The sequence below is a fragment of the Acartia tonsa genome, chromosome 8 (assembly GCF_053477335.1).
Source record: "Acartia tonsa isolate MP-2025a chromosome 8, ASM5347733v1, whole genome shotgun sequence".
Lineage (NCBI taxonomy): Eukaryota > Metazoa > Arthropoda > Copepoda > Calanoida > Acartiidae > Acartia > Acartia tonsa.
Window position 1 is genome coordinate 44,645,675 of NC_137267.1, and position 108,414 is coordinate 44,754,088.

At 37.5% G+C, this 108,414-nt stretch overlaps 5 protein-coding genes and 1 long non-coding RNA gene across 7 annotated transcripts; 3 read left to right on the forward strand and 3 right to left on the reverse strand.

Annotated features, from left to right (window-relative positions):
* Window positions 1-22,473: 22,473 nt before the first annotated feature.
* Window positions 22,474-24,477, forward strand: LOC145327034 (uncharacterized). Its single transcript, XR_013882041.1, has 2 exons — window positions 22,474-22,555; window positions 23,172-24,477. It is a non-coding gene; the product is annotated as an uncharacterized LOC145327034 (long non-coding RNA).
* A 1,185-nt stretch (window positions 24,478-25,662) lies between these two features.
* Window positions 25,663-26,456, reverse strand: LOC145326636 (uncharacterized). The gene is made up of 2 exons (XM_080170005.1): window positions 26,084-26,456; window positions 25,663-25,667 (listed from the first exon to the last, which is right to left on the reverse strand). The coding sequence occupies exons 1-2, from the start codon at window positions 26,454-26,456 to the stop codon at window positions 25,663-25,665; spliced, it is 378 nt and encodes a 125-aa protein (XP_080026131.1).
* Window positions 26,457-26,482: 26 nt separating this feature from the next.
* LOC145326638 (uncharacterized) lies at window positions 26,483-28,217 on the reverse strand. The gene is made up of 3 exons (XM_080170007.1): window positions 27,543-28,217; window positions 26,982-27,346; window positions 26,483-26,930 (listed from the first exon to the last, which is right to left on the reverse strand). The coding sequence occupies exons 1-3, from the start codon at window positions 28,215-28,217 to the stop codon at window positions 26,483-26,485; spliced, it is 1,488 nt and encodes a 495-aa protein (XP_080026133.1).
* A 27,395-nt stretch (window positions 28,218-55,612) lies between these two features.
* On the reverse strand, window positions 55,613-87,530 carry LOC145327035 (alkylglycerol monooxygenase-like). 2 transcript variants are annotated; one of them, XM_080170528.1, is made up of 17 exons: window positions 87,427-87,530; window positions 86,919-87,008; window positions 86,546-86,602; window positions 86,103-86,170; window positions 85,664-85,757; window positions 85,281-85,338; window positions 84,570-84,673; window positions 84,054-84,131; window positions 83,264-83,348; window positions 82,502-82,559; window positions 82,059-82,152; window positions 58,480-58,564; window positions 57,899-57,948; window positions 57,359-57,472; window positions 56,650-56,762; window positions 56,252-56,334; window positions 55,613-55,809 (listed from the first exon to the last, which is right to left on the reverse strand). In XM_080170528.1, exons 1-17 carry the CDS (start codon window positions 87,502-87,504, stop codon window positions 55,739-55,741), a joined length of 1,380 nt encoding a protein of 459 aa, XP_080026654.1. In that variant the 5' UTR covers window positions 87,505-87,530; the 3' UTR covers window positions 55,613-55,738. The 2 variants fall into 2 exon arrangements, with proteins under 2 accessions (XP_080026654.1, XP_080026655.1); XM_080170529.1 differs by lacking the exons at window positions 55,613-55,809; window positions 56,252-56,334; window positions 56,650-56,762 and adding an exon at window positions 56,973-57,062.
* On the forward strand, window positions 64,087-81,531 carry LOC145327036 (uncharacterized). Its single transcript, XM_080170530.1, has 10 exons — window positions 64,087-64,207; window positions 64,565-64,598; window positions 65,603-65,672; window positions 66,362-66,428; window positions 66,775-66,830; window positions 67,381-67,461; window positions 68,491-68,536; window positions 68,770-68,815; window positions 80,685-80,743; window positions 81,009-81,531. Exons 1-10 carry the CDS (start codon window positions 64,154-64,156, stop codon window positions 81,075-81,077), a joined length of 582 nt encoding a protein of 193 aa, XP_080026656.1. The 5' UTR covers window positions 64,087-64,153; the 3' UTR covers window positions 81,078-81,531.
* Window positions 87,531-94,000: 6,470 nt separating the features above from the next.
* On the forward strand, window positions 94,001-103,125 carry LOC145327038 (proliferation-associated protein 2G4). Its single transcript, XM_080170531.1, has 11 exons — window positions 94,001-94,105; window positions 94,644-94,772; window positions 95,170-95,354; window positions 96,462-96,599; window positions 96,879-96,947; window positions 98,021-98,108; window positions 98,790-98,893; window positions 100,350-100,482; window positions 101,077-101,204; window positions 101,759-101,903; window positions 102,581-103,125. Exons 1-10 carry the CDS (start codon window positions 94,021-94,023, stop codon window positions 101,882-101,884), a joined length of 1,185 nt encoding a protein of 394 aa, XP_080026657.1. The 5' UTR covers window positions 94,001-94,020; the 3' UTR covers window positions 101,885-101,903; window positions 102,581-103,125.
* Window positions 103,126-108,414: the final 5,289 nt, after the last annotated feature.

Consider the following 108,414-nt stretch of genomic DNA (forward strand, 5'->3'; position numbering starts at 1 on the left):
CATAGGGGAAAATTGTCGTAAATTTAGGTTGCTGACATGAGTATCATTTATTGGCCAGTTCGTTCAACCAGTAGGAGGGAAGAAGGGGAATGGGTAAAGGATATTAGAGTACATGATTATCTGATGTAAGATCCAAGTAATAATTAATCCATTGAAAGAGTATACCTTTGACCAAGTCCACCAAAAAAGAAAAGAGAATGATGGAAAAAAATGATGGCAGTTTTTTCTTCCTCTGCAGTTGGAGAAGATCTCAACAGAACTGGAAAAGTCATAAAACTAAAGTTAAAACTTTTCTATATATATAGAGAAATACCCAGGAATCTAAAGGAACTAAAAGATAATTGATATGCCCCTATATTATGATAAACAAAATTACTCCTTAAATATATAAGGTTTGTACAACCCAATTAAAAATTAATACTACCCTCCTAAAGTTATCATTCTAACGAATGACAGAATTTTTGTGTGGTAGTATAAATTAAATTTCATTGTCCCCTCCCTGAAGATAAACATAAAAATATATGAATGTACATTATACATTTATATAAGACTTTATTTTAAAATTTTTTTTATTTAATTGCAAAAAACCGCGGTATCGGATTCAAGTATGAAACATGATTTTTTTTGCTAAATTAGCGCAAATGGATATATTATTACTTGGATCTTATACCAGATTTTTATGTTCTCTAATAAAGTGAACCACGCAGCGGGCTAAAATCCACCCCATCCCACCCCATTAACTTAATCTCTCTCCTTTTACTGTTTGAACGAACTGACCAACAAATTAGGTCCATGTTAGTAACCTAAATTGACAACACATTTTCCTTCAATTTTCATTTGATATCCTTGGTTCTTAAAGGTCGTGTAATCAAATGGTTTGTTGTCTTTAGAAAGTTTTGCCGCATCCTTTACTTCTATAGGAGTGGGGACAAAACACCTAATTTAAAAATACCTAATTTAAAAATGCCTAATTTTATAAATGTCTAATGTGACAAAACACCTAATTTATAAATACCTAATTTAAAAATGTCTAATTTAAAAATACCTAATTTTAAAAATGCCTAATGTGACAAAACACCTAACTTTAAAAATGCCTAATTTTATAAACACCTAACTATAAATACCTAAGTTTAAAAATACCTAATTTTAAAATACCTAATCTAAAAAAAACCTAATTTTAAGTATATCTTAAAACTGTTGTTAAATACATTAAACCGGCGGCTACGCCCCCTAGAGGCCTCTAGGGGCGATTGCAGTGCGGAGGGGAATTCAATTAAGTCTTTGGGGGAGGGGGGGGGGGATTGAGGATTCATGACCCCCCCCCCCCCTCCAGAATTTCAAAGGTTGAAGGACAAGGAAACAAATGAATTTTAATTTTTTTTGGTTTCTTCCCTAACCTTAGTAGCCTTAGCATCCCTTTTTTTTCTTGGGGGGTGATAGTTAATCATCTCTATTTTCGTTCTGGTTTGATAAAGAAAGATTGAAGAAATATTAAAAACGGAGAGGGGGGGGGGGTTTCAAAGGGTGATTTCTCAGTGGAAGGTGTTGGTAACCTCCCCAAAACCTTCCCAACCTCATATAAACCATCCCATGACATACAGGAAGCTTCATTGTAAAATGCAGGGGCGTCCAAGCTTTTTTTTGGGGGGGGGGTAAACTTTTTTAAGGGGGGGGGTAATTCGTTTTTGGGGGGGGTAAAATAACGCGCGAAGCATGCCGCAAATTTTTTTATCCCCCCCAAAATTTTTACCCCAGGGGTAAAATTAGCTTGGGGGGGGGGGGTAATTACCCCCCCTGAAATCTGTTGGCAGGAGTAAATTTTGTTTACCCCCCCCAAAATTTACCCCCGGGGTACAATTTCTGGGGGGGGGGTAATTTAAATTTTATTAAATATTTAGTATTAAAAATGCGGGCGAAGCGCACAAACATTTTTTATGTTAGAGATTTTTTATTTTGACCCCCCCAAAATTGATTGTGGGGGGTAAATACCCCCCCTCATAAATGGTTGGGGTAAATTTGAAATGGGGGGGGGGGTAAAATCAAAAAAATGGGGTTAATGTTGGGTTAAAATTGGATTAATGTTATCAAAATTTTAGGTATTTTAGTGAAAATATTTGATATTTTAGAATTAGGCATTTCTAAATTAGGCGTTTAGATAGTTTAAAATTAGGTATTTTTAAATTAGGCATTTTTAAAATTAGACATTTTTAAAATTAGGTATTTTTAGTTAGGCATTTTTAGTTAGGCGTTTTTAAATTAGGCATTTATAAATTAGGTGTTTTTAAATTAGGTGTTTTTAACGTAGGTGTTTTTAACATTAGGTATTTTTAAACTTAGGTGTTTTTAGTTAGGCATTTTTAGTTAGGCATTTTTAAATTAGGTGTTTTGTCCCCACTCCCTTCTATAGACATTATCACCCTTGATTTCTCAAGGTTTATATTACAAAGAATCTTGAACTTGAGATTGTTTTGTAGCAGAGTTATTTTTTACTTGATAATATTAATGTAATATTTTCGCCTTTAACCATTTACTAGCGGCTAATCCCCCTAGAGGCTTCTAAGGATTTTATGGAAGATGGGGGGGGGGGGGGGGGGACCGTCCCATCACTTTTAATTGAAGTTTTGAAGATATAGTTTAAAATTGGGGTATTTTTTTAAGGTTGATTTCGTTTGGGAGGATGTTTTACCCTCTCCCAAAATAGTTCAGAACCTTCCTGTCCTTAAGAAGCCACGTGGGGTTAGCGGTTGGCGAGATCATTCGATACACGTACACACACAAAAAGATATCCTGGTACTTTTATATTAGGATCATATCTCAAGATAAGATAGTACGCCAATAATAACAAATTGCATTTTTTCATTCTTCATAGTTATACTTGACAATCAAACCCGCGATCGTGGCTCAACACGTAGCGCATCCGCTCATCGCCGGGGAGGTGATATGTTCGAATCTCGGGCCGACACCGTAATAACTAAAGACTTTGAAAATAATTCCTACTGCTGCTATGTCAGGTGCATAAATAGTAAGAGTAGGGGGAATGCCTTTGCCCATAAACAGGCACAACTCATTACCATGCACAGTTAGAACTTCTCAGACAAAGGTCGTGCAATCAAAGGGTTGATGGATGTTACTTAACCTAATATCCTTGGTTGTTAGAATATCGCATCCCATTACATGGTATACTTGACACTCAATCAACCTTTTTTATTGCATAACCTTTGCTTAATAGTCCTATAATAAAACAAATAAACATTACTAATTAAGATGTAAAAGTCTCGAACCCAGAGAGAAAGAGAGGGGACAATAGACTGTTTATCACACTAGTCCCCAACATTTTATGATACCGCTTTCCTATTAGTTGGCTTACAACTTTGGGGACTTGAGTGTATTTTGATTGGTTGATTCATAGGGATGAGTTTTCAAACGTTTCAGCCACTAATATTTTTTTCTATAGAAGAGTTAATTTTGTGTATCATCATTGGAGATATACATAAATTAATCGGCCATTGTCTTATCCCTTTATATCCCTGCTCGAACCCAACACCTCCTTGACAATTAGCGGGAATGGGATAAGTACATTGCATAAAGTTTAACCATCCAAGAGTGACATAATCTGTTGTATTACTAACATGGAAAGAAGGAATGGGGACATTGGTCTGTAAATTATGCTAGTACCCAAAGTTTTAGATGGTGCAAACTTTATTTTTTATAAATATGGAGTAATTTTGTTTATTATTATTGGGGGATTCACATCAATTTATCGTTCATTGTCTTATCCATGAATACTAAAGTGTGCCCTTGAATACCTTTTATATAATCTTTACAAATATGAATAAATCTTAAAATAGCCATCTTATGTATTATGTATTATTGTGGTATACGGCAGCTCTGGACCATGCAGAAACCAGGACATTATAGTGATGCTACGCACCTAGCTAAATCCTGTTATTCTACAATTATAAGGCCACCTGAAAATATGTCAGATAACGGTACTGGTTTCATCTCTCAGTTGTCCTGCAAATGGAGGGAGGGGGTGTTACCCCTCCCTCTCCCATCTTAAGCACCGGAACCTTCCCCTTCCACCACCAAGTTATCAGCACCACCTCAACCCTGAGGATAAAGGATCTAAACCTGCCCTCACCTGATAGAATCACCCCCACACAGACTGTTGTTGTCACAAGTAATCATCAAACCTTCCCTCTTTAGTACCCAGACCTACCACTCAACCCCTCTATGCTTATCTACCTATTGTGCTGCTCCATGGGCTATCCTGCCTGCCCCAGACAGGGATAGCCATCTACCTAACCATTGCAATTATCTATGTTTTACTGTATGATTTATCCTTAACTATCTTTATTCCTAATCCATATGTATTTATATTATGGTTAACTGTATTCTTAATCCCCCCCACCCTTTCCAGGGATGGGGAATCATGATTGCCCAAACTGACTATTGTATATGTATTATAATGCTTTTATGTTATGATCATTTATTCCTATCCATGTAGTTATTGTTTGTTGTATATAGCTTCAGTATCCTTTACACCTTCAATAAAGTGACAACTGAAATAGATGTTGATTCTTGTCTAGTGAATGCTAGAGAAGCATAGCTTCTCTATAGTAAGGTGTCCACGTCTGTTCACACTGCCGTAGTCTTTATTCGAACTCTGGTGTCTGCCATTTACCCTAGGCGGATACCACAACTTTGGTGACAGCTGTGTGAGATTACGGCGAACCACAAGTGTAGAGCAGACGCGTATCTGAGGCTAAGGTACTCCCAGCAGTGAATCTGGCAAAACTGACGCAAGCAACCTGAATTACCCACCCTGGACAGCAAAGTTTAACTCTGCATCCGGCAGTTGTGGAAGCGAGACAGCGAAATTTGACGAATAACCGCGAGCAGCGCTGATATCTAACGGAGAATTGAGCGCCAAAAGGGCTGAAACAGGCCTGCGGACCGGCTGAAACAAGCCAAATAAGTGTAAACGGCTGGAAATAGGCCAATTTTACTGCAAGAGATAGCAGGATCCGAACCAGTGGCGCTAGCAGGACGGGACATTCCCTGCCGCCAATAGGCTGAAACAAGCCACATAGCTGCAAGCGGCGCTAGCAGGACGGGACATTCCCTGCCGCCGATAGGCTGAAACACGCCACATAGCTGCAAGCTGCGAGCCAACATACGAGTGTAGTTCACCAGAACAGAGAAAAACTACGTCAACTCCAAGTATCCTGAGAAGCTACAACGCAGCCACCCATCTAGAAAAACAGATATTATGTTACATTGCAGGGATTACCACCCTGATGTGATGGCCAAACAATAGATTTATGAGCAAAGCTTGGCAAACAAATTGTTGTGTTGTGATAAATCTAAGAATAGACCAGGCTTGGATTATTGTGTATTGTGATAACAGCTAAAAATAGCACAGAGTTGGTAAACAAATCTGTTATGCAATTGTGATAAGGACAAAAATAGAATCTAGATGTAATATAATAAAGATCCTGATATACAATCAAAACATCTCAAGCCCACAGCACAATAACAATACACCCCTTATTCCAAGGGAAGGGGAGAAGCCCCTCTCCATTGAAGGCAAATACAATTAGGGTGATATAATAGATAAACCTAGGATTAAGAAGAAAAGGCAATATTACACCAGCCCACAGTTACCCCCCTCCCTCACAGGGGGAACGGACGGAGTTACCCCCGTCCCCTTACGCGCTTCCCCCTTCCTACCCACACTAGACTAAGTCCGTCTGTAGTGTGGGGCTAGCGATCGGACACACAGAGCGCCATTCACGGGTAGCGCAACAGAGTGCGGAAAATATCATAAATCCAACGGACGAAGCTGACCAATGAGAGAGCGAGTTGAGGGGTGAGAGCGCGTTTTCCCCGTGTGCGCGGATTTGACGGTGCGGACGCGCGTTGCAAGGACAGGAGATTTCACGCACACACACACACACACACACCCACACAGGAGAGGGGCCATTCTATAGCATACATCAGAGATATTTTTTTAGGAGAAAAACTTGCAAGCTCCTCCCTCCCTGTCTACAGTGTGATAAGGAAAACTAAACCAGTTCCTTGAACCCGCTCAGACCCTCAACACCTCCTAGCTCTGCCAACCCTACTTCAAAGCTGAGTGGTTAGTGAAACAAATATATGTATGTATAAATACCCAAGTGATAAATAATGTTGTTTTTTTTGTATCATGGGTACAATCAAGTGAATACTAACCTCACCAAACAACACTGGAAACTGATATGGTAACTGAACGAAAGTACGCCCACCCTGTGGACATAGCCTGACTTGCTGCCCCACACTGGGCAGTGGTGGTGTGTACCTGGACCATCGACCCTCATAGTTGTGAACTATATACAGAGGAAGCGTGATTTTTTTGGAGCAAGGAGGAAAAGCTAGCTAGCTCTGGGGATATTCCTATACACGTATATATATATATATATGGGCGTGTAGCCATGTATATATATAGATAGCCTACCTATCCATATATCTACTAGTGGATACGCTCCTAGAGACATCTATGGGTGCCTAACATATTCCCTGTTACCTTTAAAGGGCGAATATAGCTAAGATCCGCTGGTTACCACAGAAATCAAGAGCTATACTGGAAAGGAGAACAACTCAGGCTCAACAGTTAAACAAGACGCTGGCACCAACAGACCAACACCCTGCTACTTATCATGGGGGCGCGCCAGCCACAGAAACTCTTGAGCCAGGAGGACCGAGCCTACGGCTACGTGGACTACCACCCTAATTACACAGCTATAGTATTTATACTAGGGGTGAGCCGGCTCGAACCTCCTTGCGGCGCGGCTACTCTACTCTGCTTCTATATCTACAAGATACTACTTCTGTTATTACTTTGGCCTACTGTGTTGAGTACAGTGAACATCAAACACATGCCAGGTCACAGACCCCTGGTCCCTGAGATGCCCTTGTCTGGAAGGGTGACTGAATGTCCGCTGCACAGCTCCTGTTCAGTTGGTGCTCCACGCACGAGAAATAGCAATACTGGACTGGGGATTGCTGAACCTGTAGGTGTCCTCCTGGGGGTGTTGAACGATGCAACTGAGCCTAATGAGAAGGTGACAAGCTTCAGAGACTTAGTGGCCAGCCCCAAGATGGACACTACCACCAGAACTGAGACTCCAACGGGGCCCAGCCCTAGGGCCAGTACCACCTGTTTCTGGGGTGGAAAGGTCCTCCCTGGCGCTGGCCTCACCAAGCTGGAGGATGGGGAGCTGTCCCAGGGGAATAGGCTCTTCACCCAGATGCCCGACGCGTACCTGGGGGTGGGGGAGCCGCCACCCAAGCCTCCCTGGGAGCCCCCAGGCATGGAACGACTGGGGACCGGCCTAAGGATGGGGACTGGTGACCTGCTGCAGTGGAAGACTTTACCCAGCACGGAGGGAGCAGGGTTGACCAGCAGCAGTGAGGCTGTTCCCCCACACTCCAAGACCAGATGCCGCTACTCTGTTGAACCACTGCACATGTCCCAGCCAAGTTCCCCCATGCTGCTGAAGATGGAGGCCCACCAGGATGCAGAGCTCCAACCAGGGAAGTCAATAAGAAGGCCACCCCTTGCCAAAACCAGAACCACCGCAGGGGCTCCCCACCAGCAACTGACGGAGCCTGGCAGGGACGCAATACCAGCTGGCAACTCTGGCCCAACTCTGGTGGCTACCAACAGTCTGCTGACAGTCCGGAATACAGTTCAGGCTACCATCAGTATGGCATCTTCTGGGCCTTGCTGGTCCACCTGTGGGTACCTGTCCACACACTGGCCACAGGTACCCCCCAGAGATCATAGCCCCCTTTCCGACTGGCACCATCAACGGCCTTTGCTACCAACCACCTGGCATACCCAGAGGCAGGATCCCTCATGTGGAGAAGCACCTGCAGACGCTAAGGCCGAGGCTGGCCTCGCCACCCAGGGGAGGAGAGCCGCTGTTGGATGGAAGGAACCTGTGTGTATGGGGAGGAGGCTGAATGTAACCAAGGAGCCACCACAAGCAGCCCGGCACCGCCTAACCCCTAGTAGGGGAGACCCTGTTTGTCAGCTGGTGCCCCAACTGGAGGAGGAGAGGCCTGGCAGGTTGATACACCCTGGGGAAGCCGGCCTGATGGGACTCAGCTGGACGAAGGGGCGCTGCCGCTTCAACGGCCACACAGCCGCCAAGTGTAGAACCGGTTGGGACCGGGCAATGAAGAAACACCAGGCCGCCCAACATCCTGCATGCAACCAGTCTGCCACCCAGGTCCACCTGGAGGGAGATGCCCAGCCGTCACCCCAACTAGCTGCCGCCGCTGGGGCCGCGGCTACCCAGGAGTCTGTGTCTCAGATTGGGACCATGGTGGCCAGGATCAACGTGCTGGGAGGAGCGGCTGAACCCAACCGGGTTGGCCTGGACCGCAGCCGCAACCACAGGGGACCGGTGTCCGTAACCCCTGTCACCCCCAGCAAGAGCCGAGGGGCGCTACCCAGCGCCACCGGGACGGTGGACGAGGAGGCCCTGGCGGCCGCCGAGTGGGAGAGGCAAGAGGCGCTAGCCAGCGAGTCTGAGTCGATGTATGGGACGCCAACCGGCGTCGCCACCTGGAAGGAACGAGAGGTGCTTCCCTGCACCACCAAGATGATGTCTGGGGCGACAACCGTCGCCGCCACCTGTGAAGACTGGGGGGTGCTATCCAGCGCCCCACGCTGGTGCCTGGGGCGACAACCGTCGCCGCCACCGAGAGACCTGGACCCCTGTGAAGACTGGGGGGTGCTATCCAGCGCCCCCACACTGGTGCCTGGGGCGACAACCGTCGCCGCCACCGAGATACCTGGACCCCGGAAGGAGCCCGCAGCCCCAGAGGAAGGGGTGACACCCGTCACCCCCAGCCAGCCAGAGCCCCCAGCCAGCAGGGAGAGTCCAGCCGTCCCACACCCTCAACTGCATCCAGCTGTCTACCTCCCTCAACCAAGCCAGGGTAATTGTATTGCACTGGTGTACCAGGAAGTTTGGGCTGGGCCAAACTTGCCTGCGCCCCCTGCATCTGCCCCAGGAGCCAGGGTATCAGCCATTACCAGCCAAACTGAAGAAGCTTTGACCGCTGCCTGGGGAGTAACACAACTAGGGGCGCCAAGTGCCGAGCCTAACCATAGAAGTAGAGGATCTCCAACAATTATGGCTACCCAAGATGGAGACAATGTGCCTGGACCCCTTCAGGCTAGGGGAGGAAATCCGGAGCCTGGTGCCTCCAGTCCACCAGCAGCAGTGTTCGTGGATGGGCCTGTCTCCCAGCCAACTAGAGCGGAGCCACCCTTGCAGATCCAAGACAGCCGCCGGCATAAAGGAGGGACTGTTACCTTTCCCTACCCCGCAGGTCGGACTGCCATGCACCACCCTGCCAATGTCCAGAATGAGCCTGAAGGAGGCAACGCTCCTACAGTATGGCAACCACCACCTGCCCGCATTGACAGAGACCCTGGAAGCCGAATGAACCTGACCAGCCCCGAGGGCGAAGAAACTGCGCCTGCATCCAGTAGCCGGCCTGCCAGCAGCGAGGTGACCAACACGATGGAGACCACCAGCCCAGTGGAGAAACCTGAAGAGGTGTATACCAGGCGGCTGTTGGTCCAAGCCCCCTCATGTGCTGTGCCACCCCTGGAGGTTGACAGGGTGGCCTCAGAGGTACCCATCCAACGGCCAGAATATCCAACAGGACCAGCTACTCCAGCAGATATAGCCGATTCCGTTAGACCTGGGGAGGGCTGGAGTCCACCACCGTCCAGCAACTGGTATCCTGGCGGACCCATTCCACAAGGACAACAAACTGAAGGCCGCAACCACTGTCGGAAGTCTGGCGGTGCAGACAACCCCTCCAGCCTTCCGAGGGGAGAGTTGTGGTATACGGCAGCTCTGGACCATGCAGAAACCAGGACATTATAGTGATGCTACGTTCCTAGCTAAATCCTGTTATTCTACAATTATAAGGCCACCTGAAAATATGTCAGATAACGGTACTGGTTTCATCTCTCAGTTGTCCTGCAAATGGAGGGAGGGGGTGTTACCCCTCCCTCTCCCATCTTAAGCACCGGAACCTTCCCCTTCCACCACCAAGTTATCAGCACCACCTCAACCCTGAGGATAAAGGATCTAAACCTGCCCTCACCTGATAGAATCACCCCCACACAGACTGTTGTTGTCACAAGTAATCATCAAACCTTCCCTCTTTAGTACCCAGACCTACCACTCAACCCCTCTATGCTTATCTACCTATTGTGCTGCTCCATGGGCTATCCTGCCTGCCCCAGACAGGGATAGCCATCTACCTAACCATTGCAATTATCTATGTTTTACTGTATGATTTATCCTTAACTATCTTTATTCCTAATCCATATGTATTTATATTATGGTTAACTGTATTCTTAATCCCCCCCACCCTTTCCAGGGATGGGGAATCATGATTGCCCAAACTGACTATTGTATATGTATTATAATGCTTTTATGTTATGATCATTTATTCCTATCCATGTAGTTATTGTTTGTTGTATATAGCTTCAGTATCCTTTACACCTTCAATAAAGTGACAACTGAAATAGATGTTGATTCTTGTCTAGTGAATGCTAGAGAAGCATAGCTTCTCTATAGTAAGGTGTCCACGTCTGTTCACACTGCCGTAGTCTTTATTCGAACTCTGGTGTCTGCCATTTACCCTAGGCGGATACCACATTATTATGGACAAGGATAAGTTGTCTAAAAGTGATTTTGCATATGTGAATGATAGTTACTTATCGCATCGTATTATAGACAGTTTTCCGCAATTATAAAAATTTTAAAAGTGGTTTCCCGAAAAAAATTGGTTTTATTTAATGTGCAAGTAAAATTGTCTCAAATACGATGCTATACATGATTTTTCAGTATGGCTGAGAAACGGTTCTAATCCAGTGGACATCAATCAGTTTCGAAGCCCTACTGGAAAAATTATGAAATTTACAGTGCTTTCTATAAAAATTTCCTATTAAGCACAGGCACCCCCTCCACATTATTTTCAAATTAAATTGAAAATAATGAGGGTTGGTGAATTTTTTCCCTATGCCTAGCCCCTGTGGGGCCTAGACCTGTTATAAAAATGTTAGATTGACCATTTCGTGAATCCTGAGCACGCGCCTATATAAAGTACATTACAATGATTGTATATAGAATTTAGTGACAAATCTGTTACTGACATGTTTCAAATATTTGTGACATATTTCATGAAATAATATATAATATTCAACATTAGATAAAGTAGATCTAGATGGTCAATCTGACGCCATAATACTAAATATGTCGCTTTGCAAAGGTCGTAAAATGGTTTGTAACTAACTATGTCACTACACTCCAAAGAGAAATAGCCCCAGAAAGAAATTATTCATCATTCAAAATTTTGTGATATGGATATATTCCTTCTTCAACAACTTACAATCGACCTCAAGTGCCCCTTGAGGCCTCTAGCTTTAATTTAGCTTAAACACAGCAGAGGCAAATCTCATTTTCCACAATAGCTTTACGGACGGACAGACATACAAAGTATATTATAGAATAGCTCCGCTACTAACATAACAATTTTCCATCTACAATGCTATACTATATAGGAACTAGTTGCTTCACCCCTAGCCTAGCCTCTAGGGGATAGAGGGAGAGATGAGGAATATAGCCCAAAACCAGCCCAAGACATTCCCTTAAAAAGACAATTAATTCAACATTTTTTTTTCCATCTTAAAAACATTTCGTAAAAAGCGAATCTTTTCTATATTTTTTCTATATTTTCCATTCATTCAATAAATAATTTTGTAATATTGATTCCTACGACCATTTTGGCATATTGGCTTCGCATTAAGATGTTCGTTAGTCTGGTTTTCTGATTTGGTCAGTAATGATTAAATGCAAGGAGGGAGGGGACATAAGCCTACTTATTACACTAGTCCCCAAAGTTTTATATTATAACATTTTCGTATTAGGTGGCATCACAACTTTGGAGACTTTTATTAAATTTTGATTGTTTGGTTCGTTAAGTTGAGTATCCAAACGTTTCATCCCCCAAATGTAATCTAAAGAAAGGTTAATTTTGTTTATCTTCATTGGGGATGTGCATCAATTTATTGGCTATTGTCTTATCCCTTTAGTTTCCTGGATTGTATGTCCACATGTAAAGATTTGGCCTAAAAATAAATATAAATGGGGTCTCGGATGATTAGAATTTGATTTCACTCACAAAATTGTTCCTTAAAACAGAGATCTAAAGGGATAAGACAATGGCCGATGAATTGATGTACATCCCCAGTGAGGTGAACTAAAATTAGTTTCCGAATGTGAACACATTTTCCTAGGTGTTTCCCAATCCTATCTCAATATTTGCTACTAGCTAAAAAACCTTCAAACTTCCAAAAATAAAAATCAAAATTTGAAAAATTAAAACTTTGAATGTATAATGTATAAATCGTTAATACATTCAAATTATGATTTTTTTTTTGAAGTTTGAAGGTTTTTTAGCTAGTAGCAAATATTGAGATAGGATTGGGAAACACCTAGGAAAATGTGTTCACATTCGGAAACTAATTTCAGTTCATCCCCAGTGATGATGCTCATAAATACCAAATCTGTAGATTACAAATAATGGTTGAAACGGTTGGACACTCAACTTACTGTACCAAACAATGAAAAGTCTCCAAAGTTGTTGAGTTAACGATGTTGCATAGCTTTGGGGACTAGTGTAATAAACAGACAAATGTCCCCTCCCTCCCTGGACAAAATTGTTCCTTAAACACTGTCATACAAGGGAGTGATCGCACAATTACCAAAATTTTTCAGTAATAGCAAAACTTGTCAAAATTGTTTGAAAAATAAAAAAAATACAAGGATGACCACATCCATAAGTAGCGAAGCACTAAAAAAACATGGGGGGTCAAACGGACAAAGTAAGTTATATAGCACATGTTGATTTTTTTTAGAAATTCGCAAAACAAATCACGAAACATTTAAAATTTCAACCGAAACTATAACGCTCACTAAAGAACATTAAGTTAAGGTACATTCATCACACTACCAACCCTTTGATTGCGCGACTTTTCTTGGCAATTTTTCATTTTGAGATACTATAATTTTAGCGCAATTGAATGAACACTCGTTGTATTTGGTCTTCAAATCATGGTTACATAGTATTCTACATTCTAGATTTTAAATTATTTTGCAGTATTTCTAAAACAAGGAATTTAGAGCAGAAATCTTTGATGCCCCAAAATTACAATAGACCTATAACCAGATTATAGAATAATTTTATTTTTAGAATAAACACAAATTAATTTAAGGTTCCAGGACAAACGCAGGAGTCCCAAACGTCGGAGTGGACAAACACAGGAGTCCCAAACGTCGGAGTGGACAAACGCAGGACTGTTAAAATATTAATTTAATTAAGTATTTGTATACAGATTAGGTTAGGTTAAGATATGAATGTACAAATAAGGTCCCTGCAGGGGTTAGGCATTTAAAAAACCTATAAGATGGTCTAAACTAGGTTAAGTTAGGTTAAGTGTCCACTCCTGCGTTTTTCTACTCCGACGTTCGGGACTCCTGCGTTTGTCCTAGGACCGGATTTAATATATATTTAAGGTCAAATTAATTACGTATTAAATGTGCTATTGTGGTATCCGCCTAGGTTAAATGGCAAACACCCGAGTTCAAATGACTACGGCAGTGCGAACAGACGTGGACACATATATTATAGAGAAGCTACGCTTCTCTAGCAATCACTAAATAATAAACAGAGTCTATTCAGATGTTCCTTTATTCAGGGTCTAAGGTTTACTAAAGATGTACAACATAATATAAGTACATATGGATTAGGAATAGAGATAGTTAAAGGTAAATCATACAAGTAAAACATAGGTAGTTGCAATGGTTAGGTAGATGGCTATCCCTGTCCGGGGGAGGCAGGATAGCCCATGGAACAACACAATAGGTAGATAAGAATAGAGGGGTTGAGTGGTAGGTCTGGGTACTAAAAGGGAAGGTTTGATGATTACTGTGACAACAACAGTCTGTGTGGGTGGTGAATCTATCGGGTGAAGGAAGGCTTAGAACCTTTATCCTCAGGGTTGAGGTGGTGCTGATAACTTGGTGGTTGAAGGGGAAGGTTCCGGTGCTTAAGAAGGGAGAGGGAGGGGTCACACCCCTCCCTCCACTTGCAGGACAACTGAGAGATGAAATCAATACCGTTATCTGACATATTTGCAGGTGGCTTTACAATTGTAGAATAACAGGATTAGCTGGGTGCGTAGCATCACTATAATATCTTGGTTTCCGCATGGCCCAGAGTTGCTGAATACCACAACTCTCCCCTCGGAAGGCTGGGAGGGTTGTCTGCACCGCCAGACTTCCGACAGTGGTTGAGTCCTTCAGTTTGTTTTCCTTGTGGAATGGGTCCGCCAGGACACCAGCTGCTGAACGGTGGTAGACTCCAGCCTTCCCCAGGTCGAACGGGATCTGCTATATCTGCTGGAGTAGCTGGTTCTGCTGGATGTTCTGGCCGTTGGATGTGTACTTCTGAGGCCACCCTGGCAACCTCCAGGGGTGGCACAGCACATGAGGGGGCTTGGACCAACAGCCGCATGGTATACATCTCTTCAGGTTTCTCTACTGGGCTGGTGGTCTCCATCTTGTTGGCCACCTTGCTGCTGGCAGGCCGGTTACTGGATGCAGGCACAGCTTCTTCGCCCTCGGGGTTGGTCAGGTTCATTCTGCTTCCAGGGTCTCTGTCAACGCGGGCAGGTGGGGGTTGCCATACTGTAGGAACGTTGCCTCCCTCAGGCTCATCCTGGACATTGGCAGGGTGGTGCATGGCAGTCAGACCTGCAGGGTAGGGGAAAGTAACAGTCCATCCCCTGTGCCGGAGGCTGTCTTGGGTCTGCAAGGTTGGCTCCGCTCTAATTGGCTGGGGGACAGGCCAATCCTCGGCCACTGCTGCTGGTGGACCGGAGGCACAAGGCCCCGGATTTCCTCCCCTAGCATGAAGGTGTCCAGGCACATCGTCTCCATCTTGGGTAGGCATAATTGTTGGGGATCCTCTACTTCTATGGTTAGGCTCGGCACTTGATGCATCTAGTTTAGTTACTCCCCAGGCAGCGGCCAAGGCTTCTTCAGGTTGGCTGGTAATGGCTGATATCCTGGTTGCTGGGGCAGATGCAGGAGGCGCAGGCAAGTTTGACCCAGCACAAACTTCCTGGTACACCAATGCAATACAATTACCCTGGCTTGGTTGAGGGGGGTAGACAGCTGGACGCAGTTGAGGGTGAGGGACAGCTGGACTCTCCCTGCTGGCTGGGGGCTCTGTCTGACTGGGGGTGACAGGTGTCACCCCTTCCTCTGGGGCTGCGGGCTCGTTCCGGGGTCCAGGTCTCTCGGTGGCGGCGACGGTTGTCGCCCCAGGCACCAGCGTGGGGGCGCTGGATAGCACCCCCCAGTCTTCACAGGGGTCCAGGTCTCTCGGTGGCGGCGACGGTTGTCGCCCCAGGCACCAGCGTGGGGCGCTGGATAGCACCCCCCAGTCTTCACAGGTGGCAGCGACGGTTGTCGCCCCAGACATCAGCTTGGTGGTGCAGGGCAGCACCTCTTGTTCTTCCCAGGTGGCGACACCGGTTGGCGTCCCATACATCGACTCAGACTCGCTGGCTAGCGCCTCTTGCCTCTCCCGCTCGGCGGCCGCCAGGGCCTCCCCGTACACCGTCCCGGTGGCGCTGGGTAGCGCCCCTCGGCTCTCGCTGGGGGTGACAGGGGTTACCTCCTCCTTCAGGGAACGCGGTCTGGTGGGTACCATCATGTTGAGGCCGAACGGCAGAGGCCTCAGGACTTCTGGCTCCGCAATGTTGGTTGGCTGCACGAACTCCGGTCCCATGTGGTTGAGGCTGAAGCCCAGGCCAATCCGGTTGGGTTCAGCCGCTCCTCCCAGCACGTTGATCCTGGCCTCTATGGTCCCAACCTGAGGCAAAGACTCCTGGGTAGCCGCAGCCCCAGCGGTGGCAGCTGGTTGGGGTGACGGCTGGGCATCTCCCTCCAGGTAGACCTGGGTGTCAGACTGGTTGTATGCAGGTTGTTGGGCTGCCTGGTGTTTCTTCATTGCCTGGTCACAACCGGTTCTACACTTGGCAGCTGTGTGGCCGTTGAAGCAGCAGCGCTCCTTCGTCCAGCTGGGTCCCATCAGTCCGGCTTCCACAGGGTGTATCAACCGGCCAGGTCTCTCATCCTCCAGTTGGGGCACCAGCTGACAAGCAGGGTCTCCCCTACTAGGGGTCAGGCAGTGCTGGGCTGCTTGTGGTGGCTCCTTGGTTGCATTCAGCCTTCTCCCCATACACACAGGTCCTTTCCATACAACAGCGGCTCTCCTCTCCTGGGTGGCGAGGCCAGCCTCGGCCTTAGCTTCTGCAGGTGCTTCTCCACATGAGGGATCCTGCCTCCAGTTACTCCAGATGGTTGGTAGCAAAGGCCGTTGATGGTGCCAGTTGGAAGGTGGGCTATGATCTCTGGGGGGTATCTGTGGCCAGTGTGTGGACAGGTACCCACAGTTGAACCGGCAAGGCCCAGAGGATGCCATACTGATGGTAGCCTGAACTGGGTCCTGAACTGCCAGCGGGCTGTTGGTAGCTACCTGAGTTAGGCCAGAGTTGCCAGCTGGTATTGCGTCCCTGCCAGGCTCTGTCAGCTGCTGGTGGGGAGCCCCTGCGGTGATTCTGGTTTTGGCAGGGGGTGGCCTTCTTATTGACTTCCCTAGCTGGAGCTCTGCATCCTGGTGGGACTCCATCTTCAGCAGCATGGGTGGACTTGGCTGGGTCATGTGCAGTGGTTCAACAGAGTAGAGGCATCTGGTCTTGGAGTGTGGGGGAACAGTCTCACTGCTGCTGGTCAACCCTGCTCCCTCCTTGCTGGGTAAGGCCTTCCACTGCAGCAGGTCACCATTCTCCATCCTTAGGCCGGTCCCCAGTCGTTCCATGCCTGGGGGCTCCCAGGGAGGCTTGGGTGGCGGCTCCCCCACCCCCAGGTACACGTCAGGCATCTGGGTGAAGAGCCTATTCCCCTGGGACAGCTCCCCATCCTCCAGGTTGGTGATGCCAGCGCCAGGGAGGACCTTTCCACCCCAGACACAGGTGGTACTGGCCCTAGGGCTGGGCCTCTTTGGCGTCTCAGTTCTGGTGGAGTCAGGTACATGTTCCAGTTCTCCGGGCGCAGGGCGACACAGTTGAGTGCCCATGGCGGTAGTGCCCATATTGGGGCTGGCCACTAAGTCTCTGAAGCTTGTCACCTTCTCATTGGGCTCAGCCGCATCGTTCAAAACTTCAGGGAGGACACATACAGGTTCAACAATCCCCAGTCCAGTATCTCCATTTCTCGTGCGTTGAGCACCAACTGTACAGGAGCTGTGCAACGGACGTGCAGTCATCCTTCCAGACAAGGGCATCTCAGGGACCAGGGGTCTGTGACCTTGCATGTGTTTTATGTTCACTGTACTCAACACAGTAGGCCCAAGTAATAACAGAAGCAGCACCTTGTATGAAGAAGCAGAGAGTGGTGGTGTACAGATGTTGGTGGTTATGATCCAAATGAAGGCTTCTGTCCACCACAGTGCCAGCAGTATGCCTAGGCACACAGTTAATGCCCAATCAGTGATGTCTTCTATCGCTGCACGTCGGGCTAGGAGCTGACAATTTCTCATCTTGTAGATATAGGAGCAGAGTAGAGTAGCCGCGCCGCAAAGAGGCTCGAGCCGGCTCACCCCTATTACAGATACTATCACTGTGTACTTAGGGTGGTAGTCCACGTAGCCGTAGACTCTGTCCTCCTGGCTCAAGATCTGCGGTGGCTGGAGTGTCCCCATGATAAGTAGCAGGGGGTTGGTCTGTTGGTGCCACGGCTTGTTTGACTGTTGAGCCTAAGTTGTTCTCCTTTCCAGTATAGCTCTTAATTTCTGTGATAACCAGCGGATCCTAGCTTAGAGATGAAAGGGAACATGTTAGGTGTCCATAGATGTCTCTAGGAGCGTATCCGTTGGTAGATATATGGATATGTAGGCTATCTATATATGGCTACACTCCCATATATATATACGTGTATAGGAATATCCTCAGAGCTAGCTGGCTTTCCTTCTTGCTCCAACAAAATGCACGCTTCCTCTGTATATAGTTCACTTACTTGCAACCATGACACAAAAAAAACAACACTATTTATCACTTGGTTGCTGCACAACTTAGTATGGAGTTGTTAACACTTATGTATTTAGATATACATATATTTTGCTCACTAGCCACTCAGCTTTGAAGTAGGGTTGGCAGAGCTAGGAAGATGTTGAGGGTCTGAGCTGGTCTAAGGAACTGATTTGCTCACTAGCCACTCAGCTTTGAAGTAGGGTTGGCAGAGCTAGGAAGATGTTGAGGGTCTGAGCTGGTCTAAGGAACTGATTTGGTTTTCCTTATCACACTGTAGATAGGGAGGGAGGAGCTTGCAAGTTTTTTTTTCTAAAAATATCTCTGTTGTATGCTATAGAGTAGCTCCTCTCCTGTGTGTGTGTGTGTGTGAAATCCCCTTGTCTTGCAACGCGCCTACGCGCCGTCAGAGTGCGCACACAGGTAAAACGCGCATCTATCCCTCAATCTGCTCTCTCATTGGTCCGCTTTATCTCCTTTTTTCCGTCGAATTTTCGTTGAGTCCCGAGCTCCGCTGCGCAACCCGTGAAATGCGCTCCGTTCTCCCGGTCGCTGTCTCCGCACGGTAGACGGACTTATCCAAGTGTGGGGAGAAGGGGGAGCGCGTGAGGGGACGGGGTAAAGCCGTCCTTCCCCAGATGGGGATGGGGGTGCCGCAGGTTTGAGGTGACTGGGTGGTGAGGTAATGGGGCTTCTCCCTTAATCCTTGGCTTATTCTTATGTCACCTCAATTGTATTTGCTTCAATTTATGGTGGGCCCCTCCCCTTCCGTTGGGATAAGGGGGTGTATTTGTTGTGTTGCAGGTTTGGGGGTCAGATTGTTTACCAATGCATTGTTATCTTACATCTAGGTTCTATTTTTGGCTTTATCACAATACACAACAAATTATTTACCAAGCCCTGCCCATAAATCTATTGTTTAGCTTCCACACCAGGGTGGTAATCCATAAAATCTGATATAATATCTGTTTTTTTCAATGGATGGCTGCGCTGTAGCCTCTCAGGATACTTGGAGTTAACGTAGTTTTTCTTCTGCTTGGTACACTACACTCGTATTTTCGCTCACAGCTCGCAGCTATTTTGCTTGTTTCAGCCAGTTGGCGGCAGGGAATGTCCCGTCCTGCAGCGCCGTGGGTCCGAATCCGGGTGGTGGCGGCAGGGAATGTCCCGTCCTGCAGCGCCGTGGGTTCGGATCCTGCTATCTTTTGCAGTAAATGTTGGCCTATTTTCAGCCGTTTGCAATTATTTGGCCTGTTTCAGCCCGTCCGCAGGCCTGTTTCAGCCCTTGAGCGCTCAATCCTCCGTTAGGTTTCGGCGCTCTTCGCGGTTCTCCGTCAAGTTTCGCTGCTCTCCGCAGTCTCTCGTCCGATTTCGCTACTCTCCACAGCTCGGGTTCCGCCACACTCAGTGGTCTTTCGCTAGGTTTCGCTTCCACAACTGCCGGATACAGAGTTAGACCTTGCTATCCAGGGTGGGTAATTCAGGTTGCTTGTGTCAGTTTTGCCAGTTTCACTGCTGGGAGTATCTTAGCCTCAGCTGCGCGTCTGCTCTACACTTGTGGTTTGCCGTAATCTCACACAGCTGTCACCAAAAGTTGTGGTATCCGCCTAGGTTAAATGGCAAACACCCGAGTTCAAATGACTACGGCAGTGCGAACAGACGTGGACACATATATTATAGAGAAGCTACGCTTCTCTAGCAATCACTAAATAATAAACAGAGTCTATTCAGATGTTCCTTTATTCAGGGTCTAAGGTTTACTAAAGATGTACAACATAATATAAGTACATATGGATTAGGAATAGAGATAGTTAAAGGTAAATCATACAAGTAAAACATAGGTAGTTGCAATGGTTAGGTAGATGGCTATCCCTGTCCGGGGGAGGCAGGATAGCCCATGGAACAACACAATAGGTAGATAAGAATAGAGGGGTTGAGTGGTAGGTCTGGGTACTAAAAGGGAAGGTTTGATGATTACTGTGACAACAACAGTCTGTGTGGGTGGTGAATCTATCGGGTGAAGGAAGGCTTAGAACCTTTATCCTAAGGGTTGAGGTGGTGCTGATAACTTGGTGGTTGAAGGGGAAGGTTCCGGTGCTTAAGAAGGGAGAGGGAGGGGTCACACACCTCCCTCCACTTGCAGGACAACTGAGAGATGAAATCAATACCGTTATCTGACATATTTGCAGGTGGCTTTACAATTGTAGAATAACAGGATTAGCTGGGTGGGTAGCATCACTATAATATCTTGGTTTCCGCATGGCCCAGAGTTGCCGAATACCACACTATGACTCTATGTTTGTCAAAGTCCGTGTGATTTGTTGACCTTCACTTTTATGGTTTTTTTCATTCTGGCCTTGTATTATCTATAAAACAAAGTAGCTTGATGTCTGTCCGTCCATCCCTTAAAGGGCGAATATAGGTTCGATATGATATGAGCTTATATGAAAGGTGCCATTTCATACTTTTAGAATATCCATGCCAAATTTAAAAATTCAAAAAAATCCTTAAGTAGATTTTGCAATTTTCTGTTTCAATTGAACATATGATAAATCAGATTGACGACAAACCGTTTATTTTAGCCCTTTACAAGACTTTTTTTTTACTATTTTGCTTAAGTTTGATTGACTATTACATTGGCACGCACCTTAAAAGATAATTTAAATGTTTATTATTTTAGATTATATACTAGTTTATTTAATTTTTAAAAAGCATAAAAATAATTTGCGTAGAAGGGCGTCAGGACTATTGACTAGGGTAAATAATACGTCTTAAAGTTTATTTTCTGTACAGAGATCTTTGATTAATTCATGATGGTATAAACATCCCTGATTACGCATTTTCAACACACACACACACACGGCCACAAAAAAACAGGGATTTGAAATCATTCTTCCTCCAAGAAAATTTTATTGATTATTTTTTATTTTACTTTTTACATTATTTGATGTTTTTTTAACTTTTAAATATTTTACTTTATATATTTTGTATGAAGGTAGAAGGAGGGTATATTTACCCCTGATTAATTCCCGAAACCTTTTTCTCATTTATTTGTACTGCAAAATAACAACAGTATTTAGGCAAACTCTACACGCATCCTGTTGTGATTATGGGTATTTGAATATGTTAGGGAACCACTCCTCTGACGTCACAAATTAGCCCAATTGGCTAGGTTTTTAGCTATAACGGCCTTATCCAATGGAATATCTTTATTTGCTTGAGTTATTCATAATGTATATACTTGCACCTTTGATATAAGCTCATATCATATCCAACCTATATTCGCCCTTTAAGATCTCGGTAACCACGTCCACTGAACCGATTGGGCTCTAATCTTCAGGGTATATACCTATTGGTTTTAATTGGTTTTCAGCTATATCTTGGGGGGTGGGACACCCCCAACCCTCCCAAAAATGAAAACCCCCCCCCCAAAAAAAAAGGGAATGTGCATGAATTTAGCAGTTTCTGACTGACTTTGGGGACTAAAATATGAATGACGTCACGAGAAATCATGCAACATGACGGGGCATTCTTATGCTAACTAGCGCAATAATAAAAATGTAAACAATAAACAAACAGACAGAAAATTTTTACTTTTAATTGTTTTAAAATCATAATGAAAAAATAATTATGGAATATTTGTTTGCAGTTATGATTATAGAAATTATTGTATTTATTTCTTAAAATTATTAATTAAATTGCTTTTAGATATCTTTCATTAATCAAATTTAAAATAAATGAGTTATAAAGTAGCTACGCTAATAGAATATATTTTCTGCTGTTGATTATAGCTCAGTGTATGGCAATATTAGAAAGAAATACATACACAAACAAGCGTCTCAATATACACACACATTTCTGAATAAAAATTTAGTGACACGTGGCGATTTTTGGTTTCCTTTTTCAAATGTTTTATTGACAAGATATAATATAATATTTGTATCCTTTTATATATAGTAATACGTTTTTTGTATGTTGATATAGTTCTCCATTTTAGAGGGCATTACATTACAAAATAAAATTTAGTCTAGTGATGATTTTATACAAATTTTAAAAGCGAAGCTTTTTATAATTTAAGGGTCGGTCTGTCCGTACGTCTGTCCATTACGGTTAGCTCATTTTGTTAAATTAAACAGATTAGAATTGCCCTATCGATTTAAAACTTTACATGATGATTTCTATAACAATTAGGTATGACTTGAAAACAAAGCAACTCTATAAGAATCTTTAATATTTTTCAGATGAAATCTTGTATAAAATGCAAACAAGCAGAAAATGTGATACTGCCTAGGTTTCCAGGAGAACAACAAAATGGTTACGGTATATATACATTTTTTATCAAAACAAAGTTGACAACTACCAAAGCATAGAAATTTAAATATTAAGAAAATATGTTGTAATTAATAGAATGTTAGGAAGGGAAAGACATACAGATTGACATTTTTAATCATACTGTACCTTTGCCACTAATTATTAACAGTTAGAAGATTGCTTTTCGGTTATCATTTCATTCTTATTAGGTACCTAATTTTGAGAAAAGTAAGGGAATAGTAAATAGTCCCTTACGTAACATCGCCCCATATGGGGCTATTCTTCATATTTTTAAAATGGCTTTTTATAGGTTATTTTAGGTTAGGCTAGGTTAGATTAGGTTATATTGGGTTAGATGATTTCCCCACAGGGTTAGGTAATGGCCCGTTGGGTTAGAGCCTCCCGCAGGGGCAATAAATAGGAAAAAAGCTACTGTGAAAAATACGAAGAATCGCCCATATGGTGCGATGTTACGAAAGGGACTATATCCAAAAGTAATTTCCAGTTATGGTTTTTTAACTAGGTAGCAGTAGGTAATAATTTCATTGGTATTTATATTAGTGCCGAATTAATATTTTTGCCTTTCAGTTAAGCCTATAAATACTAAAAAAAATATTTATTTCAGATGACTAACAAAGAGAAAATTAGCTTTCCTGAAAGAAGAAGTTATTGATATGGTGCGAACGTGCAAGAAAGAATTTAAGTTACATCACGGAGGGTATCTGCAGCGTGTAGGGTTGGTCCGTAGTTTGACATTTACATAATTTTATTTTTTTTTAAAGCGAAGCTTTTCTATGATAACGGTCGGTCCGTCCGTACGTCCGTCCGTACCTCAGTCACAGAGAGTTAGCTCTTTTCGTTAATTTAAACAGGTTAGAATTGTCCTATCGATTCCAAACTTTGCATGATGATTCCTGTAATAGTTAGTTACAATTTAGAAAGCATAGCAACCCTATAATCAATACCAGAATGTCCGTACATCCATTTGAAACATGTCCATTTTTAACTTTTTTGATAACAAATTATCCGATTCTTCAGATTTTTTGACAACTGATTCCTATTACAACAAGGTACAATGTTATAAGCAAAGCATCTCTATAAACAAGTCCTAAAAATTTAAGTATGTCCTTAAACAGTATTATCTATTTATGCAGTTTTGCAACAAATTTACTTACAATATTGTTTGTACTGAAGCATTAATATTCTGCTAACTCAGTTCTGACAATCTACAAGTGTTAATATTCGTTTGTCCTTCCATTTCAGAGCTTCGCTTTTATGGATGTTGTCATCCTTGTTTAATTTTATTTAAAAGGGGGTCATTTAGAAGTTTATTTTACTTTTATCAATTTGTTTTATCTGATACTTTCCAAAATATGTTTTATTAAGACTTTATCAATAAAAAGTAAATTTTTTGTAACTAGACCAAATATAATTAAGAATTAGAACCATAAATCTAAATACAAAACTAAAAATATCCTTGAGACATTCTATTCTGCAACCTTTTTTATTCATAAACATTTTTAATCAAGTTATTTTGTTTATACCTAGTGTGTGTAACTGTGTAGGTACGTCTTAAACTGACAATTTTTTTAGATTTTAAAAAGTTAATCTAATTGATTTTATTTTTATTTATTATTTTGTTGTAATTAAATCAGGGTAGCCCCTTTCGTGACAACACACCTTAAGGGGAGTTTCTTTGTATTTTCACAGTAGCCTTTCTCCTATTTCCAGCCCCAAGCAATTTTGAAAATACGACGAATCGCCCCTTAAGGGGTGTTGCCACGAATGGGACTATACCCATAAATCATTTTTGATTCAATTGTTTTATATTTACCTAACAATTCTATTGTGATATGATATATACATATATGTATTATTTAAGTAGAATTTGTTGTTATTTTAATAATTTTTAGTACAATTGTTTTAACTGATTCTTGTTTATTATTTATTACGATTTAGAAACCATAAAAACTCAATTGTTACTAGAAAATCCGTACGTCCATTTATAACATGCTCATACACATATAGTAAGCTGCGCTAATATCCAATAAAAAGTAGTAAGTTTTGTTTATATATAGCTTAAGAATTTGGTTACCGATCCGATTAAGTTCTACATTTAAGGGAAGATGCATAAAGGTCCTGAAATCCTTTTAGACTGTTTTTATCATTAAAATCTTAAGATGGTTTTATGCTATTTTTCTACGCTAAATTCTAAAACTAATATTCTTTAGTAAATGAATTGCTACCAAGTTCTTTATCTTGATAATCAGAGGCTTTTAGTAAAGTAGAATTTGGGGGATGGTGCATTTTGAATTAAAATTAATTAAAAAATGAATAAATTTCCAATAAAAGTTGCACTATCAGAAATACTCGTTTTATCTGGAATTATCTGGTTTTTCAACCTTAAAGTGTCACAACTATAAAATTGAATTAATTGCCCATTGTCCCCTCCCTTCCTCCCTGGGGAAACTACTTCACATAAAATGTCAGCACCAGAAATACTTAATTAAAAAAAAAAATTTTAATTACCTCTTGGGGCAAACCCCCTAGAGGCTAGGGGCGAAGCCGCTAGTTTATAAAAAGGCAGGGAAGAGAAGTTATTGGACTGTAATTTTAACTTGATGTACCCAAAGTTTTATACCTTTCTTAATGGGATAAAAACTTTGGGTACTTTTATTAGACCTTGAATGGTTGGTTAAAACTTTGAATGTCTTAAAATTTTTAACCAATAATTTTAATCTAAAAAAGGGGTAGTTTTGCCTATAAAAATTGGATACGTGCATCAATTTATGATCCATTGACCTATCCCTTTAGATTCCTGATAAATAGGGCAAAAGCGTGATATATCTTTTATATCGACTGTTGTCCTTTTCATACAAGAGGCTTCATAAACAACAGTAGTGCAACTATAACTTAATAAGGGTCTGTATTTACATCTTTCTCTCTTAGAGGATTCACTAAAATCTTGGTTAAGACAATCATCGATAAATTGAACTACATATGTGGTAAGTTGAAGCATTTCAACTTACAGTCGCGAGTTCGAGTCAAACAAGCCCCTAGCCTTAAAGATTCTATCAATAAAGAACTAGCAGTAGTTACTACTACAAAGATATATTTTAAACTGAATACATTTACAATAGGATTATTACTATATATACAAAATTAGATGATAACATAGGTTAGGTAGAAGGGGGTGTGGGGAGATGAGGGCGGAGCCCTGTTGCGGTAGATATTTGTGGGGTAAGCTTCAGTAAGGGGAAGGCAGGCATCTCCCGGTAAGACAGTTGACTGGGGCTTGGGGTTGTAGAGGGGCCGCGCCCCTCCCACTATCAGAGATGTCCAATCTGACCGCTGCTTGTGAGGTCTCGGCAAGGCCCCGGAGGGGCAGGGTGAAATGGTGATAATAGGATTAGCGCTGGGTTGTAATTTGATAAGCCGCAGCATAGCAACTCTATGAAAGGCTTGTCCGTATACTGCCGTATTACCACATCCTCCCCTTCAAGGGCTGCGGGACCACCGGGACATCAGGCCTTGAACCGTGGGGGACGGCAGATTCTCCCTGGGGCACAGCACGGTGTAGGACAGCTCGGGCTACACAGGCCCCTCGGGAAACTCGTTGCTCGGTCTGACTGTGGTTGGATATCAGCATGGTTAACTCCCGGTTGGCTCCCAGCTGAGGGTTGGCGACGGCCAGGCCTCGGCGTTGGAAGTTAGGCCTTGTCTGCAGAACTATCTCTGTCTCAGCGGGCAGCTGGACACGGAGACCCAGGCTCACTCTAGAGGCGCCCAGAGGAGGGACAACGATGGTAGTAGGCGCGTAGAACTCCATAGGGGCGCCTGTCTTGTCCAGGTTGCTCGGCCTCTTGGCTCCTACCCGGATGGGGATGGCTGTCATCTGGAGAGGGCACATCGCTTCTGCTTCGCCCTCGGGGGCCGCTACTTCCATCTCGGTGGCAACTTCTCTCCCTGGGGGCTCGCTGCTGGCAGGTAGGGGCTCCATGTCCGCATCGGGATTCCAAACTGCATCAGCGCCGGCTGTTGCTCGCTGGGCTGGTTCTGCAGGTTCTCTTCCACCGGGTCACGATCCTGGCGGCTGGGCTGTGGGGCTTCTGTTGCCGCGGCAGCCGGCTGATACACGGGGAGCTGCCCTGGTCCACTGGATGGCACCGCCGCGGCTCCGACCAGCAGCTCGGTGGCGTCTTCGTCACCGTCCAAGTTGTCCTGAATGTCCGTTGGAATCTGCTGGGCGGTGACATCTCCCGTGTATTTGCGCAGCCGGCCAACATGCGCGGTGATTTCTGAGATCTTGGCTGTCGGAGAGGCGGGGCTGATGACGTAGTGGACGTCCGTCGCCCGGCTCACTATCTTCCAGGGGCCGGTCCACCTCTTGGTAATCTTGGCTGCTTTCCCTGGCACCAGGCGGGGGGCCAGATACCAGACCAGATCTCCAACCTCGTACTTGGCCGTTCCCTCGTAGGCTGCCGCGCTCCTTCGGATGGTCCCGTCTTCCCGTTGCTGGATTGCGTCAAACACGGCGTGGTATCGCTGCAGGAGGGCCTGGACATTGGCTGGGACCAACGCATACTCAGTGTCAGGCAGACTGAGCACCAAGTCCACAGGAAGCTTGGCCTCTCTCCCAAAGTAGGCCAGAAAGGGGGTCACGCCTGTGGGCCTGCAGGTCTTGGTGTTGTAGGCGAAGGCAATAGCAGGCAAGTGCGGCTCCCAGTTGTTGTCGTCTCTGTCCAGGAACATCCGCATGCCTGTGTTGAGCGTCCGGTGGAACCTCTCGACTCGGTTGGACTGCGGGTTGTAGAGCGGATGTGTCAGGCCAATCTCAAGCTTGGAGGCCAGTTCCTTGAATACCTGGCCGGTGAACTCCATCCCATTGTCGGAGTGGATCTTCAGGGGGCATCCGAACGTGGCTATGTGGCAGTGCAGTAAGGCCTCGGCCACCGTGAGGGTGCGCTTGTTGGGGATGGCGTAGAGGCTGACAAACTGGCTGAACCCACCAGAAGTGCATGGCGACGCGAGCTATAGTGGCGTCCATCCCATGGTGTCCAGCCATGGGGGCTCCATGGGCCAGGAAGAACGCCTCCTGCTGGAGGGCCGAAGGCAGCAGGTACCGAGTTCTCTCCCCTGTCAGGGTCTTGTCAGTGGTGGTAAGGCAGCCATGCTCGTCGAGTCCGAGTGCTGCGAATCGGCTGGCGTACTGTTGCTCGTCTCGGTCCTTGCCCCGGAGCTCGGCCTTTGTTGTGGGCTTCCCGTCAGCCACCCATTGGCGGACACGGAGCAGGAGGGGATCCTGGGTCTGGGCTTCCAGGACTTGTTCCGGGTCCAGACGTACTGTGGAGGGTCTGCCAGGTGCTGGCTCCCCTAGCTGGCAGAGGTGGTGGAGATACTCGGCCTGCTCTGCTAATTCTTCAGCGGACGGGGCAGGCATGTTGTCATCCTCCCAGCGGCTGAGGGCGTCGGCGTTGGTGTTCTGGGCGCCGGGACGATGGCAGACGGTGAAATCTAGGGCCGCCAGTTCCTCCTGCCAGCGGGCTACCATCCCTGTGGATGCCTTGAGTGACTTCATTTGTAGTAAGGCAGAGGAATCAGTGTTGATCTGGAAGCTGCAGTAGGACAGGATCCCGTGGAATTTCCGGATCCCATACATGATGGCGGCCATCTCTCCCTTCCAGGACGGGTAGCGGGTCTCGGGGTCAGTCGTCTTGCGCCCCACGGCGGCAATGAGCCTCTCCTTGCCGTCCTGGCACTGGCTGAGAATGGCGGAGATGGCCCGGCTGCTGTAGTCCGTGGTGAGCTGGAACACGGCTGGTAGGTCAAACCTGGGTGGCGCTTGGATCGGGGCTTGGCGGAACTTGGGCCTCCATCTCAGCTGTCCATGTCAGTGCCTTGGCCGTCTTCTGCCGATTCATCTCGTAGGTGAGGTCGGCGTACTCCGGGATGAACAGCCGGTAGTACCCGAAGAACCCCAGGAGCGCCAGCAGGTCCTTGGGAGTGCATGGGGCTGGCCAGTCGAGGATGCGGTCGATGTAGTCCTCCTGCATGGCTATGCCTTCGCGGCTGAGGGTGTGGCCCAGATAGTCTACCTTGGCTCGGAACAGCTTGGTCTTGATGGCTTGAGGCGGATTCCTCCCCGACGTTGAGCTTCCAAGACCTCTCGGAGTCTAGCCAGGTGGGCCCAGGTGTCATTGTGGAAGGACAAGACATCGTCCAGGTAGGACTGGAGGTTGGCCGTGCCCAGTGGGTTGAGGACCCCGGCGATGAACCTGGAGTAGACGGAAGGTGCGGTGGCTAGGCCAAAGGGCATCCTTTTCCACTGGTACAAGCCTCTAGGTGTGGTGAAGGCCGTGCAGGGCCGGCTATCCTCGGACACCCGGATGGTGTAATACGCAGCCACCGCGTCTAAGGCACTGTAGACGAGGTGTCCCCAGGCTCGTTCTACCAGTTGCTGGATCTTGGGCAGGGGGTAGCTGTCTAGCTCGAGGCACTTGTTGAGGGCCCGGTAGTCGACAGCCCAACGGGTGCTCCCGTCCTTCTTCTTGATGGGCACCAGGGGGCTGCTCCAGGCCGAGTCCGAGGGCTCTATTACTCCTTCCTTCAGCCAGGTATCCAGCTGGCTTTCCAACTCAGCCTCCTGCCGGGGGTTCAGATCACAAAATTTCTGGCGGATCGGTTGGGTCCCCGGCTTTAGTCGGAGTTGCAGCTCTACTACGTTGGTGCAGCCCAGGGTAGAGTTGGAGAATACCTCTCTGTACTCCGATAGCATAGTCCAAACCTCCTTCTTGAGCAGGGAGGCCTTGCGCAGGAACTCGTTCTCTTCCATCTCAAGGTCTGCCCACAGCTGCTGCATATCTGGGGGTTCGGAAGGCTCTTAAATGGAGTGGAGGCGAGGGGGAGGCTCATCGGAGACCTCCAGGATGTCGGGCTTCACCAGCTCCCCTGCCACGGCCAGCGTTCAGCAGGAGAGGCATCTCCCCCTCATTTACCACCAGTACTCGGAACACGTTGGCGGAGCCAGGCCGGTGCGCATACAGGCCTTCTGGGATGACAAGGTACTCCCCAAACCTCTGTTCCGGGGCAGACAGCTGGATGGCGTCTTTGGTACGGTGTCCCACCAGTTCAACAGGGACAGCCATGATGCTGCGCCCAGGCAGGGCCACCTGCTTGGCCGTTCGGAGCTGGGGTGGTTGGCCATTGGCTTGAGTGACGGCATTCAGCTTGTAAGAGGTGGCTGGCGCGGGGCCAGCCTTGGCTCCGGGGGCGTCCGGCCGCGACTTGACGGGCTCGGCGCCAGGAGTGGCTGAATCGTGGGGGTCGGGTGCGGCTCCGAGTGCATCAGACCACGACTTGACGGGCCTGGTCTCGGACTTAGCTGACCGCGACGCGACGGGTTCGGCCCCGGGGGTGGCTGGGTCCCGCGGACCGAGCGCGGCTCCGAGTGCATCAGGCCGCGACTTGAAGGGCCTGGTCTCAGACTTAGCTGACCGCAACTTAGCGGGCTGGGCCGCTGGGGGCCCCAGGTAGAGGGGGCCAGGTGGACACGGCTGGCCGTTGATAAAGGTATCTGCAGAGAAGATGGCCTCTGGAGGGCTGAAAATCTCGGGGAACGTCGTTGGCAGGCCTTCCAGGGGCACCAGGGGCACTGGGGGCACTCCCATGGCTAGCAGTGGGCGTTCAGCGCAGTATCCACCCAGTGTGTCCCTCGCTCGACTACGCGCGGCTGCTCCGGCAGAGGGCCTGGCAGGGGCCCCTCGTAGCTCAACTCTCTCTCTGCGGTCTCCCGGTCCACAGGGACGCCGCGGAGGGGGATGAACTCCCCACGCACCCACAGACAGGGGGTTTGCATGTCGAAACAAAGCCTAGTTCCGAATTCACGCAAGAAGTACCCCCCTAAATTCAGTGGGTGCGAGAGATTCTGTACCACGGTCACGTGGTACAGATGAAGTATGAGAGTATGACTAACTGCCATATACAACTCATGTAACTTCCCAATTACCTGGAGGGGCTGCCCTTCCTCATTAGCGGTCAGGATTTGGGTGTTGTCCGGAATCAACATCCTCTGCACGCCCATTGCGTGCATGAGGGACTCGGAAATAACAGCAGACCCTGGTACACGGTTGCCAGAATCAACCATGGCATCAACCTGTACGTGCTGGGCAGGGTCGTGAGTGGGGAACCTCACCCTGATATGGCAGGGGAAGTGGAGGTCCTGGCCATTGGACAAGGGGGCCTCCCGTTCTGCCGGTGTCGGGCGGAACTGCGGCGGCGGCCGGGCCGCAGCTATGGTGCTCTCGCCTACCATAGTGAGTGCAAACCTCTGGGGGTGGTCTACACTTGAGCTTCCAACCACTTGAGCTTTTTAAATCACTAGGTCAACAATTAATACTTTATCACTTGGTTGACAGTTGGAAACACTTATGTGTAATTATCACTAGGAGCTCTAAGGGTGATTCTGGAAGCGGTGGCAGCAGGGAATGTTCATCCTGCAAGCGCCGGTAGGTTGTGTCCTGGGCTGGTTCCAGCGACACAGTTGGGTTTAGAGGCAGCGGCGGCAGGGAATACCCGTCCTGCTAGCGCTGGTGGTTCGTATCTGGAGTGGTGGCGGCAGGGAATGTCCCGTCCTGCAGCGCCGCGGGTTCGAATCCAGGTAGTGGCGGCAGGGAATGTCCCGTCCTGCAGCGCCGTGGGTTCGAATCCAGAGAGGTGCGGCAGGGAATGTCCCGTGCTGCAGCGCCGTGAGTTCGAATCCAGAGAGGTGGCGGCAGGGAATGTCCCGTCCTGCCGCGCCTTGGGTTCGAATTCTGCTGTCCGTCGCAGTGGTAGGCCTTACTTGTGTGCTGGAGCTTCGCAGCCACACATTGCCTTCTCAGGGAGACCAGCTACGCAGCTGTCCGTCTCGTAGGTTTGGCCTGGGTGTCCTGGGGCTTGTCCCAGCAACACATGCCAAATTAGACTCGGTTCTGTAGCCGTCTGGGCTAAATTATCTGATCACCGTGGTTGCGCACCTAGCGCAGCTCCCACACGGTACGGAAAACGCCGTTAACTGGCGCTTTTAGCAGGCCAAATTTGCCTGTAGTAGGCCAGATGCCTACGTCATGCGTTCAAAAAGGCCGTCTCTCGGGTCAGTTGGCTTTTTAGTTGGCGGCTGACTGTCCCCTTACCTGCAAAAGGGTCCAATCAGAGATAGAATTGGCTAGTTTTAGCAGGGCTCGATTGAAACACGCTGACACCAAGTTGTGGTAAGTTGAAGCGTTACAACTTACAGTCACGAGTTCGAGTCAAACGAGCCCCTAGCCTTAAAGATTCTATCAATAAAGAACTAGCAGTAGTTACTACTACAAAGATATATTTTAAACTGAATACATTTACAATAGGATTATTACTATATATACAAAATTAGATGATAACATAGGTTAGGTAGAAGGGGGTGTGGGGAGATGAGGGCGGAGCCCTGTTGCGGTAGATATTTGTGGGGTAAGCTTCAGTAAGGGGAAGGCAGGCATCTCCCCTTACTGCCGTCTTACCACACATACACAATTATGGAAAGCAAAATTACGACAAACCCAAAACTGTCCCACTTTGATAAAGACGATTCCAGTGACGTCATATACGTTTAGGGAAGGGGGGAAGAAAATATCTTCCCTTTTCTCCCATCTCTTTTGAAGAGATTTTCTTCCCCCCTTCCCTTTTTCTTTCCCTAAACGTATATGACGTCACTGGAATCGTCTTTCTCAAAGTGGGACAGTTTGGGGTTCGTCAAAATTACCCCCTATGTAGATTAATTAATCAACACTGCAAATTTGTACCAACCAATCAAGATTCAATAAAAATCCTCAAAGTTTTAAAGCTAACGATTGAGAGAACGTGTTTATACAGTGTGTTATTTTTATGAGAACTTTTTTGAAAGCTATTTTACCCCACTTATAGTTATCAGAATTTAATAATAAATGGCTTAATCTCTTCGTTTTTTATAACCATTAATAGAAAGCAACAAAAATACTTCAGTTTTTATTCAAAAAGTGTAGTAAATTCAAAAATTCTAAACTTAGGTGTCAACATCTAAAAATGGTTTTAGCGCATTTTTCTTATGATCAAATCTCCTACCCTTTGCAAGAATGGCTGCAAAACGCTTCAAAGTTGAGATATAGAGCTAAACATTTATACAGATACTATTGGTGACATGTACTGGAACATTTTAAAATTTGAAGGCCATATCTCAACCAGGGAGGGAGTACTGGCCCCCCAAAGTACTCTCTCCCTTCTTGCAAAGGGTAGACGATTGGATCATAAGAAAAATGCACTAAAACCATTTTTAGATGTTGACACCTAAGTTTTGAATTTTTGAATTTACTATACTTTTTAAATAAAAACTGAAATATTTTTTGCTTTTCAATTAATAGTTATAAAAAACGAAGAGAACAAGCTATATATCATTAAATTCAGATAACTATAAGTGGGGTAAAATTGCTTTTAAAAAAGTTCTCATGAAAAAAACACACTGTAGAATAGTATAATTTCAATTGCAATGTGTCCTCCCTGTAAAAAACAGACAGATAAATTATAGGACAAGCATAACAGGGATCTAAAGGGATAAGACAATGGCCGGTAAATTGATGTACACCCCCAATCATGAAACACAGAATTACCCCTTCTTTAGATTACAATTAGGGATACACTCAAATTAAAAAACCTACCAAACAAAATTCAATAATAGTCCCCAAAGTTATTAAGCCAAGGAAAAAGAAAACATTATTATAAAACTTTGAGGATTAGTGTAATAAACAGCCCAATATCCCCTACCTCCCTGAGTATAAGCACAACCATCAAATCTACAAGAGATGACCTCATGTAATTTATTTTATCATAGACATACTTCTTTTAAAGCAAATCATTTCTATAATTATGCCTTATCCGTCCGTTCGTCTGTAATGGATATATCTTATTGTTAATTTAAAGCATGTTAGGATTGTCATATCGATTTCAAACTTGGCATCATGATTCCTGTAACAACTTGGTACAATTTAGAAATCGTAGCAACTCATTAGGTTAAAGTCAGTATGTCCATAGTCTATTTCTAAAATAATGAATTTTGTTGTTAGTTTACTTTTTTTAATGTCCGTATGTCTGTCACTCTGTTTTGTTGAGATTTTCTTTTATGAATGTTGTCATCCTTGTATACAATTTTAACAAGTTAAGGTTGTCATTCCAATGCATTATACAATTTAGTGACTAGTCTAATTTTGATATAATATCAACACTAAGGTTTAATATGGTGTGACTAGGCGTTGTAATACAAACTTGAAATCTTGTAAAACAATGAAAATTGTTTCAAATAAACATTAAGTCTGGTTCAAAAACTCTTTTTTTTTTATTAATAACTTTAGACCGATCAACTTTTTAAGCTTGAAAATAAGGGCAGGGAATAATAGTTTTTCGTGTTTTTTTTTTACTCTAGGTCATATTAGGTTTGATGCTGGGTAGCCCTGCAGTGAAAGCCCCTCCCCCCTACAGGGGATAAGCATAGGAAACACCCCCCCCCCTCTATTTAATTTCAATTAATTTAAGAAGGTAAAGAAGGGTTTTATGCTCGATGGAAACTTTTAGGGAAAGCACCACAGAACGTAAACCAAAACCAGTTTGTGATCGGTCAACGGTTACCCTGTGGGACGCTCTAGACCAAACAACTACTTGGCTTTTGTCTAAACTCAGGAGAAAAGTGTGCATTACAAGGCAGGGATCTAAAGGGATAAGACAATGACCGATTAATTAATATACATCCCCAATGATAATACACAAAATTACCCCTTCTGTAGATCAAATTTTGTGGTTTTATCGTATTGACATTCAACTTAATGGATCAATCAATCAAAATTTAATAAAAGTCCCCTAGGTTGTTAAGCCAATGAACAAGAAACTTTACTACAAGACTTTGGGGACTAGTATAATTAACAGCCCAATGTCCCCTTCCTCCCTGATTACATAGGGAATGGAAAAAAGCTATACATAAAGTTAGAAACAACGACCAAATAATAAAAGGTACTTCATAATTCCAAAAATCAGATGGTAGGACAAACGAACACTTTTAGAGTGTCATAACTTATTAAACAAATTATAAATAATCATTATACCATTTAAAATTGCGAACTCTTAGACAGTCCATATTTAGAGAAAAGTTTTGCTTTAAAAAATTTATATTGTATAATTCAACTTAGCGAAAATTTGAATATTAAGATGACATGTATTAGTGGGGGTGTTGTTCACCCCTAATATTGATCATTCCTTATTTTCAAGACTTTTATAGTTTGACCTTACAAACTGGATGTTTGATCCGAATGTTTTTGTGTGTGCATGTCTGTTCTTAATGTTACAAATAATATAACATTTCTGTTTCTCTTTACTTTATAGTGGGGCTCTAGCATAGCAAGATATGTTCTTAATATTACAAATAATATAACATTTCTGTTTCTCTTTACTTTACAGTGTGTCTCTAGCATAGCAAGATATGTTCTTAATATTACAAATAATATAACATTTCTGTTTCTCTTTACTTTACAGTGTGGCTCTAGCATAGCAAGATACGTTCTTAATATTACAAATAATATAATATTTCTGTTTCTCTTTACTTTATAGTGGGGCTCTAGCATAGCAAGATATGTTCTTAATGTTACAAATAATATAACATTTCTGTTTCTCTTTACTTTACAGTGTGGCTCTAGCATAGCAAGATATGTTCTTAATATTACAAATAATATAACATTTCTGTTTCTCTTTACTTTACAGTGTGGCTCTAGAATAGCAAGATATGTTCTTAATATTACAAATAATATAACATTTCTTTTTCTCTTTACTTTACAGTGTGGCTATAGCATAGCAAGATATGTTCTTAATATTACAAATAATATATTATTTCTGTTTCTCTTTACTTTACAGTGTGGCTCTAGCATAGCAAGATATGTTCTTAATATTACAAATAATATAATATACCTGTTTCTCTTTACTTTACAGTGTGGCTCTAGCATAGCAAGATATGTTCTTAATATTACAAATAATATAACATTTCTTTTTCTCTTTACTTTACAGTGTGGCTATAGCATAGCAAGATATGTTCTTAATATTACAAATAATATATTATTTCTGTTTCTCTTTACTTTACAGTGTGGCTCTAGCATAGCAAGATATGTTCTTAATATTACAAATAATATAATATACCTGTTTCTCTTTACTTTACAGTGTGGCTCTAGCATAGCAAGATATGTTCTTAATATTACAAATAATATAACATTTCTTTTTCTCTTTACTTTACAGTGTGGCTATAGCATAGCAAGATATGTTCTTAATATTACAAATAATATAATATATATGAGGATAAAAAATATTCTAAAATAATGCCACACTTCTGCGTTTTTTTCTGTTTTTATGGCATATGTTATAATGATATTAACATATTCATGAAAGTGATAGTTTTATCATGTATTGTTTTTATCATAAAATAAACATTATATATTCCTTTCTTTTATATGGTTTCCAGTTTTTATTTAGTTTTACATTAATTTTTATTAGATTTATTAAATATATCCTTGTGATAAAGTAAAAGGATGTTTGTTTGTCTGTACCGAAGGACCTCAGTAAACGATGAACCAATCAGGTTCTCCTTTACAGGGTAGCTTCTCAGAGGGCCTGGGAAGGTTTATAACTATTTTAGGTGAGGGTACCACCACCATCCCAAGAGAAATCGCCCCTAGAAAAATTACTCCACCCCCCCCCCCCCACAAAAAAAGATATTTTTGAAATCTAAAATTAAAAATGGGGGGGGGGGGGGGTGGTGACCGACCCTCCCAGTCGTCGGTCAGCGGGAAAACGGCAGCGGATTTTTATGAAATTTTAGTATGTTTAGTAGACATATTAGAAATGCTTAAGATTAAATTTGAAGTCTCTAAGTTAAAAACTGCGGTCACAGGAGTCTTTAAAAGATTTCTGGAGACCTGGAGGATCTGGACCTGCAGGATCATACCTGGAACCTGAAATTGACTTGAACACCCATATTTCATACAGGGATATACTAATAGAGGATAAGTTATTTTTTTGGTAACATAAAATGTTTTGTTTAAGTAAAAAAAGTTATTTTTGCTCGTTATCTGGATGACCCTGCCAGGTTTGCTGGCATCCTGTGCATGCTAGGATGAAGATGTTTAAAAAATTCCAACTCTTAGTTATGTGTCATACCAATATTTAAAAAGTAAAAAATAAAAGTGTCAGTTATGGCACTTCTTTCACACAAAGAAAATGAGATAGAAAAAAACGGAGAGTGTTAAGGGTTAAACATAAATTGACAACTTTACACGAAATGATAAAGTAAAATAAACAAAAAAGCTAATTTTCCAGGTTTTTTATTAATTTATCCAAAGGTGCTTTGAAAATGTGTTTCTATCAAGGTTTTGATTTTAAAATTTACTTCCTAATCCAATATTGGCAAATAATGTATTATAATTGTGTTTGTTAATTTGATATTTAATTATTTAATGTAAAAAGGCAAAACCTTATATACAATTAAGGTAGTTTTGACAGTCACAATTCCTTAAATTTACTTTTATTTTTGATATGCCCTTTAGGATCAACTGAAAATTGATTGCCTATTTCTTCCCTAATTTCTGAATTTGTACAGTAGATAAGACAAACCCCAAACTGTCCAGTTTTGAGCAAGACGATTCCAATTACGTCATATACGTTTCGGGAAAGAAAAAGGGAAGGGGGGAAGAAAATCTCTTCAAAAGAGATGGGAGAAAAGGGAAGAGATTTTCTTCCCCCTTCCATTTTTATATGATGTCACAGGAATCGTCTTGCTCAAAACTGGACAGTTTGGGGTTTGTCAGTAGATAACCCAAATATTGCAAAACCTATTTTTAGCTACTCTTACCAAAGAGAAAAGCGATATAATGTACAAACGATTTATACATTATACATACGTTCAAAATTTTTATTTTTCAAATTTAGATTTTTTTTTGGAAGTTTGAAGCTTTTTAGCTAGTAGTAAATATTAAGATAGGTTGAGGAAACTATGTGCACAATCCACTCACTCCACTATCCTCCACTATAGGATATGTAACAACCAACAGATAACCAATCCTTTGATTGCACAATCTTTGTATGGAAGTCCTAAATGTGCATGTTGATTATCACACGCCAGGCATATCAGCTTTAGATCCTATTTTTAATGTCTCTAGTGTGAGACTTGAAACCATCACCTTCCTGACAGTGAGAAAACATCATTTAAGCTAATATCATGAGTGATGAAGGTAACCTAATAAATTGGGCTATTGGGGTGCTGCCACTTTTACCACTGGCAAAAATACAACCACTGTGTTTTTGATAAAAAGTGGGTGTGTTTTTGTCAATTTCGTTTTCAGCTGTATTTTTGGCAATATTTTTTTATCCACTGTCAAAATTACACCTTTACTACTGCCATAGACAAAGTTTTACTGTCATTTTCACATCAATGAAATTCAATGAGGCTGTCAAATTCACAGCTATTCATATTTTAAGACATTTTCATCTCTTATGGGCAAGATTCAAATTTCTTACCTACCATTTTGTAAAAAAAAAGTTCTGTAAAACTCATCATTGTATACTTGTTTCAATTTGCTCTTTCCAAGCTAGCTAGAAAGCTGAGGTTAGACCAACTATAGGATAGTTTAGTAAAAAACAAATATTTAAACATATTTTCTCTCATTTAATTATATACCTATAATTCAAGTATAAAGAAACAATGAACAAGTTGGATATTATACGTATTTTATTACAAATATTTTGTTTAGCTGTGTTTGTGTATCAAACAATTACATTTCTTCAGAGATATCATGAATCTCCAACAATAATCACAACATCACAAAAAAACCTGGGATAAGAGTTATCGACCAAGGGTAGTTGTTTGTGACAGCAAGTTGTTTAATATCACTCAAAGTAGACAACTGGGATATGAGTGGTATTCATCATTTTTAAATGGAGACGTTAACGGTTTAGACAACTCCATCTCGTGGAAAGGAAAATATAATTCTAACTGGAGTGAAGTAGAAAGTCTTATCCTTAATATAACTAACAAGAACACTAAACACATAGAACTCTTTGAGAAGAAAAATGAGAAAATAATCATGTTGAAGTATTTGCAACCATTTGCTGTTTGTTATGAAATTAAAGATTTTAGGCATAGATTATATATTGGATTGAAAAAAGATGTGTCAGTGTATCTGATTGACCAACACAGGTTTACTAATCACAGGCAAAGAAGATAAAGTATAGAATTGAAAACCTTAAATATGTCTTGGAAAAGTGAAGAAAAGTTATGCCTGCACATTAAGAATATTATCTCAAACTTAAATTGTACAGTTGTCTAGTTAGGAGAAAACTGAAATGGTATTTTAAAAAGAAAATATATTGAAAAATATTACACTTAATTTAAGAAATCCACGTTCACATAATTTTGTTTATGGTTTTGCACATAATATCAAAATTTTAACCCATTGTGTATTGAAAAAAGTTGGTTGAAAGCTAGTCGATCTGGCTTTTAGTAAATGATTAAAAAATGCATTTATTTTAATGATATATCTGGATAATATCTGAAATCATGCGATTTTACTAAAAGCCAGAACTACTTTTTGGTCTTTCAAAAGTTCCAATTATATTTCAGGCTAGCCAGGCAGAATCTTCTACCTGGATACTATTCTAAACGTTATCTTCTTTGATCACAGGATTAACACAATGTCAATGATGGGAGACAGCATTTCTATTCCTGAATTTGTTGATACCAGTCATAGCACAAGTGTAATTATTAATGTTAAAACTACAGTTTCACAAAAGCGCACAGACAAAGGTACTTGCAATATTTATCAGAGTGTTTCAGGTTACTCCAAATGTATTGAAATTAGCTATATCAGCCTGTTTAACAAAGTTCTTGGATGTGTGCCCCCGTGGTTTAGGCATGATATTAATGATTCTATGATTGTATGCTCACGGCAAATTGATTTTAAGGATGAGAAAAGTGCCAAAAAGGTAAAGGCACAACTATACAACATCATTGTGGATGCACAATTTATGAAAGGTTCCAAATTTGAATCAGATTTGTGTTTGCCTTCTTGCAAACAACTAATATACAATATTGAATTGGCAAAACATGAGAAAGGTTCCTATGATCAAAACTGGATAAATATCAAGTTTGCTAAGGTGATTGATATTGAGACTGAAATAAATGGATATGATTCTTTTAGATTAATCATTGAAGTTGGAAGCAGTCTTGGTTTGTGGCTAGGTTTATGCATCATTGGTATATTTGACATGATTATTGCAGCTCTTCTAAGATGTCAGGGACTTGTTGAGGGGGTCAATGGGGTTCAAAATATCCATCACTTACAAACAGGCTAGTGATATATTTTAAGTGAGACAAAAGAGTAATTGCTTCTGAACAAAATAGATTACATGCATTATTTTTTCAAAAGAGCATACAGAAGTCTCTGAATAATTGCTGCACTTGGAATCTTAAATTACTATTTTATAAATACTTTTGACAATAATTTGAATGAATGATCTTTTGATTTAAATTTATTATAACAAAGCAAAAGTTAACAAAGATTTAAAAATCTATAACCCCAAAATATTTTTTAAAAATCCAATAAGTGATATTATATAATCAGATATAAAAGAGACAATTTTGAATGTTACATATTTTATTGTGCTAATTAACACAGATATCTTTATATTAATTAGTAACTGATTTTTCTTATATAATATAAATGTTTATTAGTGTCTATTTTTCGGGTTTCTCACAACTCAATTTAATTATTTAGATATACAAGCGTTTTTTAAAAGTAATTTAAGTTTTTTTTGAAGAAAAATTTATTTGGGTTTAGGTACAAAAACGCAACAAAAAAAGAAGGAAATTGCCAATATGAACAAAAAAGTGAGATCTTTAATTTGACACCTTAATTTTTTAATTCTGTTGAGTAATTATTGAAAAAATCTATTTTGTTGAACCCTGGTGAATCAAAACTTTGAACTTTGGGAGCTCGTCACGAATGGGTTAAAAAATCACAAAAGTTAGGACATGTTTTTTCAAGTTTTCCCTTTCACAATAAATATGTTTTTTTTCTTTTCTTACTTCCTTATTCTTTAAAAAGGGCTCTAAGAATCAAATACACTATCCCCACAAATGGACTCAATCCATTTTGGTCAAGATAGTACTCCTAGAGCTATTGGTGCGTTTCCTTGAATATTTTTTCCCCTATATGTGATTAAATATCATAATGTAAACACTAAATTGTCAATAGATGGCAGCAATCTAGAGTATGGTATGTGCTATATCCTAAGCTAGGGGGTACCTGGCCGCACCTAATAAACATTATTATTATTATCATAAATGCCCCTAGAGGCTTCTAGGGGGGCATAGCCGCTAGTATAAAATATATTTTATTTAAAGAAAGTTGACAAGTTATATTGAACGCATTGTTTGCCTAGTAACTATAAATATAGGCCAAATATGACATTAACTCAACAAATTTTTCAAGGATAATATACTTCAGTTTTGCATTCATATAAACAAGGAAGATTTACATTAGTAGCAAAGCTTAAAAATATAAAAATACGAAAAAGTCCCTAATCGAACAACCCTCTTTATTTTAATAGAATTGAAAATAAAGGGGGTAGTTTTTTGTTTGTTTGTTTTTTCTTAAGGTCAGGTTAGATTATGTTGGTAGCTGGCTAGCCCCCAAGGGTTAGGGCACCGCATGATTAGGGCCCCTGCAGAAGTTAGTTATTTTGAAAAATATTCCAACTTATTTTCAATTTAGATCATAAAAAAGGCAGAGGGACTTTTTAGTGTTTGGTAGGCACTTAAAAAAAGAACACAAAAAATTGAAATAAATAACATGCAAACTAAATGAAAATAGGAACAAAACACTATTATGAAAACTGTTTATGAAAATGAAACATGCACACCAGATCTACTAAAAAAGAGAACCATCTTTAAAGTTAATGTTAATGTTATCTTTAAAGTTACTTAAATTCAAAAAAAAATCATAGTCTAGCTAAGAAGCAGCCCGTGGTTTCCAATATTGTATACCTCATACTATGATTATGTTTATCTGATAAGCCGTGGATAATGTATGTGTGCTACATTATGCACAATATTGTTGTGTACACACAGACACAACCTGTCTACATTTCTTGGTTGGTGCTTATAAGATGCCTAAAAATTATTGATCTAAAAATGTATATAGAATATACGTGGATATTATGACAGAAGAATAATTGTAATCAATTAGGTTGCTAACATGGACATAAATTATTGGTCAGTTTATTCATCCAGTAGGAGGGAAGCGGATAAGGTAAAGGGGTCAGATGGGAGGATTGCTTTTTAGCCCGCTACAATTTTCACTTTTTTGGAGTACATGGTAATCTGGTGTAAGATCGAAGTAATAATAATCCATTTCTTAAAAATTTAGTGACATTTGGCACAATTCTTGTTACATTTTTATAATTTTTTGCAAAAAAAAACAACGTTTTTGTGTAACATCTACATGGAAAATGATATATATGTAAAATCAATAAAATGTCGCCTATTTTAAACCTCAGTTTATTTGATTTTTTATATAAATAAACCATGAAAATTAAATCCCAACAAGAGCGCTCCACATTTTCCATTAAGTTGACTTTGGCAAATTGAATATTCATACTTTAAATTTGCTTTCAAGAACATTAATGAAACTTGTAATAACATATTCTAATATTAGTTCATTTAATATTCCATAACAAACAAGTTGGGGATGATTTGGTATTAACAAATTTGAGATAACAAGACTCTTGTTTGTCTCCCGAGTAAAGCAGGGAGGCAGGTAACATTGGCTGTTTATTTCACTAGTCCCCAAAGCAATTAAGAAATTCACTTTTTTATTCGAAGATAGACTAATCGCAAAGGAGAACCATATTGCTTCAACAGTTTGAAAGACCCTTTTTTGGGCGGGAGATGGGGGCTCCAAACACAAAGACAAACAGACAGACACACACACAGACAGACACACACACACAGACATACTTTTACTTTATTATAAGAATTTATTGTGATGTCTTCCTCTAATTAATTTAAATCTCCAAATAACACACCCTGTTACATAAAGTACTATTTTTTTGTCTGAAGCTTAAGATTTAATAACTACTGAACTGATTGAGTTATCTCTTCAGAAAAGCTTCACATAGGTCCCAGGATGGTTTTAAGCTAATTTTTATTTAAATATCAGTCATGGTATGATTTTAGAATGCAGAGCCCCTTGATGCTAGGGGTGTAGTCGCTACTATGTATTAAAAGAGTATTGCATTTTATATCTAAACATTAGTAAAAATGATTAATGGAAACATAAAATAGGGATAATACTTTGTTCTAATGTTTACCACTTTCCCATTACTTCATGATAAATAATGATACCCCCCTTTTCCCCCAGGGAGGGATGGGACATTAGGCTGTAAATTACACTGGTACCTAAGGATTCACTATCTTAATTGTTGGCTAAAACAATTTTAGGTACTTTTATTAAATTTTGATTAGTTGGTTCAAAACTAGCAATGTCCAATCTTTTCAACCAATAATTTTAATCAACAGAAGTGGTATGCATTATCATTGGGGATAAACTTAAATTTATTCTTCTACTTTAAATGTTAATCTTCAAGAAAGATTTTTTTGGGGGCGTTGGATTATTTTCTAAGTGCACTTTCCCTTAGACGGGTGGAGGTATCCTTTATTTGGCCCAAAAGCATAATTGTAAAGGAGAACTAGAACGGTCTCGGTTCAGCGGTAAGCGAGATCCTTCTCTACGGGCAGACAAACCTCCTGTTATTTTGAAATAGGACTGTAAAGGGGGGGAGGGGAGGACAATTCCAACGGCCCACAATAGGATGCTACAACCCTTATAATGTTGAGAGCTTATCTTTATAAATTGTGTAAAATAAATGATATGCCTCTGCTGGCAGATACAAATATATATCCTGGACACGAGAGGATGGGCGGACTTACAGGAACAATTTATTTTTACTATGTAAATAATTATGGAATATATGTGGATATAAGACAGGAGAAAAATAGATTTAGCTTGCTTACACGGAACTGATTTTTTGGTCAATATGTTCATCCAGTAGAAGGGTAGGGGATGTGATAATGGGGGGTGGAAGGTGGATAACGTTATTTTAGCCAGTTGCGAGTATCAATTTGTTAAAGTACATCAAAGTCTTGTGAATCATCCAGATAGCAATATATCGATTTTTAGATGTTCTTGTGTGGGTGTGCTTGCGTGTGTGTGTGTGTTAGGAGTTTGTTTACTCTCCCCTTAAATCTTAGTAAGTCTTTAAGTGCAGATAAAACACTAACAAAATCCTTCCACTGCACTGTAATGGATATATTTTTAATTGGATCTTACATAAGATCATCATGTACTCTGTGATAGTGAAACTCGTAGCAGGCTGAAATAACGATACCCCCATCCTCCCCCTTTATCCCATCCATTCCCATTCTACTGGATTAATGAACTGACCAATAAATGGACAACAATTTTTCCCCTGTCATAAAATCCACGCATATTCTATAGCCATTAATACAAAAGAAAAGGGATACCTATATCAAATGTCGCCCATCTTTAAAATGGGGAGGAATTTTTATGGTGAAGTAGGTATGGTTCTATCCAGGAATACAGAGATGGAACATTGGAAAAAATAATATCAGTCCGGAATCGTGCATATAGGAGGTGTAGGGGGAGTTCCCACCCTCCTTGTAAAATTATGTGGGGTGAATAAGGTTTAAAAGTTTTTGGGGTCCAGGGATAAACCAATGGTCAATTAATTGACATACTTCTCAATTGATCATTACATTTAGTGGTTCAAACGTTTGTACACTGAACTAAATGAACCGTCAATCAAAATTCAATGAATTTCTCATGAAGTTGAATAAGAAAACGTTATTTTAAAATTTTGAGGACTAGTGTAATAAACAGCCTTATGTCCACTCCCTCCCTGGGTCGTACCTCTGTGTTGTGTGTTATGTGAAACTAACCGTAAAAATGGTTTCAACATTTCTTTTCAGGGAGGGATTTTTTATTAGAAGAAAAATTGTTTGATAAAAACTTTTTTGATCATTTAAATACGATTCTATCTGATATAAAAAAAAACAACTTAATTGCTCAAAACCATGCTATACAATTTATTGTTTAAAAAATAAGCTTAGAATGTAATTAACGTAGAAAAATCTTGGAGGCAAAATAGATTTCTTTAAAATAAATCTCTCTCCCTGATTTTTTTATTTTTGTAAATGATGTTTTCTTATTCTCCACTTAAACAAAATACTTCTTACACACCCAAGGATTATTTTCATATTCGTTTACCTTAATACTAATACAGTTTTTTTCATACACGTTAAAAAGTCCGTCGGTATGTTGGTTATGCATAAAATATATATATTTTTGAAAGGAATCGTGATTTTATACTCCATCTCGATTTCTTTCTCTTTTTATGATTACTGAACATCTTTTTTTTACGATTTGCGCTCCGAGGGGCCTTTAGGGGCACTTGATGTGGGATTAGAGTCGACCGACACCATGGAAACTGTCCCAATTTTGTATAACTTTTGCGGAACATGTTCCAGTTACGTCATATTTTTCTTTCCCGAAAAAGAGAAGGGGGGAAGAAAATCTCTTTAAAGAGATGGGGAAAACCCCCTTTTCTCCCATCTCTTTTTTCTTCCCCCCTTCCCTTTTTTTTCTTTCCCCCTTCTCTTTTTCGGGAAAGAAAAATATGACGTAACTGGAACATGTTCCGCAAAAGTTATACAAAATTGGGACAGTTTCCATGGTGTCGAGTCGACCCTCTCCCTTATTTCATTTTTTAAAAAAATTTTGATGGGGTTTATTTTTCTGGAGATGATCTTTCTTGGGAGGGTGGTGGTACTCTCCCCAAAAATGGCTATAAACCTTCCCAGGATTTATGAGAAGCTACATTGTAAAGGAGAACCATATCGATTTGGCGTGTTACTTTTTCATAAGACTGATTATTGCATTTTCTAATCTATAATACAAAGTAGAACGATGTCTGTCTGTGTGTTTGTGTATTTGTGTGTTTGTCTGTTTGTTTGTAGCGAAGGATCTCGCTAACCGCTCAACCGATCGGGTTCTCCTTTACAGGGTAGCTTCTCATAGTTCCCGGGAAGGTTTTTAACTATTTTCTTGGGGGGTGGGACACCCCTAACCCCCCCAAAAATGAAAAATACCCCCCCCCAAAAAAAAAATTTTTTTTTTTAAAACTAAAATTAAAATAGTGGGGTCGACTACCCCCCCCCCCCCAAAAAAAAAATCCCCCCCAAAAAAATTTTTTTTTTTCTTTATTATTTTAAATCTAAAATACGAAAAATTGGTTTGATCAAACCTCTTGTGGCAAAGCCCCTAGAGGCTAGGGGCGAAGCCGCTAGTATCAAATAAAGTTTTAAATTTTATGTAGTTTTTTTAGAAAGATATATTTGTATTTGTAATTTGGGTCAAAAAAACCCAATAATGTACATTTATAACGCAGCAATTACAAGATATAAATATTCTGCATAAATTTTTGTTTTGTTTTGTTAGTAACTTAATGTATAGGAATTTTTTGAGGATAGTTAACCTACGTATGGAGGTACAGACATACATAGTTACAGAGTATCTATGCAGCTAGAGAAACCCAGGGATTTAAAGGGATAAGGCAATGGCCGATACATTGATGTACATTCCCAATGATAATACACAAATTATCCCTTCTGTAGATTACAATTAGTTGTTGAAACGATAAGACACTCAACCATCAAAACAATGAAAGTCCCCAAAGTAAACGAATAAGAAACCTTATTATAAATTTATGTACTATATAACCTCAAAATACCCTTACTCACTGAGTGAAACCGCAAGAAATCTTGTAAAGTTAAGAATCATACATCAAGCTAAACTAACTTATAAACCAAAACTACTAGATAATTGACCAATGAGAAGTAAAACTTGGTAAAAAAGGAAATATTTATCTAAAAAGTTTGGTTGGAAAAAAAGAATCATTTTACAGTTTTCAGGGATCTTAAGTAATAAGACCAATGTGTGTGCAGAGGGGGATTCACAACGACACCATTGCGATTTTTAAGACCACTCCTAAACCCAAATCGATGATTTTAGTGTTAATTTAAGAATGTTATTTTCTGTAACAATCCCCTTATATTTATAGTGTGTCTTTTTTTTAACCTTGACACTTTACTTAAAACCTAAAAAATGATTTATAATATGTCTCTTGTGAATATTCGTTTCCTCACAGAAGAGTTAGTTTCCCTCAGATTGCCTAGTCGAGCACAAAAACGTACCCCTCCCTCTTGTTTTTAAATAAAGGGGAGTATGGGGTAGTTTATTGTTTGTTTGTTTATTACATTAAGACAGGTTAGGTATTAGGTAAGATTATAGTTGTTACTGGATAGTCTTCAAGAGTTAGGGTACCTCAGGTTTAGGGCCCTAAAAAGGACTTATTAATAGGAATAAATTAACCACCTTTTATTTCAGATTTATTTTCAAATTTCTGTGGGGAGGGTTTCAATGTGCGATAGGCTCTTTTGGGAAAGCACCAGTTACTCTTTCATGTTAGTTTTGGTTTCAGCTTATCTTATGCACAACTTTATAACATATTTGACAGCTTATTTCAAAGTGAAGCTTTTCTAGATTTGTTCTGTCAGTCCAACAATTATGTATATCAATAGATTTATTATTATTGGATCTTACAACAGATTATCATGTTCTCTAATTAAGTGAAACTCGTAGCTGGCTGAAATAACGATATCTCCCAGCCACATTCTTTACCCAATTCCTTCCTCTCCTACGGAATGAACGAACTGACTAATAAATGAAGACGTGTTAGTAAACTAGATAGATGAAAATTTTCCCCCTGTCATATCAACGTATATTTTATGTCCATTTGTATAGCTTGATGGTGATTCCTGTAACAGTTAGATACAAGTCTATAATTATTATCAGAAAATCCAGACGTTTATTAACAAAACTGTTATAGATTATTATTTACTAGCGGCTTTGTTTTTTTGGGGCAGTTGCCTAAAACCTAAATAGCCTAAAACAACCACAGGACCAGTAGGTATATTTCCTGAAGAGTAGAATCCGATCGGTTCAGTGGTTACCGAGATCTTAAGCTTCAGACAGACAGACGGACAGACGGACGGACGGACAGAAAGAAATCAAGCTACTTTGTATTATAGATGATGATTCCTAACACGATAAGATAAGATGTAAGATTCTACATAACAAGATCAGGAAAGTTTTTTTGTTTAGTTTTGCTCTTATGAACGTTTCGCTACTTGTTGCCATCTTATTTTCCACTCTAATTTACAAATTCTAAGACACACTTATTTTTAAAATTTATTCATGATATTATTATTCACTTGAATAATATAAAATAGGTTTACTAATACATCCATCATAGGTATACCCCAATTAAATAATGTATTTAAGTATAGTGCGTTCGCTTTGATTTTTGATTTAGGCCTGTTACACGTTTCATATGGTACTTTTGGGTGAAGGGGGGGGGGGGGGACTGAATCTGATAACCAAACCAGGATTATTGCAAAACTCTCCCAAAATTAAAGACCTCTAGGTAATTAAGATCATAAAACGAATCAAGAAATCGAACATCCAACTATTTAGTCATATTCACTCAAATTGCCTTGTTGAGCACAGAACCTCCCTGCCCCCTTATACCGAAGTTTTTAAATAAAATGAAATTAAGGAAGGAGGTAGTTTCTTCGATGTTTTTTTATTACGTTTGGTCAGGTTAGTTTATATCTGGTATTGGGTAGCCTCACAGGGTTAGAGTCCCCCGCAGGGATTTGGCATAGAGAAAAAACTACTTTTCCTCCCTTGCTTTAATTTCTATCAAATATGGGAGAGGGGAACTAAGAAAAAACACCATTCCTTCATACAGGTAAAATCATACTTTTCATAGATATCAACTTCAACAGTTGCTCCAACCTAACCAAAACACACACAAACATAATATTTCATGAATGTAAATACTTTTCTCAAAATATATTACTATTTTAAAACAAGCAAAGGACAAAAATGAGAAAGAAATTAAAGAAAGAGATAGAGAAAGAGACAATTTGAAAATAATCATTTTGTTGACATTATAAATTCATAGTGATTTTCAATATTTCTTCTTTCTTCAAAAAATCAATATGTATTTATATTATCTATCTAGACCTCAGATAGGTATTGAGTAAATCAAAATTCACTGCAGAGAATTTTGATTTTCAATTCTCAGACACATATTTCCAGGGCTCGGCAGCTGCGACTAATTTGATTATGGATTATTGGAAATTTATTTTAAAAAAAGGGAAATTGCCATATTTCGGTCAGGTTTAGACTTCAAGCCGGTTTTTAAAATTGTAAAAAAAATACCCTGAGGCTAAAATGCGGCTAAGACGCGGCTGAAGAGTCCTCTCATATTTCCACTCTCACCCATTTACCTGTTTCTAAAAAGGGATAGTTACATGAAGCTGATTCAATTGAAATTTATCCTCCAAATACAAATTTTATGGGGTGGTGGTAACCCATAAAAAAAAACCTTCCAAAAAATGCCTTAAACCTCCCCAAGACCCATAAGAAGCAACACTGTAAAAGAAAACCGTATCGGTTCAGACAGACACAAAAAGATCCTGTTACTTTTATATAAGAATAATATAAGGTAATAAGCTTTTTTGTCTCAATGCAAAGATATTGAAAAAATGCTGGTTTGATTTGGTTGTTCATTTCAGGGAAGGTTTTTAAATGTACTGGGGAGGTTTTAGTTTTTAATTCATATTTAGATTACCACGAAAAGACGTTACTAAATAAACCTTACCATAATTATGTTACGCAGAAGTAATTGTAAATATTAAATACATTTAATGAAAAAAACTTCTCTCGTTGGAAGTTCCCATTTTCCACTATTCCTCTCTTTATTCTATCTATCTGTGGTTGTATCAAGGAGTGAGGGTACATTGGCTGTTTATTACACTAGTCCCCAAAGTTTAGTAATAACGTTTTATTATTATAATCATTAACCACTTTTGAGACTTGAATTTTAAGTGGTTGGTTCTTTAAGTTGAGTGTACTAATGTTTCAAGCACTAATTATAAAATACACAAGGGGTAATTTGTAACTTTGTTTATCATCATTTAGGATGTACATCAATTTATCGGCCATTGTTTAATCCCTTAGATTTATGGGTTGTGTCACACTAAAATACAAATTTTTAAGGATAAAGCTAGGCTTTAATTCAGACACGTGTTAAGAAAAAAAAGACGGTTATTTAAGGGCAAGATTCAAAATAGGTAAATACGCTTACATGAGATAGATGTATTTCAAGACATATGTAATTTTTGATTAATTTTTGTTAATTTGACCTTAAGAAAGTATTTGATATCTTACTGGTTTAATGAAATTAGCGGTAAAAACTTACTCTATGAACAGACCATATTTTTGATACAATAGTAAATTGTGCTTTTATTTCCAATAATTTTTAAAGGAGGGCGGTTAATTATACAGGCAATAAGTGTGAAAGCAACCAAAAGATTATTTGCTGCAAGCCTACCAAAGAATTTGAAAGAATAAAGTGAAAACTTAAATAAATTTGACACTGAAGTATATTTCTGGAATTTAAATTTCTGCCCACAATAGCACAATAAAGGTGTGGGATACATAAATAGGACAATGGACGAATGGATCATTGGACATAGACTATAAAGTGTGTTACTTTTTTATATGTTTCATCATTATTTTGCAACAACTCAGTCAAAAATGCTTACAAAACATAGCTTTTTCGACCTAAAGTACTCAAATAGTTCCTTTACAAGCCCCATCAATCAGTTTTGAGATATCTCCCTATTTCAATGAAAATTGACAAAAAAGGCAAATTTGGGTGTTACCTTTTTATATGCTCAGATACCATAAAATCAATAAAAAAATACTTATTTATACTTTTCTCTCATTTTTAAAGTTTGCTTCTGTTAAAGTAAATATTCTTGAAGGGATTTATGCATTGATTTATACAGAAACATAATATTGGGTGGAAATAAATTGTATCCAAAAGTATTCTTTTTGGAAAATAAGAAATTTATCCTCCATCGCCCTAGAGGACAGCTGCTGACCTCTAGTGTTCATGGTTTTGTCAAATACATGTTAAAGAAAAAATTTAGCCAAAAAAGTACATAAAAAAGTATTTTAATGTGTTAGAAAATTAAATTGTTTAACTTCAAATTTGGGGATGCTGATCTTAAAGATGCTCTTACTGGTGGTGATGGTGACCAGGAAGGCATTGAAGTACATGAGCATTATGGCAACACAACTATTGATCTATGTTTTGATTTTTATATTCCTAGCAGCCTCCAATCAAGAGAAATCCCTAAATGATTTTATTATTCTCAAATTCATAAGGTAAATACTGTGATTTTGAAAAGTTCTTGTTATATTTTTTCATTGGAGGCTGCTAGAAATTAAAAAATCAGAACATAGATCAATAGTTGTGTTGCCATAATGCTCATGTACTTCAATGCCTTCCGGGTCAGCATCACCACCAGTAAGAGCATCTTTAAGGTCAGCATCCCCAAATTTGAAGTAAAACAATTTAATTTTCTAACACATTAAGATACTTTTTTATGTACTTTTTTGGCTATTTTTATTCTTTAACATGTACTTGACAAAACCATGAACACTAGAGGTCAACAGCTGTCCTCTAGGGCAATGCGGGTTAAATTTCTTTTTTTCAAAAAAAAAATTATTTTGAAGATCATTTATTTCCACCAAATATTATGTTTCTGTAAAATCAATGCATAAATCCCTTCAAGAATATTTACTTTAACAGAATCAAACTTTAAAAATGAGAGAAAAGTAAAAATAAGTATTTTTTTTATTGATTTTATGGTATCTGAGCATATAAAAAAGTAACACCCAAATTTGCCTTTTTTGTAAATTTTCCTTGAAATATGGAGATATCTCAAAACTGATTGATGGGGCTTGTAAAGGAAGTATTTGAGCATCTTAGGTCGAAAAAGGTCTATTTTGTAAGCATTTTTGGCTGAGTTGTGGCCAAATATTGATGAAACATATAAAAAAGTAACACACTTTACGTGGACATGATGACAGGGGAATTTAGGTTGCTAACATGTAACTCATTTATTTTTTAGATGAGGGAATGGGCTAAAGTGTGTCGGATGGGGGTTATTTTTAGCCCGCTGCGAGTTTCACTATATTAGAAAACATGAAAATCTGGTGTAACCTCCAAGTGTTGATATATCCATTTATAGGACAATGGCCGACAACTAAATAGTTTTTATGAAAGTGTTCTAGAACTTTTTAAATTCATTTTCTACAATTCAATTAAATACATTTATTTGTTTTATCAGGGCTCGGCAGCCGCGCGTCAGCCGCCTAAAAGCCTTAGGAAAATCAACTTTTTACAATTTTTAAAAACAGCTGGAAATCATTCCCGAATACAACAATACCTTTTCTAAAAAGATTTACAAAGCATTATTTTTATTAAATCAAAACAAAAAAATGCAAATGCAACATTTGAAAAAATAAAATATTTGATGCAAAAAAACATTTTAAAATTACTTAAAAGAATTTCTGAGATTACATGTTGTGATAATGAAAATTCTCAGTACCTTGTTGATAACAACAAATAAAATTCTATTTATATTTCTTTTTAAAGAAATTTGTTTGCAGTTTTTTAATGTGTTCAGAATGGATATAGAATATATGTAGGTGGATATATTAAAAGTAAAAATTTGTCGGCAATTTAGGTTGCTAAAATGGACCTAATGTATGGGGTAGTTCGTTTATCCAGTAGGAGGGTATAAGGTTAAGGGGGTGAATTAGGGGTATCGTTATTTTAACCAGCTACAAGTATCACTTTATCGAAGTTCATAAAGATTTGGTGCAACATCCAAGTGATAATACATCGATTATTTTCAGCGTCATTGAAGATTATTTAGCTAGATTTAAAAGCCATATTAAGTTAATCAATACCTCCCTATTTACCTCACTAGGGTGACAACATTAATAAGTAGCGAAGCTTAGATTTATAAATCCATTTAGCAAATTTTCAAGACAAGTTGATAAGCCAAAAAATATAATCCTAAAAGGATAATACCATAAATAATAGGGGAGAAGCCACTACTTTTAAAAGAAAGATAAAGCAGAATTTTCAAATAATGCAAAGTTTCTAAAAGATCAATTGTAAAGTTAAATGTTTCATATTTCTTTGCATAACTTATGTAGAATATACGTGGATATTAGGACAGGGGAAAATTTGTCCCCAATTTAGGTTACTTACATGGAACTCGTTTATTGATCAGTTCTTTATTCCAGTAGAAGGAAGGGGATGGGGTTAAGGGAGTGGATTGGGGAATCGTCATTTTAGCCAACTGCGAGAATTATTTTATAAGAGTACAGGGAAATCTGGTTTAATATCCAAGTAATAATAAATCGATTGCATAGTCGTAAAAGATTATTATGTTCTTACAATGCAGTGAATAATTAAATAAGCCAAATTAATAACAGTTAGCCTGAATTAAGTTGGCAACATTTCAATATTATAAACGTCTTTAATTTACTTGGGAGAATGACGGTACCCTCTCCAAAAATAGTTATAAACCTTCCCAGAGAAGCTACATTGTAAAAGAGAACCATATCAGTTCATTGGTTAGCGAGATCCTTTGGTAAACACACACACAAAAAAGTCCTGTTACTTTATTATAGGAATAATTACCTAGTATTGCTAAATTTAACAAGGATGACAACATCCATAAGTAGCGAAGCACAAAAAATCGTAAATGGGAATACGTACAGGTAGATTTAAAAGGTTTTTACTAAAATCAAGAATTTATTGGAAAAATTAAACATGAAACCTTGTTTTATTTTGTATGATGACGTTGGTCAAAGTAAATTTTATTAAAGATACTCATAACAATGGGAAAAACTATTTTGATACTGATATCCCATAAAAGTTTGAAAATTGGATCAAAATAGACAAAGATATGGGGAAATATATTAATCATATAAAAAAAGCCAAAAACCTGATAAAAGGCAGTCTGGCCGCCATGGTTGTTTTCTTAAAACGACAAAAAAATTAATTTTTAAATCCTTAACTTAAAAAATTGGGAAAATCGGACCATATATACTGAAGATATGGAAAAAGTGTTAAATATATAAAAAATAGCCTAAAACCTGCCAAAAAGGCAGTCTGGCCGTCATGGTTATTTTCTTTAAAAGACAGGAAATTTAATTTTGATATCTATAACTGAAAAATTTTTGAAAATCGGAATATAAACACTGAAGATATGGAGAAAAATGTTAAAAATATAAAAAAAACAGCCTAAAACCTGCTAAAAAGGCAGTCCGGCCATCGTGGTTGTTTTCTTTAAAAGACGGGAAATTTAATTTTGATATCTATAACTGAAAAAATTTTGAAAATTGGACCATAAACACTGAAGATATGGAGAAAAATGTGAAAAATATAAAAATAGCCTAAAACCTGCTAAAAAGGCAGTCTGGCCTTCATGGTTGTTTCTTTAAACGACGGGAAATTAAATTTTGATATCTGTAACTGAAAAAAATTTTAAAATCGGACCATAAACACTGGAGATATGGAGAAAAATGTGAAAAATATAAAAATAGCCTAAAACCTGCTAAAAATCGGTCCGACCGCCAATGATGTTTTATAGTTAATTGTGATCCTTAATGGTGGGAATGTTGTCAAAAAGTTTCAGCATTCTATCTTTTATAGGAGCTGAGTAAATCCCATTTCCCCCATAGCGTTACGGACTGACGGACTGACTGACGGACGGACAAAGTGAATTATAGAGTAGCTTCGCTACTAAAAATATGTTGCAATAAAGAAATTTTGGTGGAATAGAATTAGAAGATAGCTTTATGGATAATATATAATTGAAATAATGTTAGGCCTACGACCAATCCTTAATGGGTATTATGTTTGTATGTGGATATGTGATTTTCTCGGATGTTATTCAAGATAGACTGTTGATTGTTTTGTAAATAAAGTCCTTAGCAGAGAGCATCGATCCAGTACACAACTTATTCAGTCGGTCATGCTGTGAAAAAATATATTGGTATGTCAAGGTTTCGTGCTTTTCTATTTATTTCAGAAGCCTGGAGGAAATACAACAATTGAACAGCTGAAAGACTGCCACAAGTATACCCTGTATTTGTTGCCTCCAGCTTCAATAACAAAAAAGTCATAGGCATTTTAAATCACATATGAAGGATATAAAATCTTTTAACATTTTCTAACCTTATATAAGAAATTTTAATATTATATACATATATTATTATTAAATTTCACCAGCTAGAATTTCATGTTAATATTTTAAAATTCGAGGTTTATTTTTGAAGTTAAAAAGTTTTAAAGATTGATCCTAAAATGCACATTTAATCATAAAAGAAGATATACATTACAAGAAAAACATTTCAACAATTAAAATACAACCAGTTACAGAAATGTAAACAAATTAATTGTGTTTCCAGTGTGGCTTCGAAACCGATTAATATCGGCTGGGTTAGAACCAGTTTTTGCCATGCTGAAAAATCATGTATAGAATTGTAATACCAGAAATTTTATATGTATATTATTAAAATGAAAAATCAGTTCATAGCAGTTTTGTTAACCGGTGACTTCAGTTCTCGAGGGCTAACGAAATTGGTGCTAATGTAACAATTTTTCAATTTAATATCCGCGGTAAGCTTTACTGAGCTTATTTAATACCTATATTAGCGACAACTTTTACTACACAAGAACTGCTGTGTCTTTGGCCCACGCAGCTCACTACCATACACAGTTGGGACTTCCAGACAAATGTCGTTTAATCAAAGAGTTGGTTGTCTGTTGAGTGTTATTTAACCTAACACTCTGGCTCCCCTTGGTTATCCTTGTTAAATTGCGCCCTTGCTACAAGCTTTTTAAAATAAGAAATTAGAATGTTAATTGATTATATTTTGATGTTTAATACATAATTATACAAAAAATGTTGATTAAAATACTTGTTACAATAATCAAATTTAGATTTCTATTTAGCAGCGTAGCTACTATATCCATTTTTTAGTTGACTTTTTCTTTCTTGGAGGAGGCCATATCCATTATCAGTCCAACAACAGAAATAGCAGCTGATCCTAAATTTAAAAAAAGGGTTATTATAAATTTTTAATAGAAAGGATTAAGTATGAAAAAATATCCCGTGTATATTATTGAAAATTCAAAAGAAATCCAGTCTCCTCTCCCCCTGATTTTGTAATAAATTGAAGTGGCTGGGAAGTGGGTTTATTTTTTTGTATGTTTTACCTTTGGATGGGTCAACACGTATAGAACAAGTTGGGTTAAGAACCCCCGAAGGGATTAGACGTTAGGCAATTAGAGGAAAAGAACCAGAAACACACCAACCTAAAAGGAGGGAGGGGACATTGGGCTAATTGTTGACACTAATACCCAAAGTTTTGTAATAAAGTTTTCTTATTTGTTGGCCCAACAACTTTGGGGACTATTATTGAATTTTGTTTCATAGGCTTAGTAAGTAGAGTGTCCAAAGATGTCAATTACTCATTGTTAATTACAAACCTGTGTAAACATAGTTCAGTGTGTCCACAGAAACAGAGTTGACAGTCACCAGGGTTTCCAAAAACAGCAGGCTTATTCCACATCTAAAAATATTTTCATTATGGCTTCAAATCTGATTAATATCCGCTGGATTAGAACCGGTTCTCAGCTATACTGAAAAATCCTGTAAAGCATCATATTACATACAATTCAATTCTGGGGTGTCTTTTTTTCTAGTGTTACCCTCCCTAAAAATAGCTAGGTATAAACCTTCCCAGTACCTATGAGAATCTTCACTTAAAGGAGAACAATATTGGTTTAGCGGTTAGCAAAATCTTTCTGTACAGACAGACAAACAGACAAAGATTCAGTTACTTTTACATGAGGATTAAAAGTAACTTTTCTTCAATAAAAGTTACCTTGCCAGTTCCAGGAGCCATCTGAGGCTAGATTTGTCATACAGGATTCCAATAGAGGTCATGGTTCCCAGCAGGTACAGGATGATCAGCAGGCTGGTCCATTGCTCCATACCCTAGGTAAATACAATAGAGGTCATGGTTCCCAGCATATACAGGATGATCAGTAGGCTGGTCTATTGCTCCATACCCTAGGAAAATAAAATAGAGGTCATGGATCCCAACATATACAGGATGATCAGTAGGCTGGTCCATTGCTCCATACCCTAGGTAAATATAATAGAGGTCATGGTTCCCAGCAGATACAGGATGATCAGTAGGCTGGTCCATTGCTCCATACCCTAGGTAAATATAATAGAGGTCATGGTTCCCAGCAGATACAGGATGATCAGTAGGCTGGTCCATTGCTCCATACCCTAGGTAAATAAAAAAGAGGTCATGGTTCCCAGCAGGTACAGAATGATCAGCAGGCTTATCCATTGCTCCATGCCCTAGGTTAAGAAGTTTTAAATGTTTAATAAAGGTTCAATTATGATAATTGTTAAATTGGGGGGTACAAGAAAGAACAAAAATAATAACATATAATTTTTACTTGTTGCTATGTAGGATACATGACATTTACAGAAAATAAATCCTCATTCATAAGTTTTAGTTCAGTATTTTGAGTATTTTTCACTAATAAATTATCAAGAAATTTACTGAAGTTACTTACAGCAAAGGCTCTGGCTAGAAGATCAGATTGTCCAATGACAAATACAAAGTGGGCGAGGGTGTACACATGCAGAAGGGGGTTCACTGAGGGTCCGTACTTGTCTCTCACTGGCCTCTGAAAATATAAATGGTGGAAATGTTAGGATACATAATTTTTGTAAAGATACTATAAATATATTGTTTCTTGGATGCTGGACCAGATTTATGTACTCTGATAAAGTGGCAGCTGGCTAAAATAACGATTTCTCCGATACACCCCCTCCCCCTTACTGAAGCTTAAAATGATCTTGTTGGGATTTTGTCTGATTTTTTTTTCAGGGACACAAGAGAAACAATTTTAAATGAAATATTATTTATTTATTTCTACAAACCATAGACTCTTCCCGTTGGTAAAAAACCTCAAGTTTTTCTTGACAAAATTAATCAACTTCTATATTGAATTAAATTGCTTGATCAAATACTCTTGATTTCAAACGACATTGAATACTTAAATAGAAGATTAATAGAAGATTAAAAAGATTAAAAATATAGAGAAACTAACCTCTTCAACAAAAGTTGGATCTCCTAATCTTTCAGTTCCTGGAAACCATCCTGTAGAATTAATCATAATAATAATAAAGTATAAGTAAGGTTTTGGTTAGTATAAATGATCGTGAAGGCTCAAATCTCGGCCCATAAATAGAGGCGTTTAAAGGCGCTTTGTCTAATGCGCGACATTATTAGTAAGATTATGGGGAATACCTTAACCCAAAATAGGTGTAGATCATTGCCATTTACAGTTAGGACAAAGGTCGTGCAATTAAATCTGCAATTGTAGAAATGTGATTGCCTCAAGACCCAATATAAAGGTCTGGCCCTCTCAATCGTCCCCAGATGTATCAGTAAAAGTATCAGCATGTTTGTTTGATTACTTATAAGGCTGCCAATCCATTATGGCTTCGAAACAGATTATTATCCGCTGGATTAGGACCGGTTCCTAGCAATACTGAAAAATCAAGTGTGACATCGTATTTTCCACGAATATCAAAATAAAAATCATAAATTCATACCAGTTTTGTTAGACACGACATAATATCTGCGGAAAGCTGTCTATAATAAAATGAGATAAATACATATTTTTACCTGGACCCTTGATGAAAGCGCACATGTAGTCCCACCAGTTTGTCATGGTTCTAGCCTTCTCCAATACTTTTCCATAGTAGAACAACTAAAATAAAAAATAATACATTTGTATGTCTTTTTGTCTATGAAATCACCATGCCTCGTTTGAAATCGATAGGACAATTCTAAATTAACGAAAAGAGCTAAGCGTTACGGATGGAAGGACGGACCTACCCTAATTATAGAAAAGCTTTAATTTAAAAAAAGTTACGGACTGACAAAGTGAATTATAGAGAAGCTTCGCTTCTCAACTAAGAAATTTCATTTCTAAATATGATATTATATAAATTGTGCTTTTTCTGTATGTTATAATTTGCTAAATGAATTTAAAAGTATAGATGTTTATTCCAGACAACTACTTCGTTCCAGTGGTGGGGACCTTTTTTTCTTACAATTGTCATATGCTCGTTTATTGACTTTGCTATGTTGATATTTACGACGGTATTGCTTAATATTCAAAGACCCAATTGAAAGTCGGCACAGGGTCCCCACCCCCTCTGGCTAGAGTTACATATAGCCCGTGCCCCCTCCATTCTTTTACTTTAATATTTGAAGAATAAAGTTTTGTAAAATAATGGATATGAGCTGTCTTTTCATTTCACTATTCCCTGCTTAACTTTTGGGCAGTTATTATCCTTCTTAAAAGGTACCAGGATGTTTGTCTGTGTGTCTTTGGATCATGCTAACCACTGAACCGGTATAGTTCTTCATTATAAAGAAGCTTCTTATAGATCCAGGGTAGGTTTTTTTTACTATTTTGAGGAAGGGGCCTCAATCCTTTCCGTTTTAAAAATTGAATGTGGATCGGGGGTTGACTTATCCCCCACCCTCTTCCGAAAAAGGACCTAGGGGCGTAGCAGTTAGTAACAAAATAATAACAAAAAGTCCCCAAATTCTTATTTGTTGGCTTGACAACTTTAGGGACTTTTATTTAATTCAATTGGTTTGTTCAATAAGTGTTCAACAAAAGGGGTAATTTTTGTAATGTATCATGATTAGGGATATACATTAATCAGCAATTGACTTATCCCTTTAGATCCCAGAACAAAATCAACGGTATGTCGATATTAAGATAATCTTGTTTCTCGTATTCATTCGAATCCGGTGGATAGGAACCGGTTCTCATCAATACGAAAAAACTATGTCTAGCACCGTATTATATCCAGCTTTCTACGAATAAAAAAATGTAGAATCATAAGATTATAAAAACCAGTTTTTTTAGCCGGTGCCTTAGGCACCTTGGGGCTAAAAACCCTAGTTTTAATCTCATAATTGTACATTCTATATCCGCGGAAAGCCGTTTTTAATACGATGCGAGAAATAACTATTAGATGTCACTTGTTGACATAAATGATTGAGATATATAAGTATGTCAACTTAATACCTTCAGGTTTAACTGGATAAGAAAAGTGGGGTCCTATTTATCAATGAAACTTTTTAACTTACACACAACCACACCCACACAGACATATACACACACAAACATACACACACAGACACACACACAAAAAGTAACACTTTCTTTCTTTATTTTATTTTTTCTTTTTATCACTTTTTTTCGCAATTGCACGGAATAAGTATAGAGTGAAAACCAAGTTACGTCTACAATTAGTACAGCAATAATAACAATAACAAAATTGATTTTTTTCACTTACACCAGTTTATCATATGCCCTAAAAATGAACCTAGTAAAAGTGTCTGACTCTGATTATGACGTAAAAAATAATTAGCCAATGAGAGGCCACTATAAATTTTACCATTGGTCAATTACAGTGTATACTGAGCTGGATCTTTAAATCGTTTTTATAGTGCGCTGAATCGGGGCGATTCAGAGGTGATTTGTAGGTGCGCTGGTGGTTAGCCACAGCGCGCCTATAAAACATTGATATTTAAAAGATTTTCGGCGCGGTGTTGTTAAATCGCTTGCGACACTCAATAAAATATCGATCCGCGCCAGTACAACTTTATAACATAAGCCGTGTCAGTAAGGCATTTTATGTAAAATTCCGTGTCAGCATGGTATTTTATATAAAACATTAATATATAATTTATTTTAAAAATAAATATAAAAATGTTTTCACAATAGTTTTGCAATAAAATATTAAAGTAATTAAAAAAAAAATATTTATTGATTAAATAAATCACCCCGATTTAAACCGGCAATGCAACTCGGTGAGTGGCGTTGCCGCGCCGGGCCCGCGCCACTGCCCGATTCAAATCGCCCATGCAAATTCGATTTAAAGATTGATATTAATAATTTGATGGTGCGCCAAATGAATCGCCCCGGTTTAAATCACCTATAAACGATTTAAAGATCGAGCTCTGGTCTCTCATTGGCTAATTTTTTTACGTCATAATCAGAGTCAGACACTTTTACTAGGTTCCTAAAAATGTGAAACTTGTAGTTGGCTAAAATAAACACACACCCCCCCCCCTGTCCTGTCCACATTTACTCCAATTTCTCCCCTCCTACTGGATGATTGAATTGACCAATATTAGCAACCTAAATTGACTAAAATTTTCCTCTGTAATAATATCCAGAATAGGAAAAGTTGGTTAAGAGAAAAAAATCTTTGGGGCATTTTTTAGTAAGATAAGAGAAGATGGGGGGAGGGGGTCTGTGGTTTAACAATAGGTTTGGGTGAAAATATTTTTCTTTCTCTTTTTTACTCTCCCTTTTAACACTTTCTTTCTCTCACTCTCTCACTCTCTCTCTCTCTCTCTCTCTCTCTCTCTCTCTCTCTCTCTCTCTCTCTCTCTCTCTCTCTCTCTCTCTCTCTCTCTTTCTCTCCCTCTCTCTCTCTCTCTCTTCCTCTCTTTCTTACTCTCCCTTTCTTGTTTATGTACATCTTTCTGTTTCTCTTTATCATCAATCATAAAAAGTTCAGCCATATCTATATTACATTTAAGATTTAAGGGAAAAGATAATCGCCGATAAATTGATGTATATCCACAAATATGATACACAGATTATAATTAATGGTTGAAATATTTAAACATTTAACTTATAATAAACCAATCAATCAAAAATCAATAAAGTTTCCAAAGTTAACGAGTCAACGAATAATAGAACATTATTATAAAACTTTGGGGACTAGTGTAATAAACAGCCCTTCCTCCCTGATTTGTTTATAAGAAATATGGATATACAATTCACAAATATCAGACATACAGTATTATAATTGAAACTCAACATTCCAGGGTACGAGAGTTATAAAACAATGGCCGATAAAATTATGTACATCCCCAATGATTACCGCCTTTGTAGATTACAATTAGTGGTTAAAACGATGGAACACTCAACTTAATGAACCAACCAATAAAAATTCAATGAAAGTCTTTAAAGTTTATAAGCCAACAAAAAAGAAAACGTATAAACAGCCCAAAGTCCCTGGAACAATCAGACAATAATCATAAAATTAAAATATCAGAAAACTTATATTTTATTCTAACTTAACCTACTCTACTGAACTAAGAAAATAGCCTAAAACACATCCAGGGACAAACCAACGCTACCCTAATCTTAAAAAAAGCTGTATTGGAGATTTGAAAAGACGTTTTTTATTATTTTTTTTTGTTTAAAAATCAAATCTTTTCTAGTGAGGCTTCGAAACCAATTGATATCTGCTTGATTTGAACCGTTTCTATAAAAAAAATGTATATCATCGTAATACAGACAATTTTCCACGCATATTAAAATAATAATAATAAGATTAATATCAGTTTTGATAGGCAGGGCCTTTAGAGTAAACTAACTGGTTTCAATCTTATAATTCTTCATTTTGATATCCGCGGAAAGCTGTCTATAATACAATGATATACATAAATAAATGTTCTTCTTTTAAATGTAAACAAATTAATTTAATTCATTTGTTTTCGTTAGTATTTTAAGATAGTTTTAAGCTTACTTTTCTATCTATTGTTGTAAGATAGAATAGTTAGTTTAGTGTATTATTTCAACGTTTACTTAAAACTAAATAAAAAAAGTTATTTAGCAAAATAAAATTGTCCAATAGAATACTTAATTGTTGTACTTTACAATTTTAATTATTTAAACAAGGATAACAACATCCATAAAAGCGTCAAATGACTAATAACTGTAGAAGATAGTCAGAACTTGAGCAGTTTGTTGCAAAGTTGCTTACATACAGTGTAGTAAAAGGACATACTTTCATTTTTAGGATTGGAATATAGGGATGCCTCGCTTATTATATTTTACCTTGTTGTTCTAGGAATGATTATTCCAAAATCAGAAATAGGATAATTACATCATACAATATTTTGTTGTCAAAAAGTTTAAAATCAGCATGTTTTAAATGGATTTAAATCTGGTAACAATAATAGAGTTGCTATGCTTTCTTTTTCGTACCTAATTGTATTAGGAATCATCAGAAAAGTTTTTAATCGATAGGACAATTCTAAACTGTCTAAATTAATAAAAAGGGCTAACCGTCAAGGACGTATATATTTATAGAAAAGCCTCGTCTAGAATATGTAAATTTAAATTAGCTGTAATGTTTAAATACCTATTGTTTCTTAAATACAAAAGCATTCTTCTTTTATACAACAAACTCTTTAATATTACATTAAAAGTGGATGGAAACTTTTAAAGCTTTTTAAGTGAATAATTTATACGAAAAGTTCTTAAAAATCATCGTCTTTTTAATATAAATTTAAGAATTAAGAGCAAAGCCTCTCACTGATTCAATTTATTTCAACAAAGAATGTATACCTAAATTAATTATTTATCGCATAGCATTGTAGACAGCAATGCGCGAATATTAAAATGAAAAATTTTAAGATCAAAACCAGTTTTAACAAAATTATTATTAATTTTATAATTTTTATTTTGATATTCGTGGAAAATTTTCTGTAATATGATACTACTACATGATTTTTCAGCATGGCTGAGAACCGGTTATTAATCAGTTTACAAGCCATGCTGGAAACATATGTAAAATTCTGCTTAGCTGCTTAAAGACTTGTTGCTTTTGCTTTTTAGTTTTAAGCTACAGATTTTGATGGCTTATTTGCTGCCAAATTACTATTATATAGGGAAGAAACTAATTTAAGTTTGTATCAACTAATCAATAATCAATGAAAGTACCCAAAATTTTACACCAACGAATGAGTGAATGTCTTGATAGTTCAATGTACCAACCCTCACATGATTTTAACTTTTGATTAAATAATAAGCCTCAATCTTTCCCCTTTTCTAATTTATCCTAATATAAGTTAAGACTAATATCAAAGATCTAAAAGTGAGTTGTCATTATGGTTTATGGTTATAGAGTTCTTACAAAATAGCAGATAATTTATGAGCACAATACTAAAAAATCAGTATATCATCGTATTACAGATAATTTTCCGAGACATACTAAAATTAAAATAATAAATTTATTTTCAGTCAACTGGTTTTAATTAATTTACGGTTTTTTTTCGTTTTAATATCCGCGGAAAGCTGTCAATATAACGTTGCTATAAATAACTATTCTGCATGACATTTTGAGAATGGAACTTTTCAAAACTGTTAATGAATTGAATAATACTAAAATTGTGTTATTTTGCAGAAACCAGTGTTGATATCAACATGTTTTGACTAAGTTCTAAAAAGCCTGAAACAAACCACAAAACCATGGCGAAGAAATCTTCCAAGAATTGCCCTACATCTTCTATATCTTATTCTCAGGTTTTAATAATTAATTTTATTTTATTTATATTAAGTTAAACAAATATGATTTTAATTTTAGATATCTAAAATAACCTAAAACCTGCTAATGCGTAGATTAAACTATTGTATATAAAAGAAGTTATCCTTTAGAATGCTTTTTTTAGAAAATAATTGCACGAACATTTTCTTGGGACAATTTCTCTTGTACCCTCCCCTAATGTAGTTATTATCCTTCACAACTGGACCTATGAAAAGTTATTTTATAAAAGAGAACTATATCGGTCCAGTGGTTAGTAAGATCCCTCGGTAAAGACAGACACACACAGATCCTGTTACTTTTACATAAGGATTTGATTGTAATCTTTTTATATCTAGGATAAAATAGAGTTTATTCTATTAATATTTACAGGTAAAATAAGTGATCAGCGCAGCTACCCTACTCTACTACTATGAGGTATTGTCTGTACGTCTTACCAATCAAGTTATTTAACATTATCGTTTTCAATGTATTTATCATTACTTGGATTTAACACCAGATTATCAAGTTCTCTCTAATAAAGTGAAACTTGTAGCGGGCAAAAACTACAATCCTATTCATTCCCCCTTACCCCATTCCATCCATTCCTACTGTATGAACAAACTGACAAATAAAGGATGTCCATGTTGGCAACTTAAATTGAATACCATTTTCTCCCTGTCATAATATCCATGTAAATTCGACATCCATTTTTATCATAAATATTTACTTCCAATGGATTTAACACCAGATTATCAAGTTCTCTCTAATAAAGTGAAACTTGTAGCGGGCAAAAACTACAATCCTATTCATTCCCCCTTACCCCATTCCATCCATTCCTACTGTATGAACAAACTGACAAATAAAGGATGTCCATGTTGGCAACTTAAATTGAATACCATTTTCTCCCTGTCATAATATCCATGTAAATTCGACATCCATTTTTATCATAAATATTTACTTCCAATGTCAGTTAGATAAAACAACTCACTAGCTATAAATTTTTTTCTTAAGGTCATAACAATAACTCATTGGTTTATAAAAAAAGTGCACATTTTTTTTAAAGAAGGAAAAAATTTAAACAGAGATGAATGTTTGTGGATAGGGCTGGAAGGTCATTTTAAACTTCTAAAATTTTGAGCATCCCCCCCCCCCCCCCCCCCCATTCATTAAAGTGATCTGATAAAACATGCATAAAGTAATAAGGATTTTTTGTCTTAAGCTCCTCAATTAAAGGTCTGAATTTCTTGTACTAATCAAAGAAACTTAATCTTCGGATGGTTTTAAGCTATTTTCCTGACCTCCATCATCCCATAGATGATATATGGGTCAAAGCAACTAAGCAATCCTTATCTATAGAGAGGCTACCCTTTCTATAATCCTGCAATAATTCACAGGAATTATCAGTTTCATTGTTTGCACAATATTTATGATGACAATAAAATCTGGTAGAAAACAAAAATTCAGGTACAGCATTCTCCAGATTTGTCAGGGATATAAAGGGATAAGACAATAACCGATGAATTTATTTACATCCCCAATGTTGATACAAAAAATTTATTCAATTATTGGTTCCAACCTTTGGACACTCAGCTTAATGAACAAACCAATCAAACAATTCAATAAAAATCATCAAAGTTGTTATAAAATGTTATTGTAAAACTTTGGGGACTAGTGTAATAAACAACCCAATGTCCCTCTCTCCATCAGATTTGTAATGTATATTTTATCATTACAACTGCACCTTCCCTGTTGAATAAGTCAAGAAGTTTTGACCATCCCCAAAAATGCCTTCATTTGATATATCGGAGCTTTCCCTAAAAAGTTCCCAGCGAGTACACCCCACCCCCCAATTTTTTGTGTCAAATTTAGCCTACCCTAACCTAGCATTATCAATTACTACCAGAAAAATCCCCATACCCTCTAAGTTGCAATCTACTTATTTTGATAAAAAGAGGGGGGGGGGGGCTTCTGTGCCCGACTAGGCACTTTGAGGGAAACCGCAGATGTATCTTTTATAAACTTGGAATAATGATACCTTTTGAAGGCGTTGTAGACTTGTACATTTGTTTTAAGCGGTAAATATTGACACTATAACTTAAATTATCTTTCTAAAATAAAAACAATTTACAAATTCTAAAATTAGATTTTTGCAGATCAAACTTAAATCTAGCAAAACAGAGAAACATTGAGGAAAGTAAATTATCTGATAAATCTGCAAAGGTAAGATTCATTTTTATTTATCATCCTTATATAAAAGTAAAGTGATGTCTATCTGTATGTCTGTAGCTCAAGATCTCGTTAAGGGCTAGACCGATATGGTTCTCCTTTACAGTAAAACTTCTATGAGGTCCAAGAAAATTTTGAAATTGTTTGGGGGAAGTTACCTCCAGACTTCTAAAAGAAGTCACCTATGAAAAAATAATCCCCTCAAAAATTCTTTTATACTTTTTCTTTTTAAAACTAGAATAGAGACTGGAGGGTCGACCAACCCCCATTCGTTTAAGTGCCCTAAGAGTCCTCAAGGGGCGTAGCCACTAGTAATTTATAAAATCAAAAGAATTTTTAGATTTCAACGAGTAATACAAGTAAGCAAAGCGAGTACAATGATGTGAATGATAAACTGTAAGATCTTTACTTAACCTGTTAATTTTAATTTGTTAAATCATTAGAAGTTGGAAAAGATATTTTACCTTAGAAAAAATAAAAAATATGGGGTATAATCCCTTTCGTAACATCGCACCTTATGGGGCGATTCTTCGTATTTTTCACAGTAGCTTTTCTCCTATTTCTAGTCTAGTCTAGGGGGGCTCTAACCCTGCGGGGCCAATTACCTAACCCTGTGGGGCAATCACCTAACCTAATATAACCTAACCTAACCTAAAATAACCGATAAAAAGCCATTCTAAAAATACACCGAATCGCCCCATATGGGGCTATGTTACGAAAGGGACTATTCCCAAAATATGTATATTACTTTCTAATGTACTTTTACTTATTTTACTGCAGATGTCAACCTAAAAAAATATAGATTCTTTCCCTTCAGGTGCCTATCGAGCATTTCCTTATGATATAAATTAAAATTTGGAGGAGGTTATTTTTCTTATATTTAACCCCTAAGGGCCCCTAACCCTTCAAGTAGTTGGGAGAATAAATATAAAATGTTAATTTGTAGAAATGAAAATGTAATGTTTGATTATGAAGAAATGGTAGATTTTATATGGAGAGAGTGTTTACATTCTGTGCCAATAAATAGGTAAATTTTATATGAAGATAGTGTTTAAATTCTGTGCCATTAAATAGGTAAATTTTATATGGAGAGAGTGTTTACATTCTGTGCTAATAAATAGTTATATTTTATATGGAGAGAGTGTTTACATTCTGTGCCAATAAATAGGTAAATTTCATATGGAGAGAGTGTTTATATTCTGTGCCAATAAATAGGTAAATCTTATATGAAGAGATTGTTTACATTCTGCGCCAATAAATAGGTAAATTTCATATGGAGAGAGTGTTTACATTCTGTGCCAATAAATAGGTAAATTTCATATGAAGAGAGTGTTTATATTCTGTGCCAATAAATAGGTAAATTTTATATGGAGAGAGTGTTTACATTCTGTGCCAATGAATAGGTAAATTTCATAAGGAGAGAGTGTTTATATTCTGTGCCAATAAATAGGTAAATCTTTATATAGAGAGTGTTTACATTCTGTGCCAATAAATAGGTAAATTTTATATGGAGAGAGTGCTTACATTCTGTGCCAATAAATAGGTAAACTTTATACGGGGAGAGTGATTACAATCTGTGACAATAAATAGGTAAATTTCATAAGAAAAGAGAGTTTACATTCTGTGCCAATAGATAGGAAAATTATATATTGAGATAGTGTTTACATTCTGTGCCAAATAAATAGGTACACTTTATATTTAGAGAGTGTTTTCATTTTGTGCAAATAAATAGGTAAACTTTATGTTTAGTGAGTATTTACATTCTGTGCCAATAAATAAGTAAATTTTATTTCTTCCATTCCACTAGAGTACCAAGGACAACCAAGCTTTTTTTCAGAGGGGGGGGGGGGGGGGGATACAAAATCTTAATTGTGGGGTTATTTCAAGTATCAATTCTCTAACCTAACCTAACATGCCGTAATAAATGAAATGAAAAACTACCCCTCCCCTTCCCCTTATTTTCAATGGGGGTTGGTTACTGAGCTCAACAAGGTACTTTGAGGGAAAACCCTGGATGATCAAATCATAAAAATATACCTATTTTTCTGATTTCTAGTTCATATGACGAAGAGGGTCTGTACAATAAAACAAAATCTTCTGAGGTAAATACTTACATTAAAAAGCCATTTTTTAAAATCAAAATCCGAATTTTGGCAGAAAGGTTAGGATATTTTCGGTAATGAGTAACTCCGCAGGATTAGGACAATGAATTATGAAGGTACATGCCAAACAGGGCAAGGTCCCCCTGCAAGAGTTGGTGTAGAAAAAAAACTCCACCCCCCTCCCCTCCTTATTTTTAATTTATTTCGAACAGACACTATTTGCTCTTGTTTAGGAAAGGCAAGATTCCATCTTGTCTGCAATAAGCGGAACAGATTCAGGTAGAATTTTTGGAAAATCAGATACGGATGACGACATTCATTACAGCGCATTTTAAAATTCTAATTTAAAAGTAACAGGCTCGGTGTGTGTGTCTGTCCGTCTGTGTGTTTCGAAGGATCTGTGACAGCTGAACCAATATGGTTCTCCTTTACAAGGTAGCTGGTAATGTTTACTGCTAATTTAGAGAGAAACTGCCACTCTCCCAAGAGAAATCGCCCCTAGAATAATTGACCCCCAAATTTTTGGGGTATAGTCCTTTCCATGACATCGCTCCATATGGGGCGATGATTTTCTATAGCTCCTTCAAGGAGCTATAGCATAGCCTCTTATCATATGGAGCGATGTGATAGCCCCTTTTAAGGAGCGTTCATATCGCCTCTTATGATAAGAGGCTATGCTATAGCTCCTTCATGGCCTCTTAATAGCTCCTTTGAAGGGGCGTTAATATCGCCTCTTATGATAAGAGGCTATACTATAGCCCCATGATGGCTCCTTCATAGCCTCTCCATCGCCCCTCCATAGTCCTTTACCTCCAGTGCCCCTTCATCGCTCCTTCATCGCCCCTACATCGCTCCTTCATCTCTCCTTCTTGAAATTTATATTAAATTGTACTTTGATGGCCCCTACATCGCCCCTACATCGCCCCTACATCGCCCCTACATCGCTCCTTCATCTCTAATTCTTGAATTTTATATTACATTGTACTTTGATGGCCCCTACATCGCTCCTCCATCGCCCCTACATCGCTCATACATCGCCCCTACATCGCTCCTTCATCTCTCCTTCTTGAAATTTATATTACATTGTACTTTGATGGCCCCTACATCGCTCCTCCATCGCCCCTTCATCGCTCCTCCATCGCCCCTACATCGCTCCTTCATCTCTCCTTCTTGAAATTTATATTACATTGTACTTTGATGGCCCCTACATCGCTCCTCCATGGCCCCTTCATCGCTCCTACATCGCCCCTACATCGCTCCTTCATCTCTCCTTCTTGAAATTTATATTACATTGTACTTTGATGGCCCCTACATCGCTCCTCCATCGCTCCTCCATCGCTCCTACATCGCCCCTTCATCGCTCCTTCCACAAATTTATATTACATTGTACTTTGATGGCCCCTACATCTCTCCTCCATCGCTCCTCCATCGCCCCATCGCCCCTTAATAGCCCCTTACCTTAATTTATATAAAAAAGCCCCTACATAGCCTCTCCATTGCCCCTTAATAGCTCCTTACCTTAATTTTTATAACATAGCCCCTACATAGCCTCTCCATCGCCCCTTAATAGCCCCTTATCTTAATTTATATAACAAAGCCCCTACATAGCCTCTCCATCGCCCCTAATAGCCCCTTACCTTTATTTATATAACATAGCCCCTACATAGCCTCTCCATCGCCCCTTAATAGCTCCTTACCTTAATTTATATAACATAGCCCCTACATAGCCTCTCCATCGCCCCTTAATAGCCCCTTACCTTAATTTATATAACATAGCCTCTACATAGCCTCTCCATCGCCCCTTAATAGCCCCTTACCTTAATTTATATAACATAGCCCTACATAGCCTCTCCATCGCCCCTTAATAGCCCCTTACCTTAATTTATATAGCATAGCCCCTACATAGCCTCTCCATCGCCCCTTAATAGCCTCTTACCTTAATTTATATAATCCTTACCTTAATATATATAACATAGCCCCTACATAGCCTCTCCATCGCCCCTAAATAGTCCCTTACCCTAATTTATATAACATAGCCCCTACATAGCCTCTTACCTTAATTTATATAATCCTTACCTTAATATATATAACATAGCCTCTCCATCGCCCCTGAATAGCCCCTTACCCTAATTTATATAACATAGCCCCTACATAGCCTCTCCATCGCCCCTTAATAGCCTCTTACCTTAATTTATATAACATAGGCCCTACAAAGCATCTCCATCGCCCCTTAATAGCCCCTTACCTTAATTATATAACATAGCCCCTACATAGCCTCTCCATCGCCCCTTAATAGCCCCTTACCTTAATTTATATAACATAGCCCTACATAGCCTCTCCATCGCCCCTTAATAGCCCCTTACCTTAATTTATATAGCATAGCCCCTACATAGCCTCTCCATCGCCCCTTGATAGCCTCTTACCTTAATTTATATAATCCTTACCTTAATATATATAACATAGCCCCTACATAGCCTCTCCATCGCCCCTAAATAGCCCCTTACCCTAATTTATATAACATAGCCCCTACATAGCCTCTCCATCGCCCCTTAATAGCCCCTTACCTTAATTTATATAACATAGCCTCTACATAGCCTCTCCATCGCCCCTTAATAGCCCCTTACCTTAATTTATATAACATAGCCCTACATAGCCTCTCCATCGCCCCTTAATAGCCCCTTACCTTAATTTATATAGCATAGCCCCTACATAGCCTCTCCATCGCCCCTTAATAGCCTCCTACCTTAATTTATATAATCCTTACCTTAATATATATAACATAGCCTCTCCATCGCCCCTGAATAGCCCCTTACCCTAATTTATATAACATAGCCCCTACATAGCCTCTCCATCGCCCCTTAATAGCTCCTTACCTTAATTTATATAACATAGCCCCTACATAGCCTCTCCATCGCCCCTTAATAGCCCCTTACCTTAATTTATATAACATAGCCTCTACATAGCCTCTCCATCGCCCCTTAATAGCCCCTTACCTTAATTTATATAACATAGCCCTACATAGCCTCTCCATCGCCCCTTAATAGCCCCTTACCTTAATTTATATAGCATAGCCCCTACATAGCCTCTCCATCGCCCCTTAATAGCCTCTTACCTTAATTTATATAATCCTTACCTTAATATATATAACATAGCCCCTACATAGCCTCTCCATCGCCCCTAAATAGCCCCTTACCCTAATTTATATAACATAGCCCCTACATAGCCTCTCCATCGCCCCTTAATAGCTCCTTACCTTAATTTATATAGCATAGCCCCTACATAGCCTCTCCATCGCCCCTTAATAGCCTCTTACCTTAATTTATATAATCCTTACCTTAATATATATAACATAGCCCCTACATAGCCTCTCCATCGCCCCTAAATAGCCCCTTACCCTAATTTATATAACATAGCCCCTACATAGCCTCTCCATCGCCCCTTAATAGCCCCTTACCTTAATTTATATAACATAGCCTCTACATAGCCTCTCCATCGCCCCTTAATAGCCCCTTACCTTAATTTATATAACATAGCCCTACATAGCCTCTCCATCGCCCCTTAATAGCCCCTTACCTTAATTTATATAGCATAGCCCCTACATAGCCTCTCCATCGCCCCTTAATAGCCTCTTACCTTAATTTATATAATCCTTACCTTAATATATATAACATAGCCCCTACATAGCCTCTCCATCGCCCCTGAATAGCCCCTTACCCTAATTTATATAACATAGCCCCTACATAGCCTCTCCATCGCCCCTTAATAGCTCCTTACCTTAATTTATATAACATAGCCCCTACATAGCCTCTCCATCGCCCCTTAATAGCCCCTTACCTTAATTTATATAACATAGCCTCTACATAGCCTCTCCATCGCCCCTTAATAGCCCCTTACCTTAATTTATATAACATAGCCCTACATAGCCTCTCCATCGCCCCTTAATAGCCCCTTACCTTAATTTATATAGCATAGCCCCTACATAGCCTCTCCATCGCCCCTTAATAGCCTCTTACCTTAATTTATATAATCCTTACCTTAATATATATAACATAGCCCCTACATAGCCTCTCCATCGCCCCTAAATAGCCCCTTACCCTAATTTATATAACATAGCCCCTACATAGCCTCTCCATCGCCCCTTAATAGCCTCTTACCTTAATTTATATAACATAGGCCCTACAAAGCATCTCCATCGCCCCTTAATAGCCCCTTACCTTAATTATATAACATAGCCCCTACATAGCCTCTCCATCGCCCCTTAATAGCCTCTTACCTTAATTTATATAACATAGCCCCTTCATAGCCTCTTCATCGCCCCTTACCTTAATTTATATAACATAGGCCCTTTATGGCTCCTGTACAGCCTCTGTAATTGTATTGCCCCTTCATTATAGAAGGTAGGGCATTAAGGTAAGGAAGGAATGTGACCCTCTACAGTTTTAAATTTAAGTTTTAAAAGGATGACAAGGATGACAACATTTATAAAAGCAAAGCTCTGAAACGGTAGAAAAAAGTTTAAAGGAAGCCTGCAAGAAATACCACGCTTTAACTGCTGAAAGACTGCCACAAGTAGACCAAATACCCCAAATTTGAAGCCTTCAGCTTCTATAACAAAAAAGTTCTAGGCATTTTAAAATGACATTTTATGTACAATGGAAATTTTGAAAGAATTGCAATGCTCATGTTGAAAACTTTAAAATTAAACTACGTGGCCTAGAAACAAAATTATAAGCTTATTTTTTTTGTCATAAATTTAGGTTTCCAGTAACTAATTATATTTTTACAATAAAAATACCCATTTTTATAGTCAAAATCATTAAAAAAAAATAAGTTTTACTTGCGTTGTACCGAATGTACTGTAGCCAATCAGAAGGCTGAATCAGCTTAACAACCAATCACAGCTAAGCTTGTATTAGTTTACCCCTTTGTTTCCGCTATGATTTTCGTTTAAAAATGCAATTTAAATCGATTTTTTTTCATAGATTTTGACTATGAAATGTGGTGTTTTTATTGTAAAAATGTAATCAGTTACAGGCAATCTAAGTTTCTGACAAATATAAGGTTATAATTTTATGTCTAGGCAACGTAATTTAATATTGTTTTTTCTTTTATGAGCATTGGAAATCTTTCAAAAATTCCATTGTACATAAAATGCTATTTTGAAATGCCTAGAACTTTTTTGTTATTGAAGCTGAAGGCTTATAATTTGGGGTATTGGGTCTTCTTGTGGCAGTCTTTTAGCAGTTAAAGCGTGGTATTTCTTGCAGGCTTCCTTTAAACTTTTTTCTACCGTTTCAGAGCTTTGCTTTTATAAATGTTGTCATCCTTGTCATCCTTTTAAAACTTAAATTTAAAACTGTAGAGGGTCACATTCCTTCCTTACCTTAATGCCCTACCTTCTATAATGAAGGGGCAATACAATTACAGAGGCTGTACAGGAGCCATAAAGGGCCTATGTTATATAAATTAAGGTAAGGGGCGATGAAGAGGCTATGAAGGGGCTATGTTATATAAATTAAGGTAAGAGGCTATTAAGGGGCGATGGAGAGGCTATGTAGGGGCTATGTTATATAATTAAGGTAAGGGGCTATTAAGGGGCGATGGAGATGCTTTGTAGGGCCTATGTTATATAAATTAAGGTAAGAGGCTATTAAGGGGCGATGGAGAGGCTATGTAGGGGCTATGTTATATAAATTAAGGTAAGGAGCTATTAAGGGGCGATGGAGAGGCTATGTAGGGGCTATGTTATATAAATTAGGGTAAGGGGCTATTTAGGGGCGATGGAGAGGCTATGTAGGGGCTATGTTATATATATTAAGGTAAGGATTATATAAATTAAGGTAAGAGGCTATTAAGGGGCGATGGAGAGGCTATGTAGGGGCTATGCTACATAAATTAAGGTAAGGGGCTATTAAGGGGCGATGGAGAGGCTATGTAGGGCTATGTTATATAAATTAAGGTAAGGGGCTATTAAGGGGCGATGGAGAGGCTATGTAGAGGCTATGTTATATAAATTAAGGTAAGGGGCTATTAAGGGGCGATGGAGAGGCTATGTAGGGGCTATGTTATATATATTAAGGTAAGGATTATATAAATTAAGGTAAGAGGCTATTAAGGGGCGATGGAGAGGCTATGTAGGGGCTATGCTATATAAATTAAGGTAAGGGGCTATTAAGGGGCGATGGAGAGGCTATGTAGGGCTATGTTATATAAATTAAGGTAAGGGGCTATTAAGGGGCGATGGAAAGGCTATGTAGGGGCTATGTTATATAAATTAAGGTAAGGAGCTATTAAGGGGCGATGGAGAGGCTATGTAGGGGCTATGTTATATAAATTAGGGTAAGGGGCTATTTAGGGGCGATGGAGAGGCTATGTAGGGGCTATGTTATATATATTAAGGTAAGGATTATATAAATTAAGGTAAGAGGCTATTAAGGGGCGATGGAGAGGCTATGTAGGGGCTATGCTATATAAATTAAGGTAAGGGGCTATTAAGGGGCGATGGAGAGGCTATGTAGGGCTATGTTATATAAATTAAGGTAAGGGGCTATTAAGGGGCGATGGAGAGGCTATGTAGAGGCTATGTTATATAAATTAAGGTAAGGGGCTATTAAGGGGCGATGGAGAGGCTATGTAGGGGCTATGTTATATAAATTAAGGTAAGGAGCTATTAAGGGGCGATGGAGAGGCTATGTAGGGGCTATGTTATATAAATTAGGGTAAGGGGCTATTCAGGGGCGATGGAGAGGCTATGTAGGGGCTATGTTATATATATTAAGGTAAGGATTATATAAATTAAGGTAAGAGGCTATTAAGGGGCGATGGAGAGGCTATGTAGGGGCTATGCTATATAAATTAAGGTAAGGGGCTATTAAGGGGCGATGGAGAGGCTATGTAGGGCTATGTTATATAAATTAAGGTAAGGGGCTATTAAGGGGCGATGGAGAGGCTATGTAGAGGCTATGTTATATAAATTAAGGTAAGGGGCTATTAAGGGGCGATGGAGAGGCTATGTAGGGGCTATGTTATATAAATTAGGGTAAGGGGCTATTTAGGGGCGATGGAGAGGCTATGTAGGGGCTATGTTATATATATTAAGGTAAGGATTATATAAATTAAGGTAAGAGGCTATTAAGGGGCGATGGAGAGGCTATGTAGGGGCTATGCTATATAAATTAAGGTAAGGGGCTATTAAGGGGCGATGGAGAGGCTATGTAGGGCTATGTTATATAAATTAAGGTAAGGGGCTATTTAGGGGCGATGGAGAGGCTATGTAGGGGCTATGTTATATAAATTAAGGTAAGGAGCTATTAAGGGGCGATGGAGAGGCTATGTAGGGGCTATGTTATATAAATTAGGGTAAGGGGCTATTTAGGGGCGATGGAGAGGCTATGTAGGGGCTATGTTATATATATTAAGGTAAGGATTATATAAATTAAGGTAAGAGGCTATGAAGGGGCGATGGAGAGGCTATGTAGGGGCTATGCTATATAAATTAAGGTAAGGGGCTATTAAGGGGCGATGGAGAGGCTATGTAGGGCTATGTTATATAAATTAAGGTAAGGGGCTATTAAGGGGCGATGGAGAGGCTATGTAGAGGCTATGTTATATAAATTAAGGTAAGGGGCTATTAAGGGGCGATGGAGAGGCTATGTAGGGGCTATGTTATATAAATTAAGGTAAGGAGCTATTAAGGGGCGATGGAGAGGCTATGTAGGGGCTATGTTATATAAATTAGGGTAAGGGGCTATTCAGGGGCGATGGAGAGGCTATGTAGGGGCTATGTTATATATATTAAGGTAAGGATTATATAAATTAAGGTAAGAGGCTATTAAGGGGCGATGGAGAGGCTATGTAGGGGCTATGCTATATAAATTAAGGTAAGGGGCTATTAAGGGGCGATGGAGAGGCTATGTAGGGCTATGTTATATAAATTAAGGTAAGGGGCTATTAAGGGGCGATGGAGAGGCTATGTAGAGGCTATGTTATATAAATTAAGGTAAGGGGCTATTAAGGGGCGATGGAGAGGCTATGTAGGGGCTATGTTATATAAATTAGGGTAAGGGGCTATTTAGGGGCGATGGAGAGGCTATGTAGGGGCTATGTTATATATATTAAGGTAAGGATTATATAAATTAAGGTAAGAGGCTATTAAGGGGCGATGGAGAGGCTATGTAGGGGCTATGCTATATAAATTAAGGTAAGGGGCTATTAAGGGGCGATGGAGAGGCTATGTAGGGGCTATGTTATATAAATTAAGGTAAGGAGCTATTAAGGGGCGATGGAGAGGCTATGTAGGGGCTATGTTATATAAATTAGGGTAAGGGGCTATTTAGGGGCGATGGAGAGGCTATGTAGGGGCTATGTTATATATATTAAGGTAAGGATTATATAAATTAAGGTAAGAGGCTATTAAGGGGCGATGGAGAGGCTATGTAGGGGCTATGCTATATAAATTAAGGTAAGGGGCTATTAAGGGGCGATGGAGAGGCTATGTAGGGCTATGTTATATAAATTAAGGTAAGGGGCTATTAAGGGGCGATGGAGAGGCTATGTAGAGGCTATGTTATATAAATTAAGGTAAGGGGCTATTAAGGGGCGATGGAGAGGCTATGTAGGGGCTATGTTATATAAATTAAGGTAAGGAGCTATTAAGGGGCGATGGAGAAACTATGTAGGGGCTATGTTATATAAATTAGGGTAAGGGGCTATTCAGGGGCGATGGAGAGGCTATGTAGGGGCTATGTTATATATATTAAGGTAAGGATTATATAAATTAAGGTAAGAGGCTATTAAGGGGCGATGGAGAGGCTATGTAGGGGCTATGCTATATAAATTAAGGTAAGGGGCTATTAAGGGGCGATGGAGAGGCTATGTAGGGCTATGTTATATAAATTAAGGTAAGGGGCTATTAAGGGGCGATGGAAAGGCTATGTAGAGGCTATGTTATATAAATTAAGGTAAGGGGCTATTAAGGGGCGATGGAGAGGCTATGTAGGGGCTATGTTATATAAATTAGGGTAAGGGGCTATTTAGGGGCGATGGAGAGGCTATGTAGGGGCTATGTTATATATATTAAGGTAAGGATTATATAAATTAAGGTAAGAGGCTATTAAGGGGCGATGGAGAGGCTATGTAGGGGCTATGCTATATAAATTAAGGTAAGGGGCTATTAAGGGGCGATGGAGAGGCTATGTAGGGGCTATGTTATATAAATTAAGGTAAGGAGCTATTAAGGGGCGATGGAGAGGCTATGTAGGGGCTATGTTATATAAATTAAGGTAAGGTGCGATGGAGAGGCTATGTAGGGGCTATGTTATATAAATTAAGGTAATGGGCTTTTAAGGGGCGATGGAGAGGCTATGTAGGAGCTATGTTATATAAATTAAGGTAAGGGACTATTAAGGGGCAATGGAGAGGCTATGTAGGAGCTTTGTTATATAAATAAAGGTAAGGGGCTATTAGGGGCGATGGAGAGGCTATGTAGGGGCTTTGTTATATAAATTAAGATAAGGGGCTATTAAGGGGCGATGGAGAGGCTATGTAGGGGCTATGTTATAAAAATTAAGGTAAGGAGCTATTAAGGGGCAATGGAGAGGCTATGTAGGGGCTTTTTTATATAAATTAAGGTAAGGGGCTATTAACCCTTAACGGTCGGGGGGGGGGCGTTGAACGCCCCCCCATCCGGTTTTTTCTATCTCATTTTCTGTGTGTGAAAGATGAAGAGCCCAAACTGCTTGACTTTTTAAGTTTGGGTATGACACATAACTGAGAGTTGGAATTTTTTGAATATCTCCATCCTGGCGGGCACAGGATGCCAGCAAACCTGGCAGGGTCATCCAGGTAAAGATCAAAAATATTTTTTTGACTTAAACAAAGCATTTTATCTTACCAAAATACTAAAATATCCTCTAGTAGTACATCCTCATATTAAATACAAGTGTTCAAGTCACTTTCAGGTTCCAGGTATGATCCTGCAGGTCCTGATCCTCCAGGTCTCCAGAAATCTTTAAATGGCTCCTGTGGCCGCAATTTTTGACTTAGAGACTTCAAATTTTAAACTTAAGCTTTTCTTACATGTCTGCATAATGTATTAAAATTTCATAAAGATCCGCCGCCGTTTTCCCGCCGACCGCTGACTGCGGCGGCTGGCAGCTGCCAAGTACAGCTGCGGCCGCTGAAATTTATGTTTTGATATTTCAAACATAAAATTTACATAAAAATAAATATTTTCTGCAAAAAAAATTTTCTTCTAGCTTCAAAAATAAAAAAATTACAGCCGTTTGAAATTTTTAAGTAAAAAAGGACCTAAAAACAAAGGTTGTTAAATAAAAGGGTGAAGTAAGCGAAAATTGACCTTGACTTACTTAAGGTCGAAAATTCATCATAACACAGGGGACTTGCACAAAAAATTTTAGCCCTCTAGCTCTAATAGGAACTGAGATAATAGGGGGGGGCGTTGAACGCCCCCCCCCCGACTGATTAAGGTGCGGCAAGGGGCCCGACTGTAAAGGGTTAAGGGGCGATGGGGCGATGGAGGAGCGATGGAGGAGAGATGTAGGGGCCATCAAAGTACAATGTAATATAAATTTGTGGAAGGAGCGATGAAGGGGCGATGTAGGAGCGATGGAGGAGCGATGGAGGAGCGATGTAGCAGCGATGTAGGGGCCATCAAGTTGCAATGTTATATAAATTTGGAGAAGGAGCGATGAAGGGGCGATGGAGGAGCGATGTAGGAGCGATGTAGGGGCCATCAAGTTGCAATGTAATATAAATTTGGAGAAGGAGCGATGAAGGGGCGATGTAGGAGCGATGAAGGAGCGATGTAGGAGCGATGTAGGGGCCATCACAGTACAATGTAATATAAATTTGAAGAAGGAGCGATGAAGGGGCGATGTAGGAGCGATGGAGGGGCGATGTAGGGGCCATCAAAGTACAATGTAATATAAATTTGAAGAAGGAGCGATGAAGGGGTGATGTAGGAGCGATGGAGGGGCGATGTAGGGGCCATCAAAGTACAATGTAATATAAATTTGGAGAAGGAGCGATGGAGGAGCGATGAAGGGGCGATGTAGGAGCGATGTAGGGGCCATCAAGGGACTAAGATATATATAATAGTGAAGGGGCCATGAAGAGGCGATATTTAATTAAATAGCCCCTTGGGATAAGAGGACATATCATCTCCTCTTTAGAAGGGGCGATAAAGGAGCGATAAAGGATCATTTAATCGCCTCTTAGGGCAAGGGGCTATCAAATCGCTCCTTTCAAGGAGTCATAACATCGCCTCTTGTTATAAGGGGCTATTAAATCGCTCCTTTCAAGGAGCCAATACATCGCCCCTTGTCATAAGAGGCGATCAATTAAAATCATCGCCCCATATGGAGCGATGTCATGGAAAGGACTATACCCAATTTTTGTTACCCCCCCACCATGCCACAAGGCCCCCTAGAAGCGTAGCTACTAGTTAAAGATAAAAGGCTCTTAAATAGTCGCAAAGATAATTTTTTAACTGTAATAATCTGTTTTTAGGTTCTGACTTTGGTCAATTACAAAATTCTGTTGATTAGAATACATTTATTAATCAATTGACATAATTACCTTTTTTATAGAATTTTTTTCTAATTTATTATCAAAATACCTTGATATTTAAACGTATTGAAAATAGTTGTAATTTGGAGGCCTGGTCAGTAATTGGAAGATAAGACAATTATAAAAATAAATTCTTATAAAAACAAAAAAATAAGATAAGACTGCATATTTCAATAAACAATACTTGCAAGGACATGAAAAACTTCATGCCTAAATTTTTTTGTTTAGTATTGCGTAAAATGGTAAATATTTTATATTAGTAAAAAGTGTTTAAGGCAGAAATCTTTTAAGTTTAGGGAAAAGACAATGAAAGATAAGTTGATGTATTAACTCAGTAACGATAAACAAAAATATCCCAATTGGTTTAAACAACCAAATCTAGATTTATAAAAGTCCTTGAAGTATTTGAATAAACGAATGAGAGATTGTACTTTTAAAACCTAGACTTAGGCCCCTTTGATCTAACAAAATTGGTCTATTTCTGATAATTTTTCATTTAATATCCACTGAAAACTGTCTATAAAACGATGTGATAAATAACTCATATCTAATTTTGCAGATTTTATTTGTGAAAATTGTGGAAGAAATTATATTGACTCTGAAGCACAACTTGATATGGTATTTTTTTTAAAGTGAAGCTTTTTATAATTAGGGTCGGTCCGTCCGTCCGTTACGGATACCTTGTATCCTTAATTAAGGCTGTAAGAATTGTCCTTTCGATTTAAAACTTGTAATAACTAAACCGAGTACATTGTACTTTTAAGAGAATACACCTGGTGGTCTAAATTTTTTTTTTTTTTATATAATTATAAAAAAAAGTATGAGATGGATGATTTCTAACATAGGATTTGGTGTAGAAAACATATCTTTATTTTTTTTTCAGGGTTTGAGTTACAAAAACAGAAATAAAAGAAGACATGGAATTACTATTCTCCATGACACAATTATTTAGAATTCTTGGATCTAGAGCAGTTCACGGTGAAATGTTCCTGGTTACGATTATCTAAAAAATATATGATCTTTTATGGTCAAACGGTGGAACGTGTATGTTATACCCCCATACAGAGATAAGCGGCATAAGAAGGCCTATAAATAATTTGAAATAGCCCAGAACAATTTATGCATAGGAAAAGCTTCACTGAAACTCATAAAATAGGTCTTTTTCGCGCATTTATGTGCGAATTAATGGATTTCTAGATTATTTGTGGCCTTCTTTTGTCGGTCATAATCTATACGTTCATTTGTTTGGCAGTTAGCAGCATTTAACGTTCATAGAATTTTGGAGTAATCGTTACCAGGAACATTTTACCGTGAACTGAAATAGATCTCAAATTTCTATTCATATTTTTTGTTACGTATTAATATTAAATTCATAATGCTACACTTTCATAAATTGATAAATTACTTATTTTTTTTTATCTTTTCTGTAAATAAATAAAATAACAAGTTTATCTCTAAGTAAATTTTTGATATAAATAAATAGAAATCTCAAACATGAAAGTGTAATACATTAATCGAAATATACTGCTTGGATGTTGCACCGGATTTTCATATACTCTAATAAAGTAAAGTACCCCTCCAACCAACGCATTTACCCCCATCACCTCCGCTCCTACTGGATGAACGAACTGACCAATAAAGAGGTCCATATTAACAAGCTTAATTGACGACAAATTTTCTCCTATCAATATATCAACGTATATCCTATATCCATTAAAAGAGAATCCTTTACTGTATCAAAGCCTTTGCTTAAGTTAAACCAACACGAATTAAAACCATTATTTAATTAATTAAAACAAAAATATTCTTGATATTTGGGAGGCAACACATCGTAGTCAATAAGACACTGTTGTCTTACATACAGTGATAATAAGAACTGGTTCTAATCCAGTGGATATTAAACGGTTTCGAAGCCATACTGGCAAACTTGTACCTGGTGTTTAATTGGATTGAAGAACTGAGGTTGATCTACCAGACCGTAGACAATCTTGATATCATCCCTCTCCTGTTCAAAGGTTCCAAACAATCTAAACAGTTTAGAATTTTAAAAAACCGTACAATAGTTATTTTTTGTATTGTATTATAGACTGCTTTCCGCGGATATCAAAATAAAAATCAAAGATTGTAACTGTACAAGTGTTAATGTTTGTTTATCCTACAGTTACAGAGCTGTGCTTTTAATGATGTTGTCCTCCTCTAAAAAAGTTAAACTTGTAGCTGGCTAAAATAAGGATCCCCCCCTATTCACCCCTTTACCCATCTTCTCGTATTGGATAAACGAACTGACCAATAAATATTGTCCATGTTAGCAACCTAAGTGACGACAATTTTCTTCCTCTCATAATATCCACGTATATTGTATATTCATTATTATACCTGTCCCAGATGATAAGAACACCAGCATAATTCTTGTCCAGACAATATCTATTGGCTCCTATACAAACAATAAATGTATAAGTATAGATGTATAACACAAACAACTACCTGGTTCCAGTAGTAGGGACCTTTTTCGTCTGCTATCAAATTACTTTCTGCTCTTTTGCAGCTACTTGGTTGTGTATTGTTTCTGACGCTATTGGCTGATGTTCAATGACCCAATTGAATCTCGACATAGGGTCCACACTCCTTGAACAATTATTTAACCCCTTCTATTCTTTTACTTTAATATATGAACACATTTTAAGTTTCAGCAGCAAAATATCTCTGAAATGGCTGTAGATAGATTGTTTCATTAAGACCTTGAAATAAACGATTTTCAAATATTGAATTGGTTTGCTAGAAAAAATACGTTTATATGTGATTAATTGTATTTTGGCTAAAATTCTAAAATGTATTTTATCATATAAACTGTATAAATTCATCATGCTTAAAATGCACTTCCTAGTATTGTTTATAGAGTTACTACGCTTTTTAATTTTTACTTAATTGTTACAAGAATCAACATGTCTAATTCGAATATAAGACTCGCTTTTAGTTTTTATTTTATACCTATATTTGCGACAACTTTTATTAAACAGAAACTTCTAATTTTTAACAATTACAAAACATCCCCTTATTGGGATTGGTTCTAACCAGCGACATATGGGTAAGGTATCTATGGTTGATCTATGAGGGACACAAGAATCTATAATTACATACCATGGTGAACTCTATGATGACTGGAAGTGTTAAGAATATATTCCAAAGGTCCAATATTGTTTACAATCTCTGTGTGAATCCAAAACTAAAATTACAATGAAGTAAGGTTTTATCTTTATTTTTAAATTAGCATAAGATAGTCTTCATATTATTTTTTACATATTTTTGACATTGTTGCAAATATATTAAATACAACCAGCTCCACGTATAGTGAAGCGCACATTGGTATTCAAGGCTTTGCTTTAATGCAGTCAGTATGTAGTTATCATGTATTAAACATCATGCAATAAGTTAAGAAAATAAAGGTATAATATTGAGTTATTTTTTATATATAGTAAAATGTATTTTGGTATTTTGGTTATACAAAGTGAATAACAGATAATACAGCATATACACTTCTTTGCCCCTTTGCTTTAATATTTTTTTTTCTATTTCAATATAGAATAGTTTTATTACATCATATGATATACAGCTTTCCGCAGATAGCAAAAAAATAATAGATTAATAATATTTTTGTGATTTTTATTTTACAATTTGTGAAAAATTGTCTATGGTATGATATGGGTACAAAGCTACATATACTTCCCTATCAAATCTTATCATTTTTCCAGATAGTAAAAAAAAATCGGGGAAGGGCAAATAAAGCAGTGACACATTCTATATTTTCAATTTATTTTTTATTTGTTGTCTATAACAATACTGTCTAATCCAGTTAAATTTAACTGGATTTGAAGCTGTTTTGGAATTAACTATTCAAAGTTAGCTAATTATGATAAATATTTTGACTTACTTGATAAAGAAGATTTAACTCCTTGTGGATGATGGCGTGTTGAGGAGGGATGAAGAAAGCCATGGGAAGGTAGAAAGGCTGAAATTAAAATTTATTTAATTTCTGTGCTGTTGTACTCCTGAGAGGTGGGTAGATTCAAAATTCAATATTTTTTTCTTATTGACATTGCTTCTGCATGAGTTAGTTTGACTAAAACCAAAATTTGACCAAATATTGTAGGGTTTATAATGAATTTTTTTTTAACAGTCAAAGATTACAAATCAAACTAATATTAGTTATCATAACATGATAAGCATAACAATTCTATAAGTTAAATAGACTCTTAGTCTTTGCTCCTAGCATCTTGGGGAAGGTAGGATAGGTCAGATAAAAAGCCTAAGAATATCATAAAAGAAATTAATAAAGCTTCCCTGAAAAGTACAACCAATTCGGAACATTATATTTTTTGGATCTTAAGCTTCAGAAAAAAAATCGTCTGCTTTATATATTTAATAGGATAGTGGTTATAAACCTTACCCAAGCTCCAAAAGCTTGAAAGGCAGATTGTCTGAGGGCTGTGCTAAGGTTATAATCTTCTGAACTATGGTGGACCTGGTGAGCTGCCCATAGAACATTTATTTCTAGAAAAATATTTAGTTTAATCTTCTGAACTGATCTTGATGAATTTGGTGAGCTGTCCATAGTACAGTTATTTCTAAAAATATAACTAGTTTCATTTTTGGTACTATGTTGGAGTCTATAGAACATTTAATACTAGACATATATTTAGTTTAATATTCTAAACTATAATGAAGCTGCCCATAGAAAATCTATTCCTAGGAATAAGGCAGAAAAATATATGTATTTAATATGTATAATGTTTTAAATTTGTATATGAAAGTTGTAAATATAATTCAATGATTCAGTCTGTTTGAAAGGCAATAAATTACATTGTAACTCATTTATATTTGTTTTATGTTCAATAATGTATATGGTTATAACTCTGGCCAAAATGCTTAAAAAACAGACCTTTTTTTGAAAAAGGATACTTAAACAGTTTCTTTACCAGCCAGAGTAATCAAATCAGTTTTGAAATATTTTTCTATTTCATTGAAAATTAATAAAAAACAAAAAAAGCAAATTTTGACAGAAATTTTGCTAAATACATGATTGAAAATAACAGCATTTCTTTAGTCAGATTATGGCAAGTGTCCACTCTTTCCTGAAATTAGCTTATTTCTAACTTACCATGAGCTGCCCTATGCACCCAGTAGTAGCAGAAATCAATTCCCAAAGCAGCTGCAATCTAAAATCAAAATGAACAATTGCACCTTTTTTAGTAAGCATAGCTACATTATAATTCACAGTATATGTCTGACAGTTTATATTTCATGTCAGTCGGTCCATGACGCTATGGAGGAAATACATTTGTCTTCGCTCATATTGAAGATGGACAGCTGAACTTTTTGGTGAAGATTCAATGTATCAATGAGCAACAATGTATAATTTACTTTGTCAGACAGTCTGTTGATCATGCAAAAAAAAGACATTGAAAATATTTATGGAGGGAGAGGTGCACTCTAAATTACAGTCAAATGTCCCAAAACCTTTACAAGATTACAACTACTAACCCAAGTCCAAGTTGAGTCCCAAGGAAGTTCATATATACAATGATTCTTGTAGATATACATGTATCCAGAAAATAACAGTCCAGATGTTAGTAACCTAAATATAAAAATTTTGTTGATTTAACAAGTAATATTTGAAAATTGGCAGTTTCTGTGTAGTAAAAGTTGTTCCAATTATATCTATTAAACAATTCTTTTAGATATATGAATATGTATCCAGATGTTAGTAACCTGGCATTAAACAATGAAACACTGTGTTATGGGCTTTAAATAAATAAACTGTGTTGATCACCCTATGGAATTGTTTATATATGTAAAGATTTTGTTGATGTACCAAGTAATATTTTAAAAATTGCAGTTTCTGTGTAGTAAAAGTTGTCACAAATATAGGTATTAATTGATTCTACTAATGTTTTTAAAAAAGTCTGTGAGAAAAACTTACTCCATAAGAGACATGATGAGACCATGTGAAACACTCATTATTCCATCACTCAATCTTGGGGTCTTTCCCTAAAACAATTAGTTATAATGTTACTTAATTTCCAGGGATCTAAGGGATAAGACAATGGCCAATAAATACATGTACATTCTAAATGATGATACACAAAATTACACCTTCTGTACATTACAATTAGTGGTTGAAACGTTTGGATACTCAACTCAATGAACCAACAGATCAAAATCTAATAAAATTTCCCAAGTTGTTGAGCCAACAAATAAGAAAACGTTGTGATAAAACTTTGGGGACCAGTGTAATAAACAGCCCAATGCCCCCCCACCCCTGCGCTTAATATCTCAAAAATAAATGTCTGGATTTAAACCTGATTAGGTTTTAGGATATTTTAGGATTTTTTATGACATTTTATTGAAAACTGTATTTTTTACCTTCAAAGCCAGAACAAGCCATTCCAAAGCTATCATACCAAAGAAATAAGGCATTGCCTAAAATTATATAAAGTAAAATAGTAAAAATAATTCCATCAATCTATCTATCTTTCTGTCTATCTGTCTACCTTTCTGTGCATATTTCTGTGTACCTTTCTGTCTACGTTTCTGTCTATCTGTCTGTCTATATAATCTATCTATCTATCTACCTTTCTATCAATCTGTATCTATCTATCCATGTATCTATATATCTATATGTCTATCTGTCTGTCTGTCTGTCTGTCTGTCTGTCTGTCTGTCTGTCTGTCTGTCTGTCAGTCTGTCAGTCTATCTATCTGTCTGTCTATCTATCTATCTGTATCTATCTCTGTACCTGCTGTATGTATCCATCCTTTGGAAGACTAGATAGACTTGGGAAGTTTGTCTCTGCTGGGTCAACAATGTAGAACATACGTCCAATTTTCTATTAAAAAAAAAGATTATATGGAATATTATTATGGCTATTTTGTTAGGTTAGAGAAATACCCCCGCCAATTCCAATTTATTTAGTCAAGTTAATGAAAGACAAAATACAAAAATTTTCATAAAGACATAACATTTTAACGTCTAAATATGAATAAAATTAGCTAAAACCTGTCTTAAAGCAGTCTTTCATGGATGTTTTATACCCAATTCTGCTCCATATTGATGGGAATGTTGTAAAGAAGTTTCACCCGTCTAGCTTTTCTAGGAGCCGAGAAAATTCCTCAGATGAACAGACTGAAAGCCGGACATACGAAGAGACGGACATTTCAATTATATATTATATTATATTTTTTAAACAGTGTAGAAAGCATTAGATATACAGACATACAGACAGAATTTTCGTAATAAAAGTCTACCTTTAAAACCTCCGTGCTAGTGACAGTCGCATTATCAATGCCAACGCTCCTAGCCTCAAGGGGCCTGAATCCTGACATTTTTAAACAATATTATTTCTGTAAAATGTATTAATTCTTATCAGTAAGTAAAATTATCTCTGTCTGTGTGTGTGTTTACCGATAATCTCGCTAACCACTGAACCGATATGGTTGTCATTTACAGTGTAGTTTCTCATATGTCCTGGGAAGGTTTATAACTATTTTGGGGGAGGGTACCACCGCCCTCCCAAACGAAATCATCCTTAGAAAAAATCCCTCCCTCTCCCCCCATCAAATCTTTTTTTTTTATTTTTTCTTTCAAAATAAAGTTGGAGGGGTCGACATCCCCTCAGCCTTAAGGGCCCCAAGAGGCCTCTAGGAATGTAGCCGCTAGTTTAATATAAATTGAGAGGAAGAAGGGTGCTTTCTTAAATAGTGTTTATCGAGTACTGAACCCGACCCCTTTTTTATAAAATAAATTGAAGATAATATGAGGGATATTTTTTTCATATGCAATACCCCTGGGTAAGGAATAAGCAAGAGTAGATTAAATCTATGGTGCCCTGACCATGCGGGGCTCCCCGTTGTTGAACTACCCCCAACCCTCTTATTTTGATTTATTGCAAACTTTGAGGAAAACCACTAGAAAAAAAATACTATAATAATATAATTACTTTTTTTCTTCTCAAGAATAAAATCCAACAACAACGTATTATTATGACGCAAATTGTATGTAATCTTATTATAGAAACAAGGATAATAATACTGTCCAGGGACGTCCATGCTTTTTATTTTGAGGGAGGTAAAATGAGGGTTTTCAAAGATCAATAAACAATATATGTTGTTATTATTGTCATCAGAATCCAAACATTACTTTAGAAGTAGCTAAAACAAAACAAGGATGACAACAGCCATGACTGCAAAGCCCAAAAATCAGAAGGAAGAACAAACGAACAATAACTACTAATAAGCAGAACATTAGTTTGTACGTCTAAACAAAATGTTACATAAATTTGTTGCAAAATTGCGTAATTACAGGATATAGTAAAAGGACATACATTTTTATTTTTAGGATTTGATGATAGAGATGCCTCGCTTATAATATTGTACCTACGTACCTTGTTGTCCTTGGAAACGGGAAACCGAATGAATAGAATAATTCTAACAAATTCAAGGATATCTCCTACAAAAAAAGGACCAAGGATATCTCCTACAAAAAAGGGGGAAATTTTGGTTTTTTTGGGGGGGGGGTTGGAGGTGTCCGAGATCTTAAGCTTCAGACGGACGGACGGACAGACATCAAGCTACTTTGTATTGCAAATTTTCTGGATAAATCTGGTTTTCATTGCTTTTTAGCGAAAACCTTAAATTGAATTAATTGCCCATTGTCCCCTCCCCTACTCCCTGGGTAACGAGTATATAGAGCTGTTTGGTTTCCTAAATCGTGACTAACTTAAATTAGGTGTAAATCGATAGAACAATTAGAGCTAACCGCTAGATTTGGACGTTAGGTCAAACTGACGGACCTACATTTATAGAAAAGTCTCGCTTTTAAAAGTGTGTTTTTAAAATTTATTTTACTATAATACAATTATGATGCGTATTACTACATATTAACAGTGCATCATATGTCTATCTTGAAATTTGTTTCTTTGATTTACAGGGAGGGAGGGAAATTAGGCAATTTATTACACTAGTCTCCAAAGTTTCATCACATTTTCTTATTCGTCGCTAGCTTAACAACTTTGGGGACTTTATTGAGTTTAATTGCTTGATTCATTAAGTTTTGTGTCCAGACTTTTCAACCACTAATTGTAATCTACAAAAGGGGTAATTTCTGTATCATCATTAGGAATGTAGATCAATTTATTAGGTATTGTCTTGTCCCTTTAGATCACTGTTTAATTCTTCTATTTTCTTTGTGTACAATAACCTCCCACTCTATTATTTAGTTTTAAAAGCGAAGCTTTTCTATAATTTGGATAGGTCTGTCCGTCCGTCCGTACGGACTTCTGCAATGGATACCTCTTATAGTTAATTTAAGCATGTTAGAATTGTCCTGTCGATTGTAAACTATGCAAGATGATTATTAAAACAGTGAAGTACGATTTAGAAAGCGTAGCAACTTAATAATCGTACCAAAAAATCTGTACGTCTACTTCAAACATGCTAAGCAAAAATTTTTGTATGATATAATAATCCTATTCATCTGATTTTTGTATTAATGATTCATAGAAAAACAAGGAACAATACTAAAAGCGAAGCATCTCAATTATGCACTAAACTCGTAAGTGTATTATTTTCTGGGGAATATATTTATTTCTATGGGCGTTTTTTCTTCAGAGGTTGGTGGCACCCTCCCCACAAAATGTTATAAACCTTTCCAAGACATATGCGAAGCTACATTGTAAATGAGAACTATAGCGGTCGATTCATTGGTTAGCAATACCCTTCGCCACACACATACAAAATTTACAGACATCCTTTTACTTTTATATTACCAAGATTTATATGTACATAAGTATAATAACACATTTTTATAAATCACTCTGCGTATTTAGATTGCGTGTTTCTGAGTTATGATTCAATAACATACTGATAGACAATTACAAAAAATAATTCTCATACATATCAACAAGGATAAAATTATTGTTATTTGCGCAAAAATTGGTTATTGTAAAGACTCTTAAAACTTTTTTTAATTAAGGGATGTTTTTTTTCCAGTATGGCTTAGAAAACCGATGAAAGAACCTGGGATTAGAACCGGTTCTCAGTCATACTGAAAAATAATGTATAGCATCGTATTTCAGACAATTTTCCACGAAAATAAAAATAAAGATCTTAAAATCAATACTAGTTTTGTTGACCCGGGCCTTCGGCCCCTCGAGGTTAACAAAATTGGTTTTAATCTTATAATTCTTCATTTTAATATCCGCGGAATTCTGTCTATAATACGATGTGATAAATGACTAACAGTCTAATTGTTGATAAATTCACTGAAAATTGTTTTATTTCAACTAAACAATTTTATTTATTTACTTAACATTTATACTTTCAAAATAATAAAAACATCGTTATCTTTTCTTATACAGTGATAACAAAAAACGTATTTTAAGTAAATTTGAATTGATTTTTTAAGCTGCACAATTTATTGCATTGTACAATGTAAATAATTAGGTAATTTGTTTTTCAATTTTCTGAATATTTAAAAAAACATATAATAAAATAGAATAGAAGTAGAGTAGGGATTTCTTTGTTTCTAAATTTATTGCTTGCATCGTATTATAGACAGCTTTTCGCAAATATTAAAATGAAAAATTATAAGATTAAACAAGTTGTGTAAGCCTTGTTTTCGTGGAAAATTGTCTATAATACGATGCTATACATGAATTTTTATTATGTCTGGATTATTGGATGGCTGATTTGTGAAGCCTCTGTGAGCCGCCCATCTGAGGATGGTAGTAGCTGCGGATGCGGTTGTGGCTGTCGAGCTCTGAAATATTAATTAGCTTTGAAGCATCAATTTCAGAAATTACAGTTTCACAACAAAAAGACAATTATTTCACGATAAAATTTTAACATCTGCTCTTTAAATCGCCTTGTATTTATTCTAGCCATAACTTTTCGCTACTTATGGATGTTGACACCCTTGTTGTTTGTATCTTTATGTTTCAGTATGGCTTCGAAACCGATTAATATCCGATAGATTAGAACCGGTACTAAAACATACTAAAAAACAAGTCATACAGTCAGTTTTATACAATCAATAAAATAAAATAACAATATAATTAATAACCAGTCTTGTTAGTCCGAGCCTTTGGCCCCATAGAACTAACAAAACTGGTTTTAATATTAATCTTTCAAGCTGTCTATAATACGATGTGATAATTTACCATTCTATGTATGTAAATGCATGAGGACAACTGAACTTTGATGGAAAAAATCTAAAAAAATGTATTTTCATATAATATCACATAGTTACAAAAGTGCACGTTTAGTCTCTTTTTCCTCAGATTAAAGTATGAAACACAAGGATGACAACATCCATAAGGATAGAAACACAGATATATCATAAACGGACAAAGTGTGAGCAGATGTTTGGTGGGCATAAATAGAAAATAAAGGGAGAGAATATGTAAACAATTATTAAATTGTATAAAGTTAGAAAATCATTCTAAAAAATAATAAAATTTTGTAATAAGTCTATCTCAAATAGTAGCCGAGAAAGTCACATTTTCTCCATAGCGTAACATACAGATAAAAAGACAATGATTTTTTGCGCCTAATCTATAATCGTCAATAATTATTAACTTTTGATAGAAATTCAAACAGAAATTCTATTTATAGATAAGATGTAAAAGATTTTTCATTGCGGTATAATAGAAAAATAAGCTCAACTTTCAAATTTAAAGAATAATTGAATTATTTAGGTGTAGACTATAGATTTGTGATTTTTTTCACAAATTTCAATCAAAGACTATAAGGTATACAACTTTCTTATCTCCCTCCATGGGTCATGCATCAAAAGATATATAAATATTTTTATGAAGGTTTCGTGATTTTTATATTTTAAAGACTTTTATTCTTTTTCCTTCTTTGTATCTTTTTTTGATTGCTAGTGAATATTTGCTTTGATACACTTTCTCCGTTTGTCAATCTTTGTTTTTCGTGCTACACTTCTTATGGATTATGTCATCCTTTTTCAAAGCGAAGCTTTTCTATAATTAGGGTCGGTCCGTCCAAAAAAAATAGCTTTTTTCGTTAATTTAGGCATGTTAAAATTGTCCTATCGATTTCAAACTTTGCATGGTGATTCCTGTAGTAGTTAGGTACGATAAAGAAAGCAAGTAGCAACTCTGTAATCATTACTGGATTGTCCGTATGTCCATTTTAAAAACATGTTGATTTTTACTTTTTCAATTTTTATGTGATCTAATTATCCGATTGACATGATTTTTAATATACCGATTCCTGGGACAACAAAGTACGATATAATAAGCGAAGCAACTCTATAATCAAGCTTCCTGAAAATGTCCATAAACATTATCCTGTATCAAGCAGTTTTTCAACAAATTTACTTACAATTTTGCTTCGACCCTTGGCCTTATACATTTATATTCTGATTATTCAGTTTTGACTCTATACAAGTGGTAATGTCCGTTTGTCCTACCGTTTCAGCGCTTCGCTTTTATGGGTGATGTCATCTTAGTTTTATTATTATTCTATATATTCTAATATACATATATGATTATGCAATGCATATTTAGGATATACCATCAATATGGAAACAGAACAAAACCATATACTTATATTAGGGATTTATTTATTTGTTAGGTCTCAAAAATGGATGGTGAATAAAAATTTTTCTCCGTGTTGCTAAAAGACTAAAACCAAAAATATAATAAAGAGTTTATTAAAAATTTCAGATCCTTTTTAAATAAGTATTTGAAAGAGTAGTCAACTCGTTTTCACACTTTTGAAAATATATGTAAAAATATAACTTCAGAAAAAATAAAATTTAGATGTAAAATTAATAGATAGTTTTAGGCTATGTAATTTTATATTAAGTCTTAGGATGGTTTGAGGCTATTACTCCTACCAGTTTTATAAAGATCCCTACAAACTAGGGTCGCCTGAACTTAAAAATAAATAGTTGCATAAAAAGTTGTTAACTTGTAAATGTGATGGCGGCCAATATATTTACGACAGTGTCGCCACCTTTACTTTTAAAATCAATGTAAAAAATTATCGACTTATAGTTTTTCTTAATAATATACATGTTGTATATTGAGAACGCTAAAATGCTTTTAAATGTTTTTTTTTTTAATTTATTGCGATATCAAAAATAAACATTAGAGAGCCAAAAATATAATTTTAGCCATAATTTTTTATCGGGTGTGTATGGCAACCCTGCCTGAGAAACGTGTCTGCAAGATTCTTTCTCAACCTTCACTTTGCTGCCTTTGGCGGTAAATTTTGGTGGAAGAAGCTGTACTTGTAGCCGGAATAGAACCTGAACGACATACTAACGTTACAACTTTGTTATTTCTAATAATGTTTTTATGGCCGATTTTGGTTTGAATCTTTAGTGAATTATATAATAGCGAGATTGGGTTTGTTATACACGTTTAGACTCCGAAACCAGTTAAAGCACAGTTTATAAATATCATATATCTTTGGTTTGTCCGTCAATGTTGTACATAACGGATAGCCTTTAACGTTATTTATTGTTAGATTGACACCTCTGAAGATTTGTTATTTGATTATTTTGAAAATTTAACAGTAATATTACAAATTTAAAAACCAAATAATATCCTCTTGATCAGAACCGGTTCTCAGCCATTCCGAAAAATCACGTATTGTTTCGTTTAACAGACAATTCTAAGATTTAAAATGAAAATTATGAAAAAGATTTACATGTCATTCAAACCGTGCCATCAATTCCTTTTAATTGGGTGCAACAAACTGGTTTATTTTTCTATCCACAGAAAGCTGTCAATAAATACAAAGCGTAAACTTAATAGGTATTATTATATTATCAAATTACAACATACTTAATCATAATGTTTTCAGAAAATGTCTGACGCCGAAAATGAGGTGCCAACCATTGCCACGGATCTTGTTGTCACTAAATACAAAATGGCAGCAGAAATCACCAACAGTAAGTATCGATACTAGTAAGGGAGGGAGGGGACAGTGGATTGCAAATTAGACTTGTAACCATAGAAGGATAACCACATTATCTTATTTGTTGCTTTAAAACTTGGGTACTGTTTGAATTTAATAGTTGGTTCTAAACTTTTAATCTATTAATTGTTATACAATTCTTCAAAAGAATTAACTTCATTGGGGATTTTATCAATATTTTGTTCATTGTCTTTTCCCCTAAGATCCCTAATATCAATAGTATTAGTCACTGAACATAAAAATATATTATTGAAAGCAATTTTCTGCTTGGGGTGTGTATAGGGCCGTGATCTTTTCTCCTCTACTCTATAGAACATAAAACTTTAGCTAGTCATGGAGCAAAATAGCCTGGGGACCTATATGATGGTTCCCTAAATTATAGAACTCATAGACCGAGCTTTATTATAAAATCTTCGCTTCTAATAATTTTAGAGAAGTCTCGGTTAAATAAAACAAAGTAATTTGAATTGTTTACATTAGGTACCTAATTTTTAACTTTGATAATTTTTCAGAGGTTTTGAAAGAGTTGGTTGAGGGCTGTGTTGTTGGAGCCTCTGTGAGAGACCTTTGTATGAAGGGAGATGCCAGAATGACCGAGGAAACTGCTAAATGCTACAAAAAGGCCAAGAAACTGTTAAAAGGTAGGTTACTTTGATTTTATTTATTTGCTAAAATATTTTTATGGTCTTTTTACCATAATGGCTATAACCATTTATTTTTATTTAACTAGCGACTACGCACTTAGAAGCCTTCAGGGAAAAAGTTAAACCTAACACCCCTAATTTTTAAAGATATTTAAAATTAAAAATTAAAATAAATTTTGGGCGAGGGGTTAATTTCTATTGAAAAGGTAAAGATGCCCTCCCCAGAAATAGCTAAAAACCTTCACTGGACATTAAGTAGCTTCGCTGTAAATATAGAACCACATTGTTTATGCTGTTAGTGATATCCTTTGGTACAGACAGTAGACAGTAAGTGAGACAGATATCCTGTTAATTTATTGGAAAAAATAAACTCTGCTAATAAAATTTTTTTTAGGTATTGCTTTCCCCACATGTATTTCTGTGAACAACACTATCTGTCATTTCTCCCCTTTGATGTCTGAACCAGATGTTGTGATGGCTGATGGCGATGTTGTCAAGATTGACATGGGCTGCCACTTGGACGGATTCGTTGCTGTAGTGGCACACACTGTTGTTATCGGTGCTTCTGCTGAGAAACCTGTAAGCTTTTATTTTATTTTTGACACTGATAATTATCAAACAAGCTAATAATAATAGGATGTATTTATATAGTATTAGTTAGTAAAATATTGTACAATACGCATAATATTTAAATATATAGATATATCTATAATACTAAGTAGAACGATGTCTGTCTGTTTGTTTGTCTGTGTGTCTGTTTGTTTGTAGCGAAGGATCTCGCTAACCGCTGAACCGATCGGGTTCTCCTTTACAGGGTAGCTTCTCATAGGTCCCGGGAAGGTTTATAATTATTTTCTTGGGGGGTGGGACACCCCCAACCCCCCCAAAATGAAAATACCCCTCCCCCCCCAAAAAAAAATATATTTTTCTTTTTAAAACTAAAATTATAATAGTGGGGTCAACTCCCCCCCCCCCCAAAAAAAAAGTAAAATCCGCACCAAAGAATTTAAAAAAAAAATTTTCTTTTAAATCTAAAATAAGAAAAATTGGTTTAATCAAACCTCTTAGGGGCAAAGCCCCTAGAGGCTAGGGGCGAAGCCGCTAGTATATTATATAGAACACGTGGATATTGTAAGAGATTCTCGCATGCCCTGATTAAATGTTTCTCTTTGCTGACTGATATAACAATTTTCCATGTCTCTTGTGACATTCCATCCCCTCCCCTGTCGACGTAGGAACGTATTATTGACCAATCCCTATGGACTATATCAGCAACTAGCTGAAATAGACAACAAAAATATCCCTTCAAAATATCGACGTTTTCTATATCCATCGCATTATACTCTGCTTAATACGAATATTAACATTTGTGGTATATTGTCTGGAATAAGATGCTCCTCCTTTATGACTTGTTAGTATGCCAAAAACCGGTTCTAATCCAGCGCATATTAATCGGTTCCGAAGCCATACTGGAAATTTATTAGGAACGAAAGTTTAAGTAGAAGATTGCATGTCTGTCTAGAGAATTTTTTCCTTTTGGCCTTTTTCCCCGTGTTTTTATTCATTCACTCCAGCTTGCTAGTTTCATTTAACAATTTCAAGATGTTTTATGCCTCCTCACGAAAGAAAATAAACTTATTAGAAAATCCAGTAGTTTTCACGAAAACGAATCTTTTTATATTTCAGGTTACTGGTAGAAAGGCTGACGCCTTGCTTGCTGCCCACTTGGCCAGCGAGGCTGCCCTCAGGTTGTTGAAGCCCGGCCATGAAACGTACGAGGTCACTGAAACTGTTACCAAGATTGCAAAAGAATTTAAATGCAATGTAAGTTTGATATTATCTTTCAAAGCTAATGTAACTTATTATACCTACTTTATTGACTGATAGTTCTCATTTTTCCTTTAACAATCGCACATATTTTTTAGGTGTACTGTAAAAACTAGAAGGATAGTTTTCTTTTTAATATATTTCTTGCAATTTCATCACATGCTATAGTACAAGATGTAGGATTCACTTCTCTAAGTACCTCAACATGTCATATGCACTTTTGTTTAACTCTATTATATTGAATGACCTTTAATAATATGTTTAATGTTTGTTTAGCCTGTGGAAGGCATGTTGTCTCACCAGTTAGAAAAGGACAGAATCGATGGAGAAAAAACTATTATTCAGGTAAGCTTCATAGTGCCTTGTAGAGTACAGTAACAACCTCCCCCTACTTATTTTTTTAAAAAAATTTAAAATCTTAAGTGTTGGGTATTCTGGATCTACTGCAGTTCACGGTAAAATATTGCTGGTAACGAATATTGCCAAAAATCTATGAATTTTAAAGGCTGCTAGCTGCCAAACGGCTGAGCGCAAAGATCATGCTCGCACATTGTTTTAAGCAGCATAAGAAGGCCTACAAATAATCTGGAATAGCAATAAATCAATAATGCATAATTATCTCGCAGTGCAGAGAAATGCGCGAAAAAGGCCTATTTTAAGCGTTTTTCTTCAGTGAAGCTTTCCCTGTGCATCATTTGATCTTGGCTATTCCAGATTATTTGTAGGCCTTCTTATACCGCTTAAAATGGTGTGCGGGTATGATCTGTATGTTCAGCCGTTTGGCAGCTAGAGGCCTTTAAAAGTCAGATTTTTGGCAATATTCGTTACCAGCAATATTTTACCGTGAACTGCAGTAGATCCGGTATTCTTGTTAGGTAGTCCAGTTAGGTTAAATTGGATACAGATTATTGACGCAAGGTTAGGGCCCCCTGCAGGGATTAGGCATAAAGAAAAAAACTACCTTCCTATAATATTCAAATCATTTAACAACTTAAGTAATGGGAGGTGGGTGGGGTATCAGGGTTGAATATTGTTCTGTTCACACGCATTAAAGTTAAAAGAATTTTTTATAAATATGTACCTATAATTTTTTCCTTGAAAAACTAAAGGTCAAGAACGTAATATGATACAAAGAATTATCCCCATAACAATTAACGTAGGATGTACAATAAAAAACAACTAGGAGCTACTCCCCTAGAAGCCTCTAGCGGCACCTAAATGTTTTCTTTAAAATATCTACGTTGAGAAATAACTTCTAAGGTTAGATCAGCTGTATTTATTTATGTTTTCTTCGCGAGTGCACTTTTTTAGCGGGATTATAAAGGAAAAAAGTTTCGGTTCAGTGGTTAGCGAGACCCTTCGGTACAGACAAACATTCTGTTACTCTTATACAAGGGTAGATCTTATTTTCTGTTTAGAATCCCAGTGAAGCCCAGAGAAAGGAACATGAGAAATTTGATTTTGAATTGAATGAAGTGTACGCCATGGATGTTCTTGTCTCAACTGGTAAGTCTTGGAAATAGATATATTATAACTTTGGATGTTGGACCAGATTTTCGTGTACTCTAACAAAGTGATGCTCGCAGCTGGCTAAAATAACTTTTCACCCACTTTGCCTCATCCCCTCTCCTCCTACTAGATGAACTAACTGACCAATAAATTTAGTCCATAGTAGCAAGCTAAATTGACGACAAATTTTCCTGTCAATATATCATCCACCGTTTTCCTATATCCATTGTCTTGTAAAAAATCTGTTAATTCTGCAAAAAAATATATTCAGCCGATTTCGGGGGGCTACCTCAGTATTCAACTACGAGAGCCCTCCCCACCCCCCAAAAAAGCAGCTAAAAACACCTATCTATTTTATTTCTTGGATTTACCTTATTCTGCTTATAAGAGTTCCTTATAGCATCTCATTATATACAGCTTTCCGTGGATATGTAAATTAAATCCTAGGATTAAAACTCGTTTAATTTAAGATTTTTATTTTAATATTCGTGGATAATTGTCTGCATTGCGATGGTATTCATAATTTTTCAGTATGTCTAATAACCGATTTTAATTCAATGGATATTAATCTCTTTCGAAGCCATAATTGAAATGTATAAAACTAAATGTCAACTTAAAGTTGAGTCGTCCCTAGGATCTTAAGCAACACAGTTTACGGATAAAAACTCTATTTTTAAGGTGAGGGTCGTGGAAAAGAAAAGGACGTTAAAGTCACAATTTATAAGAAAACAGATATTACTTATATGCTCAAGATGAAAGCTTCAAGAGAATTCTTTAGCAAGGTAATCATTTTAGTTTGTTATTGGCCTTGTGTTAATTTTTATTAAGTCAAATTAACTAGGGTTGGTAATCCGCTCAATTTTTGGGTCTGATTCGGATTCTTGCAAAAATAAATCTTTTTGCAAATATAAAAATTCTAGCACCTATAACGGCCATTTTCTAACCCTACTTATTACTTAACTTAACCCAACCTAACCTAAAATAAGCATAAAATGTAACTGTGAAAATAAAATACAAAAAACCTCTAGATGCTACCCTCCATTTTACCTGTAGTAAGTTAAGAAACAATTTTTTTTTGTCTGCTAAATTTAAATTGCGGATTCGGATGAATGGTTCAAAAAAAATTTAAGAACTGGATGGATCGCTTATTTCGTATTCGGATGCCAACCCCAAAATAACCATTTTCTAAATACTTATGTTCCTAGATTATTTTTATTGCTAAATAGTATCATATCTAGGGTATCTATACCCTGAAGAACTAAGGGGCAAAAAACGGCTCAAAACTTTCCTAAGACTTGAAAGAATGTCAAACACTTTGTTTGATTTGTTTGATTAGCCATAGTTTCTTAGGGTTTGGACCTAAGACTCCTGGAGTATGTTGAGTGAGACACTTTTGTATAGCCACCAGGGCCAGCTTAAGCTCCACGTTCAAGTATGACTTTACACGCTGTCTCATGAGAGCTCCTCGTTATTACCTCACCCTCGCCGGTTTTGAGTATGGCAGGTGTCCTAGATTAAGTCACCGTAATGAATGACACTCTCCTCAGAGGAGCCTGGGATTAAGGGAAGTGATGGTATTATACACTTGATTATTAGGCATCCAAACTACCTAACAATCTCCCTTCCAACGCAACTGGGGGAGGTTGCGTGAATACACATTGAAGAATTCGAGACAACATGTTGTGATTGCAACATGCATGGGTTTAAACTCGAATTCTCATCACCGTAACTCAGTGCAGTACCACAGAGCCACGGCGCCCCCGTCAAACACTCCCTGTGCGCAGCGTTTCGGAGCCGTTTAATTTTGTTGCAGCTCCGGCTCCGCGGAGCCGTGTCTGGAAATACTGCTCCGGCTCTTACCTTAAAATTAATATATCTATTTTTGTTCATTATTGAATTTGATAAAATATAAAATATTTTGCTTTTATTTGATTAAAGCTATACAAAAGTAGAAGGATGTGTGTCTATTTGTATTTGTTAAGTAACAATAGTTTTTCAGTTTATTATATAGAGATAGACCGGTGCCAAATTATAATATTACTTTAAAAAATCATTTTTAGCTTATCTGGAGCCGGAGCCGTTTTTAACGAAAAATACGGCTCCGGCTCCACCAAAAATGTTGCTGCTCCGGCTCCGAAACACTGCTTGAAAGAATGTCAAACCCTCCCTGTGCGTATGTGAAAAGTTCCTAAAATGGATTAGCAGATCTTCCATGTAAATAAAACTGTATTATTTTAGATTAGCAATTCCGTCGGATCCATGCCTTTCAATATCAGATCTCTGGAGGACGAGAAGAAAGCGAGGCTCGGTGTCTTGGAGTGTGTTTCCCACAGGTTGATTGAGCCATTCCAGGTTCTCCAGGAGAAGGAAGGTAAATATTCTGCTGGATTATTCTTTGTTTGTGTAAGACTAGCGGATATACCACTAGAGGTCTTAAGGAGCACTTTAGTAAAGGGGGGGGGGGGGGGGTTCTAAAGCTATTTATTTTGCGAATATACACCCCTGGCACAAGATTATTTTTTTTAGTTTTTTCCACCAAGGAGGGGAGAAAAATGGTAAAATATTTAAAGAATTCTATCTTTTATTCATTTTATCCCCCCCCCCCCTCTCTTATATTATTTCATAGGTTTTTTTTCACTAACGATTGCTGGAAAATGAAAAAATATTTTTATTTCTAATAATTTTAACATTATTTCCCCCAACCACTATTTTTTCCCCTCCTTAGCAGGTTTAATTTTGCAGAAGATACCCTTGTATAACAGGAGACCGGTTTCCGCGGATTTTAAAATAAAACTTTTGGATTAAAACCAATTTTGATTTATTTGTAGAAAACTGGTTCTAATATGATACAGTACATGATTTTCAATATGGCTTAGAATTGGTTCGAATAATTCACCGGATATAAATCTGTTCCGAAGCCATATTAAAACAACATATTGATTAATTCTTCAATACGTCGTTGTAGGCGAGTATGTAGCCCAGTTCAAGTTTACCGTTCTGTTGATGCCCAATGGTCCTCTCAAAATTACTGGATTACCCTTCGATGAAGCAACCGTCAAGTCGGAACATTCTATTCAGGACGTTGAAATCCAGGTAAATTAATCTCGTAAGGTGGTGTCGTGGTTCGCCAGAAAAGGATCAGGAAACCACGATTAAAGTGTTGAAATTAAACCATCGCTCACAATTTTTATTAAACCTTACAATTTTGTTTCAAATTTACGTTTTGGTTAATGTAATTCTTGCTCAAACAATGACAAAACTATTAAATTGTGAATCGTCTCTACATCTCCAGAGTAACACATCTTAAGACCCAGCCGTTGTGGACACTAATGATCTACCAGAAGAGGGAATATTTTAAGATTAAGACGTGTTTGTCTTTTAAACCATGAGCTATCAGTTTTATTTTTATAACCTTTTTCAATATAAATGTTCTAGGTCACAAATACTAAGTATCCGTTAAGTTGTATTCTGATTTTGACTCTGAAATGATTTAAATTTGTCTTTGTATTCTGATTACGATATGGTAGCATTAAAAATAACTTTTCGTCGGTAAAATGAAAATTTCAGAAATTGCTGTCTTTTTTTTTTTTTTTACAAGAATCTTTATACCCATAAAAGACTACATTAAAACTAATATTTTTTTCTAGACCTTGTTGCAGTCGTCCGTAAGGACGAAGGAGGCTAACAAGAAGAAAAAGAAGGCCGCCGAAGCTGAGGTGAAGGCCGTGACATCTGGTGATGCCGATGCTGCCCCTATGTTAGTGGAAAGCTAACTTCGTGAACAACAGTGTGGTAAGTTATTTCTCGCATCGTATTATAAACCGCTTTCCACGGATATAAATTAAAATCATTTTTGTTAGCCCCGAGATGCCGAAGGCACGGGCTAAAAAATCTGGCTTTAGTCTTATGATTGTTCATTTTTATATTCGTAGAAAACTGGATATAATATGTAACTAGGCATAGTTTTATTTCGTTGGGTTGAACTGGTTCTAATCCACCGGATATAAATCTGTTTCGAATGTATATGAGAAATGGACTGTTTTTGCTTGGATGTTACATTTCATGTTCATTATCATTAAATTGAATTCGCTGTGGGCTAAAATAGCGATACTCTACATTCACCCTCTTTATCCTATCCTCTCCTCTCCTACCGGATGAACGAACTGACCAATAGAGGAGTTCCTTGTATGCAATCTTAATTGATGAAAAATGGTCCCGTGTCTCAATATCAACCTGTTTTCTATATCCATTGGTAAGCAACCGTTTGTATCGATTCGAAACTAGCAGCTGAAGCCCTAGCATCTTAGGGGTTCTATATTCGAAAGGGCCGGGAAGGACAGATAAACAGCCTTTATAACCATTTTAAGACTAACATTTAAAATTAAAATAGCCTTAAACTGCCCTGGGACCTATGTGGAGCTTCTCTTAAATAAAATTTGATTGGATCTAAAGTTATTTTTTTTCTTCAGGTGGGTTAAACTGCTTGTATGCGAATCCAAACCTGCCCAACTAGAACATAAACTAAATCTGATGAAACCAGTTTTTAATTCAATTTTCCCCCCTCATGACCTTTGTGATTTAAGAATCTGTATTATTACAAATTATTTATTAGAATTACAATCGTATTCATAATTTAAAATTTAAACAATGGTAATGTCAAAAGCTTTCAAAAATCAATCTTTAATTTTTCACCTACAATCCAAATGTGTGAAATTAAAGTGGTTTGACGCAAAACTTTTGTACAACACTATTTGAACTGATTAACCCTGTGCATCTATAATCTGTATGCGACAGCATTTTTGTTGGCTCCTGGATAGCTCCAGATTAGCCCGCTCACCTGTAATAACATATGTTTATGTGCGGCATTTCGCGCATTTTTGTGCGTGGTCTTTTGCGCATTTTATTGCGTGGCATTCGCGCATTTCCGAAGATAGTTATTAACACCACACAACATTTGTATTTTAATTATATTATTTGATAACAATATATTTTCTCTTGGTGGACAAGAAGTGAATTATCCTTTTTTTTATTATTTTCAGTGAAGCTACTCTAAATAACTACGTTCTCTGTATTTTTATGACTTTGTAAGATTAGGTCTCAGTGTTCAGTGTTCCTCCACATTAAGATATATGTATCAGTTGGAAAGAATTTTAATGTTGGAGTTAGATTTGAAATCTGCATCAAATTATAAGGAGTTTTTTTTTTTTTTACAAAATTCGTTTATTGTATAATTCTTTATTTAAAAGCGCAAATACAATTTAAGTTTATTCATCTTGACATACATGATAGGTGGAATGAAAAATATCTGCGCATAATTGGTTGAAAGACACTTAAGCTTCTCTAATCAGAGCACAGATAGTTTTCAATCCACCTATCACAGATGTCAAAATTAATTAACTTAAATTGTATTTGCGCTTTTAGATAAAAAATACTAAAAACGAATTTTATAAAAAATCCTTAAAATTTGATGCAGATTTTAAATCTTCCTCTAACATAAAAATTCTTTCCAATTTATATATCTTACTCCACATATTATATTTTGTTCTTTATTATCAGAGAACTTATAATACCGTGCTCTCCCCCATATGTTTATCCATGTGGTTAAACTTTTAAAGTTCGGTTGTTTTTATATCCGTTTAAAGAAAGCTCCCCTTTTCTTTATAGAAGGGATTTTAAAGGTTAAAATCTTAACTATTTAATTGGCTGGGTAAGATTTACATAGGCCCTTGATTGATTTAGGCTAGATAATTTTCAGATTTGTGTCTTTTGATGGTTTTATATTGTATTATATACTTTTTCAGCTCCTACGAATACAGAGCACTTAGATTCTGGGGGCATAGCCATTTGTGTATCCTAAGTATATCCTTATACTAAAGTAACAGGATGTTTGTTTGTCTGTGTGTCTGTATCGAAGGATCTCTAACCGCTGAACCGATCGGGTTCCCCTTAACAGGGTAGATTCTCATGGGTTTTGGGAAGGTTTATAACTATTTTATGGGAGGGTACAACCACCCTCCCAAGAGAAATGACAAAAAATCGAAAATTTTAAAAATATATGGGAGACTTCAACGTAACATAAAAAAGTAACGTAGAGACTTTAACAAACAAAAACATCTAAAGTGCCTCTAGGGGCGTAGTCGCTAGTTAGTAAGGTTGTACATATTGCCTGTAGCTTAAGATATCTACAGTACTAAACTGATTGAGTCCTTCTTCTAAGGGAATCTTGGCGTAGGTCCCGGAATGGTTTTGGGTTGTTTTGGCATGGATTTAGGCCATTTGTTTTTCTTAGGGTGGATTTAGGCTATTGTTATGTCCCCTACCAACTTCCTTATTTAAAGAACACTTGGATGCTAGGGGCACATCCGTTAATGTGTTAGTTTAGCCAAATAGTATGTTTCAAAATTTTAATGGTTCCTTATTTTGATAAAAATGATTTGATTTTTATTTTAATAAAAATTGAAAGTTTCTTAATGACGACATTCTATGTAGGATACTTTAACTATACCTTTCCACTGCATTGAAGAAGGAAAGAAATTGGATTTTGCACAAGATTTCCATGTTTTCTAATAAAGTGAAACACGCAGCGGGTTAAAATAGGGGGGGGGGGGGAGTTCTGACACATTTGCGTAAACCTGGTATATACAGGGCGACCACTGCATACTATATATACTATTTATACTATATAGGATGAATTTGGATACTATATCATACTATATGACCAAAATTTACTATATATACTATATATTTTAACCTTTACTTGACCACAATTTACTATATATACTATATAATATTATATTTATATAACAAAAAACTAATATTGTCAGTTTTGTGACAACGCTTCTTAAGGAGCGTTTTGTCTTATTTTCACAGTAGGTTTTCTCCTATTTCTAGCCCCTGCGGGGGGCTCAAAAGATACTGTGATACGACTAAAATGCATAAAGATGAAGAAAATCCTTTAAAATATATTTTTGTTTGTGATTATGATATAAATATCAGTTATTTTTCATAGAGTTAACTTAAGGGTGAGGGGTAAGTTTTACCACTTTCGCTTACTCAGGGCTAGGGCTAGGTATTAATATGTGACTATAGGGTATTTGGGACAAAAATTTACTTTTGGGTAGTAGTTCACTTATATTCAATATTTTTTTGGGTAAGTTTCCAGGTTCAGGTAGGAAAAAGGTGGTTTCTGGACAGGTAAAAAAATTGTAAAATTTATAGATCAACTTAATAAACAAAATATGCATCTTTCAGGATGTTAATAACATATCTGAAGAAAAAAATTAAAATTGGCCTCAAAGTTCTGGTCCTGCAGGCCACCAGGTCAACTCTGGACTGGTAAAAATTCAAATTTTTTTGTTTGATGAGTTAGAGGTCAACCTATAAAACAGAATATGCATCTTTTTGGATGTTATTAACATATCTGAAAAAAATTGAAAATTAGCCCTTAGGGTCAAGCCCTGCAGGCCTCCACGTCCATTCTGGACAAGTAAAAAATCAAATTTCTTATTTTAAGAGTTAGAGGTCAACTTATAAAACAGAATATGTATTTTTTTGGATCTTATTAACATATCTGAATGTCTTAACCTCTTTTCGAGGAAGCCTTGTGTTTATCAAGATTGAAATTAATTTCCTTATTCACAATTCCAATTCAGCGAAAATGTCGTCTTTGTTTGACTTTCCTTTCCTAAAGAGACGCGGCATGGAATGTTGTTTTGTTTGGGGTCTCTGCACGTTACTTTTGAATGATATGTGAGTGGATAAAGATTTCGGGGAATTAAGTCGGGCCTATCATTGGTCTCATAGTGCGTGAACAACCCTACTATGCCAGGTGCTTTAACCATAAGAACTTCAGGTAGATTTTCTTCATTTATAAATTGTTGTGTGGCATATAGGACGAATTTATTAAGTTGAAAGGCTTTAGCCAGCTACATGTGAAACTTTATTATGATTCAAATATTATGTTTTAGTAATTTTTATATGCTCATATTTATGCATTTATCAATGGTCTATAAACCAAATGATTTTCCTTTAAAGCCAAAGTACCCAAAGATTCTTTAACCAAAAGAAAAAAAAGATTTTTTTTAGTGCTCAAAGTTTTAAGTTAACGTATAATATTTTATTCTGTTTATTAATTGATCTTGTAATTTCAGGACTTTGAAACAGTTTGTGTCAATAAATCTATACTCAAACCTGCTGTTGAAACTTGATGGTTCCTGGTGTTGGGGGTTTTGTCCGTAAGACTAAGATCTCTAGAACTTCCCGCAAATTCGGAAGTCATACTTAACCAAAGTGTCATGGTTAAGACACTGAAGAAAATATATAAATCGGCCTCCTAGTTCAGGTCCTGCAGGCCTTTAGGTCCACTCTGAACAAGGTAAACAATCAAATTTCTTATATGAAAAGTTAGAGGTCTATTTATATAACATAATATGCATTTATTTGGATAATATTAACATATCAGGAACCAAGTTCAGGTTCATTCAGGACAGGTAAAAGACTCAAATTTTTTATTTGAAGAGTTCAAGTTCAGGCCTCCAGGTTTTCTCTGGACAGAGTCTACATGGAAGCCTGCAGCACCTTGACCTGGAGGTCAGGGGGGGGGGGGGAGTTCTGACACATTTGCGTAAACTTGGTATATAGGCTTTATCTTTGGACTGAGAGGATAGGTTATAAAAGATAAAATCATTCTTATATGATGAATTTTCCCAAGTTTTAAGATTTTTTGGATAGGCCTCCAGGATCCGGAGCTCCAGGCCTCTAGGTAATCTCTGTACAGGTAAAAATGAAAATAAAAATTTTTAAGAGTTAGATGTCAACTTATAAAACAAAATATGCTTCTTTTTTAATGTTATTCACATATTTGAAGAAAAAATCATGCAAATTTTTTTCATATGCTGACCTCTTAACTCTTCAAAAAAAATTTTTTTCATTTTACCTGTACAGAGATTACCTGGAGGCCTGAAGCTCCGGAACCTGGAGGCCTATCCAAAAAATCTTAAAACTTGGGAAAATTCATCATTTAAGAATGATTTTATCTTTAATAACCTATCCTCTCAGTCCAAAGATAAAGCCAAAATACCAGGTTTACGCAAATGTGTCAGAACTCCCCCCCGTTGTATTTTTTCTTCAGATATGTAAATAACATCTAAAAAGATGCTTATGGTGTTTTATAAACTAACCTCTAACTACAAAAATAAGAAATTTTGATTTTTTCCACCTGGAGGCCTGCAGCATAAAACCTGGAGGTCGATTGTCATTTTTTCTTTAAACATATAAATAGCATCTATAGAAATGCTTATGTTGTTTAATAAACCTCTAACTCCTTAAATTAAAAATTTTTATTTTATTCATGTCATTTGTCCAGAGTCCACCTGGAGGCCTGCAGCTCCTTAACCTGAAGGCCAATTTAATTTTTTTCTTTCAAATATATAAAGAACATCCAAATATAAGCTCATTTTGTTTAATAAATATACCATTAACTGTTCAATTAGGGAAGTTTTATTTTTACCTGTCCAGAGTCTGCAGGACCAGAACTTAGAGGTCGATTTTAATTTTTTCTTCAGTTATGTTAATAACATCCAAAAAGATGCATATTCTTTTTTATAAGTTGACCTCTAATTCTTCAAATAAGAAATTTTAATTTTTTACCCGTCCAGAGTGGACATGGAGGCCTACAGGACCAGAACTTGGAGGCCGATTTAAATTTTTTCTTCAGATATGTTAATAGCATTCAAAAAAATGCATATTCTGTTTTATTAGTTGGCCTCTAACTCTTCAAATAAAAAAATATCTAAACCTGTCCAGAGTGAATCTAGAGGCCTGCAAGACCAGAACTTGGAGGACTATTTTAATTTTTTCTTCATTTATGTTAATAACATCCAAAAAGATGCATATTTTGTTTTATAAGTTGATCTCTAACTCTTCAAACAGAAATTTAAATTTTTTTACCTTTCCAGATAGCCTGCAGCACCTGAACCTGAGACCTATCCAAAAAATGATTAAATATATGTGAAATACTAACCAAAGTAAAGTTTTATCCTAAATAAGTTAATAACCTATAATCTCACATTAATACCTTGCCTAATAATCACAGAGTTAGCCCCTTATATGTGAAATTGCTTTGATAACAGCTATGCTTTGAGTTATTATTATTGATGATGTATATTGTATATACTATGTATTACTAAATAATTCTAAGTCCGATACTATATCATACTATATGAGTTTAAAAAAATATACTATATATACTATATGGATTAAAAAAATATACTATAAAAATACTATATTTTTTTGGTTTCGGAGT

What these genes read in the sequence shown, in the direction of transcription:
- LOC145326636 (XM_080170005.1), bottom strand. Translation starts at nt 26,456, where the DNA reads ATGTGCCCTCTCCAGATGACAGCCATCCCCATCCGGGTAGGAGCCAAG.
- LOC145326638 (XM_080170007.1), bottom strand. Translation starts at nt 28,217, where the DNA reads ATGGCCGCCATCATGTATGGGATCCGGAAATTCCACGGGATCCTGTCC. An exon ending in ACTTCTGGTGGGTTCAGCCA is followed by an intron (nt 27,347 to 27,542) that starts GTTTGTCAGCCT and finishes TACAACCCGCAG; the next exon opens with TCCAACCGAGTCGAGAGGTT. An exon ending in GAGGTTGGAGATCTGGTCTG is followed by an intron (nt 26,931 to 26,981) that starts GTATCTGGCCCC and finishes GATTACCAAGAG; the next exon opens with GTGGACCGGCCCCTGGAAGA.
- LOC145327036 (XM_080170530.1), top strand. Translation starts at nt 64,154, where the DNA reads ATGGCGAAGAAATCTTCCAAGAATTGCCCTACATCTTCTATATCTTAT. An exon ending in AATAAGCGGAACAGATTCAG is followed by an intron (nt 68,816 to 80,684) that starts GTAGAATTTTTG and finishes CTAATTTTGCAG; the next exon opens with ATTTTATTTGTGAAAATTGT. An exon ending in CTGAAGCACAACTTGATATG is followed by an intron (nt 80,744 to 81,008) that starts GTATTTTTTTTA and finishes TTTTTTTTTCAG; the next exon opens with GGTTTGAGTTACAAAAACAG.
- LOC145327035 (XM_080170528.1), bottom strand. Translation starts at nt 87,504, where the DNA reads ATGTCAGGATTCAGGCCCCTTGAGGCTAGGAGCGTTGGCATTGATAAT. An exon ending in CTCATCATGTCTCTTATGGA is followed by an intron (nt 85,758 to 86,102) that starts GTAAGTTTTTCT and finishes TTTTATATTTAG; the next exon opens with GTTACTAACATCTGGACTGT. An exon ending in GTTCTTATCATCTGGGACAG is followed by an intron (nt 82,153 to 82,501) that starts GTATAATAATGA and finishes TAAACTGTTTAG; the next exon opens with ATTGTTTGGAACCTTTGAAC.
- LOC145327038 (XM_080170531.1), top strand. Translation starts at nt 94,021, where the DNA reads ATGTCTGACGCCGAAAATGAGGTGCCAACCATTGCCACGGATCTTGTT. An exon ending in GGCAGCAGAAATCACCAACA is followed by an intron (nt 94,106 to 94,643) that starts GTAAGTATCGAT and finishes ATAATTTTTCAG; the next exon opens with AGGTTTTGAAAGAGTTGGTT. An exon ending in CAAGAGAATTCTTTAGCAAG is followed by an intron (nt 98,894 to 100,349) that starts GTAATCATTTTA and finishes GTATTATTTTAG; the next exon opens with ATTAGCAATTCCGTCGGATC.